The sequence below is a fragment of the Rattus norvegicus genome, chromosome 8, assembly GCF_021556685.1.
Source record: "Rattus norvegicus strain SHRSP/BbbUtx chromosome 8, alternate assembly SHRSP_T2T, whole genome shotgun sequence".
Classification (NCBI taxonomy): Eukaryota; Metazoa; Chordata; class Mammalia; order Rodentia; family Muridae; genus Rattus; species Rattus norvegicus.
The window spans coordinates 45,065,428-45,186,506 of NC_141541.1; the positions used below are offsets into that span (position 1 = coordinate 45,065,428).

General features: G+C 40.0%; 2 protein-coding genes across 7 annotated transcripts; both read right to left on the reverse strand.

The window, feature by feature from the left end:
- Nucleotides 1-21,704: 21,704 nt before the first annotated feature.
- On the reverse strand, nucleotides 21,705-82,792 carry LOC134480021 (disks large homolog 5-like). Of its 4 annotated transcripts, NM_001430116.1 has the most exon segments (6): nucleotides 21,705-21,992; nucleotides 22,940-23,126; nucleotides 23,762-23,893; nucleotides 44,332-44,349; nucleotides 45,563-45,731; nucleotides 82,594-82,792. In NM_001430116.1, coding segments are annotated over 6 exon segments (648 nt in total). In that variant the 5' UTR covers nucleotides 82,721-82,792; the 3' UTR covers nucleotides 21,705-21,977.
- Nucleotides 82,793-112,403: 29,611 nt separating this feature from the next.
- Nucleotides 112,404-117,225, reverse strand: LOC134480020 (disks large homolog 5-like). Of its 3 annotated transcripts, NM_001430141.1 has the most exon segments (5): nucleotides 112,404-112,691; nucleotides 113,639-113,825; nucleotides 114,461-114,610; nucleotides 115,825-115,993; nucleotides 117,027-117,225. In NM_001430141.1, coding segments are annotated over 5 exon segments (648 nt in total). In that variant the 5' UTR covers nucleotides 117,154-117,225; the 3' UTR covers nucleotides 112,404-112,676.
- Nucleotides 117,226-121,079: the final 3,854 nt, after the last annotated feature.

Sequence of the window (121,079 nt, forward strand, 5' to 3'; positions counted from 1 at the left end):
CAAATCAGAAAATTCTGACTGCTTTCCTTCATATGGACATGGCCTTTCCATCTTTCTATATTCTGTTTTGGATAAGAATTCACATACTACTTGGATTAGATAAAAAGTTTGAACACCTGTGACTTATTACTTATCTTAGGGAAATGCATTAAGATATTCTCCAGTCAGGATGCTGTTGGCCTTGTATATTGCCATTATATTGTTAAGGTATATCTTCTCCATATCCCAGATTCACCAGGACTGTTTCATGTATCACTGTGAGATTTTGCCAAAGAAATTGTCTGTCTCTAGTCAATGATCATGTGTTTCTTGTTCTTGGTTTCATGTGGTGTATTGTTTATTCATTTGTATTTGTTGAAATATTCTTGCCCCTCTGTAGTCAAGCCATCTTGATCATGGTACCTGATATGTTTGGTATATGTCTGAATTTTATTTGCCTGTATTTTATTGAGAAATTTTTCAGTTAAGTATTCCTTCCAATCTTTGTTTTATAGGCTGTGAAGAGACACCATGTCCAAGGGAACTTATAGAAGAAAGAGTATATTGTTGCTTACAGTTTCAAGGATTCTGAGTTATGACTATTATGCTGAGGTACATGGCAGCAGGTAGGTCACCATGTTTCTAGAGAACTAGCTGAGAGCTTACATCTTATCTGCAAGTTGGAGACAGAGAAAGTGAGCGTTAAGTATAAATGGTATTGAATTTGGAAACCTCCAAGCCCAATCCCATAATACTCCTCCAACCAATACATATCTTATAATTCTTCCCACACATTTCCTCTAACAAGAAACCAAACATGCATACATGTGAGTTTATGTGGGCCATTATCATTCAATTCACCATATCCTACTCACAATTTTCCATAGGATCTTAAACATATCAAAATAAAAATGCATTTCCCACACCTTCAAAAATCCTTGTAGTCTTTCACAGTCTACACAGTTCATCCAAAGAGCTTCATAAAACTCCACGCAGTCCCGTAATTATTTCCCCCATATGAAATCAAAAGGCAAATTACACACTTCCAATGTGTAATGCCGAATCATATATCTTATCATTGCCAAGGGAAATTGGGAATGTGGTGAGCCAATTCAAGGCATAATCCCAAGAGCGCACACTCCAAATTCTCTCCTTCTGATAGTAGACAAAGAGATTAAAACTATTTTAAATTTTCCTTATTTATTTCTCCCCTGACCCTTTCAGTTGTTGTATTGTTTATGTTACTTACTTTCCATGAGTGTGTGTATATTCTGTACTTTTAATTGTGTGATACCACTTTGATTCCTTTGTGCTCAGAGAGAATGCATGACATTACTTCAACTTTATTATATTTCCTGAGGGTTGTTTTGTATCCTTATATGTGGTCAATTTTGGAGAAAGGTCCACAGGCTGATAGAAAGTATATGTATAGTTCAATGTAGTTTGTTAGGCTCATTTGCCTGACGATGTACCTTAATTCTGCTCCTCCTGTTTTATATATTTGCATGTGATCTGTTAGGTGGTCTGAATAGACAATTTAAACAAATCACAAGCACTATTATAACTAATCTGTTGTTTCATATCTATCTGATAATGTATATTTTTAAATTTGAGAAGCTTGTGTTTAATATGTGTATATTTAGAACTGTAGTATCTTTTTGTCATTGCAAATTATGAAATGAATTTCCTTACATCTTCTGGACAGGATGAGTTTGAAATCTATTCTGTCAGCTACATAGACAAACTGAATAGAATTACTACAGGGACATGCTTCTAGTTCGGTTTCACTAGTAAACCTTCTATATCTCTCAGGATTGTAATCTGTTTCTGGCTTAATATATGCCTGTTTACTGGGGAATTGAGTTTAATGATATGTAAATATTTTTCAAACCTCTGTGTTAATTTTGTCATTTTTTTTAAAATTTTTGACTTTTTCATTGATTTCATTTGATTGACTGTCCTAGTGGTGTTAATTTATTTCCTGTAACCTCTGGTATTTTATCCTTCCCTGCAAACTATAATATTCCTATTAGGATCCTCTATAGAGCTGGCTTACTGGTTATACATAGTTTTTAATTTATTTATAATATCCCTTAATCAGCACAGTAGCTGGGCAGCTGCCTGTCCTGCATGGGATTAGGTCTAATTTCCAAACAATGTCTCTTCACTCCTACTTACTATGCACCATCTTGGCTGCTCTTTGTTAAACTTGGACAGCCCTCAGGACCAGGCTTTCCTCTGTCTTAACCCATGGCTGCTGACCTCCTTCCTCTCTCCTCTCCATCACATCCTTTCTTCCTTTCTTCTTGGCAGCTTCTTCCTTCTTCCCCCCCCATGATCCTCTCTAGCAAAGCCCTCAAAAACTCACCTCCACCATCTGTCTGCTGTGCTTCTTTATAATCACAATTATTGGGAGCAGGGTCACTTTTCTGCGGGTTAAACAGTCTTACATTCTACAAATTAGCATTAAAATACAAGCTGAATTTTATCAATACACCACAGGGTTTTCTTTCGTTTTGTTTTGGTTTAATTTTTCTTTTAACTTTCTACTTTTTATTTTAATTTTGGCTATCTTTTATTAATTGGTTATTTTATTAATTTACATTTCACATGTTATCCCGCTTTCCAGACTCCCCTCATCAAGCTTCATCATCATATTTCTTCTCAGCATTTTCTATATAACAGCCTTCCCCAAACTACACATATCCATTCCCACCTCACACATCTAGGATCTCCATTTGGTGGGGCCACATTCCTACCAGTGTCAAGGTGCTGCCACCACAATGATACCAGATAAGTCAATCCTCTTCTACCCAGCACCTAGGACAATAGACCCATAGTTGTATACACATTGCCTAGTTATTTACTCGCTAGGACCAAGGAAGATTGGTGAGAGAGGGTCTGGTTAGATATTTAAAACCAATGATTGCTACTTTCTCTTCTTTTTTTGGTTATAGGTAAAATTATGTTTGTATACTTCTCTTTTTTGTAATTATTGTGAGATGATTAATTTCTTGGATTTTCTTGGATAATATTTGTTCATTGTCTTGGAGTTTTCTTCCTATTATCCTCCGGTGTGCTTTATAGAGAAAAATATAGTTTAAATTTGATTTTGTCATGTAATATCTTGGTTTCTCCATTTATGGTGATTGGGAATTACTCAGTGTATAGGAGCTTGGGTCTGCATTACATCACGCAAGATTTTCTAGCTTTTTGAGTCTCTCTTGAGAAGTCTGGTGTAATTCAAATTGGTCTGAATTAATTTGGTACTGGATATTTGTACCTTATCCCTTATAATGTACTTTCTTGTATCTGTGCATTTAGTGTTTAATTTTTATGTGAAGGGAGGAATATTTCTGGTATAATTAATTTGGCGTTCTGTAGGCTTGTTGTATGTTTTGGCCTTTTCTTTCATCAGCTTACGGAAGTATTCTGCGATGATTTGAAGATATTTACTGAACCTATGAACTGGAACTCTTAATTCTCTTCAATATCTATTATCCTTAGGTTTGGACTTACATTGAGTCCTGAAATACATGGATATTTTGGATTCAATAAACCGTACATGTTTATCTGAGATGGATTTTTTGTGCTTTGTGGGGTGACCTGCTTGACCCCTACGCTTCCATTCATTATCTTGTTGGATAATGAGACATGGTCAGGAATGGTGACCTCTTGCCATAAACTATATGAAAATAGTGAGGTTAATTTATGTGTGTCAAGTATCAGTAGTCTCCTGGGTGGTTTTGGATCCTGGTTGGACATATGCAACTGTTTCAAAAGCACAGGATTGATGTTCCTTGGGATTCCCATGACGATGCAATCAGACATGACAGAAAAAGACCAGAATACACATGAGAGAATGTGATTTGCATAATAGAGAGAACATTATTAATGTTCTAACTTATTAAGTTAGGATACAGAATATCTGATCACACTGTGATCTCCAAGAATGTATTATTTAACGAAAAACTATGGTTTGGTATAGCATTGCAAGGGCAAGGACATTTACGCAAGATCTGTTTGTTTCCTGTAAACATGGACTTTATTACTATATGGTTCATTTACCACACACCTTTCTGCAAAGGTAAAAAGTGCACTTAGGTCCAGAGCAGATTGAGGCTGACTTGAAAGGAAATGAAGTTAACTAAGGCAATTGAAAATCTTTGACTTGAAGGATTATTAAGAAAGTTTTCAGAGGGAACGAGAATGCCCTTTGTCTGGGAGGTCAGTGATTTAGGAAGGACAGTTGGGAGCTTTACTTGACGTCAGCATCTGAGTCTGGAAACGTCATTGGTAAAATTAATGTCTGGAATTTTGTGTTGTAAAACAACACATTGGCTCTGCAGCTTTTGGCAAGGCCCATGGACAGAAAGATCATACCAGCTGGGAACTATCTGAAAAGAAATCAGGTTTTATTCAGTTACCTGTGAAGTCCTCAAGGAGAGAGGAATGGATGGGTAGCACCATAATAGAGGGCTTTAGGATCTCATATAGTGCTACTCTAGATGCCTTCAATATAGATGCAGAAAAAGAAAAACTAAATAACTTCACAGGAATTAGATCAATTCTGACCATGATTATTTCACATTGGCAGTTTATACTTGATTCGTCTTTTTAAATTTAAAACAAGAGCCTAGGGTGTAAATTCGAGGTAGCATTAGAATCACAGTGTGTTTAAACCACCTTTAAGGTGCCCAGCATCTAACACTCCGTGGCTAGAGATTCTACTTTTAACAGGATGACCAGAGAAAATCTACAATCAACCATGCTAGGGAGGCCCTGATCAGTTTGTATGCTTTGTCCATCGCCACGACAACCCAATTCAGCAGAAACACCTCCAGTTTACAGGTGAAGAAATCACAGCTCAGAACCAATTATCATTAGATCCCTCAGTCTCACTGGCTGTCACTTACACCCACATCCTTCTCTGTGAAGGGAAGCATTGGGCCTGATGTGGGCTGTGCAAGCTGACTCTCCTGAGATGATCAATGCTCTTCTTGAACCTGGGAGAACTGAAGACAAGATTAGCACACCGACTCCTGGGATAGATCCTGCCTATGGGTCCTAGGGTGGGACAGAGTATCCCTTGCCATGTGCCTCTCCTCATCTGAGGAATCTGTTCCCATGTGTCAGCTTCTATGGCAGTGGGTCTCAACACTCCTAGTGCTGCAACTCTGTAATACAGCTCTTCATGCTGTGGTGACCCCAAGTATAAAATTGTTTCATTGCTACTTCCTAATGAAGTTTGCAGTACTTATAAGTCATAATATGCAAGGTATCTGATATGCAATCTGTGTGTGAAGTTGTGCCTCACAGTCTGAGAAACATTGCTTTATATAATTTTTTTAAAAGAAAGGCCTTCATATAAGGAGGACCCGCAGCAGACATAAAGGCAGAGACACCGTGAAGTAGTGACAAGTTTTAGCAGGCCTAAGGCTGCTTGCCTTAATGCCAACAGAGATTTTCTGGCTAAAGGTACAATCTGAAATCACTGGCCCGATGATATTTCTTACCTCAATTTTCCCCCTTACAATGTCTGTCTGCTTGGACATGTCTGTCCAGGAAGCTAGTCCCTGTAGTCTCTGAAAAAGACAGAATGCTAAAGGCAGGAATGGGTTCCCTCTTTTGGCCCACAGACACTTGTATAGAAATAAGTTCAAATCCCCCGTGGGTAACTGTGTGTCTCTCACATAGTGTATGAGAATTGAAATATCTGTTTGAGTTGAGAAAAACCAACTCCCACTTCAGATTTAGAGCTGACCAACAATTACTTTCAGGAGAATGAAGAAGCTGGCCAGGCCTGAAGACCCAGATCCCCTCCCTGCCTGGGATAATCCCACCTACAGTAGACTTCAGCTTCACCTAGCAGGTGTTATCAGAAAAATCTGACCTTAGGATTCTGAAATGCACAATATGCACAAACACTAGAGTTGTTAGGTGGCCGATTTGGGGGATCTCTCCAGGTTATAATCATTCTGGCCTCTTCTCATCCCTTGGATGCACTCTGTTCTCTTGTCTGTTGGTTCTAAAAGGACTTGGGTCAACTCAAGGACTTCTAGGGGAGGAGCTTTTGTTGTGGGAGTGAGCATGGATCAAGAATGTAACCCCATTCTGCCTGGGCAACTAATCTCCAGAAAAATCTTCTGCAGGCAAAGAACTGGGTCCTGTGATAGACTACACTGTTTAACAGGGAGATCTGGTTGCTTTCTCCAGGAAGAAGCACTTGGGTGTTGACTCTCACTTCTCAACCTTCTGTTCTAAGTCACTTCTGAGAAGGGGCACTTTCGTCTAACTCCTCAATGGGACCTACCCTTAAGTGTGGCTGGAGGATCCTATGGTGTTGCAGCTCTGAGGTGGGAGTGGGAACACTCAGACTGACTTGGAGAAGCCTCCTTTCACAGCTGATCTAGATGTGAGGAACAGGTGCTTTTAAAGAAGCATGTGAAAGTATTTCCTGCAGGAGAGACCTCTGCAGGCAAAGATACACAGGACAGGGAAAAGCGAGTTTATGTACTGCCATCACATCCTACCAGTCTCTTATGGGAAAAGGCTTTGCCTCACCTTAGTAACAACAGCATGTAATAAATGAACCTTTTGCTGATTTCTGTCGTGGTTCCGATGTCAAAATGTCAATGAGCACCATGCAGAGCCCAGAGTTAGGCTGTATTAAAGTAGGCCACAGTATCAGTGCTATCAGCAAGGTACCATGGGACAGTAGTAACGCATGTTTGCATGAACCTGGACAGTTTTCACTACAGTCTTCTAAGACATTTTATAAAATTTTATAGTGAGTTCATGGAAGAATAGGCTCAAACATAGACAGGAACATACACACAAACACACACACACACACACATTTAATTTACTGACATGGTGCATGTTCTTTGTACACCAAAAATAAGGTGAGCATTAATTAAAATATACTAATAATTGAATAAATCGAGGAAGCTGTGTAGAGACTGTGGCTTATAGTTACTTAAAAGGTCCTTTGCAGGCTCTCCTTTTGTTGGTGGGTAAACTTCAAGTGCAATTGGGGTTCGATATTTTCTTTCTCCATAGCACACCGGACTAGGGTGGAAAGTAGGGTTTTCAGCAGGTTTGCAAGTACTGTAACACTGAATGAAATCCTAAGGCTGGAACACTATTAATGTTCTACAAAATTACAGGGCAAGCTAAAGTCACATATCTACTGTATTTAAAGAAGCAATGAGAGCGAGGTAGATTGATGCCATGTCTAAATTCAGAAATGTTGGAGCCTGAATGTCTCCTGATGGTGTTATTATATCAATGTAACATAACATATGTAACATATGCTCTTTAAAAGTAAAGGCCAGAAGTTCACAGAATAATAGCATTAGTCTTACCATATCCTCCCTTTGGGGATGGGAAAACTAATGTTCTGAAATCTTTGACTCTCAGGAATTGTGATCTTCATGGAAATTCAATTCTGTTGCAGAATCTCCAGTTGTTGTGGCCCATTGCCAGAAGGGACACCCTAAGCCTATACTCCATCTGACAGAAAGCTCAGAATACAATTCACAGAACTTAACTCCACATTCCCCAGACTTGTTTCTTTTGTCCATTTTTTTTTTTTTGATGAAAGGCCAGATTGCCTCACACTACTCTGTGGAAAATCGCCATTCACTCTCCCAAAATTCTTGGGAAGATGGGAAAACATGTCTTCCTATGTATCTGCCAGGCAGGGACTGAGAAAAAGTAGGGCATTGGTTGTTACTACAACCCTGGTGACATCACAGAGGATGCCAAGAACTCTCTAGGAAACCATAGAATTTCCAAGAAGGGACATCTGATATCATAGTGAACAGAATTTGCCTCCCTGCTAATAACCTCCCTGTATAGTGCATAAGCTGAGGTGCCCTTTCCAGGAGACTTTCCTAGGGCATAGACACTGAGCAACTCCTGATTCCAAGGCCAAATATTCCTCAAGGCTTGATTATGAAAAGCTTAGTAATTCCTATGCATTTTAATGAATATTTCCCTGCTATTCCTGCCCAAAAATGTCTCAACTCAAATTATCCTCATTCAGCAATATTAGCCATTAAAAATTCCTGAAAAATAACACCAGTTTGAATATGCAGTCAAAAGATTCTCTTGTCTCGTTATATACATGTGCTTGAGATCACATCAAGAAATAGCCTGCAGGGTAGGTTGCGACATGGGTGTTTGTTATGGGAACTCTCATGAAGCCTTGTACTTAGCATTCCACAGTTGCCATAAAATCCATTAGGAGAAAGAGTTGAAATCATTATTGTGCTAGGAACAGTGTGGAGTCCAATTGACAAAGGAAAACTGAAATGTTGGAGCCACCAATAAAGGCACCCTCATGCTGCTTGTTGGATTCTCCTCCTTGCACCAATTTCACCAAAGAACCATTGCTCACAGGCCTCTGTAAGCTCTACCATGAGATTCTGACAGTTTTTATCTTAGGACTTTCACTTGGCATGCCCTCACCTTCTGTAAATTTAACCCCATTCTTCTAGTTTTAAGACCAAACTGGTGATTATCTCTTTACAAGTACGTACTGTTTTGGTCCATATCGCTTCCCTACCATGTCTATTCTGAATCTCCAGCTTCAGCTTGCCTCACGCTATGTTCCTCTGTTTGCCTGGAGTTCTGCTCACATACTTTCTGAGGTAGCTCTTGGCCATAAGATCTTCATTACGTACAATTGGCAGTGAGACAAGACCTGATAGAACTCTCAGCTTGTGTTGAGCTGGTGAGAAGGACAAACATCTACAAAGTAGCAAACCTGATGATGGATCATAAAATGATTAGAAAGAAATCCTGCTATCACTTAGCTCTCTGCCAGTAAAGAACTAACAATTGAAGTTAACACACGATGGTACAAAGAGACGTCACCTCAGCATTTCCTCTTTTACAACAGGAAATACCTTTATCTTTACATTGATAAGCTAGATAAAGTAAGATAAATTTTGAGATGCATCACATAAGAATGACAGGCACAATATTCAGTCCATTTCTATTTCGCAAAATTGGAGAAGGTACTTCATTAACTCAATTATATTAGTGTAAAATTTTATACCTGAATCACTTTCTCTCAGTTCTTAAACATTTTTATCCTTTGTCAATCATAACTTTCATTTATTAACCATAATAACTTCCCTGAATCAAAAAGTACTTTTTTTCATTGTAAACAATTTAAGGGTCTATGTCCTTCATCTTTTTAATTTTATACCTCTTTTGCGGACATATTGACATTTTTTATCCTTTTCTTTTTTCATCTACCACAAGTAGATTATTTTTTCTTTGATATGGAGAAGGATGCAAGGGTGGACTTCAGATATGAGGGGGTGGTGGATATCAACGGAGTTGAACTGCATGATGCGAAATTCACAAAGAACAAATGAGAAGTATAAAAAAATTAAAATGTGCACATTGGGGATAAAGAAGTGAAAGCTTAGCATGGAGAGGTTTGGCAGTGGACTGGGTATTTGTGGAGGTGGGGTGTATTTGGGTGGGGTTCTGGCATGGTAAGAACACTGTCTGTTCTGGTCCTTCCAGGGAAACTCCTCCCATCCCACCTCTGCCTCTATCTCCACCTCCAACAGCTGAAACTGCCTCCTACTACAGCGGCAGCTTCTGGGCATCTCCCTCTCTGCTCAAGCTCTTCTAAGTGCTCAGGGGTGATACAAGCTTTGAAAAGTCCGGGGCACCAGTCAGGCCATGCACACTCTGTTGTCAAACCCGTAGGGGCTCAGGATTTATGGTGCCAGAGCGGTTGTGGCGGGCATTTTGATGCTGCAGTGGGTTGCCTGTCGAGCCCCTCATTCTGGACCTCCCATGTCCCCCCTGGTTCTGTCAGGTACCTAGTTGTCACATTCCTGTGTGATGGTGACCTCGTTTTCTTTTCTGTGTCTCATGACAAGAAAATTTAACAGTAAACTATCTAGTCTTCAACTCCATTTGAGACCTGAGAAGGAGAAATGTTGCCTGAAGAAACAGGAAATTCAGAGCAAATAGCTTCCAATTCTAAAGAAATGACAGAAATTGTTGGCTACCATGACAGACAGTCAGCAAATATTCTTGTGTCATTGTGGCATCCAGTGTCAATTGAATGGGCCAGGGGCTCTGACAACAATCCTTTGAAGTAGGTCATTTGAAGGACTATCCTCACTTTCTCTCCAAAGCCTGGGACAATAGACTTCCCCATGATCCCCTTCTCCACAGTCTGGACAGCTTTCTGGCAGCAGTGGAGGTAAGTGGGTAGTATTTCACCCCATGGCCACTTTGCCACATTTGAAGGACACGCCAGTTAGGGTTCATTAGTGCCCATCATTTTCTTCAGAATAGCATGAGGACACTGCCCGGACTTGAGGTCTCTCCCACTGTGAAAAGCCTTTGACTACTAGGACATGTGAAATGGCAGATTCTTCAGATCTCTAAAGAATTAGAGAACCATCTTTTTATGTAAAGTCTATCTCAGTGCACAAATGTGGAATTTTTTCAAAGGATTTACTGTTCAATTTGAATACATATACAAGAAGCTAAATAAAGCTTATTTCTGTACCTAACTAAACAAGTACCTAACATCGCTAGAACACTTATTATTTATAGTTGGATAGTACTATTTGCATTCCTTAATTATCCATGGCAGTGTACAGTAGTAATTATATACAATTAGAATTTTACACCGTATTGTGAATAAGATGCATATACTTATATCTTAAACAAGAGTTTAATCATTTATTCAAGTATAATATGAAATTCTATCATCATTCAAATTCCATGTCATCCTAAAGTATTTGGCACTTGGTGTTGCTTCTTAGTATAAAAAAAGATTGAATAATCTATGCTTTTTGTCATGTTAGCCCCTTTCTCCTGCTTCCAAAACCATAGATAGCAGAGAAAAAGGTTTGAGGAGAGAAAGAGCAAGTAAGAAAGATATCCCTGATTCTAATCTCCTTTACTGTTTCCTCACTGACCATGACCAGTAAAAATTGCAACCAACCCCCTGAATGACAATGAACATCTATAACCCACTGCTGACAAATAAGCAGCCACCCATCCTTCCTTTGAGAGTTTGGGTGTCATGTTCATTAAAGTTGTATCCATATGTTTGTGGGGTGACAACAAGTTTGGGGACCTTACAATAATTGGGATATTTTCCAAATCCTGTGAGATCTTGGACTTTCAAATGCTTCCAGGTACTGAATGTGGAGGGATTAACTGAAGTCCTGGCTACATTAACAATTGAAAATATGAACACACATTCACACCTTTTGAGGAAGGTCACACATTATCTACCTTTGAATTTGCTCAAAACTATTGGTCCGTTACTTTTTTATTTAGATTCAGGTATCTTGTTAGTATACAGGCCGAAAGGATATAGATTATTTGCCAAAATATTGCTAATTGCCTCTAAGCCAGTCACCAATAGAATTCCTCCATCCTTTCAAGTCTCATCAGAGAGGCTCTATTTTGCACACTACTCACAATACTTATGTCACCCATGTGGCAAACTAATAGGGAGTGTTATGATCTGCTTAAATATTTCAACATTTTCCCTATCCAAAGTCTTACACGGTCCACCAAAAAAAAAAAAAAAAAAAAAGAGAGAGAGAGATTCCTCACAAAACAAGTCCACTAGTGCTGGTACCAGTTTACATAGTTTACATATCAGTCACATTTCTGTTACTGCAAAAAAATACCATGACCAAAAGCATCTCAAGGAATACAGTTTTTCACCTTATGGTAACCAACCCCCAACTACAAAATTATATCGTTGCTAAGTCATAAAGTTAGGTTACTACTCTTTTGAATGGTGATGTAAATATCCTGTATAAAGTATGTCTCTATGTGATTGCCCCAGGAAGTAGTTGGAACCAACGGGTTGAAAATTGCACCTTGTGTGTGGAGGTGGTGGTGGTGGTGGTGGGTTTTTTGTTTTGTTTTGTTTCTTAGTTTGGCCTCTTTTTCAAAACCCAGAGGCTGATAAGTACATACACCAATATCTGGGTCTTTTATATAATTCCTATAGACTTTGTGTCTGTTCTCATGATATCAACAGGCTTGGTTTCTTTTGTACTATTCCCCAAAATGAACTTGAAATTATTAAAGGTGATGCGTTCTGCAGTGATGTACTGTATACTATGTAGTAGTATCTGACTGCCCTGCTCATTTGTGCTTTCATTGGTTGAGATCTTTTTTTCATTCCCTGAAGCCCTACATCAGAATTAGGACGGGATGGATTTAAGCATGTAGATGATTCTGGTAGGATTTGATATAACAATATTAATCCTACTGATGCATGAAAATGAGAAGTGTTTTCATTTTCTGGTTTGTTCAATTTTTTGTTTTATTTTTAATGTTTTCATTGTAACATGTCTTCACTTTCTTGGATTTATTACAAGATTTTTATGGCTATTCTGAATGTGTTTGTTTTCTTGGTATGTTTGTTGATATTTATTGTTGGTATACAGGAATTTTATTGATTTTAATGTGATTTCAGTGAGTGGGTCCATGAGCTATAAGAATTTTCTAGTGGAACCGTAGTGTTCTTTACATATGGATCATATCACCTGCAAATGAGAATACTCTGACTGCTTTCCTTCACATGGACATGCCTTTACATATTTCTGTTTTCATATTGTTTGGAGAAGACTTCACATACTACTTGGATTAGATGAAAAAATTGAACATCTGTGACATATTCCTTATTTTAGTGGAAATGCATTAAGATTTTCTCCAGTTAGGATGCTGTTGGCCGTGTATATTGTCTTTATAATGTTAACGTATATCTTTTCCATATCCCCGATTCTCCAGGTCTATTTCGTGTATCACTGTGAGAATTTGCCAAAGAAATTGTCTGCCTCTAGTGCAATGATCATGTGTTTCCTTTTCTTGATTTCATGTTGAGTATTGTTTATTCATTTGTATTTGTTGAAACATTCTTGCTCTCTGGAGGCAAGCCAACTTGATCATGCTACCTGATATGTCTGAAATTTATTTGCCAGGATTTTATTGAGAAATTTTTCACTTAAGTGTTCCTTCCAATCTTTGTTTTCTAGGCTTCGCAGAGACACCATGAGCAAGGGAACTTTTCGAAGGAAGAGTTTATTGGGGCTTATTGTTTCAAGGATCATGACTCTGTGATCAGTATGTGGGGGTACATGGCAGCAGGTAGGCCACCATGTTTCTAGAGAACTAGCTGAGATCTTACATCTTATCTGCAAGTTGGACACAGAGAAAGTGACAGTTAAATATAAATGGTATGGAATTTGGGAACCTCAAAACCCAATCCCATAACAATCCTACAAAAAAAAAAAAACATATCTTCTACTTCTTCCCGCACATTTCCTCTAATCAGCAACAAACATTCATACATGTGAGTTTATGGGAGCCACTATCCTTCAAAAGACCACATTCTACTCCCGATTGTCCATAGGATCTTAAACATATCGTAATGAAAAATGCACTTAGCTCGCTTTCCAAAAGCCCTATAGTCTTTCACAGTCTACACAGTTTGTCCAAAGAGCTTCATAAAACTGCAGGCAGTCCCTTAATTATTCCCTCTATGAAATCAAATGGCCAATTATATACATCCAATGTGTAATGCCAAATCACATATGTTATCATTGCAAAGGGAAATTGGGAAGGTGGCAAGCCAATTCAAGGCATAATCCCAATAGCACACACTCCACATTCTCTACCTCTGACAGAAGACGAAGAGATTATATGGGTTCACTCCTCTGGCTTTGGTGATTGTAACATAATTCATAAACTTTTATTGTATCATATAGATCTGTGGATGGTGGTTGTATTTTCAATGTCACTCATTTCTAGGAATTTTAATATTTCCTTATTTTTTCTCACCTGATCCTTCAGTAGTGTATTGTATATGTTACTTACCTTCCATGAGTGTGTGTATTTTCTGTACTTTTAATTGTGTGATACCAGTTTGATTCCTTTGGGCTCAGATAGAGTGCACAACATTCCTTCAACTTTCTTATATTTTCTGAGGCTTATTTTTTTCCTAATCTGTGGTCAATTTTGGAGTAATGTCGACAGGCTGATAGAAAATATAAGAATAGTTCACTGTAGTTTGTTAGTTCCATTTGCCTGATCATGTCACTTAATTCTGCTTCTCCTATTTTGTTTATTTGCATATGATCTCTTAAGTTGTCAGAATGGAGAAGTAATAAACAAATCACAACCACTATTATAACTAATCTGTATTTTCACTATTATAACTATCTGTAGCTATCTGATAACATATATTTTTAAATTTGGGAAGCCTTTGTTAATATGTATATATGTAGAATTGTAGTATGTTTTAGTAATTGCAAAGTATGAAGTGAATATCCTTATATCTTCTGGACAGGATGAGTTTGAAATCTATTCTGTCAACTAGATAGAGAAACTGCATAGGATTGCTAAAGGGACATGGTTCTTTGTTCTGTTTCCCTAGTATACCCTCTATATCTCTCATGATGGCAATCCTGTTTCAGGCAAAATATATGATTGTTTACTAGGGAATTGAGGTTATTGATATGTAAATATTATTTAAACTTCTGTGTTAACTATTGTCATTTTGTTAATTTTTAAGACTTTTGTAGGCTACTTTTGATTGACTGTCCTAGTGGTGTAATTTTTTTTCCTGTGTCCTCTGGTATTTTATCCTTCCCTGCAAATAAAGTATTCCTATTAGGATCCTCTATAGAGCTGGCTATTGGTTATACATAGTTTTTAATTTATTTATAATATCACATAATAAGCACAGTAGCTGTGCAGCTGCCTTTCCTGCATGGAATTAGGTCTAATTTCCAAACAATGACTCTGAACTCTTTCTTACAATGTGGCATCTTGGCTGCTCTTTGTTCCACTTGGACAGCCCTCAGGACCAGGCTTTCCTCTGTCTAAACCCATGGCTGCTGACCTCCTTCCTCTCTCCTCTCCATCACATCCATTCTTCCTTTCTTCTTTGGCAGCTTCTTCTTCCTTCTTCCCTCCTGGTGATCCTCTCTAGCAAAGCCCTCAAAAACTCACTGCCACCATCTCTCTGCTGTGCTTCTTTATAATCACAATTAACTGGGAGCAGAGTCACTTTTTTGGGAGTTTTAACCAGTCTTACATTCTACCAATTAGCTTTAAAATACAAGCAGAATTAAGTCAGTCCCCTACAGGGTTTTCTTTTTTCTTTCTTTTTTTTGGGGGGGTTGGTTTAATTTTTTTTTTACCTTTTTACTTTTTATTTGATTTTTGGCTATCTCTTATTAATTGTTTATTTTATTTATTTACATTTCCAATGTTTTTCCTCTCTCCAAAATCCCCTAATGAAGCCTATCATCACATTTCTGCTCAGCTTTCCCTATATAACAGTGCTCCCCAACTCACACATATCCATTCCCACTTCACACCTCTAGGATCTCCATTTGGTGGGGCAACAGGCCTAGCAGAGTCAAGGTCCTACAACCACATTGATACAAAGTAAATCAATTCTCTCATACACAGTACCTAGGACCATAGACCCATATGTATACAAGTTGTATACAAGTTGGCTGGCAGTTAAATCCCTAGGAGCTGTGGGTTTGGTCACAGAGGGTCTGGTTAGATATTAAAGACCAATGATTGCTGCATTCTTTTCTTTTTCTGGTTATAGAGGAAATTATGTTTGTGTTCTTCTCTTTCTTGAAATTATTGTGAGATGATTAATTTCTTGGATTTCTTGGGTAAAATTTAGTTCGTTGTCTTGTAGTTTACCTCCTATTATCCTATGTTGTGCTTTCTTAGAGAAAAATATTGTTTAAATTTGGTTTTGTCATGTAATATCTTGGTTTCTTCATTTATGGTGATTGTGAATTACACAGTGTATAGGAGCTTGGGTCTGCATTACATCTGCCCAAGATTTTCTGGCTATTAGAGTCTCTATTGAGAACTCTGGTGTAATTCAAATAGGTCTGAATTCATTTGGTACTGGATATTTGTACTACCCCCTTTAATGTTCTTTCTTGGATCTGTGAATTTAGTGTTTTAATTTTTATGTGAAGGGAGGAATTTTTCTGGTACAATTAATTTGGCATTCTGTAGGCTTTTTGTATTTTTTTGGCCATTGCAATTCGCTTCTATATCTATTATCCTTAGGTTTGGCCTTAAATTGTGTCCTGAAATTCATGGATATTTTGGATTCAATACACCATACATTTTCATCTGAGATGGATTCTTTTGCTTTGTGTGGTGACCTCCTTGATCCCTATTCTTCCATTTATTATCCCGCTGGATAATGAGACATGATCAGGAATGATGACCTCTTAACATAAACTATATGAAAATAGGGAGGTGAATTTATGTGTCAAGTATCAGTAGTCTCCTGGATAGGTTTCCTTCCTGGTTGGCCATATACAACAGTTTCAAAAGCCTATGATTTGTGTTCCCTGGGATTCCTACGATGATGCAATCAGACATAACAGAGAAAGACCAGAATACACGAGGGAACTTGATTTATATAATAAAGAGAACATTTGAAAGTTAGGTTACAAAATATCTGATCACACTGTGATCTCCAAGAATGTATTATTTAATGAAAAACTATTTTGTGTTATGGCATCGCCAGGGCACAGACATTTATGCAAGAGCGATTAGTTTCCTGTAAACATGGACTTTATTACTGTATGGCTCACCTACCACACACCTTTATTGCAAAGTTAAAAAGTGCACTTAGGTCCAGAGCAGATCAAGGCAGGACTTGAAAGGAAATGAAGGTAGCTAAGTCAATGGAAATTCTTTGAGTTGAAGGATTTTTAGGAAAGTGTTCAGAGGGACCAAGCATGCCCTTCGTCTGGGAGGACAGTGAATTAGGAAGGACAGTTGGGAGCTTTACTTGACGTCAGCATCTGACTCCAGGAACTTCATTGGTAAAATTAATGTCTGTAATTTTGTGTTGTGAAACAGCACATTGGCTCTGCAGCGTTTGTCAAGGTCCATGGACAGAGAGATCACACCAGCTGGGAACAATCTGACAAGAAATCAGGTTTCCTTTAGTCACCTGAGAGGTCCTCAAGGAGAGAGGAATGGATGGGTAACACCTTAATAGAAGGCTTTATGATCTCAATAGTGCTACTCTAGATGTCTTCAGTATAGATGCAGAAAAAGAAAAACTAAATGACTTCACAGGAATTAGCTCAATTCTGAACATGATTATTTCACATTGGCAGTTTATACTTGATTCGTCTTTTTAAATTTAAACAAGAGCATAGGGTGTAAATTTGAGGTAGCATTACAGTCACAGTACGTTTATACCATCTTTAAGGTGCCCAGCATCTAACCCCACGTGGCTGGAGATTCTACTTTTAAATGCATCACCAGAGAAAATTTCCAATTAACCATGCCAGGGAAGCCCTGATCAGTGTGTATGCTCTGTCCATCTCCACAACAACCCAATTCAGCAGAAACACCTCCTTTTTACAGGTGAAGAAATCACAGTTCAGAGCAAATGATCATCAGGTCCCTCAGTCTCACTGGCTGTCACTTACACCCACATCCTTCTCTGTGAAGGGAAGCATTGGGCCTGATGTGGGCTGTGCAAGCTGACTCTCCTGAGATGATCAATGCTCTTCTTGAACCTGGGAGAACTGAAGACAAGATGAGCACACAGACTCCTGGGATAGATTGTGCCTCTGGGTGCTAGGGTGGGACACAGTATCCCTTGCCATGTGCCTCTCCTCATCTGAGGAGTCTGCTCCCATGTGTCAGCTTCTATGGCAGTGGGTCTCAACACTCCTAGTGCTGCAACTCTTTAATACAGCTCTTCATGCTGTGGTGACCCCAACCATAAAATTGTTTCATTGCTACTTCATAATAAATATTGCTGTTCTTATAAGTCATAATATGCAAGGTATCTGTTATCAAGGTATCTGATATGCAATCTGTGTGAGAGGTTGTGCCTCACAGGTTGATAAACATTGCTTTATACAATTTATTTTTAAAAGAAAGGCCTTCATATAAGGAGGACCTGAGGCAGTCCTAAGTGCAGAGACACCATGAAGTAGTGACAAGTTTTAGCAGGCTCAAGGCTGCTGGCATTATCGACAGCAGAGATTTCTGGCTAAAGGCACAATGTGAAATCATGGTCCCCATTACTTTTCTTACCTCAATTTTCTCCGTTACGTCTGTCTGCTTGGACATGTCTGTCCAGGAAGCTAGTCTCTGTAGTCTCTGATAAAGGCAGAATGCTAAAGGCAGGAATGGTTTCCCTCTTTTGGCCCACAGTCACTTTTATAGAAGTAAGTTCAAATGCCCCGTGGGTAACAGTGTGTCTCTCACATAGTGGATGAGAATTGAAATATCACCTGTTTGAGTTGACAAAAACCAACTCCCACTTCAGATTTAGAGGTGACCAACAATTACTTCCAGGAGAATGAAGAAGCTGGCCAGTCCTAGATACTCAGATCCCTTCCCTGCCGGGATAATCCCACCCACAGTAGACTTCAGCTTCACCTAGCAGGTGTTACAGAAAAGTCTGTCCTTAAGATTCTGAAATCCACAAATGCACAAACCCTATAGTTGTTAGGTGACCGATTTGGGGAGTTTCTCCATGTTATAATAATTCTGCCCTCCTCTCTCCCCTTGGATGCACTCTGTTCTCTCTTCTCTGTTGGTGCTAGAAGGACCTGGGTCAACTCATGGGCTTCTAGGGGAGGAACTTTTGTTGTAGGAGTAAACATGGATCAAGAATGCAACCCCATTCTGACTGGGCAACTAAGCTCCAGAAAATTTCCCCAGGTAAAGTCCTGGGTCATGTGGGAGCCTACACTGTTTAACAGCGAGGTCTGGTTGCCTTCTCCAGGAAGAAGCACTTGGGGGTTGAGTATCACTTCTCAACCTTCTGTTTTAAGTCACTTCTCAGAAGAGACACTTTGTTCTAACTCCTCCATGGGACCTACCCTTCAGTGTAGCTGGAGGATCCTATGGTGTTACAGCTCTGAGCTGGGAGTAGGAGCACTCAGACAGACTTGGAGAAGCCTATTTTCAAGTTTATCTAGATGTGAGGAACAGGTGCTTTTAAAGAAGCATGTGAAAATTTTTCCTGCAGGAGAGACCACTCTGCTGGCAAAGTCAGGCAGGACAGGGAAAAGGGAGTTCATTTGCTGCCATCACAACCTACCAGACTCTCTATGGGGTGAAGTATTCCCTCACCTTGGTAACAAGAGCATGTAATAAATGAAGTTTTGTCGCTCTCTGTAGTGGAGCCGATGTCCAAATCTCACTGAGAATCATGCATAGCCTGGATTTAGGCTGTATTAATGTAGGCAAACAATTTCAGTGTTATCTGCAAGGTACCATGGGAGAGTAGTAACCCAAGTCTGCATGCACCTCGACAGTTTTCACTGTAGACTTCTAATTCATTTTATAAAATTTTATAGTGAGTTCATGGAAGAACTGGCTCAAACATAGACATGAACAATCACAGACACACACACACACACACACACACACACACACACGCCCATACTTTACTGACATGGTGCATATTTTTTGCACACCACAAATATGGTGAGCATTAATGAAAATACACTAATTATTAAATCAATGGAGGAAGCTGTGGTGAAGCTGGGGCTTAGAGTTACTTAAAAGGTCCTATGAAGGCTCTTCTTTTGCTGGAGGCTAAACTTCAATGCAATTGGGGTTCCCTATTTTCTTTTTGCATAGCACATAGGACTAGGGTGGAAACCAGGGTTTTCAGCATATTTGGCAAGTACTGTAACATTGAATTAAATCCTTAGGCTGGAACACTATTAATGTTACACAAAATTACAGGGCAAGCTGGATGAAGACACCTAGCTGACAGTGTGGACATCTTAAGATTTGTACTGAACAGTGACAGAATTTTCTGAAGACTAGAAATGTTTACAATGTCAGAGAGAATGGAAGGCCCCTCAGACTACAATTTACTCTAAGAACAGTTTATTCAAGTAAGGGATTACTTGAACTATTGTCTCCTGTCACAGATGTCAGTAGAAATTATGCAAGGTATTGTATGCCAGTGGTAGCATTAGCAAGACAAAGCACACCTTGTCTTGAAGGCTAATAAATTAGGAATATGTGTAGCAAGACGCAAGCTCTTCCAGGTCCTTTCATAGTAACTGAGAAGCTCAAATACAGTGGCAATGTGAAAGTGTGGTGGATATCTAGTTACCACTAGCTTCTTTTTTGATACAGACGACACTTTCTGTGGCATGGTCAGCTTATAATGAATGACTAGAGGACCTATGCTTGAGAATAAACAAACAATACATTGCTTCTCTAGATGCTGAGCTCTTAAAAGCCTTGGTGTCACAGCAACTGTTTGTGGACATTCTGGATCATTCCTTCTGAATTTTAACTTTCTGAGTAACTCAGACTCTGAGTAAGTCAGTTCAATTCCATATATTGGAAATCAGTCACCTGGAAAAAATACTTTTACAACAGGAACCCAGATTTGCCACAGAAAAAGGGCAGCTTGAACTGGCCCACCTAGGTTCTGGGTTTGCACAGCCTTGCTATCCAAAAGAAACATGTACTCACAGCTGAAGGCTGCATTCACTATGGTTGCTCTTGAGGTTCCTCCCTAAACTGCTTAGATTAAGATAATTTTCTTAATATCTATCAAAAGAATTCATTATGTGCAGCAGGCCTACAGGAAGATAGTTTCCATTCTGTATTTTATAAATGTGCATAGTAGATATGGTCATCACTGATACTAGGTGAAGTATCTGCTCTTATATGGAAACTAAGTGATGCTGGAGGAACATCCTGAATCCTCAATGAGCAGTGGGGCCACTTGAGCCCTCTATGGATGCCTGGGTGCCTAACACATTGAGCCTGCACAGCTCAGGAAGAATACACATTTCCTGAGATCTCTCTGTTTAATTTGAGGTACCCTGTCCACCTAAGGGAGCACATGCCCTGGAAAGACAAAAGCCAACTGCACGATCTGTGGTGATGACTCACAGGTTAGAACCTGCAGGATCTGTGGTGATGACTCACAGGTTAGAACCTGCAGGATCTGTGGTGATGACTCACAGGTTAGAACCTCTGCTGCTCTCTCAGAAGAAGCACATGATTCCTAACAATCATCTACAACTGGGAATGTGATTCCTTCTTTTGGACTGTGAGGGAAATTCACCCAGGAAAGGCCACAGACATACAGTAGAGAAAAAGACCCATTGACATAAATGATCATTCTACGCCTAATCCACAACAATAAAAACACAGCATATGTATGGTCTAGGAAAACAGCATATATCAAAACCTTTTTCCCAACATGACTTTGGAGGTCATTATCTGTGGGGTGTATTGACAGTGTATTGCAAGAAAGACTGAAGCATATGGTTCTCCATTAGGATTACTTCCATATACCTTTGGAAATGTCAATTTTTCTACAGCTCTACAAATATGAGTGTATATTAGTCAAAATGTGCTACACAGGATCAATAATGAGCGTGTGTTGTAGACTGTTTTATTAAGATTAGCAGAAAACATGACCGCATGGATAAAGTATGGCAGTGATCACATCATAAAATGTGCACCCAAGAAAAGAACATATTATCCACACAAAACACACTATCACTCTAGGTAACCATTGGTGGCTTTGAATTTACTATTTAGCCCAGGAACTCTCGACCATGCAGAATCCATCATTAGCTGTCAGTTCTAAGAGCACAAGAGGGAACAGAACACTTGAATAAGCAAGATGGTCTAAAGAGTCAAGAGTTACAAATCAAGTTTTATTCATAAGGAATACAATTTAAAACAAAAATGATTAAAATGAATATTAATATAAATATATAAAAGTATTTTCAGATGTGAAAAATATTAACAGGAACATATAACTATGAAATAACAAAACAAAAACTTCATTTAAGATCATAACAAAAATATTTCTAAACAGCATATTCTTAGTGAACATTTAGAAGCACAGTTATATTGCTGTTTCTCCTCTAGCAGGCAAAATGGCAATGCAGTTCCCAAGTAGTCTCTCAAGTGGTGTTATCCTAAACAGAAAGAGAATAAGATATCAATCAGTCAGACTGGCTAGGTGAAAGATAAATTTAGTGTTTCTTAGCAAAAAATGAATTAAACTATGAGGGAGAGTATTCATCCAAAAAAGGTTGGTATTATTCAGGATGGCGGTCAGCAGGGGAATCCTGAGAAAGCAACCTATTCTTCAGGAGGCTCTCTTCCTGCTGTGTGTCCCATTCCAGCTCTTTTGCAATTTCTGAGACCAGGGAGAGGAAGGCAGTTATTCAGAAACTGATGTGTTGGGGACTTGCATGCCAGCTGTCAGGTTGCTGCCTTCTACCCACTCAGCTCTATTTTAGGTCACCATTGATGTGTTAACTGATAACATTGCTGGTGTGTCTGTGGGCAGGGCAAAGTCTACAGCAACCATGACAGTAATGTGGGCTGCCCATCTGGGCCTCAGACTTTAACCAGTGCAAACCAAAAACAGGGCAATGGGAAGAGACCTCATTGGGTTGCAGGATGAAAGGAGAAATCAACCTGTCACCAAGATTAAAGCCAATGACAAAGAATAATTTGCCATTTGCACTCAGTTCTTATCCCTGACAGGTGCTTCCCAACTTGGAGGTCACATGACCACAGAATATCATTTATCACAGGAACAAAACTTGTTCAAAGCGCTACATCGCATCCATTCTATCACAGGGACATGCAGTAATATGATAGGTTATTCATTTGTCACCATTTCCAGACTTCAGCTTCAAAAATAGCACCAAAGCATAGTTGTTCATAACTCAGTTCCTGAAAAGTGGTTGTCTTCCCAGAATACTCGTGCACAGACAGAGGAATGAACATTCCCTTGCATGAGGTGGTTGTATTGTTGGAGTGTACATTATTAAGGTGGTAGGGAAAGCAAACATGTATCAAATTGGCAAATGGAATCAGATAATTTTAGGCTGACACAGATGCTTGTCCCTACCAGATGTTGCTTGGTCTGGAGGTTGCTGGTTTTCTCCTGTTCGTCTTTATCTTTCTTGTTCAAATCAAACAAAAATTTCTGTAGCAGCGGTGCAGAATCAAGCTGTTCTGCTTTGCTCTCCTTTCTGAATGGGAACAACTTCTTCTGCATACATATCTTGTCCATATGGATCCGGCTGGGCAGGTTCCTGGAAACACACACTTCATAGTTAGATCCTGCACACTCTTCCTCCCATTCCTACTCCCAAGTCCCACAAACTCGCTCTGGACCCAGATACCAGTGAAAACTTCATAGAATACATCTTGATAAACACAAGGCTGCTGCACAAACATCAAACAGCCAATACAGGGAAGACTAAATTGTTTCTGTGACCCAAGTACCAAAAAGCGTTCATTTCTCTCCAAAACAACAGGGGATGTACATCTATCCATGGAAGCAAAAGGCATGGGGGCAACATTAATAAATAGTGGGCAAATACCCTCAAAGGAGGTCAGTAGAATTAAGGGAAGGTCATGTTATCCATGTGGTCCACACACTGAGTTTTGTTAAACCTGGTGTGACCGCAGAGGCCCAGTTCAGCCTATTAGCCATTTGGTGAGCTGAATAAGTACTGGTCTACCTAGAGCCTTCTGAAGATGCCTAGACACTCTGGGTATGAGTAACAGTCTCCTGTGAACCTAAAAACTGAGTCCAGAAGGCCCAGGACACAGTGATGTTTAAAGAGCACAAAACATGGAGCCAGAGCTGCTAGACCTCCAATCAGAACAAAGGGTGGCACCTGTGGGCAAAGCAGAGTTAATGGCCTCTCTGACCAGTGCTCACCGATAGAAGTTAATTTCCTTCTGGAGCTCCTGAAATTTCTCACAATGCTCGATGTTCCTCATCTCTAAGTTGTGCAGTAATGACATGACCTCCCTCTCCTTTATCTTCAATTTTTCATAAAATGGATTTGACCTGACATAGCGGCAGGCCCTAGGAGAGTAAAACACAATGAATATCTGTGTTTAGGAATATATGAACTCAGGCTGGGTCTTCTAGTACCCCAGCCCTGGGAGGACAATTTCTGAGTTCTACATATTGGGAGCTTCTTCAGCTTCAGAAACTTGTTATTCTGGTCCCAGGACCCCATAAGCTCGGCATCGAGATAAAGGGTTCCCAGGTTCCCTTTCTTCACTCAGAAGGGCTGGATCTGCAGTCAAGCTAGTTATGCTAACAAGGGCCTAGGCCACAGCTCTCCCACATCCAAGACCTAGAAAACTGTGATTTCAATTTTCCTGTTTTGACAACAGGAATTCTACATCCCGAATAATTAATATTGTAGAGACACACAATTCACACAATTATGGAGTTGAGACCATAAATCGCCACAAAATTATAATCTGAACAAATGGCACAAATATACAGACAAATGTGACCACATTGGCAAAGAAGTGTGTAGTTGAAACAGAGGCTCCCAAAAAAATGCACTCACATCACCATGAAATTGTTAAACATGAATATACTCAGGAAAAAACATAGACCCCTAGATTCCAAGTGTGGGGGGAAATATAAACATAAAAATTGCGCATATGCATGTAGGTGTGTACACACAGAGACACAGAAACTGGGACACACACACAGGAAAAGAAAAGTAAACTGTAAGAATGAAAAAGGGAGCGAAATATGCAAACGGAGAACACAATCAGAATCAGAAAAAATGCATGCCACATTATTGGCTCAGAGGTAAACAAAAAAGAAGGAAAAGCCCTGTGTCTCTGGCCATCTAGTCAAACATTGAGATGAACAATTTGGGATCTGTCACCTCAGGCTACTGCAACAAGAGCTCTCACTCAGTCACCTTCCTAGCACACACCCAAACTCACAGCACCTAGAACCTTGCAAAGCTACCACCTGTCAAGGGCTTTCCAAATGCACACTGGGAACTCATGCTCCAGGAACGTTATCCCTGAATCCTCACTAAGGCCACAAGTTCAGATTTTCAGCTGGAGGCAGCAGATGAGACCATTTCCCATCTCACTCCTGACCAAGGGTCAGGTTCTGAATCTCCTCTATATCAGAAATGAGGTTTAGGACGAGTATTTTGGGAGGCACAGCTTTCTAGACCCCAACACCTTAATAGAATAAGATGTAGGTGACACTGCAGATCCATGAATGACACAAGGCAGTTTGGAGCAATGCATACCTGTTGTTCCTGTATCTCTCTGTCACGTAAGTCAGGAGATCTCTTAGCTCATTTCTCTCCTCAGTAGCTGACTGCAGCTGTCTAATCAGTCTCTGCTCTTCTGTGTTGTCCGTGTTGGCCTCCTTGTTGATTACCACAGGGCCAGGGGATGATGTCAGTCTCCCATCCTCTGTTGGTAGAAGAACACAAGTGAACATTTTTGGGGAAACTGATGAGAGTGCATAGACCATGGCAAGCCCCAAACAGGAAGAGAACATGTGTAGAACACAGTGTCACCACAAAGAGTTTGTTGTTGCCTAAGAGACCTCCTCAGTGGAAGTCAACTCTCCCAGCACTCTATAGAGACCAAGAGATGTCAGATGCCGGGTGTTCCCTATGCCTGCTGACCCATGCTCCATGTACCACAGAGATGGCTTCTACGGGATTCTTATCAACTTAACAGGGTACAACTTTCTTTCAGGGCCCTCACCGCTGTACTTTCAGAAGTCAGATGATAAATTCAACCTCCAAAAGATTTGAGTGATTGGAGATACTCAGATGTCCTGCACTGATACTCTAGGCCACACCATTTGGAATTTAAAAGCATTGCGGGGGATGTCATGGTCAACGGACTTATCAATTCCCCTAACTGAAACACCAAATGCCACAGAAGTGCCAAGTGGTTACAGGCTGAATCTTGGTCTACCTGCTACAAATAGTTTTAGTACTGTAAAAAAATGTTTGTAACACACAAACTCTAATTTATAATGCTAAGGATGTCCCATCTCTGCCAATTTGAAAAAGTCAGAGGAGTTCTAAGTACATAAGGCCAGAAGCATAATTCTCTCCCTGATACTAAAGACAGAGATCTACTTTATTTAAAGAAGCAATGAGAGTGAAGTAGATTGATGCCCTGTCTAAGTTCAATAAAGTTGGACACTCAGTGTCTCCTGATCGTGTTATTATATCAATGTAACGTATCATATGCACGTTAAAAGTGAAGGCCAGAAGTTCACAGAATAATAGCATTGGCCTTACCATATCCTCCCTTTGGGGATGGGCAAACTAATGTTCTGAAATCCTTGACTTTTAGGAATTGTGATCTTCATGGAAATTCAATTCCTTTGCAGATACTCCAGTTGTTCTGGGCTATTGCTAGACAGGTCAGCCTAAGCCTATTCTCCCTCTGACAGAAAGCTCAGCATACAATTCACAGAACTTACTCAGCATTCCCCAGGCCAGCTTTCGTTGTCCATCATTTATTTTTGATGAAAGGCGAGATTCCCTCACTCCAGTCTGTCCAAAATCGGCGTTCACTCTCCCAAAATTCTTGCGAAGCCGGGAAAACATGTCTTCCTGTGTATCTGTCAGGCAGGGACAGAGAAAAAGTAGGGCACTGGTGGTTACTACAACGCTGGTGACATCACAGAGGATGCCAAGAACTCTCTAGGACACAATAGAATGTCCAAGAAGGGACCGCTGATGTCATGGTGAACAGACATTGCCTCCCTGCTAATAATCTCCCTGTACAGTGCATAAGCTGAGGTGCCCTTTCCTGGAGACCTTCCCAGGGCATAGCCACTGAGCAACTCCTGCTTGCAAGACCAATTTTTCGTCAAGGCTTGATTATAAAAACCTGAGTAATTCCTATGCATTTTAATGAATTTTTCCCTCTAAATCCTGCCCAAAAATATCTCATCTTAAGTCAAATTATCCTTACTCATCAACATCAGCCATTAAAAATTCCTGAGAAATAATACCAGTTTGAATAAGCAGTCAGAAGGTTCTCCTGTCTCCTTATGTACACGTGCTTGAAATCACATCAAGAAATAGCCTGTAGGTTAGGTTGCGACATGGGTGTGTGTTATGGGAACACTCATGAAGCCTTGTCGTTAGCTTAGCCTTCGACAGTTGCCACAAAATCCCTTAGGAGAAAGAGTTGAAATCATTATGTTGTTCGGAACAGTTTGGATTCCAATTGCCAAAGGAAAGTGATATGTAGGAGCTAGCAATGGAGGCACCCTCATGCTGCTTGGGGGTTCTCCTCTTTTTACTAATGTCACCAAAGGAGCATTGCTCACAGGCCTCTGTAAGCTCTACCATGAGATTCTGACTGACAGTTTGTGTCTTAGGCCTTTCACAGGGCATGCACTATCTTCTCTAAATTTAACCCCATTCTTCTAGTTTTGAGACCCAACTGGTGATTATCTCTTAACCCCTATGCCCTGTTTTGGTCCATATCACTTCCCTACCATGTCTATTCTGAAGCTCCAGCTTCAGCTTTCCTCACCCTATGTTCCTCTGTAAGCCTGTAGTTCTGCCCACATACTTTCTGCAGCATATCTTGGCCTTCAGATCTTTATTATGTCCAATCGGCAGTTAGACAACATCTATGAGATCTCTCAACTTGTGTTGAGCTGGTGAGAAGGACCAACATCTACAAAATAGCAAACTTGATGATGGACCGTAGAAATGACAAGACAGTAATCCTGCCAGCACTTAGCTCTCTGCCAGTAAAGAACTAAAAATTGAAAGTTGACACACCTTAGTACAAAGGGAGCTCACCTCATCATTTCCCCTTTTACACCAAAAAAATAACTTTATCTTTAACACTGATCAGCTAGATAAAATTAGAAAATTTATAGGATACATCAGATAAGAATGACTGTCACAACATTTAGTCCATTTGTATTTGGCAAAATTGGAGAAGGTACTTCATGAACTAAATTATATTAGTGTAAAATTTTGTACCTGAATCATTTTCTCTCACTTTTTAAGCTTTTGTATTCTCTATTTATCATAGCTTGCACTTATTAGCCATAACAACTCTCCTGAAATGAAAAACAATTTTGTTAATTTGAAATAATTTAAGGGTTTATGTGCTTCATCTTTATAATTTTACACCTCTTTTGTGGACATAGTGCCATTTTTTTCTTTTTTCAACTTCCACAAATAGATTATTTTTTCTCTGATATGGAGAAGGATGCAAGGGTGGACTTCAGATATGAGGTGATGGTGGATATCAACGGAGTTGGGCTGCATGATGCGAAATTCACAGAGAACAAAAAAGGAGTTTAAAAAAACTAAAATGAACACAGTGGGGATGAAGAAATGAATGCTTAGCATGGAGAGGTTTGGCAGTGGACTTGGGATTTGTGGGGTGGGCTGGGTTTGGGTGAGGTTCTGGAGTAGTCAGAATGTTGTCTGTTCTGGTCCTTCCAGGGAAACTCCTCCCTCTTCTCTCATCCCTCCTCTTCCTCCACCACCACCTCCAACTGCCATAACTGCCTCCTACTACAGCAGCAGCTTCTGGGCATCTGCCTTTCTGCTCAAGCAGAAGTGCTCTGGGGTGATACAAGCTTTGAAAAGTCCCGGGCTGCAGTCAGGCCATGCACACTCTGTTGTCAAACCCGTAGGGGCTCAGGATTTATGGTGCCCGAGCGGTTGTGGCGGGCATTTTGATGCTGCAGTGGGTTGTCTGTCGAGCCCCTCATTCTGCACCTCCCATGTCCCCCCTGGTCCTGTCAGGTACCTAGTTGTCACACTCCTGTGTGATGGTGAACTCGTTTTCTCTTCTGAGTCTCATGACAAGAAAAGGTTAAGAGTAAACTATCTAATCATCTCCATCTGAGACCTGAGAAGGAGAAAGGTTGCCTGAAGAAACAGGAAATTCAGAGAAAATAGCTTCCAATTCTAAAGAAATGACAGAAATTGTTGGCTACCGTGACAGACAGTCAGCAAATATTCTTGTGTCATTGTGGCATCCAGTGTCAATTGAATGAGTCAGGGGCTCTGACAACACTACTGTGAAGTAGGTCATTTGAAGGACTATCCTCACTTTCTCTCCAAAGCCTGGGACAATAGACTTCCCCATGATCCCCTTCTCCACAGTCTGGACAGCTTTCTGGCAGCAGTGGAGGTAAGTGGGTAGTATTTCACCCCATGACCACTTTGCCACATTTGAAGGACACTCCAGTTAGGGTTCTTTAGTGCCCATCATTTTCTTCAGAATAGCATGAGGACACTGCCCGGACTTGAGGTCTCTCCCACTGTGAAAAGCCTTTGACTACTAGGACATCTGAAATGGCAGATTCTTCAGATCTCTAAAGAATTAGAGAACCATCTTTTTATGTAAAGTCTATCTCAGTGCACAAATGTGGAATGTTTTCAAAGGATTTACTGTTTAATTTGAATACATATACAAGAAGCTAAATATAGCTTATTTCTGTACCTAACTAAACAAGTACCTAACATCACTAGAACGCTGAGTATTTATAGTTGGATAGTGCTATTTGCATTCCTTAATTATCCATGGCAGTGTACAGTAGTAATTTTATACAATTAGAATTTTACACCGAATTGTGAATAAGATGCATATACTTATATCTTAAACAAGAGTTTAATCATTTATTCAAGTATAATATGAAATTCTATCATCATTCAAATTCCATGTCATCCTAAAGTATTTGGCACTTGGTGTTGCTTCAAAGATTGAATAATCTATGCTTTTTGTCATGTTAGCCCCTTTCTACAGCTTCCAAAACCATAGATAGCAGAGAAAAAGGTTTGAGGAGAGAAAGAGCAAGTAAGAAAGATATCCCTGATTCTAATCTCCTTTACTGTTTCCTCACTGACCATGACCAGTAAAAATTGCAACCAACCCCCTGAATGACAATGAACATCTATAACCCACTGCTGACAAATAAGCAGCCACCCATCCTTCCTTTGAGAGTTTGGGTGTCATGTTCATTAAACTTGTATCCATATCTTTGTGGGGTGACAACAAGTTTGGGGACCTTACGATAATTGGGATATTTTCCAAGTCCTGTGAGATCTTGCACTTTCAAATGCTTCCAGGTACTGAATGTGGAGGGATTAACTGAAGTCCTGGCTACATTAACAATTGAAAATATGAACACACATTCACACCTTTTGAGGAAGGTCACACATTATCTACCTTTGAATTTGCTCAAAACTATTGGTCTGTTACTCTTTTATTTAGATTCAGGTATCTTGTTAGTATACAGGACGAAAGGATATAGATTATTTGCCAAAATATTGCTAATTGCCTCTAAGCCAGTCACCAATAGAATTCCTCCATCCTTTCAAGTCTCATCAGAGAGGCTCTATTTTGCACACTACTCACAATACTTATGTCACCCATGTGGCAAACTAATAGGGAGTGTTATGATCTGCTTAAATATTTCAAAATTCTCCCTATCCAAAGTCTTACACCGTCCACCAAAAAAAAAAAAAAAAGAGATTCCTCACAAAACAAGTCCACTAATGCTGTTACCAGTTTACATAGTTTACATATCAGTCACATTTCTGTTACTGCAAAAAAATACCATGACCAAAAGCATCTCAAGGAATACAGTTTTTCACCTTATGGTAACCAACCCCCAACTACAAAATTATATCGTTGCTAAGTCATAAAGTTAGGTTACTACTCTTTTGAATGGTGATGTAAATATCCTGTATAAAGTATGTCTCTATGTGATTGCCCCAGGAAGTAGTTGGACCCAACGGGTTGAAAATTGCACTTTGTGTGTGGAGGTGGTGGTGGTGGTGGTGGGTTTTTTGTTTTGTTTTGTTTCTTAGTTTGGCCTCTTTTTCAAAACCCAGAGGCTGATAAGTACATACACCAATATCTGGGTCTTTTATATAATTCCTATAGACTTTGTGTCTGTTCTCATTGGTTTCTTCTTTACTATTCCCCAAAATGAACTTGAAATTATTAAAGGTGATGCGTTCTGCAGTGATGTACTGTATACTATGTAGTAGTATCTGACTGCCCTGCTCATTTGTGCTTTCATTGGTTGAGATCTTTATTTCATTCCCTGAAGCCCTACATCAGAATTAGGACGGGATGGATTTAAGCATGTAGATGATTCTGGTAGGATTTGATATAACAATATTAATCCTACTGATGCATGAAAATGAGAAGTGTTTTCATTTTCTGGTTTGTTCAGTTTTTTGTTATTTTTCTTAATGTTTTCATTGTAACATGTCTTCACTTTCTTAGATTTATTACAAGATTTTTAAGGCTATTCTGAATGTGTTTGTTTTCTTGGTATGTTTGTTGATATTTATTGTTGGTATACAGGAATTTTATTGATTTTAATGTGATTTCAGTGAGTGGGTCCATGAGCTGTAAGAATTTTCTAGTGGAACCGTAGTGTTCTTTACATATGGATCATATCACCTGCAAAGGAGAATACTCTGACTGTTTTCCTTCAAATGGACATGCCTTTACATATTTCTGTTTTCATATTGTTTGGAGAAGACTTCACATACTAGTTGGATTAGATGAAAAGATTGAACATCTGTGACATATTCCTTATTTTAGTGGAAATGCATTAAGATTTTCTCCAGTTAGGATGCTGTTGGCCGTGTATATTGTCTTTATAATGTTAAGGTATATCTTCTCCATATCCCAGATTCTCCAGGTCTATTTCCTGTATCACTGTGAGAATTGGCCAAAGAAATTGTCTGCCTCTAGTGCAATGATCATGTGTTTCCTGTTCTTGATTTCATGTTGTGTATTGTTTATTCATTTGTATTTGTTGAAACATTCTTGCTCTCTGGAGGCAAGCCAACTTGATCATGCTACCTGATATGCCTGAATTTTATTTGCCAGGATTTTATTGAGAAATTTTTCACTTAAGTGTTCCTTCCAATCATTGTTTTCTAGGCTTCGAAGAGACACCATGAGCAAGGGAACTTTTCGAAGAAAGAGTTTATTGGGGCTTACTGTTTCAAGGATCATGAGTCTGTGATCAGTATGTGGGGGTACATGGCAGCAGGTAGGCCACCATGTTTCTAGAGAACTAGCTGAGATCTTACATCTTATCTGCAAGTTGGACACAGAGAAAGTGAGAGTTAAGTATAAATGGTATGGAATTTGGGAACCTCAAAACCCAATCCCATAACAATCCTACAAAAAAAAAAAACATATCTTCTACTTCTTCCCGCACATTTCCTCTAATCAGCAACAAACATTCATACATGTGAGTTTATGGGAGCCACTATCATTCAAAAGACCACATTCTACTCCCAATTGTCCATAGGATCTTAAACATATCGTAATGAAAAATGCACTTAGCTCGCTTTCCAAAAGCCCTATAGTCTTTCACAGTCTAAACAGTTTGTCCAAAGAGCTTCATAAAACTGCAGGCAGTCCCTTAATTATTCCCTCTATGAAATCAAATGGCCAATTACACACATCCAATGTGTAATGCCAAATCACATATGTTATCATTGCAAAGGGAAATTGGGAAGGTGGCAAGCCCATTCAAGGCATAATCCCAATAGCACACACTCCACATTCTCTACCTCTGACAGAAGACGAAGAGATTATATGGGTTCACTCCTTTGACTTTGGTAATTGTAACATAATTTATAAACTTTTATTGTATCATATAGATCTGTGGATGGTGGTTGTGTTTTCAATGTCACTCATTTCTAGGAATCTTAATATTTCCTTATTTTTTTCTCACCTGATCCTTCAGTAGTGTATTGTATATGTTACTTACTTTCCATGAGTGTGTGTATTTTCTGTACTTTTAATTGTGTGATACCAGTTTGATTCCTTTGGGCTCAGATAGAATGCACAACATTCCTTCAACTTTCTTATATTTTCTGAGGCTTATTTTTTTCCTACTCTCTGGTCAATTTTGGAGTAATGTCCACAGGCTGATAGAAAATATATGTATAGTTCACTGTAGTTTTTTAGTTCCATTTGCATGATCATGTCACTTAATTCTGCTTCTCCTATTTTGTTTATTTGCATATGATCTCTTAAGTTGTCAGAATGGAGAAGTAATAAACAAATCACAACCACTATTATAACTAATCTGTAGTTTCACTATTATAACTATCTGTAGCTATCTGATAACATATATTTTTAAATTTGGGTAGCCTTTGTTAATATGTATATATGTAGAATTGTAGTATGTTTTAGTAATTGCAAAGTATGAAGTGAATATCCTTATGTCTTCTGGACAGGATGAGTTTGAAATCTATTCTGTCAACTAGATAGAGAAACTGCATAGGATTGCTAAAGGGACATGGTTCTTTGTTCTGTTTCCCTAGTATACCCTCTATATCTCTCATGATGGCAGTCCTGTTTCAGGCGAAATATATGATTGTTTACTAGGGAATTGAGGTTATTGATATGTAAATATTATTTAAACTTCTGTGTTAACTATTGTCAGTTTGTTAATTTTTAAGACTTTTGTAGGCTACTTTTGATTGACTGTCCTAGTGGTGTAAATTTTTTTCCTGTGTCCTCTGGTATTTTATCCTTCCCTGCAAATAAAGTATTCCTATTAGGATCCTCTACAGAGCTGGCTTACTGGTTATACATAGTTTTTAATTTATTTATAATATCCCTTAATCTGCACAGTAGCTAGGCAGCTGCCTGTCCTGCATGGAATTAGGTCTAATTTCCAAACAATGTCTCTGAACTCCTACTTACTATGCAGCATCTTGGCTGCTCTTTGTTCCACTTGGACAGTCCTCAGGACCAGGCTTTCCTCTGTCTTAACTAATGGCTGCTGTCCTGCTTCCTCCCTCCTCCCCATCACATCCATTCTTCCTTTCTTCTTTGGCAGCTTCTTCTTCCTTCTTCCCTCCTAGTGATCCTCTCTAGCAAAGCCCTCAAAAACTCACCTCCACCATCTCTCTGCTGTGCTTCTTTATAATCACAATTAACTGGGAGCAGAGTCACTTTTTTGGGAGTTTTAACCAGTCTTACATTCTACCAATTAGCTTTAAAATACAAGCAGAATTAGGTCAGTCCCCTACAGGGTTTTCTTTTCTTTTTTTTTTTTTTTTTTTTTGGTTGGTTTAATTTTTCCTTTACCTCTTTACTTTTTATTTGATTTTTGGCTATCCTTATTAATTGTTTATTTTATTTATTTACATTTCCAATGTTGTTCCTCTCTCCAAAATCCCCTAATGAAGCCTATCATCACATTTCTGCTCAGCTTTCCCTATATAACAGTGCTCCCCAACTCACACATATTCATTCCTGCCTCACACCTCTAGGATCTCCATTTGGTGGGGCAACAGGCCTAGCAGAGTAAGGTCCTACAACCACATTGATACAAAGTAAATCAATCCTCTCATACACAGTACCTAGGACCATAGACCCATACTTGTATACAAGTTGGCTGGCAGTTAAATCCCTAGGAGCTGTGGGTTTGGTCACAGAGGGTCTGGTTAGATATTAAAGACCAATGATTGCTGCTTTCTCTTCTTTTTCTGGTTATAGAGGAAATTATGTTTGTGTGCTTCTCTTTCTTGAAATTATTGTGAGATGATTAATTTCTTGGATTTTCTTGGGTAAAATTTAGTTCGTTGTCTTGTAGTTTACCTCCTATTATCCTATGTTGTGCTTTCTTAGAGAAAAATATTGTTTAAATTTGGTTTTGTCATGTAATATCTTGGTTTCTTCATTTATGGTGATTGTGAATTACACAGTGTATAGGAGCTTGGGTCTGCATTACATCTGCCCAAGATTTTCTGGCTATTAGAGTCTCTATTGAGAACTCTGGTGTAATTCAAATAGGTCTGAATTCATTTGGTAATGGATATTTGTACTACTCCCTTTAATGTTCTTTCTTGGATCTGTGAATTTAGTGTTTTAATTTTTATGTGAAAGGAGGAATTTTTCTGGTAAAATTAATTTGGCGTTCTGTAGGCTTTTTGTATTTTTTTGGCCATTGCAATTCGCTTCTATATCTATTGTCCTTAGGTTTGGCCTTAAATTGTGTCCTGAAATTCATGGATATTTTGGATTCAATACACCATACCTTTTCATCTGAGATGGATTCTTTTGCTTTGTGTGGTGACCTCCTTGATCCCTATTCTTCTTTTTATTATTCCGCTGGATAATGAGACATAATCAGGAATGATGACCTCTTACCATAAACTATATGAAAATAGGGAGGTGAATTTATGTGTCAAGTATCAGTAGTCTCCTGGATAGGTTTCCTTCCTGGTTGGCCATATACAACAGTTTCAAAAGCCCATGATTTGTGTTCCCTGGGATTCCTACGGTGATGCAATCAGACATAACAGAGAAAGACCGGAATACACATGAGGGAACTTGATTTATATAATTGAGAGAACATTTGAAAGTTAGGTTACAAAATATCTGATCACACTGTGATCACCAAGAATGTATTATTTAATGAAAAACTATTTTGTGTTATGGCATCGCCAGGGCACAGACATTAATGCAAGAGCCATTAGTTTCCTGTAAACATGGACTTTATTACTGTATGGCTCACCTACCACACACCTTTCTTGCAAAGGTAAAAAGTGCACTTAGGTCCAGAGCAGATCAAGGCAGGACTTGAAAGCAAATGAGGGTAGCTAAGGCCATGGAAAGTCTTTGAGTTGAAGGATATTTAGGAAAGTGTTCAGAGGGACCAAGAATGCCCTTCTTCTTGGACGTCAGTGAATTAGGAAGGATACTTGGGAGCTTTACTTGACATCAGCATCTGAGTCCGGGAACTTCATTGGTTAAATTAATGTCTGGATTTTGTGTTGTGAAACAGCACATTGGCTCTGCAGCTTTTGGCAAGGTCCATGGACAGAGAGATCACACCAGCTGGGAACAATCTGACAAGAAATCAGGTTTCCTTTAGTCACCTGAGAGGTCCTCAGGGAGAGAGGAATGGATGGGTAGCACTTTAATAGAAGGCTTTATGATCTCAATAGTGCTACTCTAGATGTCTTCAGTATAGATGCAGAAAAAGAAAAACTAAATGACTTCAAAGGAATTAGCTCAATTCTGAACATGATTATTTCACATTGGCAGTTTATACTTGATTCGTCTTTTTAAATTTAAACAAGAGCATAGGGTGTAAATTCGAGGTAGCATTACAGTCACAGTACGTTTATACCATCTTTAAGGTGCCCAGCATCTAACCCCACGTGGCTGGAGATTCTACTTTTAAATGCATCACCAGAGAAAATTTCCAGTTAACCATGCCAGGGAAGCCCTGATCAGTGTGTATGCTCTGTCCATCTCCACAACAACCCAATTCAGCAGAAACGCCTCCTTTTTACAGGTGAAGAAATCACAGTTCAGAGCAAATGATCATCAGGTCCCTCAGTCTCACTGGCTGTCACTTACACCCACATCCTTCTCTGTGAAGGGAAGCATTGGGCCTGATGTGGGCTGTGCAAGCTGACTCTCCTGAGATGATCAATGCTCTTCTTGAACCTGGGAGAACTGAAGACAAGATGAGCACACAGACTCCTGGGATAGATTGTGCCTCTGGGTGCTAGGGTGGGACACAGTATCCCTTGCCATGTGCCTCTCCTCATCTGAGGAGTCTGCTCCCATGTGTCAGCTTCTATGGCAGTGGGTCTCAACACTCCTAGTGCTGCAACTCTTTAATACAGCTCTTCATGCTGTGGTGACCCCAACCATAAAATTGTTTCATTGCTACTTCATAATAAATATTGCTGTTCTTATAAGTCATAATATGCAAGGTATCTGTTATCAAGGTATCTGATATGCAATCTGTGTGAGAGGTTGTGCCTCACAGGTTGATAAACATTGCTTTATACAATTTATTTTTAAAAGAAAGGCCTTCATATAAGGAGGACCTGAGGCAGTCCTAAGTGCAGAGACACCATGAAGTAGTGACAAGTTTTAGCAGGCTCAAGGCTGCTTGCATTATCGACATCAGAGATTTCTGGCTAAAGGCACAATGTGAAATCATGGTCCCCATTACTTTTCTTACCTCAATTTCCTCCGTTACGTCTGTCTGCTTGGACATGTTTTCCAGGAAGCTAGTCTCTGTAGTCTCCGATAAAGGCAGAATGCTAAAGGCAGGAATGGTTTCCCTCTTTCAGCCCACAGTCACTTTTATAGAAGTAAGTTCAAATCCCCCGTGGGTAACTGTGTGTCTCTCACATAGTGGATGAGAATTGAAATATCACCTGTTTGAGTTGAGAAAAACTAACTCCCACTTCAGATTTAGAGCTGACCAACAATTACTTCCAGGAGAATGAAGAAGCTGGCCAGGCCTGGATACTCAGATCCCCTCCCTGCTGGGATAATCCCACCCACAGTAGACTTCAGCTTCACCTAGCAGGTGTTACAGAAAAGTCTGTCCTTAAGATTCCGAAATCCACAATATGCACAAACCCTATAGTTGTTAGGTGGCCGATTTGGGGGATTTCTCCAGGTTATAATCATTCTGCCCTCTTCTCTCCCCTTGGATGCACTCTGTTCTCTCTTGTCTGTTGGTCCTAGAAGGACCTGGGTCAACTCATGGGCTTCTAGGGGAGGAACTTTTGTTGTAGGAGTGAACATGGATCAAGAATGCAACCCCATTCTGACTGGGCAACTAAGCTCCAGAAAATTTCCCCAGGCAAAGACTTGGGTCATGTGGGAGCCTACACTGTTTAACAATGAGATCTGGTTGCTTTCTCCAGGAAGAAGCACTTGGGGGTTGAGTATCACTTCTCAACCTTCTGTTTTAAGTCACTTCTCAGAAGAGACACTTTGTTCTACTCCTCCATGGGACCTACCCTTCAGTGTGGCTGGAGGATCCTATGGTGTTACAGCTCTGAGCTGGGAGTAGGAGCACTCAGACTGACTTGGAGAAGCCTATTTTCAAGTTTATCTAGATGTGAGGAACAGGTGCTTTTAAAGAAGCATGTGAAAGTTTTTCCTGCAGGAATGCCCACTCTGCTGACAAAGTCAGGCAGGACAGGGAAAAGCGAGTTCATTTGCTGCCATCACAACCTACCAGACTCTCTGTGGGGTGAAGTATTCCCTCACCTTGGTAACAAGAGCATGTAATAAATGAAGTTTTGTCGCTCTCTGTAGTGGAGCCGATGTCCAAATCTCACTGAGAATCATGCATAGCCTGGATTTAGGCTGTATTAATGTAGGCAAACAATTTCAGTGTTATCTGCAAGGTACCATGGGAGAGTAGTAACCCAAGTCTGCATGCACCTCGACAGTTTTCACTGTAGACTTCTAATTCATTTTATAAAATTTTATAGTGAGTTCATGGAAGAACAGGCTCAAACATAGACATGAACAATCACAGACACCCACATACACACACACACACACACACACACACACACACACACACACATGCCCATACTTTACTGACATGGTGCATATTTTTTGCACACCACAAATATGGTGAGCATTAATGAAAATACACTAATTATTAAATCAATGGAGGAAGCTGTGGTGAAGCTGGGGCGTAGAGTTACTTAAAAGGTCCTATGAAGGCTCTTCTTTTGCTGGAGGCTAATCTTCAAATGCAATTGGGGTTCCCTATTTTCTTTTTGCATAGCACATAGGACTAGGGTGGAAACCAGGGTTTTCAGCATGTTTGGCAAGTACTGTAACATTGAATTAAATCCTTAGGCTGGAACACAATTAATGTTACACAAAATTACAGGGCAAGCTGGATGAAGACACCTAGCTGACAGTGTGGACATCTTAAGATTTGTACTGGACAGTGACAGACTTTTCTGAAGACTGGAAACGTTTACAATGTCAGAGAGAATGGAAGGCCACTTAGACTACAATTTACTCTAAGAACAGTTTATTCAAGTAAGGGATAACTTGAACTATTGTCTCCTGTCACAGACGTCAGTAGAAATTATGCAAGGTATTGTATGCCAGTGGTAGCATTAGCAAGACAAAGCACACCTTGTCTTGAAGGCTAATAAATTAGGAATATGTATAGCAAGACACAAGCTCTTCCAGGTCCTTTTATATTAACTGAGAACCTCAAATACAGTGGCAATGTGAAAGTGTGGTGGATATCTAGGTACCACTAGCTTCTGTTTTGATACAGACGACCCTTTGTGTGGCATGGTCAGCTTCTAATGAATGACTAGAGGACCTATGCTTGAGAATAAACAAACAATACATTGCTTCTCTAGATGCTGAGCTCTTAAAAGCCTTGGTGTCACAGCAACTGTTTGTGGACATTCGGGATCATTCCTTCTGAATTTTAACTTTCTGAGTAACTCAGACTCTGAGTAAGTCAGTTCAATTCCATAAATTGGAAATCAGTCACCTGGAAAAAAATACATTTACAACAGGAACCCAGATTTGCCACGGAAAAAGGGCAGCTTGAACTGGCCCACCTAGGTTCTGGGTTTGCACAGCCTTGCTATCCAAAAGAAACATGTGCTCACAGCTGTAGGCTGCATTCACTATGGTTGCTCTTGAGGTTCCTCCCTAAACTGCTTAGATTAAGATAAATTTCTTAATATCTATCAAAAGAATTCATTATGTGCAGCAGGCCTACAGGAAGATAGTTTCCATTCTGTATTTTATAAATGTGCATAGTAGATATGGTCATCATTGATACTAGGTGAAGGATCTGCTCTAATATGGAAACTAAGTGATGCTGTAGGAACATCCTGAATCCTCAATGAGCAGTGGGGCCACCTGAGCCCTCTATGGATGCCTGGGTGCCTAACACATTGAGCCTGCACAGCTCAGTAAGAATACACATTTCCTGAGATCTCTCTGTTTAATTTGAGGTACCATGTCCACCTAAGGGAGCACATGCCCTGGAAAGACAAAAGCCACCTGCAGGATCTGTGGTGATGCCTCACAGGTTAGAACCTGCAGGATCTGTGGTGATGACTCACAGGTTAGAACCTCTGCTGCTCTCTCAGAAGAAGCACATGGTTCCCAACAATGATCTACAACAGGGAATGTGATTCCTTTTTTTGGACTATGAGGGAAATTCATCCAGGACAGGCCACAGACATACAGTAGAGAAAAAGACCCACTGACATAAATGATCATTCTACACCTAATCCACAACAATAAAAACACAGCATATGTATGGTCTAGGACAACAGCATTTATCAAAACCTTTTTCCCAACATGACTTTGGAGGTCATTATCTGTGGGGGCATATTGAGAGTGTATTGCAAGAAAGACTGAAGCATATGGTTCTCCATTAGGATTACTTCCATATACCTTTGGAAATGTCAATTTTTCTACAGCTCTACAAATATGAATGTATATTAGTCAAAATGTGCTACACAGGATCAATAATGAACGTGTGTTGTAGACTGTTTTATTAAGATTAGCAGAAAACGCCCGGCCCGCAGCAGCTCTCTGCTCCCAAACCCAGTGGGAGAGAGACCTCACCGCCTGGTCAGGTGGGCACTCCTGAGGCTGCAGAGCGGAGGAGACCACCAACACTGCCCACCCCTGCCCACATCCCTGGCCCAGGAGGAAACTGTATAAGGCCTCTGAGTTCCGTAGGGGAGGGCCCAGGAGCTGCAGGACCCCTGCGCCTGAGACACCGCTGGAACCTGAAGGAAACAGACCGAATAAACAGTTCTCTGCACCCAAATCCCGTGGGAGGGAGAGCTAAACCTACAGAGAGGCAGACATGCCTGGGAAACCAGAAGAGACTGCACTCTGCGCACATCCAGACGCCAGAGGAAAACACCAAACGCCATCTGGAACCCTGGTGCACGGAGGATCCCGGAAAGAGCGGCCCAGATCTTCTCTGTTGCTGCCGCCGCGGAGAGGACTTAGGCAGTAGCCCACGAGCACACTTGAGCCTCGGAACCTCAGGTAGGACCAACATTTCCCCTGCAAGAAACCTGCCTGGTGAACTCAAGACACAGGCCCACAGGAACAGCTGAAGACCTGTAGAGAGGAAAAACTACACGCCCGAAAGCAGAACACTCTGTCCCCATAACTGGCTGAAAGAAAACAGGAAAACAGGTCTACAGCACTCCTGACGCACAGGCTTATAGGACAGTCTAGCCACTGTCAGAAATAGCAGAACAAAGCAACACTAGAGATAATCTGATGGCGAGAGGCAAGCGCAGGAACCCAAGCAACAGAAACCAAGACTACATGGCATCATCGGAGCCCAATTCTCCCACCAAAAAAAACATGGAATATCCAAACACACCAGAAAAGCAAGATCTAGTTTCAAAATCATATTTGATCATGATTCTGGAGGACTTCAAGAAAGACGTGAAGAACTCCCTTAGAGAACAAGTAGAAGCCTACAGAGAGGAATCGCGAAAATGCCTGAAAGAATTCCAGGAAAACATAAATAAACAAGTAGAAACCCATAGAGAGGAGACACAAAAATCCCGGAAAGAATTCCAGGAAAACACAATCAAACAGTTGAAGGAATTAAAAATGGAAATAGAAGCAATCAAGAAAGAACACATGGAAACAACCCTGGATATAGAAAATCAAAAGAAGAGACAAGGAGCTGTAGATAGAAGCTTCACCAACAGAATACAAGAGATGGAAGAGAGAATCTCGGGAGCAGAAGATTCCCTAGAAATCATTGACTCAACTGTCAAAGATAATGTAAAGCAGAAAAAGCTACTGGTCCAAAACATACAGGAAATCCAGGACTCCATGAGAAGATCAAACCTAAGGATAATAGGTATAGAAGAGAGTGAAGACTCCCAGCTCAAAGGACCAGTAAATATCTTCAACAAAATCATAGAAGAAAACGTCCCTAACCTAAAAAAAGAGATACCCATAGGCATACAAGAAGCCTACAGAACTCCAAATAGATTGGACCAGAAAAGAAACACCTCCCGTCACATAATAGTCAAAACACCAAACGCACAAAATAAAGAAAGAATATTAAAAGCAGTAAGGGAAAAAGGTCAAGTAACATATAATGGCAGACCTATCAGAATCACACCAGACTTTTTGCCAGAAACTATGAAGGCAGAAGATCCTGGACAGATGTCATACAGACCCTAAGATAACAAAAGTGCCAGCCCAGGTTACTGTATCCTGCAAAACTCTCAATTAACATAGATGGAGAAACCAAGATATTCCATGACAAAACCAAATTTACACAATATCTTTCTACAAATCCAGCACTACAAAGGATAATAAAGGGTAGAGCCCAACAAAAGGAGGCAAGCTATACCCTAGAAGAAGCAAGAAACTAATCGTCTTGGCAACAAAACAAAGAGAAGAAAAGCACACAAACGTAACCTCACATCCAAATATGAATATAACAGGAAGCAATAATCACTATTTCTTGATATCTCTCAACACCAATGGCCTCAACTCCCCAATAAAAAGACATAGATTAACAAACTGGATACGCAACGAGGACCCTGCATTCTGCTGCCTACAGGAAACACACCTCAGAGACAAAGACAGACACTACCTCAGAGTGAAAGGCTGGAAAACAACTTTCCAAGCAAATGGTCAGAAGAAGCAAGCTGGAGTAGCCATTCTAATACACGTGCTCCACTATGTTCATAGTAGCCTTATTTATAATAGTCAGAAGCTGGAAAGAACCCAGATACCCTTCAACAGAGGAATGGATACAGAAAATGTGGTACATCTACACAATGGGATATTACTCAGCTATCAAAAACAACGGCTTTATGAAATTCGTAGGCAAATGTTTGGAACTGGAAAATATCATCCTGAGTGATCTAACCCAATCACAGAAAGACATACATGGTATGCACTCACTGATAAGTGGCTTTTAGCCCAAATGCTTGAATTACCCTAGATGCCTAGAACAAATGAAACTCAAGATGGATGATCAAAATGTGAATGCTTCACTCCTTCTCTAAAAGGGGAACAAGAATACCCTTGGCAGGGAAGAGAGAGGCAAAGATTAAAACAGAGACTGAAGGAACACCCATTCAGAGCCTGCCCCACATGTGGCCCATACATATACAGCCACCCAATTAGACAAGATGGATGAAGCAAAGAAGTGCAGACCGACAGGAGCCAGAAGTAGATCGCTCCTGAGAGACACAGCCAGAATGGGGCAAATACAGAGGCGAATGCCAGCAGCAAACCACTGAACTGAGAATAGGACCCCCATTGAAGGAATCAGAGAAAGAACTGGAAGAGCTCGAAGGGGCTCGAGACCCCATATGTACAACAATGCCAAGCAACCAGAGCTTCCAGGGACTAAGCCACTACCTAAAGACTATACATGGACTGACCCTGGACTCTGACCTCATAGGTAGCAATGAATATCCTAGTAAGAGCACCAGTGGAAGGGGAAGCCCTGGGTCCTGCTAAGAGTGAACCCCCAGTGAACTAGATTGTTGGGGGGAGGACGGCAATGGGGGAAGGGTTGGGAGGGGAACACCCATAAGGAAGGGGAGGGGGGAGGGGGATGTTTGCCCGGAAACCAAAGAATTATTATTAATTATTAAATAAATTAAAAAAATTTTTCAAAAAAAAAAAGATTAGCAGAAAACATGACCGCATGGATAAAGTGTGGCAGTGATCACATCATAAAATGTGCATCCAAGAAAAGAACACATTATCCACACAAAACACACTATCACTCTAGGTAAGCATTGGTGGCTTTGAATTTACTATTTAGCCCTGGAACTCTCGACCATGCAGAATCCATCATTAGCTGTCAGTTCTAAGAGCACAAGAGGGAACAGAACACTTGAATAAGCAAGATGGTCTAAAGAGTCAAGAGTTACAAATCAAGTTTTATTCATAAGGAATACAATTTAAAACAAAAATGATTAAAATGAATATTAATATAAATATATAAAAGTATTTTCAGATGTGAAAAATATTAACAAGAACATATAACTATGAAATAACAAAACAAAAACTTCATTTAAGATCATAACAAAAATATTTCTAAACAGCATATTCTTAGTGAACATTTAGAAGCACAGTTATATTGCTGTTTCTCCTCTAGCAGGCAAAATGGCAATGCAGTTCCCAAGTGGTCTCTCAAGTGGTGTTATCCTAAACAGAAAGAGAATAAGATATCAATCAGTCAGACTGGCTTAGTGAAAGATAAATTTAGTGTTTCTTAGCAAAAAATAAATTAAACTATGAGGGAGAGTATTCATCCAAAAAAATGTTGGTATTATTCAGGATGGCGGTCCTCAGGGGAATCCTGAGAAAGCAACCTATTCTTCAGGAGGCTCTCTTCCTGCTGTGTGTCCCATTCCAGCTCTTTTGCAATTCCTGAGACCAGGGAGAGGAAGGCAGTTATTCAGAAACTGATGTGTTGGGGACTTGCATGCTAGCTATCAGCTTGCTGCCTTCTACCCACTCAGCTCTATTTTAGGTCACCATTGATGTGTTAACTGATAACATTGCTGGTGTGTCTGTGGGCAGGGCAAAGTCTACAACAACCCTGACAGTAATGTGGGCTGCCAATCTGGGCCTCAGACTTTAACCAGTGCAAACCAACATGGATTTGACCTGATGTAGCGGCTGGCCCTAGGAGAGTAAAACCCAATGAACATCTGCGTTTAGGAATATATGAACTCAGGCTGGGTCTTCTAGTACCCCAGCCCTGGGAGGACAATTTCTGAGTTCTACATATTGGAAGCTTCTTCAGCTTCAGAAACTTGTTATTCTGGGCCCAGGACCCCATAAGCTCGGCATCGAGATAAAGGGTTCCCAGGTTCCCTTTCTTCACTCAGAAGGGCTGGATCTGCAGTCAAGCTAGTTATGCTAACAAGGGCCTAGGCCACAGCTCTCCCACATCCAAGACCTAGAAAACTGTGATTTCATTTTTCCTGTTTTGACAACAGGAATTCTACATCCTGAATTATTAATATTGTAGAGACACACAATTCACACAATTATGGAGTTGAGAACATAAATCGCCACAAAAGTATAATCTGCCCAAATGGCACAAATATACAGACAAATGTGACCACATTGGCAAAGAAGTGTGCAGTTGAAGAGGGGCTCCCAAAACAAAGCACTCACATCACCATGAAATTGTTATACATGAATATACTCAGGAAAAAACATAGACCCCTAGATTCCAAGTGTGGGGGGAAATATAAACATATAAAAATTGTGCATATGCATGTAGGTGTGTACACACAGAGACACAGAAACTGGGACACACACACAGGAAAAGAAAAGTAAACAGTAAGAGAATGAAAAAGGGAGTGAAATATGCAAACGGAGAACACAATCAGAATCAGAAAAAATGCATGCCACATTATTGGCTCAGAGGTAAACAAAAAAGAAGGAAAAGCCCTGTGTCTCTGGCCATCTAGTCAAACATTGAGATGAACAATTTGGGATCTGTCACCTCAGGCTACTGCAACAAGAGTCCTCACTCAGTCACCTTCCTAGCACACACCCAAACTCACAGCACCTAGAACCTTGCAAAGCTACCACCTGTCAAGGGCTTTCCAAATGCACACTGGGAACTCATGCTCCAGGAACGTTATCCCTGAATCCTCACTAAGGCCACAAGTTCAGATTTTCAGCTGGAGGCAGCAGATGAGACCATTTCCCATCTCACTCCTGACCAAGGGTCAGGTTCTGAATCTCCTCTATATCAGAAATGAGGTTTAGGACGAGTATTTTGGGAGGCACAGCTTTCTAGACCCCAACACCTTAATAGAGTAAGATGGAGGTGACATTGCAGGTCCATGAGTGACACAAGGCAGTTTGGAGCAATGCATACCTGTTGTTCCTGTATCTCTCTGTCACGTAAGTCAGGAGATCTCTTAGCTCATTTCTCTCCTCAGTAGCTGACTGCAGCTGTCTAATCAGTCTCTGCTCTTCTGTGTTCTCCGTGTTGGCCTCCTTGTTGATTACCACAGGGCCAGGGGATGCTGTCAGTCTCCCATCCTCTGTAGGTAGAAGAACACAAGTGAACATTTTTGGGGAAACTGATGAGTGTGCATAGACCATGGTGAGCCCCAAACAGGAGGAGAGCATGTGTAGACCACAGTGTCACCACAAAGAGTTTGTTGTTGCCTAAGAGACCTCCTCAGTGGAAGTCAACTCTCCCAGCACTCTATAGAGACCAAGAGATGTCAGATGCCGGGTGTTCCCTATGCCTGCTGACCCATGCTGCATGTACCACAGAGATGGCTTCTCCGGGATTGTTATCAACTTAACAGGGTACAACTTTCTTTCAGGACCCTCACCGCTGTACTTTCAGAAGTCAGATGATAAATTCAACCTCCAAAAGATTTGAGTGATTGGAGATACTCAGATGTCCTGCACTGATACTCTAGGCCACACCATTTGGATTTAAAAAGCATTGCGGGGGATGTCATGGTTAACGGACTTATCAATTCCCCTAACTGAAACACCAAATGCCGCAGAAGTGCCAATTGGTTACAGGCTGAATCTTGGTCTACCTGCTACAAATAGTTTTAGTACTGTAAAAAAAATGTTTGTAACATAAACTCTAATTTATAATGCTAAGGATGTCCCATCTCTGCCAATTAGAAAAAGTCAGAGGAATTCTAAGAACATAAGGCCAGAAGCATAATTCTCTCCCTGATACTAAAGACAGAGATCTACTTTATTTAAAGAAGCAATGAGAGTGAAGTAGATTGATGCCCTGTCTAAATTCAATAAAGTTGGACACTCATTGTCTCCTGATCGTGTTATTATATCAATGTAACGTATCATATGCACGTTAAAAGTGAAGGCCAGAAGTTCACAGAATAATAGCATTGGCCTTACCATATCCTTCCTTTGGGGATGGGCAAACTAATGTTCTGAAATCCTTGACTTTTAGGAATTGTGATCTTCATGGAAATTCAATTCCTTTGCAGATACTCCAGTTGTTCTGGCCTATTGCTAGACAGGTCAGCCTAAGCCTATTCTCCCTCTGACAGAAAGCTCAGCATACAATTCACAGAACTTACTCAGCATTCCCCAGGCCAGCTTTCTTTGTCCATCATTTATTTTTGATGTAAGGCGAGATTCCCTCACTCCAGTCTGTCCAAAATCGGCGTTCACTCTCCCAAAATTCTTGCGAAGCCGGGAAAACATGTCTTCCTGTGTATCTGCCAGGCAGGGACTGAGAAAAAGTAGGGCACTGGTGGTTACTACAACGCTGGTGACATCACAGAGGATGCCAAGAACTCTCTAGGACCCAATAGAATGTCCAAGAAGGGACCGCTGATGTCATGGTGAACAGATATTGCCTCCCTGCTAATAATCTCCCTGTACAGTGCATAAGCTGAGGTGCCCTTTCCTGGAGACCTTCCCAGGGCATAGCCACTGAGCAACTCCTGCTTGCAAGACCAAATTTTCGTCAAGGCTTGATTATAAAAACCTGAGTAATTCCTATGCATTTTAATGAATTTTTCCCTCTAAATCCTGCCCAAAAATATCTCATCTTAAGTCAAATTATCCTTACTCATCAACATCAGCCATTAAAAATTCCTGAGAAATAATACCAGTTTGAATAAGCAGTCAGAAGGTTCTCCTGTCTCCTTATGTACACGTGCTTGAAATCACATCAAGAAATAGCCTGTAGGTTAGGTTGCGACATGGGTGTGTGTTATGGGAACACTCATGAAGCCTTGTCCTTAGCTTAGCTTTCGACAGTTGCCACAAAATCCCTTAGGAGAAAGAGTTGAAATCATTATGTTGTTAGGAACAGTGTGGAGTCAAATTGCCAAAGGAAAGTGAAATGTAGGAGCTAGCAATGGAGGCACCCTCATGCTGCTTGGGGGTTCTCCTCTTTTTACTAATGTCACCAAAGGAGCATTGCTCACAGGCCTCTGTAAGCTCTACCATGAGATTCTGACTGACAGTTTGTGTCTTAGGCCTTTCACAGGGCATGCACTATCTTCTCTAAATTTAACCCCATTCTTCTAGTTTTGAGACCCAACCGGTGATTATCTCTTAACCCCTATGTCCTGTTTTGGTCCATATCACTTCCCTACCATGTCTATTCTGAAGCTCCAGCTTCAGCTTTCCTCACCCTATGTTCCTCTGTAAGCCTGGAGTTCTGCCCACATACTTTCTGCAGCATATCTTGGCCTTCAGATCTTTATTATGTGCAATCGGCAGTTAGACAACACCTAAGAGATCTCTCAGCTTGTGTTGAGCTGGTGAGAAGGACAAACATCTACAAAATAGCAAACTTGATGATGGACCATAGAAATGACAAGACAGTAATGCTGCCAGCACTTAGCTCTATGCCAGTAAGGAACTAACAATTGAAAGTTGACACACCTTAGTACAAAGGGAGCTCACCTCATCATTTCCCCTTTCACACCAAAAAAATAACTTTATCTTTAACACTGATCAGCTAGATAAAATTAGAAAATTTATAGGATGCATCAGGTAAGAATGACTGTCACAACATTTAGTCTATTTGTATTTGGCAAAATTGGAGAAGGACTTCATGAACTAAATTATATTAGTGTAAAATTTTGTACCTGAATCATTTTCTCTCACTTTTTAAGCTTTTTTATTCTCTATTTATCATAGCTTGCACTTATTAGCGATAACAACTCCTGAAATGAAAAACAATTTTGTTAATTTTAAATAATTTAAGGGTTTATGTGCTTCATCTTTATAATTTTACACCTCTTTTGTGGACATATTGCCATTTTTTTTCTTTTTTCAACTTCCACAAATAGATTATTTTTTCTCTGATATGGAGAAGGATGCAAGGGTGGACTTCAGATATGAGGTGATGGTGGATATCAACGGAGTTGAGCTGCATGATGCGAAATTCACAGAGAACAAACAAGGAGTTTAAAAAAACTAAAATGAGCACAGTGGGGATGAAGAAATGAATGCTTAGCATGGAGAGGTTTGGCAGTGGACTTGGGATTTGTGGGGTGGGCTGGGTTTGGGTGGGGTTCTGGAGTAGTCAGAATGTTGTCTGTTCTGGTCCTTCCAGGGAAACTCCTCCCGCTTCTCTCATCCCTCCTCTGCCTCCACCACCACCTCTAACTGCCATAACTGCCTCCTACTACAGCAGCAGCTTCTGGGCATCTGCCTTTCTGCTCAAGCAGAAGTGCTCGGGGGTGATACAAGCTTTGAAAAGTCCAGGGGAGCAGTCAGGCCATGCACACTCTGTTGTCAAACCCGTAGGGGCTCAGGATTTATGGTGCCCGAGCAGTTGTGGCGGGCATTTTGATGCTGCAGTGGGTTGTCTGTCGAGCCCCTCATTCTGGACCTCCCATGTCCCCCCTGGTCCTGTCAGGTTCCTAGTTGTCACATTCCTGTGTGATGGTGAACTCGTTTTCTTTTCTGAATCTCATGACAAGAAAAGGGTAAGAGAAACTAATCATCTCCATCTGAGACCTGAGATGGAGAAATGTTGCCTGAAGAAACAGGAAATTCAGAGAAAATAGCTTCCAATTCTAAAGAAATGACAGAAATTGTTGGCTACCAGACAGACAGTCAGCAAATTTTTCCATGTCATTGTGTCATCCACCCTCAGTTGAACGGGTCAGGGGCTCTGACAACAATCCTTTGAACTAGGTCACTTGAAGGACTATCCTCTTTTTTTCTCCTAAGCCTGGGACAATAGACTTCCCCATCATCCACTTCTCCACAGTCTGGACAACTTTCTGGCAGCAGTGGAGGTAAGTGGGTGGTATTTCACCCCATGGCCACTTTGCCACATTTGAAGGTAACTCCAGTAAGGTTCTTTAGTTCCAATCATCTTCTTCAGACAGACTGGGGACACTGCCAGGAGTTGAGGTCTCTCCCACTGTGAAAAGCCTTTAACTATTTGGATATCAGAAATGGCAGATTCTTCAGAGCTCTAAAGGATTTGAGAACCACCTTTTTATGTAAAGTTTATCTTAGTGGACAAACGTGGCTTTTTTTCAAGGGATTTAATTTCTCTGTACCTTTGAATACATATGAAAGAAGCTAAATAAAGCTCATTTCTGTACCAACTGAACTAGTACCTAACATCACTAGAACACTGATTATTTATAGTTGGATAGTACTATTTCCATTCCTTAATTATCCATGGCAGTGTACAGTAGTAATTTTATACAATTAGAATTATACACCACATTGTGAATAAGATGCAGATACTTATATCTGAAACAAGATTTCAATCATTTATGCAAATACAATTTTAAATTCGAAATCCATGACATCCTGAAATATTTTAGGCTTGGTGTTGCTTTCTAGTACAAAAAGAGATTGAATAATCTATGCTTTTTATCATTTTAGCCCCTTTCTCCTCCTTCCCAAAACTTCTAGATAGGAGAGAAAATGTTGAGGAGGGAAAGAGAAAATAAGTAAGACATCCCTGATGGTTTTGGCTCCTTAGTCAAAAATCAAGTGACCATAGGTGTGTGGGTTCATTTCTGGGTCTTCAATTCTATTCCATTGGTCTATCTGTCTGTCTCTGTACCAATACCATGCAGTTTTTTCACTATTGCTCTGTAATACTGCTTGAGTTCAGGGATAGTGATTCCCCCTGAAGTCCTTTTATTGTTGAGGATAGCTTTAGCTATCATGGGTTTTTTGTTATTCCAGATGAATTTGCAAATAGTTCTGTCAAACTCTTTGAAGAATTGGATTGGTATTTTGATGGGGATTGCATTGAATCTGTAGATTGCTTTTGGTAAAATGGCCATTTTTACTCTATTAATCCTGCCAATCCATGAGAATGGGAGATCTTTCCATCTTCTGAGGTCTTCTTCAATTTCTTTCCTCAGTGTCTTGAAGTTCTTATTGTACAGATCTTTTACTTGCTTGGTTAAAGTCACACCGAGGTACTTTATATTATTTGGGTCTATTATGAAGGGTGTCGTTTCCCTAATTTCTTTCTCGGCTTGTTTCTCTTTTGTATAGAGGAAGGCAACTGATTTATTTGAGTTAATTTTATACCCAGCCACTTTGCTGAAGTTGTTTATCAGCTTTAGTAGTTCTCTGGTAGAACTTTTGGGATCACTTAAATATACTATCATGTCGTCTGCAAATAGTGATATTTTGACCTCTTCTTTTCTGATCTGTATCCACTTGATCTCCTTTTGTTGTCTGATTGCTCTGGCTAGAACTTCAAGAACTATATTGAATAAGTAGGGAGAGAGTGGGCAGCCTTGTCTAGTCCCTGATTTTAGTGGGATTGCTTCAAGTTTCTCTCCATTTAGTTTAATGTTAGCAACTGGTTTGCTGTATATGGCTTTTACTATGTTTAGGTATGGGCCTTGAATTCCTATTCTTTCCAGGACTTTTATCATGAAGGGGTGTTGAATTATGTCAAATGCTTTCTCAGCATCTAATGAAATGATCATGTGGTTCTGTTCTTTCAGTTTGTTTGTATGATGGATCACGTTGATGGTTTTCCGTATATTAAACCATCCCTGCATGCCTGGGATGAAGCCTACTTGATCATGGTGGATGATTGTTTTGATGTGCTCTTGAATTCGGTTTGCCAGAATTTTATTGAGTATTTTTGCATCGATATTCATAAGGGAAATTGGTCTGAAGTTCTCTTTCTTTGTTGGGTCTTTGTGTGGTTTAGGTATAAGAGTAATTGTGGCTTCGTAGAAGGAATTCGGTAGGGCTCCATCTGTTTCAATTTTGTGGAATAGTTTGGATAATATTGGTATGAGGTCTTCTATGAAGGTTTGATAGAATTCTGCACTAAACCCGTCTGGACCTGGGCTCTTTTTGGTTGGGAGACCTTTAATGACTGCTTCTATTTCCTTAGGAGTTACGGGGTTGTTTAACTGGTTTATCTGTTCCTGATTTAACTTCGATACCTGGTATCTATCTAGGAAATTGTCCATTTCTGAAGATTTTCAAGTTTTGTTGAATATAGGTTTTTATAGTAAGATCTGATGATTTTTTGAATTTCCACTGAATCTGTAGTTATGTCTCCCTTTTCATTTCTGATTTTTTTAATTTGGACGCACTCTCTGTGTCCTCTCGTTAGTCTGGCTAAGGGTTTATCTATCTTGTTGATTTTCTCAAAGAACCAACTTTTGGTTCTGTTGATTCTTTCTATGGTCCTTTTTGTTTCTACTTGGTTGATTTCAGCTCTGAGTTTGATTATTTCCTGCCTTCTACTCCTCCTGGGTGTATTTGCTTCTTTTTGTTCTAGAGCTTTTAGGTGTGCTGTCAAGCTGCTGACATATGCTCTTTCCTGTTTCTTTCTGCAGGCACTCAGCGCTATGAGTTTTCCTCTTAGCACAGCTTTCATTGTGTCCCATAAGTTTGGGTATGTTGTACCTTCATTTTCATTAAATTCTAAAAAGTTTTTAATTTCTTTCTTTATTTCTTCCTTGACCAGGTTATCATTGAGTAGAGCATTGTTCAATTTCCACGTATATGTGGGCATTCTTCCCTTATTGTTATTGAAGACCAGTTTTAGGCCGTGGTGGTCCAATAGCACGCATGGGATTATTTCTATCTTTCTGTACCTGTTGAGGCCCGTTTTTTGACCAATTATATGGTCAATTTTGGAGAAAGTACCATGAGGAGCTGAGAAGAAGGTATATCCTTTTGCTTTAGGATAGAATGTTCTATAAATATCCGTTAAGTCCATTTGGCTCATGACTTCTCTTAGTCTGTCTACATCTCTGTTTAATTTCTGTTTCCATGATCTGTCCATTGATGAGAGTGGGGTGTTGAAATCTCCCACTATCATTGTGTGAGGTGCAATGTGTGTTTTGAGTTTTAGTAAGGTTTCTTTTACATATGTAGGTGCCCTTGTATTTGGGGCATAGATATTTAGGATTGAGACTTCATCTTGGTGGATTTTTCCTTTGATGAATATGGAGGGTCCTTCCTTATCTTTTTTGATGACTTTTAGTTGGAAATTGATTTTATTTGATATTAGAATGGCTATTCCAGCTTGCCTCTTCTGACCATTTGCTTGGAAAGTTGTTTTCCAGCCTTTCACTCTGAGGTAGTGTCTGTCTTTGTCTCTGAGGTGTGTTTCCTGTAGGCAGCAGAATGCAGGGTCCTCGTTGCGTATCCAGTTTGTTAATCTATGTCTTTTTATTGGGGAGTTGAGGCCATTGATATTGAGAGATATTAAGGAATAGTGATTATTGCTTCCCGTTATATTCATATTTGGAAGTGAGGTTATGTTTGTGTGCTTTCATTCTCTTTGTTTTGTTGCCAAGACGATTAGTTTCTTGCTTCTTCTAGGGTATATCTTGCCTCCTTATGTTGGGCTTTACCATTTATTATCCTTTGTAGTGCTGGATTTGTAGAAAGATATTGTATAAATTTGGTTTTGTCATGGAATATCTTGGTTTCTCCATCAATGTTAATTGAGAGTTTTGCTGGATACAGTAACCTGTGCTGGCATTTGTGTTCTCTTAGGGTCTGTTTGACATCAGTCCAGGATCTTCTGGCCTTCATAGTTTCTGGCGAGAAGTCTGGTGTGATTCTGATAGGTCTGCCTTTATATGTTACTTGACCTTTTTCCCTTACTGCTTTTAATATTCTTTCTTTATTTTGTGTGTTTGGTGTTTTGACAATTATGTGACGGGAGGTGTTTCTTTTCTGGTCCAATCTATTTGGAGTTCTATAGGCTTCTTGTATGCCTATGGGTATCTCTTTTTTTAGGTTAGGGAAGTTTTCTTCTATGATTTTGTTGAAGATATTTACTGGTCCTTTGAGCTGGGAGTCGTCACTCTCTTCTATACTTATTATCCTTAGGTTTTATCTTCTCATTGAGTCCTGGATTTCCTGTACGTTTTGGACCAGTAGCTTTTTCTGCTTTACATTATCTTTGACAATTGAGTCAATGATTTCTATGGAATCTTCTGCTCCTGAGAGTCTCTCTTCCATCTCTTGTATTCTGTTGGTGAAGCTTGTATCTACAGCTCCTTGTCTCTTCTTTTGGTTTTCTATATCCAGGGCTGTTTCCTTGTGTTCTTTCTTGATTGCTTCTATTTCCATTTTTAATTCCTTCAACTGTTTGATTGTGTTTTCCTGGAATTCTTTCAGGGATTTTTGTGTCTCCTCTCTATGGGCTTCTACTTGTTTATTTATGTTTTCCTGGAATTCTTTCAGGGATTTTTGTGTCTCCTCTCTATGGGCTTCTACTTGTTTATTTATGTTTTCCTGGAATTCTTTCAGGCTTTTTTGCGATTCCTCTCTGTAGGCTTCTACTTGTTCTCTAAGGGAGTTCTTCACGTCTTTCTTGAAGTCCTCCAGCATCATGATCAAAAATGATTTTGAAACTAGATCTTGCTTTTCTGGTGTGTTTGGATATTCCATGTTTGTTTTGATGGGAGAATTGGGCTCCGATGGTGCCATGTAGTCTTGGTTTCTGTTGCTTGGGTTCTTGGGCTTGCCTCTCGCCATCAGATTATCTCTAGTGTTACTTTGTTCTGCTATTTCTGACAGTGGCTAGATTGTCCTATAAGCCTGTGTGTCAGGAGTGCTGTAGACCTGTTTTCCTCTCTTTCAGTCAGTTATGGGGACAGAGTGTTCTGCTTTCAGGCGTGTAGTTTTTCCTCTCTACAGGTCTTCAGCTGTTCCTGTGGGTCTGTGTCTTGAGTTAACCAGGCAGCATTCTTGCAGCAGAAAATTTGGTCTTACCTGTGGTCCCGAGGCTCAAGTTCGCTCGTGGGGTGCTGCCCACGGGCTCTCTGCAGCGGCAGCAACCAGGAAGACCTGTGCCGCCCCTTCCGGGAGCTTCAGTGCACCAGGGTTCCAGATGGTCTTTGGCTTTTTCCTCTGGCGTCCGAGATGTGTGTGCAGAGAGCAGTCTCTTCTGGTTTCCCAGGCTTTTCTGCCTCTCTGAAGGTTTAGCTCTCCCTCCCACGGGATTTGGGTGCAGAGAACTGTTTATCCAGTCTGTTTCCTTCAGGTTCCGGCGGTGTCTCAGGCAGGGGTCCTGCCACTCCTGGGCCCTCCCCCACGGGAGCCCAGAGGCCTTATACAGTTTCCTCTTGGGCCAGGGATGTGGGCAGGGGTGAGCAGTGTTGGTGGTCTCTTCCGCTCTGCAGCCTCAGGAGTGCCCACCTGACCAGGCCGTTGGGTCTCTCTCTCTCAAGGGTTCTGGGAGCAGAGAGCGTTCAGTTACTTTTTTATTTAGCTTTAGGTATCTTCTTAGTATACAGGCAGAAACGAGACAGATTGTTTGCTAAAATAATGTTAATAGCTTCTAAGCCAGTCACGAATAGAGTTCCTGCAATCCTTTGAAGTCTCATTAGAGAGGCTCTATTTTGCACACTACTCACAATTCTTATGTCTCCCATGCAGCAAACTAAAATGGACTGTTATGATCTGCTTACATATTTCAAAAGTTTTCCCAATCCAAAGTATTCCACCCTCCTCCAAAAAACAAGAGATTCCTCACAAAAACAAGTCCACTCCCTCTGGTACCAGTTTATATATCAGTCACATTTCTGTTACTTCAAAACAAATACCATGACCAAAAGCATGTCAAGGAATACAGTGTTTCACGTTGTGGTAGCCAACCCCCAACTACAAAATTATTTCATTGTTAAGTCATAAATGTAAGGTTACTACTCTCTTGAATGGTAATGTAAATATCCTGTATAAAGTATGTCTCCTATGTGATTGCCCCAGGAAGTAGTTGCAACCAACGGGTTGAAAACTGCACCTTATGTGTGGAGGTGGTGGTTGTGGGTTTTTTGTTTTCTTTTGTTTACTTTGGCCTCTTTGTCAAAACCGAGATGCTGATGAGAACATACACCAATATCTGTGTCCTTTATTATCTTCTTTTAGACATTGTGTTTGTTCTCATTGTATCAACAGGCTAGGTTTCTTTTTTACTATTCCCCAAAATGAACTTGAAATTATTAAAGATGATGCGTCCTGCAGTGTTTTACTGTCTTACTATTTGGCAGTGTCTGACTGCCCTTCATTTATGCTTTCATTGGTTGAGATCTTTTTTTCATTCAAATGAAGCCCTGCATCACAATTAGGACGGGATGGCTTTAAACTTGTTGACGATTCTGGTAGGAATTCGATAAAAAATATCAGTCATATTGATACATGAAAATGAGGTGTCCTCATTTTCTGCTTTCTTCAGTTTTTTCTTATTTTTCTTAATGTGTTCTTTGTAGCAAGTCTTCAGTTCCTTAGATTTATTACAAAATTTTTAAGGCTATTCTGAGTGGCTTTCTTTTCTTGGTATGTTTGTTGATATTTATTGTTGGTATACAGGAATTTTATTGACTTTAATGTGATTTAGTGAGTGGGTCTATGAGCTGTAGGAGTTTTCTAGTGGAAACTTCGTGCTGTTTATATATGGATCGTATCACCTGCAAATCAGAAAATTCTGACTGCTTTCCTTCATATGGACATGGCCTTTCCATCTTTCTATTTTTTGTTTTGGGTAAGACTTCACATACTACTTGGATTAGATGAAAAGATTGAACACCTGTGACTTATTACTTATCTTAGGGAAATGCATTAAGATTTTCTCCAGTTAGGATGCTGTTGGCCTTGTATATTGCCTTTATAATGTTAATGTATATCTTCTCCATATCCCAGATTCACCAGGACTATTTCATGTATCACTGTGAGATTTGTCCAAAGAAATTGTCTGCCTCTAGTGCAATGTGTTTCCTGTTCTTGGTTGCATGTGGTGTATTGTTTATTCATTTGTATTTGTTGAAATATTCTTGCCCCTCTGTAGTCAAGCCATCTTGATCATGGTACCTGATATGTTTGGTATATGTCTGAATTTTATTTGCCTGTATTTTATTGAGAAAATTTTCACTTAAGTATTCCTTCCAATCTTTGTTTTTTAGGCTGTGAAGAGACACCATGACCAAGGGAACTTATAGAAGAAAGAGTATATTGTTCCTTACAGTTTCAAGGATTCTGAGTTATGACTATTATGCTGAGGTACATGGCAGCAGGTAGGTCACCATATTTCTAGAGAACTAGCTGAGAGCTTACATCTTATCTGCAAGTTGGGGACAGAGAAAGTGAGAGTTAAGTATAAATGGTATTGAATTTGGAAACCTCAAAGCCCAATCCCATAATACTCCTCCAACCAATGCATATCTTATAATACTTCCCACACATTTCCTCTAACAAGAAACCAAACATGCATACATGTGAGTTTATGTGGGCCATTATCATTCAATTCACCATATCCTACTCACAATTTTCCATAGGATCTTATACATATCAAAATAAAAATGCATTTCCCACACTTTCGAAAATCCTTGTAGTCTTTCACAGTTTACAGAGTTCATCCAAAGAGCTTCATAAAACTCCAGGCAGTCCCGTAATTATTTCCCCCTATGAAATCAAAAGGCAAATTACACACTTCCAATGTGTAATGCCGAATCAGATATCTTATCATTGCCAAGGGAAATTGGGAATGTGGTGAGCCAATTCAAGGCATAATCCCAAGAGCACACACTCCAAATTCTCTCCTTCTGATAGTAGACAAAGAGATTAGACCTATTTTAAATTTTCCTTATTTATTTCTCCCCTGACCCTTTCAGTTGTTGTATTGTTTATGTTACTTACTTTCCATGAGTGTGTGTATTTTCTGTACTTTTAATTGTGTGATACCACTTTGATTCCTTTGTGCTCAGCTAGAATGCATGACATTACTTCAACTTTATTATATTTCCTGAGGGTTGTTTTGCATCCTTATATGTGGTCAATTTTGGAGAAAGGTCCACAGGCTGATAGAAAAATATATGTATAGTTCAATGTAGTTTGTTAGGTTCATTTGCCTGACGATGTACCTTAATTCTGCTCCTCCTGTTTTATATATTTGCATGTGATCTGTTAGGTGGTCTGAATAGACAATTTAAACAAATCACAACCACTATTATAACTAATCTGTCGTTTCATATCTATCTGATACTGTATATTTTTAAATTTGAGAAGCTTGTGTTTAATATGTGTGTATTTAGAATTGTAGTATCTTTTTGTCATTGCAAAGTATGAAATGAATTTGCTTACATCTTCTGGACAGGATGAGTTTGAAATCTATTCTGTCAGCTACATAGACAAACTGAATAGAATTACTACAGGGACATGGTTCTTATTTCGGTTTCACTAGTCTGTTTATACCATTACATAAAAAAATGGTAATCCTGTTTCTGGCTTAATATATGTCTATTTACTGGGGAATTGAGTTTATTCAATTCAGTTGTAAATATTATTCAAACCTTTGTATTAATTTTGTCATTTATTTTAAAATTTTTGACTTTTTCATCGATTTCATTAGATTGACTGTCCTAGTGGTGTTAATTTATTTCCTGTGACCTCTGGTATTTTATCCTTCCCTGCAAACTATAGTATTCCTATTAGGATCCTCTATAGAGCTGGCTTACTGGTTATACATAGTTTTTAATTTATTTATAATATCCCTTAATCAGCACAGTAGCTGGGCAGCTGCCTGTCCTGCATGGAATTAGGTCTACTTTCCAGACAATGACTCTGAACTCTTACTTACTATGCAGCATCTTGGCTGCTCTTTGTTCCACTTGGACAGCCCTCAGGACCAGGCTTTCCTCTGTCTTAACCCATGGCTGCTGTCCTCCTTCCTCTCTCCTCTCCATCACATCCATTCTTCCTTTCTTCTTTGGCAGCTTCTTCCTTCTTCCCCCCTCATGATCCTCTCTAGGAAAGCCCTCAAAAACTCACCTCCACCATCTGTCTGCTGTGCTTCTGTATAATCACAATTAACTGGGAGCAGGGTCACTTTTCTGGGGGTTAAACAGTCTTACATTCTACAAATTAGCATTAAAATACAAGCTGAATTTTATCAATACACCACAGGGTTTTCTTTCATTTTGTTTTGGTTTAATTTTTCTTTTAACTTTTTACTTTTTATTTTAATTTTGGCTATCTTTTATTAATTGGTTATTTTATTAATTTACATTTCAAATGTTATCCCGCTTTCCAGACTCCCCTCATCAAGCCTCATCATCATATTTCTTCTCAGCATTTTCTATATAACAGCCTTCCCCGAACTACACATATCCATTCCCACCTCACACATCTAGGATCTCCATTTGGTGGGGCCACATTCCTACCAGCGTCAAGGTGCTACCACCACATTGATACCAGATAAGTCAATCCTCTTCTACCCAGTACCTAGGACAATAGATCCATACTTGTATACACATTGCCTAGTTATTTATTCCCTAGGACCAAGGAAGATTGGTGAGAGAGGGTCTAGTTAGATATTTAAAACCAATGATTGCTGCTTTCTCTTCTTTTTTTGGTTATAGGTAAAATTGTTTGTATACTTCTCTTTTTTGTAATTATTGTGAGATGATTAATTTCTTGGATTTTCTTGGATAATATTTAGTTCATTGTCTTGGAGTTTTCTTCCTATTATCCTCTGGTGTGCTTTATAGAGAAAAATATAGTTTAAATTTGATTTTGTCATGTAATATCCTGGTTTCTCCATTTATGGCGATTGGGAATTACTCAGTGTATAGGAGCTTGGGTCTGCATTACATCAGCCCAAGATTTTCTGGCTTTTAGAGTCTCTCTTGAGAAGTCTGGTGTAATTCAAATTGGTCTGAATTAATTTGGTACTGGATATTTGTACCTTACCCCTTTTAATGTACTTTCTTGTATCTGTGCATTTAGTGTTTAATTTGTATGTGAAGGGAGGAATTTTTCTGGTATAATTAATTTGGCGTTCTGTAGGCTTGTTGTATGATTTGGCCTTTTCTTTCTTCAGCTTATGGGAGTATTCTGCAATGATTTGTTGAAGATATTTACTGAACCTATGAACTGGAACTCTTAATTCTCTTCAATATCTATTATCCTTAGGTTTGGACTTACATTGAGTCCTGAAATTCATGGATATTTTGGATTCAACAAACCGTACATGGTTATCTGAGATGGATTTTTTGTGCTTTGTGGGGTGACCTCCTTGACCTCAACTCTTCCATTTATTATCTTGTTGGATAATGAGACATGGTCAGGAATGGTGACCTCTTGCCATAAACTATATGAAAATAGTGAGGTCAATTTATGTGTGTCAAGTATCAGTAGTCTCCTGGGTGGTTTTGGATCCTGGTTGGACATATGCAACTGTTTCAAAAGCCCAGGATTGATGTTCCTTGGGATTCCCATGATGATGCAATCAGACATGACAGAAAAAACTAGAATACACATGAGAGAATGTGATTTGTATAATAGAGAGAACATTATTAATGTTCTAACTTATTAAGTTAGGATACAGAATATCTGATCACACTGTGATCTCCAAGAATGTATTATTTAACAAAAAACTATGGTTTGGTATAGCATTGCAAGGGCATTTACGCAAGATCTGTTTGTTTCCTGTAAACATGGACTTTATTACTGTATGGTTCACCTACCACACACCTTTATTGCAAAGGTAAAAAGTGCACTTAGGTCCAGAGCAGATCGAGGCACGACTTTACAGAAAATGAAGATAACTAAGGCAATGGAAAGTCTTAGAGTTGAAGGATTATTAAGAAAGTGTTCAGAGGGAACAAGAATCCCCTTCTCTGTGAGGTCAGTGAATTAGGAAGGACAGTTGGGAGCTTTACTTGACGTCAGCATCTGAGTCTGCAAACGTCATTGGTAAAATTAATGTCTGGAATTTTGTGTTGTGAATCTGCACATTGGCTCTGCAGCGTTTGGCAAGGTCCATGGACAGAGAGATCACACCAGCTGGGAACAATCTGAAAAGAAATCAGGTTTTATTCAGTTACCTGTGAAGTCCTCAAGCACAGAGGAATGGACGGGTAGCACCTGAATAGAAGGATTTAGGATCTCAATAGGGCTACTCTAGATGCCTTCAAGATAGATGCAGAAAAAAAAACTAAATAACTTCACAGGAATTAGATCAATTCTGACCATGATTATTTCACATTGGCAGTTTATACTTGATTCGTCTTTTTAAATTCAAAACAAGAGCCTAGGGTGTAAATTCGAGGTAGCATTAGAATCACAGTATATTTACACCACCTTTAAGGTGCCCAGCATCTAACACTCCGTGGCTAGAGATTCTACTTTTAACTGGATCACCAGAGAAAATCTACAATCAACCATGCTAGGGAGGCCCTGATCAGTTTGTATGCTTTGTCCATGTCCACGACAACCCACTTCAGCAGAAACACCTCCATTTTGCAGGTGAAGAAATCACAGCTCAGAGCCAATTATCATTAAATCCCTCAGTCTCACTGGCTGTCAGTTAGACACACATCCTTCTCTGTGAAGGGAATCTTTGGGCCTGATGTGGGCTGTGCAAGCTGACTCTCCTGAGATGATCAATGCTCTTCTTGAACCTGGGAGAACTGAAGACAAGATGAGCACACAGACTCCTGGGATAGATCCTGCCTCTGGGTCCTAGGGTGGGACACAGTATCCCTTGCCATGTGCCTCTCCACATCTGAGGAATCTGTTCCCATGTGTCAGCTTCTATGGCAGTGGGTCTCAACACTCCTAGTGCTGCAACTCTGTGATACACCTCTTCATGCTGTGGTGACCCCAAGTATAAAATTGTTTCATTGCTACTTCCTAATGAAGTTTGCAGTACTTATAAGTCATAATATGCAAGGTATCTGATATGCAATCTGTGTGTGAAGTTGTGCCTCACAGTCTGAGAAACATTGCTTTATATAATTTTTTTAAAAGAAAGGCCTTCATATAATGAGGACCCTGAGCAGACATAAAGGCAGAAACACTGTGAAGTAGTGACAAGTTTTAGCAGGCCCAAGGCTGCTTGCCTTAATGCCAACAGAGATTTTCTGGCTAAAGGTACAGTCTGAAATCACTGGCCCCATGACATTTCTTACCTCAATTTTCCCCCTTACAATGTCTGTCTGCTTGGACATGTCTGTCCAGGAAGCTAGTCTCTGTAGTCTCTGATAAAGACAGAATGCTAAAGGCAGGTATGGTTTCCCTCTTTTGGCCCACAGTCACTTGTATAGAAGTAAGTTCAAATCCCCTGTGGGTAAATGTGTGTCTCTCACGTAGTGTATGAGAATTGAAATATCTCTTTGAGTTGAGAAAAACCAACTCCCACTTCAGATTTAGAGCTGACCAACAATTACTTTCAGGAGAATGAAGAAGCTGGCCAGGCCTGAAGACCCAGATCCCCTTCCTGCCTGGGATAATCCCACCTACAGTAGAGTTCAGCTTCACCTAGCAGGTGTTATCAGAAAAATCTGACCTTAAGATTCTGAAATCCACAATATGCACAAACCCTAGAGTTGTTAGGTGGCTGATTTGGGGGATTTCTCCAGGTTATAATCATTCTGGCCTCTTCTCTTCCCTTGGATGCACTCTGTTCTCTCTTGTCTGTTGGTCCTAAAAGGACTTGGGTCAACTCAAGGACTTCTAGGGGAGGAGCTTTTGTTGTGGGAGTGAGCATGGATCAAGAATGTAACCCCATTCTGACTGGGCAACTAATCTCCAGAAAAATCTTCTGCAGGCAAAGAACTGGGTCCTGTGATAGACTACACTGTTTAACAGGGAGATCTGGTTGCTTTCTCCAGGAAGAAGCACTTGGGTGTTGACTCTCACTTCTCAACCTTCTGTTCTAAGTCACTTCTGAGAAGGGGCACTTTTGTCTAACTCCTCAATGGGACCTACCCTTCAGTGTGGCTGGAGGATCCTATGGTGTTGCAGCTCTGAGTTGGGAGTGGGAGCACTCAGACTGACTTGGAGAAGCCTCTTTTCACAGCTGATCTAGGTGTGAGGAACAGGTGCTTTTAAAGAAGCATGTGAAAGTATTTCCTGCAGGAGAGACCTCTGCAGGCAAAGACACACAGGACAGGGAAAAGCGAGTTTATGTACTGCCATCACATCCTACCAGTCTCTATATGGGGCAAGGCTTTGCCTCACCTTAGTAACAACAGCATGTAATAAATGAACCTTTTGCTGATTTCTGTCGTGGTTCCGATGTCAAAATGTCAATGAGCACCATGCAGAGCCCGTACTTAGGCTGTTTTAAAGTAGGCCACAGTATCAGTGTTATCTGAAAGGTACCATGGGACAGTAGTAACGCACGTTTACATGAACCTGGACAGTTTTCACTACAGACTTCTAAGTCATTTTATAAAATTTTATAGTGAGTTCATGGAAGAACAGGCTCAAACATAGACAGGAACATACACACAAACACACACACAGACACACACACACACACACATACATACATATACTTTACTGACATGGTGCATATTCTTTGTACACCAAAAATAAGGTGAGCATTAATTAAAATATACTAATAATTGAATAAATGGAGGAAGCTGTGTAGAGACTGTGGCTTATAGTTACTTAAAAGGTCCTTTGCAGGCTCGCCTTTTGTTGGTTGGTAAACTTCAAGTGCAACTGGAGTTCGTTATTTTCTTTCTCCATAGCACGCAGGACTAGGGTGGAAGCTAGGGTTTTCAGAATATTTGGTAAGTACTGTAACATTGAATGAAATCCTAAGGCTGGAACACTATTAATGTTCTACAAAATTACAGGGCAATCTAAAGTCAGATATCTACTGTATTTAAGAAGCAATGAGAGTGGGGTAGATTGATGCCCTGTCTAAATTCAGAAATGTTGGAGCCTAAATGTCTCCTGATGGTGTTATTATATCAATGTAACATAACATATGTAACATATACTCTTTAAAATAAAGGCCAGAAGTTCACAGAATAATAGCATTAGCCTTACCATATCCTCCCTTTGGGGATGGGTAAACTAATGTTCTGAAATCTTTGACTCTCAGGAATTGTGATCTTCATGGAAATTCAATTCCGTTGCAGATGCTCCAGTTGTTGTGGCCCATTGTTAGAAATATCAGCTTAACCTATACTCCCACTGACAGAAAGCTCAGAATACAGTTCACAGAACTTACTCCACATTCCCCAGACTTGTTTCTTTTGTCCACCTTTTTCTTTCTTTCTTTTTTTTTTTAATGAAAGGCCAGATTGCCTCACACTAGTCTGTCCAAAATCGCCATTCACTCTCCCAAAATTCTTGTGAAGATGGGAAAACATGTCTTCCTATGTATTTGCCAGGCAGGGACTGAGAAAAAGTAGGGCATTGGTTGTTACTACAACCCTGGTGACATCACAGACGATGCCAAGAACTCTCTAGGAAACCATAGAATTTCCAAGAAGGGACATCTGATATCATGGTGAACAGACTTTGCCTCCCTGCTAATAACCTCCCTGTATAGTGCATAAGCTGAGGTGCCCTTTCCAGGAGACTTTCCTAGGGCATAGACATTGAGCAACTCCTGATTCCAAGGCCAAGTATTCCTCAAGGCTTGATTATGAAAACCTTAGTAATTCCTATGCATTTTAATGAATATTTCCCTGCTATTCCTGCCCAAAAATGTCTCATCTTAACTCAAATTATCCTCATTCAGCAATATTAGCCATTAAAAATTCCTGAAAAATAACACCAGTTTGAATATGCAGTCAAAAGATTCTCTTGCCTCGTTATGTACATGTGCTTGAGATCACATCAAGAAATAGCCTGCAGGGTAGGTTGCGACATGGGTGTGTGTTATGGGAACTCTCATGAAGCCTTGTACTTAGCATTCCACAGTTGCCACAAAATCCCTTAGGAGAAAGAGTTGAAATCATTATTGTGCTAGGAACAGTTTGGATTCCAATTGACAGAGGAAAAGTAAAATGTTGGAGCCACCAATGAAGGCACCCTCATGCTACTTGTGGGGTTCTCCTCCTTGCACCAATTTCACCAAAGGACCATTGTCACAGGCCTCTGTAAGCTATACCATGAGATCCTATCTGACAGTTTTTACCTTTCACTTGGCATGCCCTCACCTTCTGTAAATTTAACCCTATTCTTCTAGTTTTAAGACCAAACTGGTGATTATCTCTTTTTACAAGTACGTACTGTTTTGCTCCATATCGCTTCCCTACCATGTCTATTCTGAATCTCCAGCTTCAGCTTGCCTCACCCTATGTTCCTCTGTATGCCTGGAGTTCTGCCCACATACATTCTGAGGTAGCTCTTGGCCATAAGATCTTCATTACGTACAATCAGCAGTGAGACAAGACCTGATAGATCTCTCAGCTTGTGTTGAGCTGATGAGAAGGACAAACATCTACAAAGTAGCAAACCTGATGATGGATCATAAAATGATTAGAAAGAAATCATGCTATCACTTAGCTCTCTGCCAGTAAAGAACTAACAATTGAAGTTAACACACCAAAGTACAAAGAGACGTCACCTCAGCATTTCCTCTTTTACAACAAGAAATACCTTTATCTTTACATTGATAAGCTAGATAAAGTAAGATAAATTTTGAGATGCATCACATAAGAATGACAGTCCCAATATTCAGTCCATTTCTATTTGGCAAAATTGGAGAAGGTACTTCATTAACTAAATTATATTAGTGTAAAATTTTGTACCTGAATCACTTTCTCTCAGTTCTTAATCTTTTTTATCCTCTGTCTATCATAACTTTCATTTATTAACCATAAAAACTGCCCTGAATCGAAAAGAACTATTTTTCATTGTAAACAATTTAACGGTCTATGTCCTTCTTCTTTTTAATTTTACACCTCTTTTGTGGACATATTGCCATTTTTTAATCTTTTTCTTTTTTTATCTTCCACAAGTAGATTATTTTTTCTCTGATATGGAGAAGGATGCAAGGGTGGACTTCAGATATGAGGGGGTGGTGGATATCAATGGAGTTGAGCTGGATGATGCGAAATTCACAGAGAACAAATGAGAAGTTTAAAAAATTAAAATGTGCACATTGGGGATAAAGAAGTGAATGCTTAGCGTGCAGAGGTTTGGCAGTGGACTGGGTATTTGTGGGGGTGGGGTGTATTTGGGTGGGGTTCTGGCATGGTAAGAACAGTGTCTGTTCTGGTCCTTCCAGGGAAACTCCTCCCATCCCACCTCTGCCTCTATCTCCACCTCCAATAGCTGAAACTGCCTCCTACTACAGCAGCAGCATCTGGGCATCTCCCTCTCTGCTCAAGCTCTTCTAAGTGCTCGGGGGTGATACAAGCTTTGAAAAGCCCAGGGCAGCAGTCAGGCCATGCACACTCTGTTGTCATCCCCATTGGGGCTCAGGATTTATGGTGCCAGAGCGGTTGTGGTGGGCATTTTGATGCTGCAGTGGGTTGTCTGTCGAGCCCCTCATTCTGGACCTCCCATGTCCCCCCTGGTCCTGTCAGGTTCCTAGTTGTCACATTCCTGTGTGATGGTGACCTCGTTTTCTTTTCTGAGTCTCATGACAAGAAAATTTAACAGTAAACTATCTAGTCTTCAACTCCATTTGAGACCTGAGAAGGAGAAATGTTGCCTGAAGAAACAGGAAATTCAGAGCTAATAGCTTCCAATTCTAAAGAAATGACAGAAATTGTTGGCTACCGTGACAGACAGTCAGCAAATATTCTTGTGTCATTGTGGCATCCAGTGTCAATTGAATGGGTCAGGGGCTCTGACAACAATCCTTTGAAGTAGGTCATTTGAAGGACTATCCTCACTTTCTCTCCAAAGCCTGGGACAATAGACTTCCCCATGATCCCCTTCTCCACAGTCTGGACAGCTTTCTGGCAGCAGTGGAGGTAAGTGGTTCGTATTTCACCCCATGGCCACTTTGCCACATTTGAAGGACACTCCAGTTAGGGTTCTTTAGTGCCCATCATTTTCTTCAGAATAGCATGAGGACACTGCCCGGACTTACGGTCTCTCCCACTGTGAAAAGCCTTTGACTACTAGGACATGTGAAATGGCAGATTCTTCAGATCTCTAAAGAATTAGAGAACCATCTTTTTATGTAAAGTCTATCTCAGTGCACAAATGTGGAATTTTTTCAAAGGATTTACTGTTTAATTTGAATACAAATACAAGAAGCTAAATAAAGCTTATTTCTGTACCTAACTAAACAAGTACCTAACATCACTAGAACACTGAGTATTTATAGTTGGATAGTACTATTTGCATTCCTTAATTATCCATGGCAGTGTACAGTAGTAATTTTATACAATTAGAATTTTACACCGAATTGTGAATAAGATGCATATACTTATATCTTAAACAAGAGTTTAATCATTTATTCAAGTATAATATGAAATTCTATCATCATTCAAATTCCATGTCATCCTAAAATATTTGACACTTGGTGTTGCTTCTTAGTATAAAAAAAGATTGAATAATCTATGCTTTTTGTCATGTTAGCCCCTTTCTCCTGCTTCCCAAAACCCTAGATAGGAGAGATAAATGGTTGAGGAGAGAAAGAGAAAGTAAGTAAGATGTCCCTGATTCTATCCACCTTTACTGTTTCCTCACATTCCATGACCAGTAAAAACTTGCATCCAACCCACTAAATGAAAATAAACATCTCTAACCCACTGCAGACAAATAAGCAGCCACCCATCCTTCTTTTGAGAATGAGGGTGTCATGTTCTCTAAACTTGTATCCTTATGAGTGTGGGGTGACAACAAGTTTTGTGGACCTTGCAATAATTGGGATATTTTCCAAATCCTGTGATTTCTTACAGTTTCCTATGCTTTCAGGCCCTGAATGTGGAGGGAACAACTGAAGTCTTTGCTACATTAACAATTGAAAATACAAACACACATTCATACAATTTGAGGAAGGTCACTCACTATCTACCTCTTGATGTTTGCTCAAAATAAGTGGTCAATTACTATTTTATATACCTTCATTTATCTTCTTAGTATACAGGCAGAAAAGAGAGAGATTGTTTGCCAAAATAATGTTAATTACTTCTATGCCAGCCACCAATAGAATTCCTGCAATCCTTTGAAGTCTTTTCAGAGAAGCTCTATTTTGCACAATACTCACAATACTTATGTCTCCCATGTGGCAAACTAAAATGGACTGTTATGATCTGCTTATATATTTCAAAAGTTTTCCCACTCTAAAGTCTTACACCCTCCTCCCAAAAACAAGAGATTCCCCGCAAAAAAAAAAAAAAGTCCACTAGTGCTGGTTCCAGTTTATATATCCGTCACATATCTATTACTGCAAAAAACTACCATGACCAAAAACATCTCAAGGAATCCAGTTTTTCACATTGTGGTAACCAACCCCCAATTACAAAATCATGTCATTGCTAAGTCATAAATGTAAGATTACTACTCTTTGGAATTGTAATGTAATTATCCTGTATAAAGTATGTCTCATGAGTGATTGCCCTGAGAAGGGGTTGCACGAAACAGATTGAAAACTGCATCTTGTGTGTGGAGGTGGTGGTGGTGGTGGGTTTTTTGTTTTCTCTTGTTTGTTAGTTTGGCCTCTTTTTCAAAAACCAGAGGCTGATGAGAACATACACCAATAACTGGGTCTTTTATATAATTCCTATAGACTTTGTGTCTGTTCTCATGACATCAACAGGCTGGGTTTCTTTTTTACTATTCCCCAAAATGAACTTGAAATTATTAAAGGTGATGAATCCTGCAGTGATGTACTGTCTTACTATTTAGCAGTGTCTGACTGCCCTGCTCATTTGTGCTTTCATGGATTTTGAGATCTTTTTTTCATTCCCATAAAGCCCTGCATCCTAATTAGGACAGGATGGATGTTAACTAGTAAATGATTCTGGTAGTATTTGATATAACAATAATAATCATAGTAATGCATGAAAATGAAAGGTCTTTTCATTTTCTGGTTTGTTCAATTTTTTTCTTAATTTTTGTAATGTTTTCATTGTAACAAGTCTTCACTTTCTTAGGTTTATTACAAGATTTTTAAAGCTATTCTGAATGTTTTTGTTTTTTGGTATGTTTGTTGATATTTATTGTTTCTAATAAGGAATTTTATTGATTTTAATGTGATTTTAGTTAGTGGGTCCATGAGCTGTAGGAGTTTTCTAGTGGAACCGTAGTGTTCTTTACATATAGATCATATCACCTGCAAATGAGAATACTCTGACTGCTTTCCTTCATATGGACATGCCTTTCCATCTTTCTATTTTCTGTTTTGGATAAGACTTCACATACTACTTGGATTAGATGAAAAGATTGAACATCTGTGACTTATTACTTATTTTAGTGAAATGCATTAAGATATTCTCCACTTAGGATGCTGTTGGCCTTGTATATTGCCTTTATATTGTTAAGGTATATCTTCTCCATATCCCAGATTCTCCACGACTATTTTGTGTATCACTGTGAGACTTTGCCAAATAAATTGTCTGCCTCTAGTGCAATGATCATGTGTTTCCTGTTCTTGGTTTCATGTGGTGTATTGTTTATTCATTTGTATTTGTTGAAACATTCTCGCTCTCTGGAGTCAAGCCAGCTTGATCATGGTACCTGATATGTTTGGTATATGTCTGAATTTTATTTGCCAGGATTTTATTGAGAAATTTTTCACTTATGTGTTCCTTCCCATCATTGTTTGTTTTATAGGCTGCGAAGAGATACCATGAGCAAGGGAACTTTTCGAAGAAAGAGTTTATTGGGGCTTACAGTTTCAAGGATCATGAGTCTGTGATCAGTATGCAGGGGTACATGGGAGCAGGTAGGTCACCGTGTTTCTAGAGAGCTAGCTGAGATCTTACATCTTATCTGCAAGTTGGACACTGAGAAAATGAGACTTAAGTGCAAATGGTATTGAATTTGGAAACCTCAAAGGCCAATCCCAGAACAATCCTACAAAAAACAAAACAAAACCAAACCAAACCAAACCAAACAAAACAAAACAAAACAAAACAAAACTATATCTTCTACTGCTTCCCGAACATTTCCTCTAACCAGCAACAAACATTCATACATGTGAGTTTATGGAGACCATTATCATTCAAAAGACCACATTCTACTCCCAATTGTCCATAGGATCTTAAACATATCATAATGAAAAATGCTCTTAGCTTGCTTTGCAAAAGCCCTATAGTCTTTCACCGTCTACACGGTTTATCCAAAGAGCTTCATAAAACTGCAGGCAGTCCCTTAATTATTCCCCCTATGAAATCAAATGGCCAATTACACACATCCAATGTGTAATGCCAAATCACATATGTTATCATTGCAAAGTGAAGTTGGGAAGGATGGCGAGCCAATTCAAGGCATAATCGCAATAGCCCACACTCCACATTCTCTCCTTCTGACAGAAGAGAAAGAGATTAGATGGGTTCACTCCTCTGCCTTTGCTGATTGAAACATAATTCATAAACATTTGTTGTATCATATAGATCTGTGGGTGGTGGTTGTGTTTTCAATATCACTCATTTCTAGGAATTTTTCATTTTTCCTTATTTATTTCTCCCCTTACCCTTTCAGTAGTATATTGTTTATGTTACTTACTTTCCATGAGTGTCTGTATTTTCTGTACTTTTAATTGTGTGATACCAGTTTGATTCCTTTGGGCTCAGATAGAACGCACGACATTATTTCAACGCTCTTATATTTTCTGAGGCTTGTTTTTTTCGTACTCTCTGGTCAATTTTGGAGAAATGTCCACAGGCTGATAGAAAATATATGTATAGTACACTGTAGTTTGTTAGCTCCATTTGCCTGATGATGTCACTTAATTCTGGTCCTCCTGTTTTGTTTATTTGCATATGATCTGTTAAGTGGTCAAAATGGAGAAGTAAAACAAATCAAGACTACTATTATAACTAATCTGTAGTTTCATATCTATTTGATAACATATTTTTAAATTTGGAATGCCTGTGTTAATATGTATATATTTAGAATTGTAGTAGGTTTTAGTATTTGCAAAGTATGAAGTGAATTTCCTTACATCTCTGGACAGGATGAGTTTGAAATCTATTCTGTCAGCTAGATAGAGAAACTGCATAGGATTGCTATAGGGACATGTTTCTTAGTTCTGTTTCCCTAGTATACCCTCTATATCTCTCATGATGGTAATCCTGATTCATGCTAAATATATAATTGTTTACTAGGGAATTGAGTTTAGTGACATGAAAATATTATTTAAACCTCTGTGTTAACTGTTGTCATTTGGTTAATTTATGAGATTTTTGTAGGCTACTTTTGATTGACTGTCCTAGTGGTGTAAATTTATTTCCTGTGTCCTCTGGTATTTTATCCTTCCCTGCAAATAAAGTATTCCTATTAGGATCCTCTGTAGAGCTGGCTTACTGGTTATACATAGTTTTTAAATTATTTATAATATCCCTTAATCAGCACAGTAGCTGGGCAGCTGCCTGTCCTGCATGGAAATAGGTCTCATTTCCAAACAATGATTCTGAACTCTTACTTACTATGCAGCATCTTGGCTGCTCTTTCTTCCACCTGGACAGCCCTCAGGATCAGGCTTTCCTCTGCCTTAAACCATGGCTGCTGTCCTGCTTCCTCCTTCCTCACCATCACATCCATTAGTCCTTTCTTCTTTGGCAGCTACTTCTTCCTTCTTCCCTCCTAGTGATCCTCTCTAGCAAAGCCCTCAAAAACTCACCTCCACCATCTCTCTGCTGTGCTTCTTTATAATCACAATTAACTGGGAGCAGAATCACTTTTTTGGGGGGTTTAACCAGTCTTACATTCTACCAATCAGCATTAAAATACAAGCAGAATTAGGTCAGTCCCCTACAGGGTTTTCTATTCTTTTATTTTTTATTTTTTGGTTGGTTTAATTTTTCCTTTACCTTTTTACTTTTTATTTGATCTTTGGCTATCTCTTATTAATTGTTTATTTTATTTATTTACATTTCCAATATTGTTCCTCTTTCTAAAATCCCCTAATGAAGCCTATCATCACATTTCTGCTCAACTTTCCCTATATAACAGTGCTCCCCAACTCACACATATCCATTCCCACCTCACACCTCTAGGATCTCCATTTGGTGGGGCAACAGGTCTGCCAGAGTCAAGGTCCTACAACCACATTGATACAAAATAAATCAATCCTCTTATACACAGTACCTAGGAACATAGACCCATACTTGTATACACGTTGGCTTGCAGTTAGATCCCTAGGAGCTGGGGAATTGGTCACAGAGGGTCTGGTTAGATATTAAAGACCAATGATTGCTGCTTTCTCTTCTTTTTCTGGTTATAGAGGAAATTATGTTTGTGTCCTTTCTTTCTTGAAATTTTTGTGAGATGATTAATTTCTTGGCTTTTCTTGGGTAAAATTTAATTCATTGTCTTGGATTTTACCTCCTATCATCCTCTTTTGTGCTTTCTTAGAGAAAAATATTGTTTAAATTTGATTTTGTCATGTAATATCTTGGTTTCTCCATTTATGGTGATTGGGAATTACACAGTGTATAGGAGCTTGTGTCTGCATTACATCTGCCTAAGATTTTCTGGCTATTAGAGTCTCTGTTGAGAAATGTGGTGTAATTCAAATAGGTCTGAATTCATTTGGTACTGGATATTTATACCTTACCCCTTTTTAATGTTCTTTCTTGGATCTGTGCATTTAATATTTTAATTTTTATGTGAAGGAAGGAATTTTTCTCCTACAATTAATTTGATGTTTTGTAGGCTTGTTGGTTTTTTTTCTGTTTTTCTTTTTCTTTTTCTTTTTTTTTTTTTTGGCCTTTTCAATTCTCTCTATATCTGTTATCCTTAGGTTTAGACTTAAGTTGTGTCCTGAAATTCATGGATATTTGGATTCAATATATTGTAAATGTTTATCTGAGATGGATTTTTTGTGCTTTCTTGGGTGACCTCCTTGACCCCAACTCTTCAATTTATTATCCTGTTGGACAATAAGACATGGTCAGGAATGGTGACCTCTTGCCATAAAGTATAGTAAATAGGGAGGTGAACTTGTGTGTCAAGTATCAGTAGTCTCCTGGATGGGTTTCTTTCCTGGTTGGCCAAATACAACAGTTTCTAAAGCCCAGGATTCATGTTCCCTGGGATTCCTACGATGATGCAATCAGACATGATAGAGAAAGACCAGAATACACATGAGGGAACTTGATTTATATAATAGAGAGAACATTTGTAAGTTAGGTTACAAAATATCTGATCAGACTGTGATCTCAAAGAATGTATTATTTAATGAAAAACTATTTTGTGTTATAGCATTGCCAGGGCACAGACATTTATACAAGAGCCATTTGCTTGCTGTAACATGGACTTGATTACTGTATGGCTCACCTACCACACACCTTTATTGCAAAGGTAAAAAGTGCACTTAGGTCCAGAGCAGATCAAGGCAGGACTTGAAAGCAAATGAAGATAACTAAGGCAATGGAAAGTCTTTGATTTGAAGGATATTTAAGAAAGTGTTCAGAGGGACCAAGAATGCCCTTCGTCTGGGAGGTCAGTGAATTAGGAAGGACAGTTGGGAGCTTTACATGACGTCAGCATCTGAGTCCAGGAACTTCATTGGTAAAATTAATGTCTGGATTTTGTGTTGTAAAACAACACATTGGCTCTGCAGCTTCTTGCAAGGTCCATGGACAGAGAGATCACACCAGCTGGGAACAATCTGACAAGAAATCAGGTTTCCTTTAGTCACCTGAGAGGTCCTCAAGGAGAGAGGAATGGATGGGTAGCACTTTAATAGAAGGCTTTAGGATCTCATTTAGTGCTACTCTAGATGCCTTCAATATAGATGCAGAAAAAGAAAAACTAAATGACTTCACAGGAATTATCTCAATTCTGATCATGACTATTTCACATTGGCATTTTATACGTGATTCGTCTTTTTAAATTCAAAACAAGAGCCTATGGTTTAAATTCGTGTAGCATTATAGTCACAGTACGTTTACACCACCTGTAAGGTGCCCGGCATCTAACCCCACGTGGCTGGAGATTCTACTTTAAAATGCATCACCAGAGAAAATTTCCAATTAACCATGCCAGGGAGGCCCTGATCAGTGTGTATGCTCTGTCCATCTCCACAATAACCCTATTCAGCAGAAACACCTCCTTTTTACAGGTGAAGAAATCATAGTTCAGAGCAAATGATCATCAGATCCCTCAGTCTCACTGGCTGTCACTTACACCCACATCCTTCTCTGTGAAGGGAAGCATTGGGCCTGATGTGGGCTGTGCAAGCTGACTCTCCTGAGATGATCAATGCTCTTCTTGAACCTGGGAGAACTGAAGACAAGATGAGCACACAGACTCCTGGGATAGATTGTGCCTCTGGGTGCTAGGGTGGGACACAGTATCCCTTGCCATGTGCCTCTCCTCATCTGAGGAGTCTGTTCCCATGTGTCAGCTTCTATGGCAGTGGGTCTCAACACTCTTAGTGCTGCAACTCTGTAATACAGCTCTTCATGCTGTGGTGACCCAAACCATAAAATTGTTTCATTGCTACTTCATAAGAAATATTGCTGTTCTTATAAGTCATAATATGCAAGGTATCTGTTATCAAGGTATCTGATATGCAATCTGTGTGAGAGGTTGTGCCTCACAGGTTGATAAACATTGCTTTATACAATTTATTTTTAAAAGAAAGGCCTTCATATAAGGAGGACTTGAGGCAGTCCTAAGTGCAGAGACACCGTGAAGTAGTGACAAGTTTTAGCAGGCTCAAGGCTGCTTGCATTATCGACATCAGAGATTTCTGGCTAAAGGCACAATGTGAAATCACGGTCCCCATTACTTTTCTTACCTCAATTTTCCCCCTTACAATGTCTGTCTGCTTGGACATGTTTGTCCTGGAATCTAGTCTCTGTAGTCTCTGATAAAGACAGAATGCTAAAGGCAGGAATGGTTTCCCTCTTTCGGCCCACAGTCACTTTTATAGAAGTAAGTTCAAATCCCCCGTGGGTAACTGTGTGTCTCTCACATAGTGGATGAGAATTGAAATATCACCTGTTTGAGTTGACAAAAACCAACTCCCACTTCAGATTTAGAGCTGACCAACAATTACTTCCAGGAGAATGAAGAAGCTGGCCAGGCCTGGATACTCAGATCCCCTCCCTGCTGGGATAATCCCACCTAAAGTAGATTTCAGCTTCACCTAGCAGGTGTTATCAGAAAAATCTGACCTTAAGATTCTGAAATCCACAATATGCACAAACCTTAGAGTTGTTAGGTGGCCGATTTGGGGGATTTATCCAGGTTATAATCATTCTGGCCTCTTCTCTTCCCTTGGATTCATTCTGTTCTCTCTTGCCTGTTGGTCCTAGAAGGACCTGGGTCAACTCAAGGACTTCTTGGGGAGGAGCTTTTGTTGTGGGAGTGAACATGGATCAAGAATATAACCCCATTCTGACTGGGTAACTAAGCTCCAGAAAATCTTACCCAGGCAAAAACTGGGTCATGTGGGAGCCTACACTGTTTAACAGCGAGATCTGGTTGCTTTCTCCAAGAAGAAGCACTTGGGGGTTGAGTATCACTTCTCAACCTTCTGTTTTAAGTCACTTCTCAGAAGAGACACTTTGTTCTAACTCCTCCATGGGACCTACCCTTCAGTGTGGCTGGAGGATCCTATGGTATTACAGCTCTGAGCTGGGAGTAGGAGCACTCAGACTGACTTGGAGAAGCCTATTTTCAAGTTTATCTAGATGTGAGGAACAGGTGCTTTTAAAGAAGCATGTGAAAGTTTTTCCTGCAGGAAATCCTACTCTGCTGGCAAAGTCAGGCAGGACAGGGAAAAGCGAGTTCATATGCTGCCATCACAACATACCAGACTCTCTATGGGGTGAAGTATTCCCATACCTTGGTAACAAGGGCATGTAGTAAATGAAGTTTTGTCGCTCTCTGTAGTGGAGCCGATGTCAAAATCTCACTGAGAATCATGTATAGCCTGGATTTAGGCTGTATTAATGTAGGCAACAATTTCAGTGTTATCTGCAAGGTACCATGGGAGAGTAGTAACCCAAGTCTGCATGCACCTCGAAAGTTTTCACTGTAGTCTTCTAATTCACTTTATAAAATTTTATAGTGAGTTCATGGAAGAACAGGCTCAAACATAGACATGAACAATCACAGACACCCACATGCACACACACACACACACACACACACACACACACACACACATGCCCATACTTTACTGACATAGTGCATATTTTTTGCACACCACAAATATGGTGAGCATTAATGAAAATACACTAATTATTAAATCAATGTAGTAAGCTGTGGTGAAGCTGGAGCTTAGAGTTACTTAAAAGGTCCTATGAAGGCTCTTCTTTTGCTGGAGGCTAAACTTCAAATGCAATTGGGGTTCCCTATTTTCTTTTTGCATAGCACATAGGACTAGGGTGGACACCAGGGTTTTCAGCATGTTTGGCAAGTACTGTAACATTGAATTAAATCCTTAGGCTGGAACACAATTAATGTTACACAAAATTACAGGGCAAGCTGGATGAAGACACCTAGCTGACAGTGTGGACATCTTAAGATTTGTACTGGACAGTGACAGACTTTTCTGAAGACTGGAAATGTTTACAATGTCAGAGAGAATGGAAGGCCCCTCAGACTACAATTTACTCTAAGAACAGTTTATTCAAGTAAGGGATAACTTGAACTATTGTCTCCTGTCACAGATGTCAGTAGAAATTATGCAAGGTATTGTATGCCAGTGGTAGCATTAGCAAGACAAAGCACACCTTGTCTTAAAGGCTAATAAATTAGGAATATGTATAGCAAGATGCAAGCTCGTCCAGGTCCTTTCATAGTAACTGAGAACTTCAAATACAGTGGCAATGTGAAAGTATGGTGGATATCTAGTTACCACTAGCTTCTGTTTTGATACAGACGACACTTTCTGTGGCATGGTCAGCTTATAATGAATGACTAGAGGACCTATGCTTGAGAATAAACAAACAATACATTGCTTCTCTAGATGCTGAGCTCTTAAAAGCCTTGGTGTCACAGCAACTGTTTGTGGACATTCTGGATCATTCCTTCTGAACTTTAACTTTCTGAGTAACTCAGACTCTGAGTAAGTCAGTTCAATTCCATAAATTGGAAATCAGTCACCTGGAAAAAAATACTTTTACAACAGGAACCCAGATTAGCCACGGAAAAAGGGCAGCTTGAACTGGCCCACCTAGGTTCTGGGTTTGCACAGGCTTACTATCCAAAAGAAACATGTGTTCACAGCTGTAGGTTGCATTCACTATGGTTGCTCTTGAGGTTCCTCCCTAAACTGCTTAGATTGAGATAATTTTCTTGCTATCTATCAAAAGAATTCATATGTGCAGCTGACCTACAGGAAGATAGTTCCCATTCTGTATTTTATAAAATGTGCATAGTAGATATGGTCATCATTGATACTAGGTGAAGTATCTGCTCTAATATGGAAACTAAGTGATGCTGGAGGAACATCCTGAATCCTCAATGAGCAGTGGGGCCACCTGAGCCTTGTATGGATGCCTGGTAGCCTAACACATTGAGCCTGCACAGCTCAGTAAGAATACACATTTCCTGAGATCTCTCTGTTTAATTTGAGGTACCCTGTCCACCTAAGGGAGCACATGCCCTGGAAAGACAAAAGCCACCTGCAGGATCTGTGGTGATGACTCACAGGTTAGAACCTGCAGGATCTGTGGTGATGCCTCCCAGGTTAGAACCTGCAGGATCTGTGGTGATGACTCACAGGTTAGAACCTGCAGGATCTGTGGTGATGCCTCACAGGTTAGAACCTGCAGGATCTGTTGTGATGACTCACAGGTTAGAACCTCTGCTGCTCTCTCAGAAGAAGCACATGGTTCCCAACAATCATCTACAACAGGGAATGTGATTCATTTTTTGGACTATGAGGGAAATTCACCCAGGACAGGCCACAGACATACAGTAGAGAAAAAGACCCATTGACATAAATGATCATTCTACACCTAATCCACAACAATAAAAACACAGCATATGTATGGTCTAGGACAACAGCATTTATCAAAACCTTTTTCCCAACATGACTTTGGAGGTCATTATCTGTAGGTGTATATTGACAGTGTATTGCAAGAAAGACTAAAGCATATGGTTCTCCATTAGGATTACTTCCATATACCTTTGGAAATGTCAATTTTTCTACAGCTCTACAAATATGAGTGTATATTAGTCAAAAGGTGCTATACAGGATCAATAATGAACGTGTGTTGTAGACTGTTTTATTAAGATTAGCAGAAAACATGACCGCATGGATAAAGTATGGCAGTGATCACATCATAAAATGTGCATCCAAGAAAAGAACACATTATCCACACAAAACACACTATCACTCTACGTAACCATTGGTGGCTTTGAATTTACTATTTAGCCCAGCAACTCTGGACCATGCAGAATCCATCTTTAGATGTCAGTTCTAAGAGCACAAGAGGGGACAGAACACTTGAATAAGCAAGATGGTCTCAAGAGTCAAGAGTTACAAATCAAGTTTTATTCATAAGGAATACAATTTAAAACAAAAAATGATTAAAATGAATATTAATATAAATATCTAAAAGTATTTTCAGATGTGAAAAATATTAACAAGAACATATAAGTATGAAATAACAAAATAAAACTTCATTTAAGATCATAACAAAAATATTTCTAAACAGCATATTCTTAGTGAACATTTAGAAGCACAGTTATATTGCTGTTTCTCCTCTAGCAGGCAAAATGGCAGTGCAGGCCCCAAGTGGTCTCTCAAGTGGTGTTATCCTAAACAGAAAGAGAATAAGATATCAATCAGTCAGACTGGCTTAGTGAAAGATAAATTTAGTGTTTCTTAGCAAAAAATAAATTAAACTATGAGGGAGAGTATTCATCCAAAAAATGTTGGTATTATTCAGGATGGCAGTCAGCAGGGGGATCCTGAGAAAGCAACAGATTCTTCAGGATGCTCTCTACCTGCTGTGTGTCCCATTCCAGCTCATTTGCAATTTCTGAGACAAGGGAGAGAAGGCAGTTATTCAGAAACTGATATGTTGTGGACTTGCATGCCAGCTATCAGGTTGCTGCCTTTTACCCACTCAGCTCTATTTTAGGTCACCATTGATGTATTAACTGATAACATTGCTGGTGTGTCTGTGGGCAGGGCAAAGTCTACAGCAACCTTGACAGCAATGTGGGCTGCCCATCTGGGCCTCAGACTTTAACCAGTGCAAACCAAGAACAGGGCAATGGGAAGAGACCTCATTGGGTTGCAGGATGAAAGGAGAAGTCAACCTGTCACCAAGATGAAAGCCAATGACAAAGAATAATTTGCCATTTGCACTCGGTTCTTATCCCTGAAAGGTGCTTCCCAACTTGGAGGACACATGACCACAGAATATCATTTATCACAGGAACAAAACTTGTTCAAACTGCTACATAGCATCCATTCTATCACAGGGACATGCAGTAATATGATAGGTTATTCATCTGTCACCATTTCCAGACTGCAGCTTCAAAAAGAGCACCAAAGCATAGTTGTTAATAAGTCAGTTCCTGAAAAGTGGTTGTCTTCCCAGAATACTCGTGCACAGACAGAGGAATGAACATTCCATTGCATGAGGTGGTTGTATTGTTGGAGTGTACATTATTAAGGTGGTAGGGAAAGCAAACATGTATCAAATTGGCAAATGGAATCAGGTATTTTTAGGCTGACACAGCTGCTTGTCCCTACCAGATGTTGCTTGGTCTGGTTTTCTCCTGTTCGTCTTTAACTTTCTTGTTCAAATCAAACAAAAATTTCTGTAGCAGCGGTGCAGAATCACGCTGTTCTGCTTTCTTCTCCTTTCTGAATGGGAACAACTTCTTCTGCATACATATCTTGTCCATATGGATCCGGCTGGGCAGGTTGCTGGAAACACACACTGCATAGTTAGATCCTGCACCCTCTTCCTCCCATTCCTACTCCCAAGTCTCACAAACTCGCTCTGGACCCAGATACCAGTGAAAACTTCATAGAATACATCTTGATACACACAAGGCTGCTGCACAAACATCAAACAGCCAATTCAGGGAAGACTAAATTGTTTCTGTGACCCAAGTACCAAAAAGCATTCATTTCTCTCCAAAACAACAGGGGATATACATCTATCCATGGAAGCAAAAGGCATGGGGGAACATTAATAAATAGTGGGCAAATACCCTCAAAGGAGGTCAGTAGAATTAAGGGAAGGTCATGTTATCCATGTGGTCCACACACTGAGTTTTGTTAAACCTGGTGTGACCGCAAAGGCCCAGTTCAGCCTATTAGCCATTTGGTGAGCTGAATAAGTACTGGTCTACCTAGAGCCTTCTGAAGATGCCTAGACACTCTGGGTATGAGTAACAGTCTCCTGTGGACCTAAAAACTGAGTCCAAAAGGCCCAGGACACAGTGATGTTTAAAGAGCACAAGACATGGAGCCAGAGCTGCTAGACCTCCAGTCAGAACAAAGGATGGCACCTGTGGGCAAAGCAGAGTTAATGGCCTCTCTGACCAGTGCTCACCGATAGAAGTTAATTTCCTTCTGGAGCTCCTGAAATTTCTCACAATGCTCGATGTTCCTCATCTCTAAGTTGTGCAGTAATGACATGACCTCCCTCTCCTTTATCTTCAATTTTTCATAAAATGGATTTGACCTGATGTAGCGGCTGGCCCTAGGAGAGTAAAACCCAATGAACATCTGCGTTTAGGAATATATGAACTCAGGCTGGGTCTTCTAGTACCCCAGCCCTGGGAGGACAATTTCTGAGTTCTACATATTGGGAGCTTCTTCAGCTTCAGAAACTTGTTATTCTGGGCCCAGGACCCCATAAGCTCGGCATCGAGATAAAGGGTTCCCAGGTTCCCTTTCTTCACTCAGAAGTGCTGGATCTGCAGTCAAGCTACTTATGCTAACAAGGGCCTAGGCCACAGCTCTCCCACATCCAAGACCTAGAAAACTGTGATTTCATTTTTCCTGTTTTGACAACAGGAATTCTACATCATGAATAATTAATATTGTAGAGACACACAATTCACACAATTATGGAGTTGAGACCATAAATCGCCACAAAATTATAATCTGCCCAAATGGCACAAATATACAGACAAATGTGACCACATTGGCAAAGTGTGCAGTTGAAAGTGGGGCTCCAAAAACAAAGCGCTCACATCATCATGAAATTGTTATACATGAATATACTCAGGAAAAAACATAGACCCCTGAGTCCAAGTGGGGGGAAATATAAACAGATAAAAATTGCGCATATGCATGTAGGTGTGTACACACAGAGACACAGAAACTGGGACACACACACAGGAAAAGAAAAGTAAACAGTAAGAATGAAAAAGGGAGCGAAATATGCAAACGGAGAACACAATCAGAATCAGAAAAAATGCATGCCACATTATTGGCTCAGAGGTAAACAAAAAAGAAGGAAAAGCCCTGTGTCTCTGGCCATCTAGTCAAACATTGAGATGAACAATTTGGGATCTGTCACCTCAGGCTACTGCAACAAGAGTCCAGCACTCAGTCACCTTCCTAGCACACACCCAAACTCTCAGCACCTAGAACCTTGCAAAGCTACCACCTGTCAAGGGCTTTCCAAATGCACACTGGGAACTCATGTTCCAGTAAATTTATCCCTGAATTCTTCACTAAGGCCACAAGTTCAGATTTTCAGCTGGAGGCAGCAGATGAGACCATTTCCCATCTCACTCCTGACCAAGGGTCAGGTTCTGAATCTCCTCTATATCAGAAATGAGGTTTAGGACGAGTATTTTGGGAGGCACAGCTTTCTAGACCCCTACAGCTTAATAGAATAAGATGTAGGTGACACTGCAGGTCCATGAGTGACACAAGACAGTTTGGAACAATGCATACCTGTTGTTCCTGTATCTCTCTGTCACGTAAGTCTGGAGATCTCTTAGCTCATTTCTCTCCTCAGTAGCTAACTGCAGCTGCATAATCAGTCTCTGCTCTTCTGTGTTCTCCGTGTTGGCGTCCTTGTTGATTACCACAGGGCCAGGGGATGATGTCAGTCTCCCATCCTCTGTAGGTAGAAGAACACAAGTGAACATTTTTGGGGAAACTGATGAGTGTGCATACACCATGGCAAGCCCCAAACAGGAGGAGAACATGTGTACAACACAGTGTCACCACAAAGAGTTTGTTGTTGCCTAAGAGACCTCCTCAGGGGATGTCAACACTCCCAGCACTCTATAGTGACCAAGAGATGTCAGATGCCGGGTGTTCCCTATGCCTGCTGACCCATGCTACATGTACCACAGAGATGGCTTCTATGGGATTGTTATCAAGTTAACAGGGTACAACTTTCATTCAGGACCCTCACCGCTGTACTTTCAGAAGTCAGATGATAAATTCAACCTCCAAAAGATTTGAGTGATTGGAGATACTCAGATGTCCTGCACTGATACTCTAGGCCACACCAATTGGAATTTAAAAGCATTGTGGGGGATCTCATGGTCAACGGACTTATCAATTCCCCTAACTGAAACACCAAATGCCACAGAAGTGCCAATTGGTTACAGGCTGAATCTTGGTCTACCTGCTACAAATAGTTTAATACTGTAAAAAAAATGTTTGTAACACACAAACTCTAATTGATAATGCTAAGGATGTCCCATCTCTGCCAATTAGAAAAAGTCAGAGGAGTTCTAAGAACATAAGGCCAGAAGCATAATTCTCTCCCTGATACTAAAGACAGAGATCTACTTTACTTAAAGAAGCAATGAGAGTGAAGTAGATTGATACCCTGTCTAAATTCAGTAAAGTTGGACACTCAGTGTCTCCTGATGGTGTTATTATATCAATGTAACTTATCATATGCACGTTAAAAGTGAAGGCCAGAAGTTCACAGAATAATAGCATTGGCCTTACCATATCCTCCCTTTGGGGATGGGCAAACTAATGTTCTGAAATCCTTGACGTTTAGGAATTGTGATCTTCATGGAAATTCAATTCCTTTGCAGATACTCCAGTTGTTCTGGCCTATTGCTAGACAGGTCAGCATAAGCCTATTCTCCCTCTGACAGAAAGCTCAGCATACAATTCACAGAACTTACTCAGCATTCCCCAGGCCAGCTTTCGTTGTCCACCATTTATTTTTGATGAAAGGCGAGATTCCCTCACTCCAGTCTGTCCAAAATCCGCGTTCACTCTCCCAAAATTCTTGCGAAGCCGGGAAAACATGTCTTCCTGTGAATCTGCCAGGCAGGGACTGAGAAAAAGTAGGACACTGGTGGTTACTACAACACTGATGACATCACAGAGGATGCCAAGAACTCTCTAGGACACAATAGAATGTCCAAGAAGGGACCGCTGATGTCATGGTGAACAGACTTTGCCTCCCTGCTAATAATCTCCCTGTACAGTGCATAAGCTGAGGTGCCCTTTCCTGGAGACCTTCCCAGGGCATAGCCACTGAGCAACTCCTGCTTGCAAGACCAAATTTTCGTCAAGGCTTGATTATAAAAACCTGAGTAATTCCTATGCATTTTAATGAATTTTTCCCTCTAAATCCTGCTCAAAAATATCTCATTAAGTCAAATTATCCTTACTCATCAATATCAGCCATTAAAAATTCCTGAGAAAGAATACCAGTTTGAATAAGCAGTCAGAAGGTTCTCCTGTCTCCTTATGTACACGTGCTTGAAATCACATCAAGAAATAGCCTGTAGGTTAGGTTGCGACATGGGTGTGTGTTATGGGAACACTCATGAAGCCTTGTCCTTAGCTTAGCATTCGACAGTTGCCACAAAATCCCTTAGGAGATAGAGTTGAAATCATTATGTTGTTTGGAACAGTGTGGAGTCCAAGTGCCAAAGGAAAGTGAAATGTAGGAGCCAGCAATGGAGGCACCCTCATGCTGCTTGGGGGTTCTCCTCTTTTTACTAATGTCACCAAAGGAGCATTGCTCACAGGCCTCTGTAAGCTCTACCATGAGATTCTGACTGACAGTTTGTGTCTTAGGCCTTTCACAGGGCATGCACTATCTTCTCTAAATTTAACCCCATTCTTCTAGTTTTGAGACCCAACTGGTGATTATCTCTTAACCCCTATGCCCTGTTTTGGTCCATATCACTCCCCTACCATGTCTATTCTGAAGCTCCAGCTTCAGCTTTCCTCACGCTATGTTCCTCTGTAAGCCTGGAGTTCTGCCCACATACTTTCTGCAGCATATCTTGGCCTTCAGATCTTTATTATGTCCAATCGGCAGTTAGACAACACCTAAGAGATCTCTCAGTTTGTGTTGAGCTGGTGAGAAGGACAAACATCTACAAAATAGCAAACTTGATGATGGACCGTAGAAATGACAAGACAGTAATCCTGCCAGCACTTAGCTCTCTGCCAGTAAAGAACTAACAATTGAAAGTTGACATACCTTAGTACAAAGGGAGCTCACCTCATCATTTCCCCTTTTACACCACAAAAAATAACTGTCTTTAACACTGATCAGCTACATAAAATTAGAAAATTTATAGGATGCATCAGATAAGAATGACGGTCACAACATTTAGTCCATTTGTATTTGGTAAAATTGGAGAAGGTACTTCATGAACTAAATTATATTAGTGTAAAATTTTGTACCTGAATCATTTTCTCTCACTTTTTAAGCTTTTTTCTTCTCTATTTATCATAGTTTGCACTTATTAACCATAACAACTCTCCTGAAATGAAAAACAATTTTGTTAATTTTAAATAATTTAAGGGTTTATGTGCTTCATCTTTATAATTTTATACCTCTTTTGTGGACATATTGCCATTTTTTTCTTTTTTCAACTTCCACATGTAGATTATTTTTTCTCTGATATGGAGAAGGATGCAAGGGTGGACTTCAAATATGAGGTGATGGTGGATATCAACGGAGTTGAGCTACATGATGTGAAATTCACAGAGAACAAAAAAGGAGTTTAAAAAAAACTAAAAGGAGCACAGTGGGGAATGAAGAAATGAATGCTTAGCATGGAAATGTTCGTCAGTAGACTCTGCATTTGTGGCGTGGGCTGGGTTTGGGTGGGGTTCTGGAGTAGTCAGAATATTGTCTGTTCTGGTCCTTCCAGGGAAACTCCTCCCTCATCTCTCATCCCTCCTCTGCCTCCACCTCCACCTCCAACTGCCATAACTGCCTCCTACTACAGCAGCAGCTTCTGGGCATCTGCCTTTCTGCTCAAGCAGAAGTGCTCAGGGGTGATACAAGATTTGAAAAGTCCAGGGGAGCAGTCAGGCCATGCACACTCTGTTGTCATCCCCGTCAGGGCTCAGGATTTCTGGTGCCAGAGCGGTTGTGGCGGGCATTTTGATGCTGCAGTGGGTTGTCTGTCGAGCCCCTCATTCTGGACCTCCCATGTCCCCCCTGGTCCTGTCAGGTTCCTAGTTGTCACATTCCTGTGTGATTGTGAACTCGTTTCCTTTTCTGAGTCTCATAACAAGAAAATTTAAGAGTAAACTATCTAATCATCTCCATCTGAGACCTGAGAAGGAGAAATGTTGCCTGAGTAAACAGGAAATTCAGAGCAAATAGCTTCCAATTCTAAAGAAATGACAGAAATTGTTGGCTACCAGACAGACAAATTTTTCCATGTCATTGTGTCATCCACCCTCAGTTGAACGGGTCATGGGCTCTGACAACAATCCTTTGAAGTAGGTCACTTGAAGGACTATCCTCTTTTTGTTCTCCAAAGCCTGGGACAATAGACTTCCCCATCATCCACTTCTCCACAGTCTGGACAACTTTCTGGCAGCAGTGGAGGTAAGTGGGTGGTATTTCACCCCATGGCAACCTTGCCACATTTGAAGGGAACTCCAGTTAGTGTTCTTTAGTTCCCATCATCTTCTTCAGACAGACTGGGGACACTGCCAGGAGTTGAGGTCTCTCCCACTGTGAAAAGCCTTTAACTATTTGGACATCTGAAACAGCAGATTCTTCAGATCTGTAAAGGATTTGAGCACCGCCTTTCTATGTAAAGTATATCTCACTGGACAAATGTGGCTTTTTTCCAAGGGATTCACTTTCTCTGTACCTTTGAATATATATAAAAGAAGCTAAATAAAGCTCATTTCTGTACCAACTGAACTAGTACCTAACATCACTAGAACACTGATTATTTATAGTTGGATAGTACTATTTGCATTCCTTAATTATCCATGGCAGTGTACAGTAGTAATTTTATACAATTAGAATTATACACCACATTGTGAATAAAATGCATATACTTATATCTGAAACAAGATTTCAATCATTTATGTAAATACAATTTTAAATTCGAAATCCATGACATCCTGAAATATTTGAGACTTGGTGTTGCTTTCTAGTACAAAAAGAGATTGAATAATCTATGTTTTTTTTTGTCATTTTAGCCCCTTACTCCTCCTTCCCAAAACTTCTAGATAGGAGAGGAAAGGGTTGAGGAGGGAAAGAGAAAATAAGTAAGACATCCCTGATTCCAATCTCCTTTACACTTTCCTCACTGACGATGACCAGTAAAAACTTGCAACCAACCCACTAAAGGACAATAAAAATCTATGACCCACTGCAGACAAACAATCAGCTACCCATCCTTCTTTTGAGAATGAGGGTGTCATGTTCTCTAAAGATGTATCCCTATGAGTGTGGGGTGACAACAAGTTTTGGGGACCTTACAATACTTGGGATATTTTCCAAATCCTGTGAGATCCTGCAGTTTCATATGCTTCCAAGTCCTGAATGTGGAGGGATTAACTGAAGTCCTGGCTACATTAACAATTGAAAATACAAACACACATTCATACAATTTGAGGAAGGTCACACAATATCTACCTCTTGAAGTTTGCTCAAAACAATTGTTCTGTGACTTTTTTATTTAGCTTCAGGTATCTTCTTAGTATACAGGCAGAAACGAGACAGATTGTTTGCTAAAATAATGTTAATAGCTTCTAAGCCAGTCACGAATAGAGTTCCTGCAATCCTTTGAAGTCTCATTAGAGAGGCTCTATTTTGCACACTACTCACAATTCTTATGTCTCCTGTGTAGCAAACTAAAATGGACTGTTAAGATCTGCTTACATATTTCAAAAGTTTTCCCAACACAAAGTATTCCACCCTCCTCCAAAAAACAAGAGATTCCTCACAAAAACAAGTCCACTCCCTCTGGTACCAGTTTATATATCAGTCACATTTCTGTTACTTCAAAAAAATACCATGACCAAAAGCATGTCAAGGAATACAGTGTTTCACGTTGTGGTAGCCAACCCCCAACTACAAAATTATTTCATTGTTAAGTCATAAATGTAAGGTTACTACTCTCTTGAATGGTAATGTAAATATCCTGTATAAAGTATGTCTCCTATGTGATTGCCCCAGGAAGTAGTTGCAACCAACTGGTTGAAAACTGCACCTTATGTGTGGAGGTGGTGGTTGTGGGTTTTTTGTTTTCTTTTGTTTGTTACTTTGGCCTCTTTTTCAAAACCAAGATGCTGATGAGAACATACACCAATATCTGTGTCCTTTATTATCTTCCTTTAGACATTGTGTTTGTTCTCATTGTATCAACAGGCTGGGTTTCTTTTTTATTATTCCCCAAAATGAACTTGAAATTATTAAAATGATGCGTCCTGCAGTGTTTTACTGTCTTACTATTTGGCAGTGTCTGACTGCCCTTCATTTTTGCTTTCATTGGTTGAGATCTTTTTTTCATTCCCATGAAGCCCTGCATCACAATTAGGACTGGATGGATTGTAGACGATTCTGGTAGGAATTCGATAAAAAATATCAGTCATATTGATACATGAAAACGAGAGGTGTCTTCATTTTCTGCTTTCTTCAGTTTTTTTCTTATTTTTCTTAATGTGTTCTTCGTAGCAAGTCTTCAGTTCCTTAGATTTATTACAAAATTTTTAAGGCTAGTCTGAATGGGTTTCTTTTCTTGGTATGTTTATTGATATTTATTTTTGGTATACAGGAATTTTATTGACTTTAATGTGATTTTAGTGAGTGGGTCTATGAGCTGTAGGAGTTTTCTGGTGGAAACATCGTGCTGTTTATATATGGATCATATCACCTGCAAATCAGAAAATTCTGACTGCTTTCCTTCATATGGACATGGCCTTTCCATCTTTCTATTTTCTGTTTTGGATAAGAATTCACATACTACTTGGATTAGATGAAAAGATTGAACACCTGTGACTTATTACTTATCTTAGGGAAATGCATTAAGATATTCTCCAGTTAGGATGCTGTTGGCCTTGTATATTTTCTTCATAATGTTAATGTATATCTTCTCCATATCCCAGATTCTCCAGGACTATTTCATGTATCACTGTGAGATTTTGCCAAAGAAATTGTCTGCCTCTAGTCAATGATCATGTGTTTCTTGTTCTTGCTTTCATGTGGTGTATTGTTTATTCATTTGTATTTGTTGAAATATTCTTGCCCCTCTGTAGTCAAGCCATCTTGATCATGGTACCTGATATGTTTGGTATATGTCTGAATTTTATTTGCCTGTATTTTATTGAGAAATTTTTCAGTTAAGTATTCCTTCCAATCTTTGTTTTATAGGCTGTGAAGAGACACCATGACCAAGGGAACTTATAGAAGAAAGAGTATATTGTTGCTTACAGTTTCAAGGATTCTGAGTTATGACTACAATGCTGAGGTACATGGCAGCAGGTAGGTCACCATGTTTCTAGAGAACTAGCTGAGAGCTTACATCTTATCTGCAAGTTGGAGACAGAGAAAGTGAGCGTTAAGTATAAATGGTATTTAATTTGGAAACCTCAAAGCCCAATCCCATAATACTCCTCCAACCAATACATATCTTATAATTCTTCCTGCACATTTCCTCTCACCAGAAACAAACATTCATTCATGTGAGTTTATGTGGGCCATTATCATTCAATTCACCATATCCTACTCACAATTATCCATAGGATTTTAAACATATCAAAATAAAAATGCATTTCCCACATCCTTCAAAAATCCTTGTAGTGTTTCATAGTCTACACAGTTCAGCCAAAGAACTTCATAAAACTCCAGGCAGTACTGTAATTATTTCCCCCATATGAAATCAAAAGGCAAATTCCACACTTCCAATGTGTAATGCCGAATCATATATCTTATCATTGCCAAGGGAAATTGGGAATGTGGTGAGCCAATTCAAGGCATAATCCCAAGAGCACACACTCCAAATTCTCTCCTTCTGATAGTAGACAAAGAGATTAGACCTATTTTAAATTTTCCTTATTTATTTCTCCCCTGACCCTTTCAGTTGTTGTATTGTTTATGTTACTTACTTTCCATGAGTGTGTGTATTTTCGGTACTTTTAATTGTGTGATACCACTTTGATTCCTTTGTGCTCAGATAGAATCCATGACATTACTTCAACTTTATTATATTTCCTGAGGGTTGTTTTGCATCCCAATATGTGGTCAATTTTGGAGAAAGGTCCACAGGCTTATAGAAAGTATAGGTATAGTTCAATGTAGTTTGTTAGGTTCATTTGCCAGACGATGTACCTTAATTCTGCTCCTCCTGTTTTGTTTATTTGCATGTGATCTGTTAGGTGGTCTGAACAGACAATTTAAACAAATCACAACCACTGTTATAACTAATCTGTTGTTTCATATCTATCTGATACTGTATATTTTTAAATTTGAGAAGCTTGTGTTTAATATGTGTATATTTAGAATTGTAGTATCTTTTTGTCATTGCAAAGTATGAAATGAATTTCCTTACATCTTGTGGACAGGATGAGTTTGAAACTATTCCGTCAGCTACATAGACAAACTGAATAGGGACATGGTTCTTAGTTCGGTTTCACTAGTATACCTTCTATATCTCTCAGGATGGTAATCCTGTTTTTGGCTTAATATATGTCTGTTTACTGGGGAATTGAGTTTAGTGATATGTAAATATTTTTCAAACCTCTGTGTTAATTTTGTCATTTTTTTAAATTTTTGACTTTTTCATCGATTTCATTTGATTGACTGTCCTAGTGGTGTTAATTTATTTCCTGTGACCTCTGGTATTTTATCCTTCCCTGCAAACTATAGTATTCCTATTAGGATCCTCTATAGAGCTGGCTTACTGGTTATACATAGTTTTTAATTTATTTATAATATCCCTTAATCAGCACAGTAGCTGGGCAGCTGCCTGTCGTGCATGGAATTAGGTCTCATTTCCAAACAATGACTCTGAACTCCTACTTACTATGCAGCATCTTGGCTGCTCTTTGTTCCACCTGGCCAGCCCTCAGGATCAGGCTTTCCTCTGTCTTAACCCATGGCTGCTGTCCTCCTTCCTCTCTCCTCTCCATCACATCCATTCTTCCTTTCTTCTTGGCAGCTTCTTCCTTCTTCCCCCCTCATGATCCTCTCTAGCAAAGCCCTCAAAAACTCACCTCCACCATCTGTCTGCTGTGCTTCTTTATAATCACAATTAATGGGAGCAGGGTCACTTTTCTGGGGGTTAAACAGTCTTACATTCTACAAATTAGCATTAAAATACAAGCTGAATTTTATCAATACACCACAGGGTTTTCTTTCTCTTTGTTTTGGTTTAATTTTTCTTTTAACTTTTTACTTTTTATTTCATTTTTGGCTATCTTTTATTAATTGGTTATTTTATTAATTTACATTTCAAATGTTATCCCGCTTTCCAGACTCCCCTCATCAAGCCTCATCATCATATTTCTTCTCAGCATTTTCTATATAACAGCCTTCCCCGAACTACACATATCCATTCCCACCTCACACATCTAGGATCTCCATTTGGTGGGGCCACATTCCTACCAGCGTCAAGGTGCTACCACCACATTGATACCAGATAAGTCAATCCTCTTCTACCCAGTACCTAGGACAATAGAAACATACTTGTATACACATTGCCTAGTTATTTACACCCTAGGACCAAGGAAGATTGGTGAGAGAGGGTCTGGTTAGATATTTAAAACCAATGATTGCTGCTTTCTCTTCTTTTTTTGGTTATAGGTAAAATTATGTTTGTATGCTTCTCTTTTTTGTCATTATTGTGAGATGATTAATTTCTTGGATTTTCTTGGATAATATTTAGTTCATTGTCTTGGAGTTTTCTTCCTATTATCCTCTGGTGTGCTTTATAGAGAAAAATATAGTTTAAATTTGATTTTGTCATGTAATATCCTGGTTTCTCCATTTATGGCGATTGGGAATTACTCAGTGTATAGGAGCTTGGGTCTGCATTACATCGGCCCAAGATTTTCTGGCTTTTAGAGTCTCTCTTGAGAAGTCTGGTGTAATTCAAATTGGTCTGAATTAATTTGGTACTGGGTATTTGTACCTTACCCCTTTTAATGTACTTTCTTGTATCTGTGCATTTAGTGTTTAATTTTTATGTGAAGGGAGGAATTTTTCTGGTATAATTAATTTGGCGTTCTGTAGGCTTGTTGAATGTTTTGGCCTTTTCTTTCTTCAGCTTACGGAAGTATTCTGTGATGATGAAGATATTTACTGAACCTATGAGCTGGAACTCTTAATTCTCTTCAATATCTATTATCCTTAGCTTTGGACTTACATTGAGTCCTGAAACTCATGGATATTTTGGATTCAACAAACCGTACATGTTTATCTGAGATGGATTTTTTGTGCTTTGTGGGGTGACCTGCTTGACCCCTACGCTTCCATTTATTATCTTGTTGGATAATGAGACATGGTCAGGAATGGTGACCTCTTGCCATAAACTATATGAAAATAGTGAGGTCAATTTATGTGTGTCAAGTATCAGTAGTCTTCTGGGTGGTTTTGGATCCTTGTTGGACATATGCAACTGTTTCAAAAGCCCAGGATTGATATTCCTTGGGGTCCCATGATGATGCAATCAGACATGACAGAAAAAGACCAGAATACACATGAGAGAATGTGATTTGTATAATAGAGAGAACATTATTAATGTTCTAACTTATTAAGTTAGGATACAGAATATCTGATCACACTGTGATCTCCAAGAATGTATTATTTAACGAAAAACTATGGTTTGGTATAGCATTGCAAGGGCAAGGACATTTACGCAAGATCTGTTTGTTTCCTGTAAACATGGACTTTATTACTGTATGGTTCACCTACCACACACCTTTATTGCAAAGGTAAAAAGTGCACTTAGGTCCAGAGCAGATCGAGGCACGACTTGACAGAAAATGAAGATAACTAAGGCAATGGAAAGTCTTAGAGTTGAAGGATTATTAAGAAAGTGTTCAGAGGGAACAAGAATGCCCTTCTCTGGGAGGTCAGTGAATTAGGAAGGACAGTTGGGAGCTTTACTTGACGTCAGCATCTGAGTCTGGAAATGTCATTGGTAAAATTAATGTCTGGAATTTTGTGTTGTGAAACAGCACATTGTCTCTGCAGCGTTTGGCAAGGTCCATGGACAGAGAGATCACACCAGCTGGGAACAATCTGACAAGAAATCAGGTTTCCTTTAGTCACCTGAGAGGTCCTCAAGGAGAGAGGAATGGATGGGTAGCACTTTAATAGAAGGCTTTAGGATCTCATTTAGTGCTACTCTAGATGCCTTCAATATAGATGCAGAAAAAGAAAAACTAAATGACTTCACAGGAATTAGCTCAATTCTGAACATGATTACTTCACATTGGCAGTTTATACTTGATTCGTCTTTTTAAATTTAATACAAGAGCCTATGGTGTAAATTCGAGGTAGCATTAGAATCACAGTATGTTTACACCACCTTTAAGGTGCCCAGCATCTAACACTCCGTGGATAGAGATTCTACTTTTAACTGGATCACCAGAGAAAATCTACAATCAACCATGCTAGGGAGGCCCTGATCAGTGTGTATACTTTGTCCATCTCCACGACAACCCACTTCAGCAGAAACACCTCCATTTTACAGGTGAAGAAACCACAGCTCAGAGCCAATTATCATCAGATCCCTCAGTCTCACTGGCTGTCACTTACACCCACATCCTTCTCTGTGAAGGGAAGCTTTGGGCCTGATGTGGGCTGTGCAAGCTGACTCTCCTGAGATGACCAATGCTATTCTTGAACCTGGGAGAACTGAAGACAAGATGAGCACACAGACTCCTGGGATAGATTCTGCCTCTGGGTCCTAGGACGGGACACAGTATCCCTTGCCATGTGCCTCTCCTCATCTGAGGAGTCTGTTCCCATGTGTCAGCTTCTATGGCAGTGGGTCTCAACACTCCTAGTGCTGCAACTCTGTAATACAGCTCTTCATGCTGTGGTGACCCCAACCATAAAATTGTTTCATTGCTACTTCCTAATGAAGTTTGCAGTACTTATAAGTCATAATATGCAAGGTATCTGATATGCAATCTGTGTGTGAAGTTGTGCCTCACAGTCTGAGAAACATTGCTTTATATAATTTTTTTAAAAGAAAGGCCTTCATATAAGGAGGACCCCGAGCAGACATAAAGGCAGAGACACCGTGAAGTAGTGACAAGTTTTAACAGGCCCAAGGCTGCTTGCCTTAGTGCCACCAGAGATTTTCTGGCTAAAGGTACAATCTGAAATCACTGGCCCCATGACATTTCTTACCTCAATTTTCCCCCTTACAATGTCTGTCTGCTTGGACATGTCTATCCAGGAAGCTAGTCCCTGTATTCTCTGATAAAGACAGAATGCTAAAGGCAGGTATGGTTTCCCTCTTTTAGCCCACAGTCACTTGTATAGAAGTAAGTGCAAATCCCCCGTGGGTAACTGTGTGTCTCTCACATAGTGTATGAGAATTGAAATATCTGTTTGAGTTGAGAAAACCCAACTACAACTTCAGATTTACAGCTGACCAACAATTACTTTCAGGAGAATGAAGAAGCTGGCCAGGCCTGAAGACCCAAATCCCCTCCCTGCCTGGGATAATCCCACCTACAGTAGAGTTCAGCTTCACCTAGCAGGTGTTATCAGAAAAATCTGACCTTAAGTTTCTGAAATCCACCATATGCACAAACCCTAGAGTTGTTAGGTGGCCGATTTGGGGGATTTCTCCAGGTTATAATCATCTGGCCTCTTCTCTTCCCTTGGATGCACTCTGTTCTCTCTTGTCTGTTGGTCCTAAAAGGACTTGGGTCAACTCAAGGACTTCTAGGGGAGGAGCTTTTGTTGTGGGAGTGAGCATGGATCAAGAATGTAACCCCATTCTGACTGGGCAACTAATCTCCAGAAAAATCTTCTGCAGGCAAAGAACTGGGTCCTGTGATAGACTACACTGTTTAACAGGGAGATCTGGTTGCTTTCTCCAGGAAGAAGCACTTGGGTGTTGACTCTCACTTCTCAACCTTCTGTTCTAAGTCACTTCTGAGAAGGGGCACTTTCGTCTAACTCCTCAATGGGACCTACCCTTCAGTGTGGCTGGAGGATCCTATGGTGTTGCAACTCTGAGGTGGGAGTGGGAGCACTCAGACTGACTTGGAGAAGCCTCTTTTCACAGCTGATCTAGATGTGAGGAACAGGTGCTTTTAAAGAAGCATGTGAAAGTATTTCCTGCAGGAGAGACCTCTGCAGGCAAAGACACACAGGACAGGGAAAAGTGAGTTTATGTACTGCCATCACATCCTAACAGTCGCTATATGGGGCAAGGCTTTGCCTCACCTTAGTAACAACAGCATGTAATAAATGAAACTTTTGCTGATTTCTGTCGTGGTTCCGACATCAAAATGTCAATGAGCACCATGCAGAGCCCGGATTTAGGCTGTATTAAAGTAGGCCACAGTATCAGTGTTATCTGCAAGGTACCATCGGACAGTAGTAAAGCATGTTTGCATGAACCTGGACAGTTTTCACTACAGTCTTCTAAGTCATTTTATAAAATTTTATAGTGAGTTCATGGAAGAACAGGCTCAAACATAGACAGGAACATACACACACACACACACACACACACACACACACACACACACACACCCATACTTTACTGACATGGTGCATATTCTTTGTACACCAAAAATAAGGTGAGCATTAATGAAAATATACTAATAATTGAATAAGTGGAGGAAGCTGTGTAGAGAATGTGGCTTATAGTTACTTAAAAGGTCCTTTGCAGGCTCTCCTTTTGTTGGTGGGTAAACTTCAAGTGCAACTGGGGTTCGTTATTTTCTTTCTCCATAGCACGCCGGACTAGGGTGGAAGCTAGGGTTTTCAGCATGTTTGGTAAGTACTGTAACATTGAATGAAATCCTAAGGCTGGAACACTATTAATGTTCTACAAAATTACAGGGCAAGCTAAAGTCAGATATCTACTGTATTTAAAGAAGCAATGAGAGCGGGGTAGATTGATGCCCTGTCTAAATTCAGAAATGTTGGAGCCTGAATGTCTCCTGATGGTGTTATTTTATCAATGTAACATAACATATGTAATATATGCTCTTTAAAAGTAAAGGCCAGAAGTTCACAGAATAATAGCATTAGCCTTACCATATCCTCCCTTTGGGGATGGGAAAACTAATTTTCTGAAATCATTGACTCTCAGGAATTGTGATGTTCATGGAAATTCAATTCCGTTGTAGATGCTCCAGTTGTTGTGGCCCATTGTTAGAAATATCAGCCTGAACCTATACTCCCACTGACAGAAAGCTCAGAATACAATTCACAGAACTTACTCCACATTCCCCAGACTTGTTTCTTTTGTCCATTTTTTTTTTTTTTTGATGAAAGGCCAGATTGCCTCACACTACTCTGTCGAAAATCGCCATTCACTCTCCCAAAATTCTTGGGAAGATGGGAAAACATGTCTTCTTATGTATCTGCCAGGCAGGGACTGAGAAAAAGTAGGGCACTGGTTGTTACTACAACCCTGGTGACATCACAGAGGATGCCAAGAACTCTCTAGGAAACCATAGAATTTCCAAGAAGGGACATCTGATATCATAGTGAACAGAATTTGCCTCCCTGCTAATAACCTCCCTGTATAGTGCATAAGCTGAGGTGCCCTTTCCAGGAGACTTTCCTAGGGCATAGACACTGAGCAACTCCTGATTCCAAGGCCAAATATTCCTCAAGGCTTGATTATGAAAACCTTAGTAATTCCTATGCATTTTAATGAACATTTCCCTGCTATGCCGGCCCCAAAATGTCTCATCTTAACTCAAATTATCCTCATTCAGCAATATTAGACATTAAAAATTCCTGAAAAAAAACACCAGTTTGAATATATAGTCAAAAGATTCTCTTGTCTCGTTATGTACATATGCTTGAGATCACATCAAGAAATAGCCTGCAGGGTAGGTTGCGACATGGGTGTGTGTTATGGGAACTCTCATGAAGCCTTTTACTTAGCATTCCACAGTCGCCACAAAATCCCTTAGGAGAAAGAGTTGAAATCATTATTGTGCTAGGAACAGTTTGGATTCCAATTGACAGAGGAAAAGTGAAATGTTGGAGCCACCAATGAAGGCACCATCATGCTGCTTGTGGGGTTCTCCTCCTTGCACCAATTTCACCAAAGGACCATTGCTCACAGGTCTCTGTAAGCTATACCATGAGATTCTATCTGACAGTTTTTACCTTAGGCCTTTCACTTGGCATGCCCTCACCTTCTGTAAATTTAACCCCATTCTTCCAGTTTTAAGACCAAACTGGTGAATATCTCTTTACAAGTACATACTGTTTTGCTCCATATCGCTTCCCTGTCATGTCTATTCTGAATCTCCAGCTTCAGCTTGCCTCACCCTATGTTCCTCTGTATGTCTGGTGTTCTGCCCACATACTTTCTGAGGTAGCTCTTGGCCATAAGGTCTTCATTACGTACAATCGGCAGTGAGACAAGACCTGATAGATCTCTCAGCTTGTGGTGAGCTGGTGAGAAGGACAAACATCTACAAAATAGCAAACCTGATGTTGGGCCATAGAAATGACAAGACAGAAATCCTGCCAGCATTTAGCTCTCTGCCAGTAAAGAACTAAGAATTGAAGTTGACACACCTTAGTACAAAGAGATGTCACCTCAGCATTTCCTCTTTTACAAGAAGAAATACCCTTATCTTTACATTGATAAGCTAGATAAAGTAAGATAAATTTTGAGATGCATCACATAAGAATGACTGTCACAATATTCAGTCCATTTCTATTTGGCAAAATTGGAGAAGGAACTTCATTAACTAAATTATATTAGTGTAAAATTTTGTACCTGAATCACTTTCTCTCAGTTCTTAAACTTTTTTATCCTCCGTCTATCATAACTTTCATTTATTAACCATAATAACTTCCCTGAATCGAAAAGTACTTTTTTTCATTGTAAACAATTTAAGGGTCTATGGCCTTCATCTTTTTAATTTTACACCTCTTTTGTGGAAATATTGCCATTTTTTATCTTTTTCTATTTTCATCTTCCACAAGTAGATTATTTTTCTTTGATATGGAGAAGGATTCAAAGGTGGACTTCAGATATGAGGGGGTGGTGGATATTAATGGAGCTGAACTGCATGATGTGAAATTCACAGAGAACAAATGAGAAGTTTAAAAAAATTAAAATGTGCACATTGGGGATAAAGAAGTGAAAGCTTAGCATGGAGAGGTTTGGCAGTGGACTGGGTATTTGTGGGGGTGGGGTGTATTTGGGTGGGGTTCTCACATGGTAAGAATAGTGTCTGTTCTGGTCCTTCCAGGGAAACTCCTTCTCCCATCCCACCTCTGCCTCTATCTCCACCTCCAACAGCTGAAACTGCCTCCTACTACAGCAGCAGCTTCTGGGCATCTCCCTCTCTGCTCAAGCTCTTCTAAGTGCTCGGGGGTGATACAAGCTTTGAAAAGTCCCGGGCTGCAGTCAGGCCATGCACACTCTGTTGTCATCCCCGTCGGGGTTCTGGATTTATGGTGCCAGAGCGGTTGTGGCGGCATTTTGATGCTGCAGTGGGTTGTCTGTCAAGCCCCTCATTCTGGACCTCCCATGTCCACCCTGGTCCTGTCAGGTACCTAGTTGTCACATTCCTGTGTGACTGTGAACTCGTTTTCTTTTCTGAGTCTCATGACAAGAAAATTTAACAGTAAACTATCTAGTCTTCAACTCCATTTGAGACCTGAGAAGGAGAAATGTTGCATGAAGAAACAGGAAATTCAGAGCAAATAGCTTCCAATTCTAAAGAAATGACAGAAATTGTTGGCCTCCGTGACAGACAGTCAGCAAATATTCTTGTGTCATTGTGGCATCCAGTGTCAACTGAATGGGCCAGGGGCTCTGACAACCATCCTTTGAAGTAGGTCATTTTAAGGACTATCCTCACTTTCTCTCCAAAGCCTGGGACAATAGACTTCCCCATGATCCCCTTCTCCACAGTCTGGACAGCTTTCTGGCAGCAGTGGAGGTAAGTGGTTCGTATTTCACCCCATGGCCACTTTGCCACATTTGAAGGACACTCCAGTTAGGGTTCTTTAGTTCCCATCATCTTCTTCAGAATAGCATGAGGACACTGCCCGTACTTGAGGTCTCTCCCATTGTGAATAGCCTTTGACTACTAGGACATCTGAAATGGCAGATTCTTCAGATCTCTAAAGAATTAGAGAACCATCTTTTTATGTAAAGTCTATCTCAGTGCACAAATGTGGAATTTTTTCAAAGGTTTTACTGTTTAATTTGAATACATATACAAGAAGCTAAATAAAGCTTATTTCTGTACCTAACTAAACAAGGACCTAACATCACTAGAACAGTGAGTATTTATAGTTGGATAGTACTATTTGCATTCCTTAATTATCCATGGCAGTGTACAGTAGTAATTTTATACAATTAGAATTTTACACCGTATTGTGAATAAGATGCATATACTTATATCTTTAACAAGAGTTTAATCATTTATTCAAGTATAATATGAAATTCTATCATCATTCAAATTCCATGTCATCCTAAAATATTTGACACTTGGTGTTGCTTCCTAGTATAAAAAAAGATTGAATAATCTATGCTTTTTGTCATGTTAGCCCCTTTCTCCTGCTTCACAAAACCCTAGATAGGAGAGATAAATGTTTGAGGAGAGAAAGAGAAAGTAAGTAAGATGTCCCTGATTCTAATCTCCTTTACTGTTTCCTCACTGACCATGACCAGTAAAAATTGCAACCAACCCCCTGAATGACAATGAACATCTATAACCCACTGCTGACAAATAAGCAGCCACCCATCCTTCCTTTGAGAGTTTGGCTGTCATGTTCATTAAAGTTGTATCCATATCTTTGTGGGGTGACAACAAGTTTGGGGACCTTACGATAATTGGGATATTTTCCAAATCCTGTGAGATCTTGCACTTTCAAATGCTTCCAGGTACTGAATGTGGAGGGATTAACGGAAGTCCTGGCTACATTAACAATTGAAAATATGAACACACATTCACACCTTTTGAGGAAGGTCACACATTATCTACCTTTGAATTTGCTCAAAACTATTGGTCTGTTACTTTTTTATTTAGATTCAGGTATCTTGTTAGTATAGAGGCCGAAAGGATATAGATTGTTTGCCAAAATATTGCTAATTGCCTCTAAGCCAGTCACCAATAGAATTCCTCCATCCTTTCAAGTCTCATCAGAGAGGCTCTATTTTGCACACTACTCCCAATACTTATGTCACCCATGTGGCAAACTAATAGGGAGTGTTATGATCTGCTTAAATATTTCAAAATTCTCCCTATCCAAAGTCTTACACCGTCCACCAAAAAAAAAAAAAAAAAAAAAGAGATTCCTCACAAAACAAGTCCACTAATGCTGTTACCAGTTTACATAGTTTACATATCAGTCACATTTCTGTTACTGCAAAAAAATACCATGACCAAAAGCATCTCAAGGAATAGTTTTTCACCTTATGGTAACCAACCCCCAACTACAAAATTATATCGTTGCTAAGTCAGAAAGTTAGGTTACTACTCTTTTGAATGGTGATGTAAATATCCTGTATAAAGTATGTCTCTATGTGATTGCCCCAGGAAGTAGTTGGACCCAACGGGTTGAAAATTGCACCTTGTGTGCGGAGGTGGTGGTGGTGGTGGTGGGTTTTTTGTTTTGTTTTGTTTCTTAGTTTGGCCTCTTTTTCAAAACCCAGAGGCTGATAAGTACATACACCAATATCTGGGTATTTTATATAATTCCTATAGACTTTGTGTCTGTTCTCATGATATTAACAGGCTTGGTTCTTTTTTACTATTCCCCAAAATGAACTTGAAATTATTAAAGGTGATGCGTTCTGCAGTGATGTACTGTATAGTATGTAGTAGTATCTGACTGCCCTGCTCATTTGTGCTTTCATTGGTTGAGATCTTTATTTCATTCCCTGAAGCCCTACATCAGAATTAGGACGGGATGGATTTAAGCATGTAGATGATTCTGGTAGGATTTGATATAACAATATTAATCCTACTGATGCATGAAAATGAGAAGTGTTTTCATTTTCTGGTTTGTTCAGATTTTGTGATTTTTTATTAATGTTTTCATTGTAACATGTCTTCACTTTCTTAGATTTATTACAAGATTTTTAAGGCTATTCTGAATGTGTTTGTTTTCTTGGTATGTTTGTTGATATTTATTGTTGGTATACAGGAATTTTATTGATTTTAATGTGATTTCAGTGAGTGGGTCCATGAGTTGTAAGAATTTTCTAGTGGAACCGTAATGTTCTTTACATATGGATCATATCACCTGCAAAGGAGAATACTCTGACTGTTTTCCTTCATATGGACATGCCTTTACATATTTCTGTTTTCATATTGTTTGGAGAAGACTTCACATACTAGTTGGATTAGATGAAAAGATTGAACATCTGTGACATATTCCTTATTTTAGTGGAAATGCATTAAGATTTTCTCCAGTTAGGATGCTGTTGGCCTTCTAAATTGTCTTTATAATATTAAGGTATATCTTCTCCATATCCCAGATTCTCCAGGTCTATTTCTTGTATCACTGTGAGAATTGGCCAAAGAAATTGTCTGCCTCTAGTGCAATGATCATGTGTTTCCTGTTCTTGATTTCATGTTGTGTATTGTTTATTCATTTGTATTTGTTGAAACATTCTTGCTCTCTGGAGGCAAGCCAACTTGATCATGCTACCTGATATGTCTGAATTTTATTTGCCAGGATTTTATTGAGAAATTTTTCACTTAAGTGTTCCTTCCAATCTTTGTTTCCTAGGCTTCGAAGAGACACCATGAGCAAGGGAACTTTTTGAAGAAAGAGTTTATTGGGGCTTACTGTTTCAAGGATCATGAGTCTGTGATCAGTATGTGGGGGTACATGGCAGCAGGTAGGCCACCATGTTTCTAGAGAACTAGCTGAGATCTTACATCTTATCTGCAAGTTGGACACAGAGAAAGTGAGAGTTAAGTATAAATGGTATGGAATTTGGGAACCTCAAAACCCAATCCCATAACAATCCTACAAAAAAAAAAAAACATATCTTCTACTTCTTCCCGCACATTTCCTCTAATCAGCAACAAACATTCATACATGTGAGTTTATGGGAGCCCCTATCCTTCAAAAGACCACATTCTACTCCCAATTGTCCATAGGATCTTAAACATATCGTAATAAAAATGCACTTAGCTCGCTTTCCAAAAGCCCTATAGTCTTTCACAGTCTACACAGTTTGTCCAAAGAGCTTCATAAAACTGCAGGCAGTCCCTTAATTATTCCCTCTATGAAATCAAATGGCCAATTACACACATCCAATGTGTAATGCCAAATCACATATGTTATCATTGCAAAGGGAAATTGGGAAGGTGGCAAGCCCATTCAAGGCATAATCCCAATAGCACACACTCCACATTCTCTACCTCTGACAGAAGACGAAGAGATTATATGGGTTCACTCCTTTGACTTTGGTGATTGTAACATAATTCATAAACTTTTATTGTATCATATAGATCTGTGGATGGTGGTTGTGTTTTCAATGTCACTCATTTCTAGGAATCTTAATATTTCCTTATTTTTTTCTCACCTGATCCTTCAGTAGTGTATTGTATATGTTACTTACTTTCCATGAGTGTGTGTATTTTCTGTACTTTTAATTGTGTGATACCAGTTTGATTCCTTTGGGCTCAGATAGAATGCACAACATTCCTTCAACTTTCTTATATTTTCTGAGGCTTGTTTTTTTCCTAATCTGTGGTCAATTTTGGAGTAATATCCACAGGCTGATAGAAAATATATGTATAGTTCACTGTAGTTTTTTAGTTCCATTTGCCTGATCATGTCACTTAATTCTGCTTCTCCTATTTTGTTTATTTGCATATGATCTCTTAAGTTGTCAGAATGGAGAAGTAATAAACAAATCACAACCACTATTATAACTAATCTGTAGTTTCACTATTATAACTATCTGTAGCTATCTGATAACATATATTTTTAAATTTGGGTAGCCTTTGTTAATATGTATATATTTAGAATTGTAGTATGCTTTAGTAATTGCAAAGTATGAAGTGAATATCCTTATGTCTTCTGGACAGGATGAGTTTGAAATCTATTCTGTCAACTAGATAGAGAAACTGCATAGGATTGCTAAAGGGACATGGTTCTTTGTTCTGTTTCCCTAGTATACCCTCTATATCTCTCATGATGGCAGTCCTGTTTCAGGCGAAATATATGATTGTTTACTAGGGAATTGAGGTTATTGATATGTAAATATTATTTAAACTTCTGTGTTAACTATTGTCAGTTTGTTAATTTTTAAGACTTTTGTAGGCTACTTTTGATTGACTGTCCTAGTGGTGTAAATTTTTTTGCTGTGTCCTCTGGTATTTTATCCTTCCCTGCAAATAAAGTATTCCTATTAGGATCCTCTACAGAGCTGGCTTACTGGTTATACATAGTTTTTAATTTATTTATAATATCCCTTAATCTGCACAGTAGCTGGGCAGCTGCCTGTCCTGCATGGAATTAGGTCTAATTTCCAAACAATGTCTCTGAACTCCTACTTACTATGCAGCATCTTGGCTGCTCTTTGTTCCACTTGGACAGTCCTCAGGACCAGGCTTTCCTCTGTCTTAACTAATGGCTGCTGTCCTGCTTCCTCCCTCCTCTCCATCACATCCATTCTTCTTTTCTTCTTTGGCAGCTTCTTCTTCCTTCTTCCCTCCTAGTGATCCTCTCTAGCAAAGCCCTCAAAAACTCACCTCCACCATCTCTCTGCTGTGCTTCTTTATAATCACAATTAACTGGGAGCAGAGTCACTTTTTTGGGAGTTTTAACCAGTCTTACATTCTACCAATTAGCTTTAAAATACAAGCAGAATTAGGACAGTCCCCTACAGGGTTTTCTTTTCTTTTTTTTTTTTTTTTGGTTGGTTTAATTTTTCCTTTACCTCTTTACTTTTTATTTGATTTTTGGCTATTTCTTATTAATTGTTTATTTTATTTATTTACATTTCCAATGTTGTTCCTCTCTCCAAAATCCCCTAATGAAGCCTATCATCACATTTCTGCTCAGCTTTCCCTATATAACAGTGCTCCCCAACTCACACATATTCATTCCCGCCTCACACCTCTAGGATCTCCATTTGGTGGGGCAACAGGCCTAGCAGAGTAAGGTCCTACAACCACATTGATACAAAGTAAATCAATCCTCTCATACACAGTACCTAGGACCATAGACCCATACTTGTATACAAGTTGGCTGGCAGTTAAATCCCTAGGAGCTGTGGGTTTGGTCACAGAGGGTCTGGTTAGATATTAAAGACCAATGATTGCTGCTTTCTCTTCTTTTTCTGGTTATAGAGGAAATTATGTTTGTGTGCTTCTCTTTCTTGAAATTATTGTGAGATGATTAATTTCTTGGATTTTCTTGGGTAAAATTTAGTTCGTTGTCTTGTAGTTTACCTCCTATTATCCTATGTTGTGCTTTCTTAGAGAAAAATATTGTTTAAATTTGGTTTTGTCATGTAATATCTTGGTTTCTTCATTTATGGTGATTGTGAATTACACAGTGTATAGGAGCTTGGGTCTGCATTACATCTGCCCAAGATTTTCTGGCTATTAGAGTCTCTATTGAGAACTCTGGTGTAATTCAAATAGGTCTGAATTCATTTGGTAATGGATATTTGTACTACTCCCTTTAATGTTCTTTCTTGGATCTGTGAATTTAGTGTTTTAATTTTTATGTGAAGGGAGGAATTTTTCTGGTAAAATTAATTTGGCGTTCTGTAGGCTTTTTGTATTTTTTTGGCCATTGCAATTCGCTTCTATATCTATTGTCCTTAGGTTTGGCCTTAAATTGTGTACTGAAATTCATGGATATTTTGGATTCAATACACCATACATTTTCATCTGATATGGATTCTTTTGCTTTGTGTGGTGACCTCCTTGATCCCTATTCTTCCATTTATTATCCCGCTGGATAATGAGACATAATCAGGAATGATGACCTCTTACCATAAACTATATGAAAATAGGGAGGTGAATTTATGTGTCAAGTATCAGTAGTCTCCTGGATAGGTTTCCTTCCTGGTTGGCCATATACAACAGTTTCAAAAGCCCATGATTTGTGTTCCCTGGGATTCCTACGATGATGCAATCAGACATAACAGAGAAAGACCGGAATACACATGAGGGAACTTGATTTATATAATTGAGAGAACATTTGAAAGTTAGGTTACAAAATATCTGATCACACTGTGATCACCAAGAATGTATTATTTAATGAAAAACTATTTTGTGTTATGGCATCGCCAGGGCACAGACATTTATGCAAGAGCCATTAGTTTCCTGTAAACATGGACTTTATTACTGTATGGCTCACCTACCACACACCTTTCTTGCAAAGGTAAAAGGTGCACTTAGGTCCAGAGCAGATCAAGGCAGGACTTGAAAGCAAATGAAGGTAGCTAAGGCAATGGAAAGTCTTTGAGTTGAAGGATATTTAGGAAAGTGTTCAGAGGGACCAAGAATGCCCTTCTTCTTGGACGTCAGTGAATTAGGAAGGACACTTGGGAGCTTTACTTGACATCAGCATCTGAGTCCGGGAACTTCATTGGTAAAATTAATGTCTGGATTTTGTGTTGTGAAACAGCACATTGGCTCTGCAGCATTTGGCAAGGTCCATGGACAGAGAGATCACACCAGCTGGGAACAATCTGACAAGAAATCAGGTTTCCTTTAGTCACCTGAGAGGTCCTCAGGGAGAGAGGAATGGATGGGTAGCACTTTAATAGAAGGCTTTATGATCTCAATAGTGCTACTCTAGATGTCTTCAGTATAGATGCAGAAAAAGAAAAACTAAATGACTTCAAAGGAATTAGCTCAATTCTGAACATGATTATTTCACATTGGCAGTTTATACTTGATTCGTCTTTTTAAATTTAAACAAGAGCATAGGGTGTAAATTCGAGGTAGCATTACAGTCACAGTACGTTTATACCATCTTTAAGGTGCCCAGCATCTAACCCCACGTGGCTGGAGATTCTACTTTTAAATGCATCACCAGAGAAAATTTCCAATTAACCATGCCAGGGAAGCCCTGATCAGTGTGTATGCTCTGTCCATCTCCACAACAACCCAATTCAGCAGAAACGCCTCCTTTTTACAGGTGAAGAAATCACAGTTCAGAGCAAATGATCATCAGGTCCCTCAGTCTCACTGGCTGTCACTTACACCCACATCCTTCTCTGTGAAGGGAAGCATTGGGCCTGATGTGGGCTGTGCAAGCTGACTCTCCTGAGATGATCAATGCTCTTCTTGAACCTGGGAGAACTGAAGACAAGATGAGCACACAGACTCCTGGGATAGATTGTGCCTCTGGGTGCTAGGGTGGGACACAGTATCCCTTGCCATGTGCCTCTCCTCATCTGAGGAGTCTGCTCCCATGTGTCAGCTTCTATGGCAGTGGGTCTCAACACTCCTAGTGCTGCAACTCTTTAATACAGCTCTTCATGCTGTGGTGACCCCAACCATAAAATTGTTTCATTGCTACTTCATAATAAATATTGCTGTTCTTATAAGTCATAATATGCAAGGTATCTGTTATCAAGGTATCTGATATGCAATCTGTGTGAGAGGTTGTGCCTCACAGGTTGATAAACATTGCTTTATACAATTTATTTTTAAAAGAAAGGCCTTCATATAAGGAGGACCTGAGGCAGTCCTAAGTGCAGAGACACCGTGAAGTAGTGACAAGTTTTAGCAGGCTCAAGGCTGCTTGCATTATCGACATCAGAGATTTCTGGCTAAAGGCACAATGTGAAATCACGGTCCCCATTACTTTTCTTACCTCAATTTCCTCTGTTACGTCTGTCTGCTTGGACATGTTTTCCAGGAACCTAGTCTCTGTAGTCTCCGATAAAGGCAGAATGCTAAAGGCAGGAATGGTTTCCCTCTTTCAGCCCACAGTCACTTTTATAGAATTAAGTTCAAATCCCCCGTGGGTAACTGTGTGTCTCTCACATAGTGGATGAGAATTGAAATATCACCTGTTTGAGTTGAGAAAAACCAACTCCCACTTCAGATTTAGAGCTGACCAACAATTACTTCCAGGAGAATGAAGAAGCTGGCCAGGCCTGGATACTCAGATCCCCTCCCTGCTGGGATAATCCCACCCACAGTAGACTTCAGCTTCACCTAGCAGGTGTTACAGAAAAGTCTGTCCTTAAGATTCCGAAATCCACAATATGCACAAACCCTATAGTTGTTAGGTGGCCGATTTGGGGGATTTCTCCAGGTTATAATAATTCTGCCCTCTTCTCTCCCCTTGGATGCACTCTGTTCTCTCTTGTCTGTTGGTCCTAGAAGGACCTGGGTCAACTCATGGGCTTCTAGGGGAGGAACTTTTGTTGTAGGAGTGAACATGGATCAAGAATGCAACCCCATTCTGACTGGGCAACTAAGCTCCAGAAAATTTCCCCAGGCAAAGACTTGGGTCATGTGGGAGCCTACACTGTTTAACAATGAGATCTGGTTGCTTTCTCCAGGAAGAAGCACTTGGGGGTTGAGTATCACTTCTCAACCTTCTGTTTTAAGTCACTTCTCAGAAGAGACACTTTGTTCTACTCCTCCATGGGACCTACCCTTCAGTGTGGCTGGAGGATCCTATGGTGTTACACCTCTGAGTTGGGAGTAGGAGCACTCAGACTGACTTGGAGAAGCCTATTTTCAAGTTTATCTAGATGTGAGGAACAGGTGCTTTTAAAGAAGCATGTGAAAGTTTTTCCTGCAGGAATGCCCACTCTCCTGACAAAGTCAGGCAGGACAGGGAAAAGCGAGTTCATTTGCTGCCATCACAACCTACCAGACTCTCTGTGGGGTGAAGTATTCCCTCACCTTGGTAACAAGAGCATGTAATAAATGAAGTTTTGTCGCTCTCTGTAGTGGAGCCGATGTCCAAATCTCACTGAGAATCATGCATAGCCTGGATTTAGGCTGTATTAATGTAGGCAAACAATTTCAGTGTTATCTGCAAGGTACCATGGGAGAGTAGTAACCCAAGTCTGCATGCACCTCGACAGTTTTCACTGTAGACTTCTAATTCATTTTATAAAATTTTATAGTGAGTTCATGGAAGAACAGGCTCAAACATAGACATGAACAATCACAGACACCCACATACACACACACACATACACAGACACACACACACACACACACACACACACACGCGCGCCCATACTTTACTGACATGGTGCATATTTTTTGCACACCACAAATATGGTGAGCATTAATGAAAATACACTAATTATTAAATCAATGGAGGAAGCTGTGGTGAAGCTGGGGTGTAGAGTTACTTAAAAGGTCCTATGAAGGCTCTTCTTTTGCTGGAGGCTAATCTTCAAATGCAATTGGGGTTCCCTATTTTCTTTTTGCATAGCACATAGGACTAGGGTGGAAACCAGGGTTTTCAGCATGTTTGGCAAGTACTGTAACATTGAATTAAATCCTTAGGCTGGAACACAATTAATGTTACACAAAATTACAGGGCAAGCTGGATGAAGACACCTAGCTGACAGTGTGGACATCTTAAGATTTGTACTGGACAGTGACAGACTTTTCTGAAGACTGGAAATGTTTACAATGTCAGAGAGAATGGAAGGCCACTTAGACTACAATTTACTCTAAGAACAGTTTATTCAAGTAAGGGATAACTTGAACTATTTTCTCCTGTCACAGATGTCAGTAGAAATTATGCAAGGTATTGTATGCCAGTGGTAGCATTAGCAAGACAAAGCACACCTTGTCTTGAAGGCTAATAAATTAGGAATATGTATAGCAAGACACAAGCTCTTCCAGGTCCTTTTATATTAACTGAGAACCTCAAATACAGTGGCAATGTGAAAGTGTGGTGGATATCTAGGTACCACTAGCTTCTGTTTTGATACAGACGACCCTTTGTGTGGCATGGTCAGCTTCTAATGAATGACTAGAGGACCTATGCTTGAGAATAAACAAACAATACATTGCTTCTCTAGATGCTGAGCTCTTAAAAGCCTTGGTGTTACAGCAACTGTTTGTGGACATTCTGGATCATTCCTTCTGAATTTTAACTTTCTGAGTAACTCAGACTCTGAGTAAGTCAGTTCAATTCCATAAATTGGAAATCAGTCACCTGGAAAAAAATACATTTACAACAGGAACCCAGATTTGCCACGGAAAAGGGCAGCTTGAACTGGCCCACCTAGGTTCTGGGTTTGCTCAGGCTTGCTATCCAAAAGAAACATGTGCTCACAGCTGTAGGCTGCATTCACTATTGTTGCTCTTGAGGTTCCTCCCTAAACTGCTTAGATTAAGATAAATTTCTTAATATCTATCAAAAGAATTCATTATGTGCAGCAGGCCTACAGGAAGATAGTTTCCATTCTGTATTTTATAAATGTGCATAGTAGATATGGTCATCATTGATACTAGGTGAAGGATCTGCTCTAATATGGAAACTAAGTGATGCTGTAGGAACATCCTGAATCCTCAATGAGCAGTGGGGCCACCTGAGCCCTCTATGGATGCCTGGGTGCCTAACATATTGAGCCTGCACAGCTCAGTAAGAATACACATTTCCTGAGATCTCTCTGTTTAATTTGAGGTACCATGTCCACCTAAGGGAGCACATGCCCTGGAAAGACAAAAGCCACCTGCAGGATCTGTGGTGATGCCTCACAGGTTAGAACCTGCAGGATCTGTGGTGATGACTCACAGGTTAGAACCTCTGCTGCTCTCTCAGAAGAAGCACATGGTTCCCAACAATGATCTACAACAGAGAATGTGATTCCTTTTTTTGGACTATGAGGGAAATTCACCCAGGACAGGCCACAGACATACAGTAGAGAAAAAGACCCACTGACATAAATGATCATTCTACACCTAATCCACAACAATAAAAACACAGCATATGTATGGTCTAGGACAACAGCATTTATCAAAACCTTTTTCGCAACATGACTTTGGAGGTCATTATCTGTGGGGGCATATTGAGAGTGTATTGCAAGAAAGACTGAAGCATATGGTTCTCCATTAGGATTACTTACATATACCTTTGGAAATGTCAATTTTTCTACAGCTCTACAAATATGAATGTATATTAGTCAAAAATGTGCTACACAGGATCAATAATGAACGTGTGTTGTAGACTGTTTTATTAAGATTAGCAGAAAACGCCCGGCCCGCAGCAGCTCTCTGCTCCCAAACCCAGTGGGAGAGAGACCTCACCGCCTGGTCAGGTGGGCACTCCTGAGGCTGCAGAGCGGAGGAGACCACCAACACTGCCCACCCCTGCCCACATCCCTGGCCCAGGAGGAAACTGTATAAGGCCTCTGAGTTCCCGTAGGGGAGGGCCCAGGAGCTGCAGGACCCCTGCGCCTGAGATACCGCCGGAACCTGAAAGAAACAGACCGAATAAACAGTTCTCTGCACCCAAATCCCGTGGGAGGGAGACCTAAACCTACAGATATGCAGACATGCCTGGGAAACCAGAAGAGACTGCACTCTGCGCACATCCAGACGCCAGAGGAAAACACCAAACGCCATCTGGAACCCTGGTGCACGGAGGATCCCGGAAAGAGCAGCCCAGATCTTCTCTGTTGCTGCCGCCGCGGAGAGGACTTAGGCAGTACCCCACGAGCACACTTGAGCCTCGGAACCTCAGGTAGGACCAACATTTCCCCTGCAAGAAACCTGCCTGGTGAACTCAAGACACAGGCCCACAGGAACAGCTGAAGACCTGTAGAGAGGAAAAACTACACGCCCGAAAGCAGAACACTCTGTCCCCATAACTGGCTGAAAGAAAACAGGAAAACAGGTCTACAGCACTCCTGACGCACAGGCTTATAGGACAGTCTAGCCACTGTCAGAAATAGCAGAACAAAGCAACACTAGAGATAATCTGATGGCGAGAGGCAAGCGCAGGAACCCAAGCAACAGAAACCAAGACTACATGGCATCATCGGAGCCCAATTCTCCCCCCAAAAAAATCATGGAATATCCAAACACACCAGAAAAGCAAGATCTAGTTTCAAAATCATATTTGATCATGATTCTGGAGGACTTCAAGAAAGACGTGAAGAACTCCCTTAGAGAACAAGTAGAAGCCTACAGAGAGGAATCGCGAAAATGCCTGAAAGAATTCCAGGAAAACATAAATAAACAAGTAGAAACCCATAGAGAGGAGACACAAAAATCCCTGAAAGAATTCCAGGAAAACACAATCAAACAGTTGAAGGAATTAAAAATGGTTATAGAAGCAATCAAGAAAGAACACATGGAAACAACCCTGGATATAGAAAATCAAAAGAAGAGACAAGGAGCTGTAGATAGAAGCTTCACCAACAGAATACAAGAGATGGAAGAGAGAATCTCGGGAGCAGAAGATTCCCTAGAAATCATTGACTCAACTGTCAAAGATAATGTAAAGCAGAAAAAGCTACTGGTCCAAAACATACAGGAAATCCAGGACTCAATGAGAAGATCAAACCTAAGGATAATAGGTATAGAAGAGAGTGAAGACTCCCAGCTCAAAGGACCAGTAAATATCTTCAACAAAATCATAGAAGAAAACGTCCCTAACCTAAAAAAAGAGATACCCATAGGCATACAAGAAGCCTACAGAACTCCAAATAGATTGGACCAGAAAAGAAACACCTCCCGTCACATAATAGTCAAAACACCAAACGCACAAAATAAAGAAAGAATATTAAAAGCAGTAAGGGAAAAAGGTCAAGTAACATATAATGGCAGACCTATCAGAATCACACCAGACTTTTTGCCAGAAACTATGAAGGCAGAAGATCCTGGACAGATGTCATACAGACCCTAAGATAACGAAAGTGCCAGCCCAGGTTACTGTATCCTGCAAAACTCTCAATTAACATAGATGGAGAAACCAAGATATTCCATGACAAAACCAAATTTACACAATATCTTTCTACAAATCCAGCACTACAAAGGATAATAAAGGGTAGAGCCCAACATAAGGAGGCAAGCTATACCCTAGAAGAAGCAAGAAACTAATCGTCTTGGCAACAAAACAAAGAGAAGAAAAGCACACAAACGTAACCTCACATCCAAATATGAATATAACAGGAAGCAATAATCACTATTTCTTGATATCTCTCAACACCAATGGCCTCAACTCCCCAATAAAAAGACATAGATTAACAAACTGGATACGCAACGAGGACCCTGCATTCTGCTGCCTACAGGAAACACACCTCAGAGACAAAGACAGACACTACCTCAGAGTGAAAGGCTGGAAAACAACTTTCCAAGCAAATGGTCAGAAGAAGCAAGCTGGAGTAGCCATTCTAATACACGTGCTCCACTATGTTCATAGCAGCCTTATTTATAATAGCCAGAAGCTGGAAAGAACCCAGATACCCTTCAACAGAGGAATGGATACAGAAAATGTGGTACATCTACACAATGGGATATTACTCAGCTATCAAAAACAACGGCTTTATGAAATTCGTAGGCAAATGTTTGGAACTGGAAAATATCATCCTGAGTGATCTAACCCAATCACAGAAAGACATACATGGTATGCACTCACTGATAAGTGGCTTTTAGCCCAAATGCTTGAATTACCCTAGATGCCTAGAACAAATGAAACTCAAGATGGATGATCAAAATGTGAATGCTTCACTCCTTCTCTAAAAGGGGAACAAGAATACCCTTGGCAGGGAAGAGAGAGGCAAAGATTAAAACAGAGACTGAAGGAACACCCATTCAGAGCCTGCCCCACATGTGGCCCATACATATACAGCCACCCAATTAGACAAGATGGATGAAGCAAAGAAGTGCAGACCGACAGGAGCCAGAAGTAGATCGCTCCTGAGAGACACAGCCAGAATGGGGCAAATACAGAGGCGAATGCCAGCAGCAAACCACTGAACTGAGAATAGGACCCCCATTGAAGGAATCAGAGAAAGAACTGGAAGAGCTCGAAGGGGCTCGAGACCCCATATGTACAACAATGCCAAGCAACCAGAGCTTCCAGGGACTAAGCCACTACCTAAAGACTATACATGGACTGACCCTGGACTCTGACCTCATAGGTAGCAATGAATATCCTAGTAAGAGCACCAGTGGAAGGGGAAGCCCTGGGTCCTGCTAAGAGTGAACCCCCAGTGAACTAGATTGTTGGGGGGAGGACGGCAATGGGGGAAGGGTTGGGAGGGGAACACCCATAAGGAAGGGGAGGGGGGAGGGGGATGTTTGCCCGGAAACCAAAAAATTATTATTAATTATTAAATAAATTAAAAAATTTTTCAAAAAAAAAGATTAGCAGAAAACATGACCGCATGGATAAAGTATGGCAGTGATCACATCATAAAATGTGCATCCAAGAAAAGAACACATTATCCACACAAAACACACTATCACTCTAGGTAAGCATTGGTGGCTTTGAATTTACTATTTAGCCCAGGAACTCTCGACCATGCAGAATCCATCATTAGCTGTCAGTTCTAAGAGCACAAGAGGGAACAGAACACTTGAATAAGCAAGATGGTCTAAATAGTCAAGAGTTACAAATCAAGTTTTATTCATAAGGAATACAATTTAAAACAAAAATGATTAAAATGAATATTAATATAAATATATAAAAGTATTTTCAGATGTGAAAAATATTAACAAGAACATATAACTATGAAATAACAAAACAAAAACTTCATTTAAGATCATAACAAAAATATTTCTAAACAGCATATTCTTAGTGAACATTTAGAAGCACAGTTATATTGCTGTTTCTCCTCTAGCAGGCAAAATGGCAATGCAGTACCCAAGTGGTCTCTCAAGTGGTGTTATCCTAAACAGAAAGAGAATAAGATATCAATCAGTCAGACTGGCTTAGTGAAAGATAAATTTAGTGTTTCTTAGCAAAAAATAAATTAAACTATGAGGGAGAGTATTCATCCAAAAAAATGTTGGTATTATTCAGGATGGCGGTCCGCAGGGGAATCCTGAGAAAGCAACCTATTCTTCAGGAGGCTCTCTTCCTGCTGTGTGTCCCATTCCAGCTCTTTTGCAATTCCTGAGACCAGGGAGAGGAAGGCAGTTATTCAGAAACTGATGTGTTGGGGACTTGCATGCTAGCTATCAGCTTGCTGCCTTCTACCCACTCAGCTCTATTTTAGGTCACCATTGATGTGTTAACTGATAACATTGCTGGTGTGTCTGTGGGCAGGGCAAGTCTACAACAACCCTGACAGTAATGTGGGCTGCCCATCTGGGCCTCAGACTTTAACCAGTGCAAACCAAGAACAGGGCAATGGGAAGAGACCTCATTGGGTTGCAGGATGAAAGGAGAAGTCAACCTGTCACCAAGATGAAAGCCAATGACAAAGAATAATTTGCCATATGCACTCGGTTCTTATCCCTGAAAGGTGCTTCCCAACTTGGAGGTCATATGACCACAGAATATCATTTATCACAGGAACAAAACTTGTTCAAAGTGGTACATAGCATCCATTCTATCACAGGGACATGCAGTAATATGATAGGTTATTCATCTGTCACCATTTCCAGACTGCAGCTTCAAAAAGAGCACCAAAGCATAGTTGTTAATAAGTCAGTTCCTGAAAAGTGGTTGTCTTCCCAGAATACTCGTGCACAGACAGAGGAATGAACATTCCATAGCATGAGGTGGTTGTATTGTTGGAGTGTACATTATTAAGGTGGTAGGGAAAGCAAACATGTATCAAATTGGCAAATGGAATCAGATAATTTTAGGCTGACACAGCTGCTTGTCCCTACCAGATGTTGCTTGGTCTGGAGGTTGCTGGTTTTCTGCTGTTCGTCTTTATCTTTCTTGTTCAAATCAAACAAAAATTTCTGTAGCAGCGGTGCAGAATCAAGCTGTTCTGCTTTGCCCTCCTTTCTGAATGGGAACAACTTCTTCTGCATACATATCTTGTCCATATGGATCCGGCTGGGCAGGTTCCTGGAAACACACACTGCATAGTTAGATCCTGCACCCTCTTCCTCCCATTCCTACTCCCAAGTCTCACAAACACGCTCTGGACCCAGATACAAGTGAAAACTTCATAGAATACATCTTGATACACACAAGGCTGCTGCACAAACATCAAACAGCCAATTCAGGGAAGACTAAATTGTTTCTGTGACCCAAGTACCAAAAAGCGTTCATTTCTCTCCACAACAACAGGGGATATACATCTATCCATGGAAGCAAAAGGCATGGGGGCAACATTAATAAATAGTGGGCAAATACCCTCAAAGGAGGTCAGTAGAATTAAGGGAAGGTCATGTTATCCATGTGGTCCACACACTGAGTTTTGTTAAACCTGGTGTGACCACAGAGGCCCAGTTCAGCCTATTAGCCATTTGGTGAGCTGAATAAGTACTGGTCTACCTAGAGCCTTCTGAAGATGCCTAGACACTCTGGGTATGAGTAACAGTCTCCTGTGGACCTAAAAACTGAGTCCAAAAGGCCCAGGACACAGTGATGTTTAAAGAGCACAAGACATGGAGCCAGAGCTGCTAGACCTCCAGTCAGAACAAAGGATGGCACCTGTGGGCAAAGCAGAGTTAATGGCCTCTCTGACCAGTGCTCACCGATAGAAGTTAATTTCCTTCTGGAGCTCCTGAAATTTCTCACAATGCTCGATGTTCCTCATCTCTAAGTTGTGCAGTAATGACATGACCTCCCTCTCCTTTATCTTCAATTTTTCATAAAATGGATTTGACCTGATGTAGCGGCTGGCCCTAGGAGAGTAAAACCCAATGAACATCTGCGTTTAGGAATATATGAACTCAGGCTGGGTCTTCTAGTACCCCAGCCCTGGGAGGACAATTTCTGAGTTCTACATATTGGAAGCTTCTTCAGCTTCAGAAACTTGTTATTCTGGGCCCAGGACCCCATAAGCTCGGCATCGAGATAAAGGGTTCCCAGGTTCCCTTTCTTCACTCAGAAGGGCTGGATCTGCAGTCAAGCTAGTTATGCTAACAAGGGCCTAGGCCACCGCTCTCCCACATCCAAGACCTAGAAAACTGTGATTTCATTTTTCCTGTTTTGACAACAGGAATTCTACATCCTAAATAATTAATATTGTAGAGACACACAATTCACACAATTATGGAGTTGAGAACATAAATCGCCACAAAAGTATAATCTGCCCAAATGGCACAAATATACAGACAAATGTGACCACATTGGCAAAGAAGTGTGCAGTTGAAGAGGGGCTCCCAAAACAAAGCACTCACATCATCATGAAATTGTTATACATGAATATACTCAGGAAAAAACATAGACCCCTAGATTCCAAGTGTGGGGGGAAATATAAACATATAAAAATTGTGCATATGCATGTAGGTGTGTACACACAGAGACACAGAAACTGGGACACACACACAGGAAAAGAAAAGTAAACAGTAAGAGAATGAAAAAGGGAGCGAAATATGCAAACGGAGAACACAATCAGAATCAGAAAAAATGCATGCCACATTATTGGCTCAGAGGTAAACAAAAAAGAAGGAAAAGCCCTGTGTCTCTGGCCATCTAGTCAAACATTGAGATGAACAATTTGGGATCTGTCACCTCAGGCTACTGCAACAAGAGTCCAGCACTAAGTCACCTTCCTAGCACACACCCAAACTCACAGCACCTAGAACCTTGCAAAGCTACCACCTGTCAAGGGCTTTCCAAATGCACACTGGGAACTCATGCTCCAGTAACGTTATCCCTGAATCCTCACTAAGGCCACAAGTTCAGATTTTCAGCTGGAGGCAGCAGATGAGACCATTTCCCATCTCACTCCTGACCAAGGGTCAGGTTCTGAATCTCCTCTATATCAGAAATGAGGTTTAGGACAAGTTCTTTGGGAGGCACAGCTTTCTAGACCCCTACACCTTAATAGAATAAGATGTAGGTGACACTGCAGGTCCATGAATGACACAAGGCAGTTTGGAGCAATGCATACCTGTTGTTCCTGTATCTCTCTGTCACATAAGTCAGGAGATCTCTTAGCTCATTTCTCTCCTCAGTAGCTGACTGCAGCTGTCTAATCAGTCTCTGTTCTTCTGTGTTCTCCGTGTTGGCCTCCTTGTTGATTACCACAGGGCCAGGGGATGATGTCAGTCTCCCATCATCTGTAGGTAGAAGAACACAAGTGAACATTTTTGGGGAAACTGATGAGTGTGCATAGACCATGGCAAGCCCCAAACAGGAGGAGAGCATGTGTAGACCACAGTGTCACCACAAAGAGTTTGTTGTTGCCTAAGAGACCTCCTCAGTGGAAGTCAACTCTCCCAGCACTCTATAGAGACCAAGAGATGTCAGATGCCGGGTGTTCCCTATGCCTGCTGACCCATGCTCCATGTACCACAGAGATGGCTTCTACGGGATTGTTATCAACTTAACAGGGTACAACTTTCTTTCAGGACCCTCACCGCTTTACTTTCAGAAGTCAGATGATAAATTCAACCTCCAAAAGATTTGAGTGATTGGAGATACTCAGATGTCCTGCACTGATACTCTAGGCCACACCATTTGGAATTTAAAAGCATTGCGGGGGATGTCATGGTCAACGGACTTATCAATTCCCCTAACTGAAACACCAAATGCCACAGAAGTGCCAATTGGTTACAGGCTGAATCTTGGTCTACCTGCTACAAATAGTTTTAGTACTGTAAAAAAATGTTTGTAACACACAAATTCTAATTTATAATGCTAAGGATGTCCCATCTCTGCCAATTTGAATAAGTCAGAGGAGTTCTAAGAACATAAGGCCAGAAGCATAATTCTCTCCCTGATAATAAAGACAGAGATCTACTTTATTTAAAGAAGCAATGAGAGTGAAGTAGATTGATGCCCTGTCTAAGTTCAATAAAGTTGGACACTCAGTGTCTCCTGATCGTGTTATTATATCAATGTAACGTATCATATGCACGTTAAAAGTGAAGGCCAGAAGTTCACAGAATAATGGCATTGGCCTTACCATATCCCCCATTTGGGGATGGGCAAACTAATGTTCTGAAATCCTTGACTTTTAGGAATTGTGATCTTCATGGAAATTCAATTCCTTTGCAGATACTCCAGTTGTTCTGGCCTATTGCTAGACAGGTCAGCCTAAGCCTATTCTCCCTCTGACAGAAAGCTCAGCATACAATTCACAGAACTTACTCAGCATTCCCCAGGCTAGCTTTCGTTGTCCATCATTTATTTTTGATGAAAGGCGAGATTCCCTCACTCCAGTCTGTCCAAAATCGGCGTTCACTCTCCCAAAATTCTTGCGAAGCCGGGAAAACATGTCTTCCTGTGTATCTGCCAGGCAGGGACTGAGAAAAAGTAGGGCACTGGTGGTTACTACAACGCTGGTGACATCACAGAGGATGCCAAGAACTCTCTAGGACCCAATAGAATGTCCAAGAAGGGACCTCTGATGTCATGGTGAACAGACATTGCCTCCCTGCTAATAATCTCCCTGTACAGTGCATAAGCTTAGGTGCCCTTTCCTGGAGACCTTCCCAGGGCATAGCCACTGAGCAACTCCTGCTTGCAAGACCAAATTTTCGTCAAGGCTTGATTATAAAAACCTGAGTAATTCCTATGCATTTTAATGAATTTTTCCCTCTAAATCCTGCCCAAAAATATCTCATCTTAAGTCAAATTATCCTTACTCATCAACATCAGCCATTAAAAATTCCTGAGAAATAATACCAGTTTGAATAAGCAGTCAGAAGGTTCTCCTGTCTCCTTATGTACACGTGCTTGAAATCACATCAAGAAATAGCCTGTAGGTTAGGTTGCGACATGGGTGTGTGTTATGGGAACACTCATGAAGCCTTGTCGTTAGCTTAGCCTTCGACAGTTGCCACAAAATCCCTTAGGAGAAATAGTTGAAATCATTATGTTGTTCGGAACAGTTTGGATTCCAATTGCCAAAGGAAAGTGAAATGTAGGAGCTAGCAATGGAGGCACCCTCATGCTGCTTGTGGGTTCTCCTCTTTTTACTAATGTCACCAAAGGAGCATTGCTCACAGGCCTCTGTAAGCTCTACCATGAGATTCTGACTGACAGTTTGTGTCTTAGGCCTTTCACAGGGCATGCACTATCTTCTCTAAATTTAACCCCATTCTTCTAGTTTTGAGACCCAACTGGTGATTATCTCTTAACCCCTATGCCCTGTTTTGGTCCATATCACTTCCCTACCATGTCTATTCTGAAGCTCCAGCTTCAGCTTTCCTCACCCTATGTTCCTCTGTAAGCCTGGAGTTCTGCCCACATACTTTCTGCAGCATATCTTGGCCTTCAGATCTTTATTATGTCCAATCGGCAGTTAGACAACATCTAAGAGATCTCTCAGCTTGTGTTGAGCTGGTGAGAAGGACAAACATCTACAAAATAGCAAACTTGATGATGGACCGTAGAAATGACAAGACAGTAATCCTGCCAGCACTTAGCTCTCTGCCAGTAAAGAACTAAAAATTGAAAGTTGACACACCTTAGTACAAAGGGAGCTCACCTCATCCTTTCCCCTTTTACACCAAAAAAATAACTTTATCTTTAACACTGATCAGCTAGATAAAATTAGAAAATTTATAGGATACATCAGATAAGAATGACTGTCACAACATTTAGTCCATTTGTATTTGGCAAAATTGGAGAAGGTACTTCATGAACTAAATTATATTAGTGTAAAATTTTGTACCTGAATCATTTTCTCTCACTTTTTAAGCTTTTGTATTCTCTATTTATCATAGCTTGCACTTATTAGCCATAACAACTCTCCTGAAATGAAAAACAATTTTGTTAATTTTAAATAATTTAAGGGTTTATGTGCTTCATCTTTATAATTTTACACCTCTTTTGTGGACATAGTGCCATTTTTTTTCTTTTTTCAACTTCCACAAATAGATTATTTTTTCTCTGATATGGAGAAGGATGCAAGGGTGGACTTCAGATATGAGGTGATGTTGGATATCAACGGAGTTGGGCTGCATGATGCGAAATTCACAGAGAACAAAAAAGGAGTTTAAAAAAACTAAAATGAGCACAGTGGGGATGAAGAAATGAATGCTTAGCATGGAGAGGTTTGGCAGTGGACTTGGGATTTGTGGGCTGGGCTGGGTTTGGGTGAGGTTCTGGAGTAGTCAGAATGTTGTCTGTTCTGGTCCTTCCAGGGAAATTCCTCCCTCTTCTCTCATCCTTCCTCTTCCTCCACCACCACCTCCAACTGCCATAACTGCCTCCTACTATAGCAGCAGCTTCTGGGCATCTGCCTTTCTGCTCAAGCAGAAGTGCTCGGGGGTGATACAAGCTTTGAAAAGTCCCGGGCTGCAGTCAGGCCATGCACACTCTGTTGTCAAACCCGTAGGGGCTCAGGATTTATGGTGCCAGAGCGGTTGTGGCGGGCATTTTGATGCTCCAGTGGGTTGTCTGTCGAGCCCCTCATTCTAGACCTCCCATGTCCCCCCTGGTCCTGTCAGGTACCTAGTTGTCACACTCCTGTGTGATGGTGAACTCGTTTTCTCTTCTGAGTCTCATGACAAGAAAAGGTTAAGAGTAAACTATCTAATCATCTCCATCTGAGACCTGAGAAGGAGAAAGGTTGCCTGAAGAAACAGGAAATTCAGAGAAAATAGCTTCCAATTCTAAAGAAATGACAGAAATTGTTGGCTACCGTGACACACAGTCAGCAAATATTCTTGTGTCATTGTGGCATCCAGTGTCAATTGAATGGGTCAGGGGCTCTGACAACACTACTGTGAAGTAGGTCATTTGAAGGACTATCCTCACTTTCTGTCCAAAGCCTGGGACAATAGACTTCCCCATGATCCCCTTCTCCACAGTCTGGACAGCTTTCTGGCAGCAGTGGAGGTAAGTGGGTAGTATTTCACCCCATGACCACTTTGCCACATTTGAAGGACACTCCAGTTAGGGTTCTTTAGTGCCCATCATTTTCTTCAGAATAGCATGAGGACACTGCCCGGACTTGAGGTCTCTCCCACTGTGGAAAGGCTTTGACTACTAGGACATCTGAAATGGCAGATTCTTCAGATCTCTAAAGAATTAGAGAACCATCTTTTTATGTAAAGTCTATCTCAGTGCACAAATGTGGAATTTTTTCAAAGGATTTACTGTTTAATTTGAATACATATACAAGAAGCTAAATAAAGCTTATTTCTGTACCTAACTAAACAAGTACCTAACATCACTAGAACGCTGAGTATTTATAGTTGGATAGTGCTATTTGCATTCCTTAATTATCCATGGCAGTGTACAGTAGTAATTTTATACAATTAGAATTTTATACCGTATTGTGAATAAGATGCATATACTTATACCTTAAACAAGAGTTTAATCACTTATTCAAGTATAATATGAAATTCTATCATCATTCAAATTCCATGTCATCCTAAAGTATTTGGCACTTGGTGTTGCTTCAAAGATTGAATAATCTATGCTTTTTGTCATGTTAGCCCCTTTCTACTGCTTCCAAAACCATAGATAGCAGAGAAAAAGGTTTGAGGAGAGAAAGAGCAAGTAAGAAAGATATCCCTGATTCTAATCTCCTTTACTGTTTCCTCACTGACCATGACCAGTAAAAATTGCAACCAACCCCCTGAATGACAATGAACATCTATGACCCACTGCTGACAAATAAGCAGCCACCCATCCTTCCTTTGAGAGTTTGGGTGTCATGTTCATTAAAGTTGTATCCATATCTTTGTGGGGTGACAACAAGTTTGGGGACCTTACGATAATTGGGATATTTTCCAAATCCTGTGAGATCTTGCACTTTCAAATGCTTCCAGGTACTGAATGTGGAGGGATTAACTGAAGTCCTGGCTACATTAACAATTGAAAATATGAACACACATTCACACCTTTTGAGGAAGGTCACACATTATCTACCTTTGAATTTGCTCAAAACTATTGGTCTGTTACTTTTTTATTTAGATTCAGGTATCTTGTTAGTATACAGGCCGAAAGGATATAGATTATTTGCCAAAATATTGCTAATTGCCTCTAAGCCAGTCACCAATAGAATTCCTCCATCCTTTCAAGTCTCATCAGAGAGGCTCTATTTTGCACACTACTCACAATACTTATGTCACCCATGTGGCAAACTAATGGGTTTGTTATGATCTGCTTAAATATTTCAAAATTCTCCCTATCCAAAGTCTTACACTGTCCACCAAAAAAAAAAAAAAAAGAGTTTCCTCACAAAAC

Coding starts and splice junctions, on each gene's coding strand:
- LOC134480021 (XM_087560208.1), bottom strand. CDS start 26,450: ATGTTTTCCCGGCTTCGCAAGAATTTTGGGAGAGTGAACGCCGATTTT. Junction 23,912..25,121: donor GAGAGATACAGGAACAACAG/GTATGCATTGCT, acceptor TTACTCTCCTAG/GGCCTGCCGCTATGTCAGGT. Junction 23,127..23,761: donor AAGGAAATTAACTTCTATCG/GTGAGCACTGGT, acceptor GTGTGTTTCCAG/GAACCTGCCCAGCCGGATCC.
- LOC134480020 (XM_087560207.1), bottom strand. CDS start 117,153: ATGTTTTCCCGGCTTCGCAAGAATTTTGGGAGAGTGAACGCCGATTTT. Junction 115,994..117,026: donor GCTAGCCTGGGGAATGCTGA/GTAAGTTCTGTG, acceptor TTCTACCTACAG/ATGATGGGAGACTGACATCA. Junction 113,826..114,460: donor AAGGAAATTAACTTCTATCG/GTGAGCACTGGT, acceptor GTGTGTTTCCAG/GAACCTGCCCAGCCGGATCC.